The following is a 126,579-nucleotide window of genomic DNA, read 5'->3' on the forward strand; positions in this document are numbered from 1 at the left end:
TGTTAGCATTGGGGAGAAGGGAAGAGAATACTATAGTGATGGTTGAGTAACCAGATGTATGGGAGGTTAACCTTGATTGGCTGGAAAATTGTCAAGAAAGGGGATATGGAAAAGAAGCTAGTAGTTTCTACAATTATTTATTTTGGAATATTTCAAACCTACAGTGATACTGAAAGAATAATGAATACACCCCTTGTACTCTTTGCCTAGAGTCCCCAGTTAACATTTGGGGCTGACCCACTTTCTGTCTCTCACTATGGGTGTGTGTGCATTTGTGTGTATGGGTGTATACATGCGTAAAATTATGAATATATATTTTTCATTTTGAACAGTTAAAAAATAAGTTACAAGGGGCCAGCCCATGGCTCACTCGGGAGAGTATGGTGCTGATATGGTGCTGATAACACCAAGGCCACGGGTTCGGATCCCATATAGGGATGGCCGGTTGGCTCAGTGGGTGAGCGTGGTGCTGACACCACCAAGTCAAGGGTTAAGATCCCCTTACCGGTCATCTTTTAAAAAATAAAAAATAAAAAATAAAATAAAAAAAGTTTCAAACGTCATGTCACTTCTCTCTTAAAAAGACAAGGCTGTATCTCTTAAGACCTTGGACATTGTACTTTTTTGTTATAAATATTGCACACACTTTTCACTAATACACTATAATTATATGATACAAGTCCATGTTTAAATATTCCCAGTTGTATCCACAGCATCCTTGATAACTATTTTGTTTTTATAATCCAGAGGAATTCAGATATCCCACATTGCATATGGTTTTCTTTTCTCTTTAATCTCTTTTTTTTTTTTTTTAAAGATGACCGGTAAGGGGATCTTAACCCTTGATTTGGTGTTGTCAGCACCACGCTCACCCAATGAGCCAACCGGCCATCCCTATATGGGATCCGAACCCACGGCCTTGGTGTTATCAGCACCATATCAGCACCGCACTCTCCCGAGTGAGCCACGGGCCGGCCCTCTCTTTAATCTCTTAATTTTGAACAGTCTCCCCACCTAAATTTTGTCTTTTACACACATTTATTCTATTTGTATTCTTTTATTGAGATTTTATTCATTTTGTATTCACTTGTTTGTTATTTACTTTTAAAGTCTTTCTTGCAACAACAACAACAAAAAAAAAAGTCTTTCTTGATTTTTCTACTACCTCCCAATGAATAGAGTAGACTAAGTACCTGCTTCTAGTCTGTCTCATTCACGAATGAAAGCCAGAAGAGAAACAAACCAAGACACAAATGAAGAAGACAAGTTTAGATTATGATTGAGTTCTGTGAAAGAAAGCAGAGGGATATGATAGTGAGATGGTGGATGTGAGTGGGAGGCTGTCACACTGGTGAGTAGAGACAGTTTCCTCAGGACTTGTGAGTTGACCTGAAGGAAAAGACAGACAGGGGTGTTTGAAGATTCTGGGAGAGGGTTCTCACATCCGCAGCAGAATTATCTTGGCTTATTCAACACAAACAAGTTAATTGTAGCTGCAGTGTAGCAAAGAAGAAGAGTCTAACTCAGTGACAAGAAGGTACCTGTTTATACAGGGCTACAGACCTTGGTGGGGTGTTTGGGTTTTCGTTTTTGCAGTCAGACCATGGAGGGTAGTAAGGACTGGAATGAAAGGGCATTCCAAAGTTGTGTATTCAAAAGAAGTTTTGACTGCTGGCTGAATGCAGAATGGATGTAAGGGAGCAAGAGTAGAAGCAAGCTGATCGGTTAGGAGGAGGACAAAATAATCCAGCTGAGAGCTCATGGTGCCTCGGTCCAGGTTAGGCTTCCATACTGGGTCCATGTACTGTACAAAGTGGTCATATACCCTTCTAATTCATGGTAAAATCAATGAATAGAAGACACAAAGGGTATACATGATTTGTTGAGTATCCCAGGGCTTTATGCAATGAACTATACCACTTCCTGTTGAGTTAAACCTTAGGATTTACTGTCATGAAGGTGATTCTTTTGGCTTTGTATTATGAAGTAATTATAGATTCATAGGCATTTTGAAGGATACAGAGAGGTCTCATGTACCCTTTATCTAGTTTCTCATGTTATTTAAGAATACAATATCAAGACAAAGAAATTGGCATTGATAGAATGAGTGTGTACAGTTCACTGTCATTTATCCTGTGTATATTCACATCACCACCACCACAATCAAATTTCAGAACTATTCCTTTACAGGCTGGCCGGTTAGCTCAGTTGGTTAGAACGCAGCCTTATAACACCAAGGTCACAGGTTCAGATCCCTGTACTGGCCAGCCACCAAAAAAAAAAGAACTATTCCATCACCACAGAGATCTCCCTTGTGCTGTACCCTTATAGCCACATCCATGTCACTCTCATCATCCCTGAACCCTAGGAACCACATATCCTTTTATTTTTTATAGCACTTCAGAGCAGGTTGCAAAAAACATGAGCCTTTCACCAATAAATACTTCAGCATGTATTTCCTAAGAATAAGGACATTTTTATTTATTTATTTTTTTAAAAAGATGACCGGTAAGGGGATCTTAACCCTTGATTTGGTGTTGTTAGCTCCACACTCTCCCAAGTGAGCTAACCGGCCATCCCTATATAGGGATCCGAACCCGTGGCCTTGGTGTTATCAGCACCACACTCTCCCAAGTGAGCCACGGGCCGGCCCTAGAATAAGGACATTTTTAATGTAGCTATGGTACAATTATGAAATTCAGGAAATTTAACTCTGATGTACCTGTGTTCATTACTATTTCAAAACACTAGCACATAAATTTTTCACATTATCCCATATCATCCTTTTTTTTTTTTTCCATATCATCCATTTTATTGCAACTTTTTTTCCCAGTCTAGAGTCTAAGCTAGGATAAATAATTACTCTTTTTTCTATAGTCTCCTTTGATGTAGAACAAATTTATTTTTATTCTTTGCCAGCGTTCTTCATAGGTGATAATGCTTTCTTCCCATTGCAGTTCATCATTTTGTCCCATCATTGATTAAAGTAGGATTCACTAGATCTCCACATTGTAAAGGTATTTCTTTTTTCTCTCTGTAATTAAAATACAATTCCTAGGGTGATATTTGAGACTGTGAGTATTTTTTCCCCCATAAAGTATCACCCAACAGTGTTAACAATTATTAATGATTATTGCCTGAATCATTGTCCTCCAAGCTATGGAGCAGTGGACTAAACAAGACTTCAGTCGCTTCCATCAGCTTGCCTGGCCAGTGAAACCTAAAGCTAGTCAGTCTGGAAGGGCTGGGAGGGATATCCACTTCTAACTGGGTCTTGAGCTCTAGGGAGGCAGGCCTTGCCGAAGGGAGCTTACCTTATCCACCACCTTTGTTCACAGCACAATGGAGTTTGCGACAGCCCTGGCAGACCTCCAAGAGGAGTCTAGCTGCCCCATCTGTCTGGACTACTTGAAAGACCCAGTGACCATCAACTGTGGGCACAACTTCTGTCACTCCTGCCTCAGTATATCCTGGAAGGATCTAGATGATACTTTTCCCTGTCCTGTCTGCCATTTTTGCTGTCCACACAGGAATTTCAGGAGAAACCCCCAGCTCTGTAATTTGACTGAAATTGCTAAGCTACTCCAGGTCAGAAGAAGCAAGAGGAAGAGGCATGAAGAGAGTGCTGTGTGTGAGAAGCACAATAAGTTTCTGACCCTTTTCTGTGTGAAGGACCTCGAGGTTTTATGTACACAGTGCAGTTTAGCCACTGAACACCAGAATCACTACATTTGCGCCATTAAGAAAGCTGCCTTTTATCACAGAAAAATTCTAGAACATAGCATTGAGCCCTTGAAGCATAATATGGAACGAGTTGAAAAAGTGATAACTCTACAGGGCAGCAAATTAGTAGAGCTGAAAAAGAAAGTAGAATATAGGAGAGAAGAAATAAATTCTGAATTTGAGCAAATCAGACTCTTTTTACAGAATGAGCAAAAGGCTATTCTTAGGCAGATACAAGAAGAAGAGCTGGACATTTTAGCAAAAATAAATGAAAACCTTGTAACATTCTCAGATGATGTTTCCACATTAAAACATCTCCTAAGGGAGATAGAGGGCAAATGTGTGAAGACAGACCTGGAATTACTCCGGCATGTTAAGCGTATCCACCACAGGTATCAAAATCTAAAATACCCTGAACTCTCTTCATTCAGGTTAACAAAATATGGTTTCAGTCTTCCACCACAATATTCTGGCTTGGACAAAATTATCAAGCCATTTCAAGTAGATGTGATTCTAGATCTTGACACAGCACATCCTCAACTTATGGTTTCTGAAGATAGAAAAGCTGTGCGATATGGAAGAACGAAACAAACCATGTGTTATAACAGAAGGAGATTTTATGTCTGCCCTGCTATCTTGGGTTCTCAGAGATTTACTTCTGGCAGACATTACTGGGAGGTAGAAGTGGGAAACAAGCCTAAGTGGATATTGGGCGTGTGTCAAGACTGTCTTCCTAGGAACTGGCAGAATCAGCCATCAGTTCTCGGTGGATTCTGGGCAATTGGGAAATACATTGAAAGTGGTTATGTTGCATCAGGTCCTAAGAGAACCCAGCTTCTGCCAGGAGTGAGACCCAGCAAGATTGGCATTTTTCTGGACTATGAATTGGGTGAGGTTTCCTTCTATAATATGAATGATAGATCTGTTCTCTATACTTTTCATGATCCTTTTACAGATGCCATTTGGCCTTATTTCTATATTGGAACAGATTCTGAACCTCTTAAAATCTGTTCAGTATCAGATTATGAAAGATAAAGAACCTGGTAAATGATTCTGCTTTAGTTATTAGGGGAAACTTAAGCCAGTAAACTGAATCTCATTATTTCTGGAATCTTTTTAAGTTTTACCACTGAAAACCTGAGTAGATTATTCTCTGTCCTTTTCAGCAACTATGAAAATGTGACAGTAATACCAGTTTCATACATGTTATGAATACTAATTGTCAGGTGCCTTGAATTCTAAGATAAAATGTTTGAGAATTCTAGGGCTGGCCCATGGCTCACTCAGGAGAGTGTGGTGCTGATAACACCAAGGCCATGGGTTCGGATCCCATATACGGATGGCCAGTTAGCTCGGTGGGTGAACATGGTGCTGGCAACACCAAGTCAAGGGTTAAGATCCCCTCACTGGTCGTCTTTAAAAAAAAAAAAAAGTTTGAGAATTCTGTTAATATGTCCAATAAAACAAGTCAGACATGTAAAGTTGTATGAATTGTTATTTAAATATCATGCTTACCACATACCTGCCTTTCTTTTTAGTGGATTCTTCTGTATATCTGCATATTTCTCATCAAAGTTTTCTGCTTTTTATTTTATTAACTTATTTCTGTAGATAATGAGGGTTTAACTTTTTTTTTTTTTTTTTTTGTGGTTTTTTCGTGACCGGCACTTAGCCAGTGAGTGCACCGGTCAGTCCTATATAGGATCCGAACCCGCGGCGGGAGCGTCGCTGCGCTCCCAGCGCAGCACTCTACCAAGTGCGCCACGGGCTCGGCCCTATGAGGGTTTAACTTTTAAGAAACCTTTTATAATTGCATAACACATAAATTAGCTGGAAATGAATCTAGCTATTAATATGCAAGAATTTCATGCAGAAAATTATGAACATTTAGTGAAAGGTGTTGAAGAAGACCTTTATAAATGTCAGAGTTTACCATATCCATGGATTGGAAGACTCAGTATAATAAAGGTGTTGATTCTCTCCAGTTTGTATTATAGCTGTTCAGACTTGAGACTCACAGCATAGACTGACTTTTACCTGCTTCAGGTACTATTAGTCATCATCATATCAGAAAACTTGTATATAGCATTTTCTGTATTCTCAGTGCTTTAGCTCTCTCCTCTCAACTGTTCTATGAGATCAGCTCTACCATTTTGTGGTGGAAAAAAATTGAGGTCCAGGGGGCCTATATTCTGGGAGCCATGCTCTCAGGCTTACAAGTTAGGCAGAGCCAAGGTTCAAACCCAGTGTGTTGTTGCAGAGTTCACTCATAATAGCCACATGGTATGGTCAACTTGGGCAGCTTAAGGGCAACAAGAGTTTTGCAGCCTGAGGTTTAGCAAGAGCAGTTTAGTGAGGTTTTACCACATGCGGGGTCTGGTCACACAGAAATTCAGTAATTGACCAGGAATCTGGACTCAATTTTGTCTTGTTGCACACTGAAGCCAGTCCTTTCTACCATGGTTTCCAGTTGCTGGTGCAAGAAGTGACTTTATCACAATCACCAGAATGCTTGTCAAAAATACAGATTCTCAAATTAGAAACATATTTTTAAAAAAGAAAAAGAAAATACAGATTCTCTGACCTCACTTATGGAGACAAAAGAAGCACATTATTTTTTCTAAATAAACTTTTTTTTTTTTTTTCAAATGAGTCAGTTTAGTTCCAGGTGATATTTGGGGTGTAACAAAGACTGAAGAGCAGTATAGGATTCAGGCCTAGGTTTACTCTGATCTTACAGCCTCCAGGTTCAGGTTGTGTGTGAGAAGAAGCTGCCTCAGTGTGGATTGACATGGGGTCCCGGGGTTCCTCCCCATCAAGCCACCTAGATGCTGAGCAGGATGGAGTCTGGCTAGATCCAAGTGAGCCCCTCATTGGGAACTTTTATGTATTTTTTATTGGAACACAGTTGATTGTACATATCTGTAGGGTACAGCATTGAATATCAATACTTGTGTGCAGTATGTGATGTTCAAATCAGTATAATTAGTATGTTCAACATTATACAATGTAATGGATTTTCCATGGCCCTTTACCAATTCCCCCCTTTCCCCCCTCCCCCACCCCTTTCTCACCTCTAGTAATTTCAGTTCTGATTTCTACTTTTGAAAGTTCAACATATTAATTGATTGTTCTATGTTTGTTTCTTTTTATTTGTTCATTTTGGGGGAGCTTTTATTGGCCTGGAGCAGGACTTTATCTGAGGACTCAGAGTGAGAAAGGCCTCATTCCATTGGGTAGATCCTAGGGAGGAGGGAACCTGGGGCCATGGCAGCCTGTGATGGAGGAAGCAACCCAACCAGGGGGATCTGAGAGTCTTCATGGGCAAGTGGGATGTTTTCGGAGATAAATGCATTAGATTCTTGTTATAAAAAAGCCACCTAGTCAAGCGTGCCCCATTAGCATTCTCAGCACTGAACTGGAAACTCCATCTTGATGAAACCATTGCTGCTGTTACAGAGGCACTGACCACCAACACATCATTGGGGACTTCCCCAAATATTGGAAGGGGGGTTAGAACATGGAAAGTCGGGGACAGCCTGTGGCTCACTCAGGAGAGTGCGGTGCTGATAACACCAAGGCCATGGATTTGGATCCCATGTAGGGATGGCTGGTTTGCTCATTGGGTGAGCATGGTGCTGACAAGATCAAGTCAAGGGTTAAGATCCCCTTACCGGTAATCTTTAAAAAAAAAAAAAAAAAATGGAAAGTCAAAAAGAGTGACTGTATTTATTGGATACCCACACTGTCCACCCACCAAAAACAAAAAAGGGACTATATTTGTTTGCTAGGGCTGTCATCACAAAATATCACAGAATAGGTCACGTAACAGAAGTTTATTAATTTATTTTCTCACAGTTTAAGAGGCTAGAAACCCAAGATTAAGGTGTCAGCAGAGGCTATTCTTGGCTTGCAGAAGGCCACCTTCTTGCTATATCCTCACAAGGACCTTTCTCTTTTTATAAGGACACCAGTCAGATTGGATTAGGCCTCATTTAAATTAATCATTCCTTTAAAAGCTCTATCTCCAATTACAGTCACATTTTGTACTGGGGGTTAGGACTTAAAAATATGAATTTGGGGAGGGACACGCACACAAATACATAGCACCCTGGCTGGCAGGGTGAATACTTTAGGAAGATCCTGAAGAGAATGAATTTCTGGGAAAATAGCAGGAGGTGTGCTCCAGGTGTAGTTAAGGACACAGTCCAGGATGAGAGCCCTGTGTCCCCTGCTGGACCTGGTCTAGCTGTGTGGGGGTACATGGGGAAGGAAGGGTGTCAGTGTGAGTTGCTCTTGAGTGACCCCCACACTGGACTCTTTCTTTATGCTAAAACTTTAGTTACAGACAGCTACAGATAAAGTATATTATCATATATACATAGATCATTTCTACTCTTATACAGTATTCCAAATAATTTGTGAGATCCTGGCTATTATTTTTTTCTTCTATATAATCTGTTTTTCCTTCTATACAATGGAGACAATAAGAGGGCCGGCCCGTGGCTCACTCGGGAGAGTGTGGTGCTGACAGTGGAGACAATAAGAGTACTACTCCCTAAATCATTTTATTCCCTAAATGGTAAGCATATGGTAGAATCTCAACATTTGTTCAGTGAATCATGGATATCAAAAGAATACATGGCAAGTATTCAGGGAATGGCAAGGAGGCTGGTGTGCTGGAGCAGAGAGAACCAGAGATAGAGATTTTAGGAGGTAAAGTCAGAAATTGAGGAAGGGTAAAATAGGAAAATTGAGGAGGATGCTATAGGTCATGATAAACACACTTAGGCTATTTTACTTAGTAAAATGGGAGGGTTTGGAGCAGAGGAATGACACGGGAACGTTGGCTACACTCTTAAAAATAGATGGAAAACAGGGAGCCATCAGGAAGTTACTGCAATAATCCAGGCAAGAAATGATGAATGATTTATACCAAGGTGGTAGCAGTGGGAGTGCAGAGAAAAGGATTGAATTCTCCATTTTGAAAACAAAGCCTGCAGGATTTGTTGACGGTCTTGGTAAGAGGTGTGTGAGAAAAAGAAGGAAGGATCAAGGACGACAGGAATGTGTTCAGTCTGAGTAACTGGTAAATGGAGTAATCATCAACAGAAATGGAGAAGACTGCAGACTGCAGGAGGAGATGGACTGGGTAGGAATATTAGGAGTTCTGTTTAAACATATTAAGTTGGCCTTGCCTATTTGACACATGAGTGGAGATATCAAGTAGTGGTTGCATACAAGCATCTAGAGTTTAGGGAAGAGACACAAGGTGGAGGTAAAATTTGGGCGTTACCAGCATATGAATTATATTTAAAGACTTGACAGTAGAAATCACTTCAGCAGAGAGGTAGACAAAGTAGAGGTCCAGGGACTGAATTCTGGTTAGGGTTGCAGACAAAGAAGAGGGCTCAAACTTAAATTTGAATTTCATATAAACAACAAATAAGGTTTTTGGTTTTTGTTTACAACAATAACAAAAAATACCAATATTTATTCGAAAAGGTAATCAAATGTTCCAAGTAGCAGATATTATCAACTTTCAACACAGTCTCTAGGAATAACTCATAGTTCCGAACCATGCTTCAGAAAAACATTTCCAGCAGTCTGTGCAGGATTTATTCCTATTTTATCGTTTGTAATAATTGCACTAGTTGCTGCAGGAACTTTAAATTCTTCTGCTGCAAACTTTAAGACTGTTGTGAAAGGTGTTCTTTCAGGAAAGCTGAGTTCTTTGTACAGCAGTTGTGGGTCTGACATCAGTGTGATATGGCAGAGCTGGCCTGGCCAGGCACCCCACACTAACTCCATGAAATAATTTTTAGGATAAGTATGCCCCATGCAATATTTCAAATTTAACCAGTTGTGCTGTATTTTTATCTCGTAAGTCTGGCAAAGCTACTTCTGGTGCACTTTAGAGTTAGGAGAGATGAGGAGGATCCATGAAAGGGTCCAGAAGAATTGGCCAGAAATAAAGGACACCACGAGTGTATGTTGGTCTGCCAGCCAAGGTAAGAAAGTGTTTCAGGAAGAGAGAGTTAAGTGTGTTGAGGACTAAAAATGATCATTGGAATTAACCAAGCAAATACCCTTGGTAAATTTAAGAAAAGAGGTGTTGTGGAAGAGTGACTATGGAAACCTGCTTTCTAGTGTGTTCAAGGGAGTATGGGAGAAGAGAAATGAGGAAGAATAGAACACTCTGCATTGTTGCATGTGGAAAAAAATTAAGAACAAAAAAGAAAGAATGAAAAATAATGATGAGAACGTTCTTTCAAGGAGTTTTAAGATGGAAAGACTAGAAAAATGGGGTGGTAGCTGGAGGGGAAAGGAAGATCTAGAGAGGATTATTTCTTTTCATATTTGTAAAAAATTTCAGATGGGAGCAAAAACAACTCATTAATATGCTGATAGGAACAATCTGGTAGAGAGGCATAATTCAATGCAGGAAGGAGTGGAAGGATTGAGCATGTGAGTGACTAGGGAGGGGATTCATAGATGCACAGGCTTTATATGTGGTATATGCATGTCACACATGGAGTAGGAGTGTGTTCTCACTGTGGAGAATACCCCAGTCCATGAGGGACACAAAGGCAGATCAATGTGGGACCTCCTCCTCTCCAGGATTTGGCCTCTCAGATCCTGACAGCCTTGTTTGTTCTCCAGTGCCTTTCAATCTGTTGCTTCGTGTGTTTTATTCACCTTCGATGGTTGTTCTCAATGGACAAGTTAGGCCAGAAGCAGAACACTCTCTCCTTTTTGTGTTAGAAAATTTCAAATACATTCAAACAAACCCCCATGTACCGTCATCTATGTTCAACAAATGTCAACTCACAGGCAATCTTGTGTCTTCTATACCACACCCTCTTCTCCTCTGCACCTAATCCTATTGAAGCAAATAGACATCATTTCAGACATGGCACATCACTTGTATATACTTCAGTTTGTACCTCTAAAGAATACAAACTTTTTTTTTTTTTTTTTAAAGATGACCGGTAAGGGGATCTTAACTCTTGATTTGGTGTTGTCAGCACCACGCTCAGCCAGTGAGCGAACCGGCCATCCATATATGGGATCCGAACCCGGGGCCTTGGTGTTATCAGCACCGCACTCTCCCGAGTGAGCCACGGGCTGGCCCGGATACAAACTTTTTAAGAGTTTCATCAACACACACACATACACACACGTCACACCAGCATCACCCTGATACCAAAATCAGACAAAGATACAACAACAAAAAAACTACAGGCCAATATCCTTAATAAACATAGATACAAAAATTCTCAACAAAATGTTAGCAAACATAATTTAACAGCATATCAAAAAGATTATGCACAATGATCAAGTGGGATTTATCCCAGGGATGCAAGGATGTTTCAACATTCACAAATTAATAAATGTAACATACCACATCAATAAAATAAAAGAAAAAACCATACAATCATCCCAATAGATGCACAAAAAATTCCACATCCCTTCATGATAAAAGCTCTCTCAAATTAGGTACAGAAGGAAATTATCTTAACACGGTAAAAGCAATATATGACAAACCCACAGCTAACATCATCCTAAAAGGGGAAAAGTTGAAAGGTTTTTCTCTAAGAACAGGAACAAGTCAAGTATGTACAATATCACCACTCCTATGTAACATAGTACTGTAAAGTCTAGCCAGAGCAATTAGGCAAGAGAAAGAAATAAAGGGCATCCAAATTGGAAAGGGGAAGTCAAATTATCCCTGTTTTCAGATAACATAATCATATATAGAAAAACCTAAAGACAACATCAAAAAAAACTTAGAACTGAATAATTGATTCAGTAAAGTTGCAGGATACAAAATGAATATACAAAAATCAGTAGTGTTTCTATACACCAACAATAAACTAGTATTTAAAAAAAAAATCAAGGGGCCGGCCCGTGGCTCACTCGGGAGAGTGCGGTGCTGATAACATCAAGGCCATGGGTTTGGATCCCATATAGGGATGGCCGGTTTGCTCACTGGCTGAGCGTGGTGCTGACAACACCAAGCCAAGGGTTGAGATCCCCTTACCATTCATCTTTTTAAAGAAATAAAATAAAATAAAATAAAATAAAGTAAAATAAAACAGCTACCAGAAAAATAAAATAAAATAAAACAGCTACCAGAAAAAATGCCTAGGTATAAATGAAAGATCTCTACAATGAAAACTACAAGACACTGATAAAAGAAATTAAAGAGGACACAAAAAGATGGAAAGACACTCCATGTTTATGGATTGGAAAAATTAATGTTGTGAAAATGACCATACTACAAATGCGATCTACAGATTCAGTGCAATCCCCATCAAAATACCAATGACATTCTTCACAGAAATAGAAAAAAACAATTCCAACGTTTATATGAAGCAACAAAAGATCCTAAAAGCCAAAGCAACCCTGAGCAAAGAAATAAAGCTGGAGACATTCCACTACCTAACTTCAAATTATTCTTCTAACCTATAGTAACCAAAACAGCAGGGTACTGACGTATGGACCAATGGAAAAGACTAGAGAACTCAGAAATAAATTCACATATTTACAGTCAACCAAGCTTTGGCAAAGGTGCTGAGACCATATGTTGGGGAAAGGACAGACCCCTCAATAAATTGTGGTGGAAAAACTGGATATCCATGTGTAGGAGATGAAACTAGACCCATATCTCTTACCAGACACAAAAGTCTACTTAATATGGAGTAAAAATTTAACTGTAACACCTGAAACTATAAAACTTGTAGAAGAAAATACAGGAGAAAGGCTTCAGGACATCAGACTGGGAAAAGAGTTTGTGGAAAAGACCTCAAAAGCACAGGCAACAGAAGCAAAATAAACAAATGAAATTATATCAAATTAAAAAGCTTCTGCACAGCAAAGGAAACAATCAACAGAGCAAAGAGACAACCTGCAGAATGGGAGAAAATATTTGCCAAATATGCATCTGACAAGGGACTAATATCCATAATATACAAGGAACTCAAACAACTTGATAGTAAACAAACATACAAAAAAACCCCAAATAATCCAATTAAAAATGGGCAAAGGAACTGAATAGACATTTCTCAAAAGAAGACATACAAATAGACAACAGGTATGTGAAAAAGCGCTCAACATCACTAATCAGGGAAATGTAAATCAAAAGCACACTGAGAGGGCCGAGCCCGTGGCGCACTTGGTAGAGTGCTGCGCTGGGAGCGCGGCGACGCTCCCGCCGCGGGTTCGGATCCTATATAGGACTGACCAGTGCACTCACTGGCTGAGTGCCGGTCATGAAAAAACGACAAAAAAAAAAAAGCACACTGAGATACTATTTCACCCCAGGTAGACTGGCTATTATCAAAAAGAGAAAAAATAACAAATCCTGGCAAGGATACAGAGAAAGGAGAATTCTTATACATTGTTGATGGGTCTATAAATTAGTAAAGCCATCACAGAAAACTGTATAGAGGTTTCTCAAACAGATAGAACTACCATAAAATCCAGCAATCCTACTATCAGGTACATACCCAAAGGAATGGAAATCATCAAGTCAAAGGGATGCCTGGACTCCGATGTTAATCACAATAGCCAAGATAATGGAACCAACCTAAATGTCCATCAACAGATGATTGGGTAAAAAAAAAAATGAGGAATCCAGAGGTTGGCCGGCTAATTCAGTTGCTTAGAGCATGGTGTTATAACATCAAAGTGGGGCCAGCCCGTGGCTCACTCGGGAGAGTGCGGTGCTGATAACACCAAGGCCCCGGGTTCGGATCCTATATACAGATGGCCGGTTCGCTCACTGGCTGAGCGTGGTGCTGACAACACCAAGTCAAGGGTTAAGATCCCCTTACCGGTCATCTTTAAAAAAATAAATAAATAAATAAATAACATCAAAGTGGAGGGTTTGGATCCGCAGACCAGCCAGCTGCCCCCCTCCCAAAAAAAAAGAAAAAGAAAATGTGGTGTATATATACACTATGGAATACTACAGACATTAAAAAAATGAATTCTGGGCCAGCCCATGGCTCACTTGGGAGAGTGTGGTGTTGGTAACACCAAGGCCGTGGGTTCGGATCCTATATAGGGATGGCCGGTTAGCTCACTTGGGAGAGCATGGTGCTGACAATACCAAGTCAAGGACCTTACGAGTCATCTTTTAAAAAAAAAAAAGAATGAATTCTGCCATTTGCAGCAACATGGATGAGCTTGGAGAAATAAGTGAATTAAGTCAAGTACAGAAAGGGAAATACTGCATGTTCTCACTCAGATGTGTGAGCTAAAAAAATAAGTAAGTAAATAAATAATAATAATAAGTTGAACTTTAAGAAGAATAGAGTGTAGCTCACTTGGTTAGAGCATGGTGCTGATAACATGAAGAAGGTCCAGGGTTCAGATCGCCATACTGGCCTGCCGTCACACACACACACACACACACACACACACACACACACACACACACACACACACACACACACACAATGGAGAGTGTATAACTGTGGTTACTAGAGGTGGAAAAGAGAGGGTTGTGGGGGGAATCATAAATGGTTAGTTAATGGACAGAAAATTACAGCTAGATAAGAAAGATAAGTTCTATTGGTGTACAGTCCACCTAGGTATCTATAATTAACAAGTTACAGCGTGTTATCAAGAGAATAGGTGGGACCAGACGGTGCAGGGCCTTTGGTCACTTTCTAAGAGCTGTGAAAGCCACTCCACTGTTTTAAGGAGCATGATTAAAATTGCAGTTTGAAGAAAGATAACAAGTAGGCAATGGAAATGTTACCAAACCCGTCTGGCTGCCTGCCCCAGACGAAAACAAATGACTTAAAAGTCAAATGTTGGTAAAGAAGGAAGTCAGCTTTATTCAGTAATACCAGCAACCTGAAGGAGATGTTAGGCTAACCCATCTCCATGGTAAACCTGAAGGAGATGGCAAGACTAAAACCATCTCAAAGAGATTTACTGAGGAGTTTTCAAAGAAGGTGTATTAGTCCGTTTTGTGTTGCTTATACAAAATACACGAAACTGGGTAATTATAAAGAAAAATGACATTTACTGCTTATAGTTTCTGACGCTAGGAAGTCCAAAGTCCATCTGGTGGTGGTGACAGTGACCCAGGGGTCCCACATTGCAAGATGGTGGAAGCAGAGAGAGCAAGACAGACTCTCCTCTTCTTTTAAAGCCTTCAGAACCACATCCCTGACCACCATTTTTATCCCATTCACTACTGCATGGTCCTACAATCCAATCACCTCGTCTAGTTTCCACCTTCCAATTACCATAATAGGATTTCCCACCCTCTTAACAGTCACAGTGGGAGCTAAGTTCCTAATAAATAAAATGTGGGGGACACAATTCAAGCTTCAGTGAGTTTGGGGGGGACATAATTCAATCCACTACAAAGGGTATTGAGGGAATGGAATGTGGAAAACAAAAAGCAGGAGGGAGGGGGACGTGTAAGGAGCCAGGTGTAAATCCTCACCAAGCCTCCATCTGGCTTCTGTTCTCCTTGACGTTATCTTAGGTTCCTGCAAGATTTTGATTTGCTTCGGTGTGGAATCAGCTTTGCTTTATTGATGTCTAACTTGGTTTCTCAGTGTCTGGATAGTATATGTCTCATGACAAGTTTGCAGCTCCAGGCTATCTGGAAAACAACTTTACATTTATATAAATAATGTTATGTCATTCTGCCCCATAACCAAGGTTTTTTTGTTTGTTTTGTTTTTTTTAATGTTTTGTTTTTATTGGTTATGAATATTCATAGAGTACCATAACCAAGGTTTGAAATAACAAGTAACCAAGAGGGGGATTCAAAGAAATGCATGCTAAGAAAATAACTTTTTTTTTTTTTTTAAATAAAGATGACCGGTAAGGGGATCTCAACCCTTGGCTTGGTGTTGTCAGCACCACGCTCAGCCAGTGAGCAAACCGGCCATCCCTATATAGGATCCGAACCCGTGGCCTTGGTGTTATCAGCACCGCACTCTACCGAGTGAGCCACGGGCCGGCCTAGAAAATAACTTTTAAAAAATTTTTTTCCTATAGCCCCAGTGGTTTTAGTTTCCACCATGGCTTCAGTCCTGCTCACTCCAACAGAAAGCGGTGAGGTAGCGTGAATGGGAGTAAATCACTTAAGAGACCAAGCAGTGTAGATGGGTGGAGATGGCCATGTTGTCACTTGGACTCAGAGAGGACCTGGGATCTGCCTCAGGATCAGGGTGAGGTGGAGGTGTAAGAAGTGAGGGGTCATTTTATGGCTCACACCAACCCCTTGGTGCATCACCAGGAAAAGGGGTCAGCAGATGCTCACAGGCCACCACACTCAGGCACTGTTGTTTCCTGATGCACTCTGGGGTGTACTGAGGCTCTTTTCCTCCCATGGTGTTTTAGTCCATTTTGTGTTGCTATAACAGAATACCTGGAACTGGGTAATTTATAAAAAACAGGTTTATTTGGTTTATGATTCTGGGACAGCTGCATCTGCCCTGGGCCTCAGGCTGCTTCTACTCATGGTGGAAAGCAGCCGGCAGCCGTGGGTACAAGCAGATCACATGGTGAGAGGAAGCAAGAGAGAGAGAGAGAGGAGGTGCCAGGGTCCTATAAACAACCAGCTCTCAGGAACTAATAGAGCAAGAACTCACTCAGTCCCCCCTCCCCCAGGGAGAGCATTAATCCGTTCATGAGGGATCCACCACCATGACTCAAACAGCTTCCAGCACTGCCACAGTGGGGATCAGATTTACTCACGAGTTTTGACGGGGACAACACATCCAAACTCTATCACATGGGTTGCTTATGTCCAGATTCTTCATTTCCTGGAGACAGTGATTCAGGGACCTTGAACCATCAACAGCTGCACAGCTGTCTCTGGCTTGGGACTTTTCACAGGTTCTCCTCCTGTGCCTCAGGCACCCCCATGGTTGGGTTGGTCTCCATAAACCACCCCCTGCTGGTGGGGGGCTTCTGCAGTCACTGCAATAAGTCACAGCTTGTGAGGGGGCAGAAAGCAAGTGATGGACTCAACCTAGACTTCTGCCACTGAAGGGCAAAGTTGTCCCTCTGTCCCGTACAGTGCTGGAAGCCTGACACTGGAAAGAGAGGGTTCAACTGGTTGGTTCCCGAGTCAAACTTACTTGGGCCAGAATAGGAAAAGAACTACTTAGCCTTTCATATTTTCAGTTTCTTCATCAGCAAAGATGGGATCAAGTGTTTCGAGAGGATTAAGGGAGGATCACAAAAGTGTAAATTAGTTCATGCATACAAATACACTGCCTGGCCCTCCTGGCCTAATGCAATCACAGGAGATTCCCTCCCCACCCACAAGACTTCTGAACATCCTCACCCACTGCCCTGCCTTCCCTCCTGCAGGAAGGAGCTGCCAGTCTTTGTTGGGCGGGGACCTAATAGCTCCAACCTCCTAGTGGTACATATATACCACAGTTGAACAGTGACTGCAAGGTTTGCTGCAAGACTGGCTTTGGAGACCCCTCTCTGAGGCCTCTTCCAAGACCCTTCCAGAGGCCCCTGCTCTAGGTAAGCAGGGAGATGGGATTATGTGGGTTTGGCAGGCTGGAACATAGTAAGACCCGTGGCTTCCTGAGCGCCTGCTCTGTGCCAGGCAGGAGGTCACACCTCGCAAGGGAATCCAAACACCATATGGCATTATTTTAACACAACTAAGTGCTTGCTAAAAATATATGTACCTAGGTCCCACCCTGCCCTGTGAGGTCAGAAAAGCTGTGGACTATGGGCCGGCCCGTGGCTCACTTGGGAGAGTGTGGTGCTGATAGCACTAAGGCCACGGGTTCGGATCCCATATAGGGATGGCCTGTTTGCTCACTTGGGAGAGCGTGTTGCTGACTACACCAAGTCAAGGGTTAAGATCCCCTTACCAGTCATCTTTTTCAGAAAAGAAAAGATAAGAAAAGCTGTGGACTAACCTCTGTGACTGATCATGTGCTCAGCGGTGCTGATCTGAAGCCAAGTGTGGAATCACCTTCCAGATATCATAGTAAGGGGCTTGAACTTTCTCAATCAAACCAGTGGGCTTGCTTACAGACACTCAGCTCAAGTAGGTTGTCCAGATTCTCTCAGGTCTTAAGGGAGACCCAGGAACCTAGCCAAGATTTTATCATTCAACAGCTGTTTAGGCCAGGGACTGAGGAGACCCAATCATGGCAAGGGTGACATGGAGGTCACAGTTACTGGGCAATGCAGATCTCCAAATGTGTGAAAATTTGCAACAGTCATAAGAGTTAAAAGGACAATTCATGATGCTGACCTACTGTTCCATGACATTGTTTTAGGGTCAGGCGGAGCTTGGATTGGGAGGAAGTGACAAATGAGCTGAGAGCTGGCTACAGCACAGGAGACAAGGGATCTACTTATGCACAGGTGCTGGGGCCAGAGGAAGTGCAGCCTACTGGAGAAAGTAAGAACTGCACATGGTACTAAGATATGCTGGAGCTGAAGGAAGGACTGGGGTCCTCTTGATGGGACCCGCAGTCCTGTGGGAGAGAGTCATGGTTAAATTTGGGCGTGGAGAGCAGATGAGAGGAGGCCCCAGTCAGTGCTAATGGGTTGGCAGATGGGGGCAGGGGAGGTATCTCCTGGGGACAAGGTAGCTTTGAGGATGGCAGTAGTGGTGACAACAAAAGATGTGTTCCTTGACCATAGGATCCTGAATGTGGAAAGTCTGGGGTACCATCAAACACAAATGAGGACCTTCTGTGTCCCAGGCCTGCTGTCGGGACCATCTTCTCTCCTCAGTATGTCCTTTCTGAATAGTCCAAGGTCCCATCACTATACCTGGAGGAGCCAGGATTTCAGCCCAGGCAGCCTGGCCCAGAGGCCTTGCTCTCTCACCCCCAGGCTCCTCACCTTCCTGCTCCTCTGCCCTGTGTCTGCAATCTAATTCATCTTCACCATTGCCAATCAGATGAGGCACGAACAACAGTCTCTCTTGATTTGTTTTGTTTTTTGGCGGCCGGTATAGGGATGGAATCCTGGACATTGGTTTTATCAGCACCACACTAACCAACTGAACTAACTGGCCAGCTCTCTCCTCTTCTCCACTCTCCTGTGTCTGTGTTATTACCAGTCATCTGCTTTGTTTTCATAATTGTCCATTTGTTTTTATGATTTGAATTTACACAAATCGATAGACTTTCACGTAGCCTAGCTTTGATTTCAACTTCTATTGTGTAGCACTTCACAGATCCCAATTTTAACCTTGGGGTGTTTGCCAGGATGTATCCCCTGTAGGGTGCTCTGAACTCCAAGTTTGTTCCCTCAACCCTGAGATTCAGCTGAAAGCTCTACTTAGCCTCTCAGCTTCTGTTTCAGAATCAGTAACTGCATCTTAAGGAAAGTTCCAGTCTCCTCTTCTCAGAATCTAATCCCCACAAATCCTTACTAGTTGGTAACTCACCATTAACTTCAAAGAGTAATTGTGTATGTGTTTCTCAGTTTTGTTACACATTGAAACCCTGACCTCTAATTTCTTTATGTGCATCATGTGAAGATAAGCTTTCCAAGTTGGCAGAATTTTCAGAGTAAGTCTATCTAGTCCAACTCCCATGCACTTATGTACACAGCTTGATATATCTATCAGTTGAGAAAGTTAGATGAAAAACAAGTAAATGTCGGTACATTATGAATACAGTGCTATCAGAATATTTGTGATTTAAGCCAAGAAGTACCAGAATCGTGTTTTAGGTTTTCACAAGACTGCAATGAATTTTTTTTTTTTTTTAAAGATGACCGGTAAGGGGATCTCAACCCTTGGCTTGGTGTTGTCAGCACCACGCTCAGCCACTGAGCAAACCGGCCATCCCTATATAGGATGCGAACCCGTGGCCTTGGTGTTATCAGCACCACACTCTCCCGAGTGAGCCACGGGCCGGCCCTATCATCTAGTTTTTATATTTTTTATTTTTCTTCTTTGTTGTTTTCTTTTCTCTATTTTTTTGTGTTTGTTTGTTTGTTTCATTTTTTCGTTTTTCTATTTTCTAGTTTTAATTCAGTCAAACTGCATCACCACCAACCCCCCACCACCAATTTATATGTTGAAGCCCTAACTCCCTGTGTGATTATATTTGGAGTTATGGACTTTAAGGAGGTAATTAAAGTTAAATGAGGTCATATGTATTGGGTCCTCAACTAATAGGACTGGTGTCTTCATAAGAAGAGAAAGAGGCACCAGAAATATACATGTACAGAGGAAAGGCCATGTGAGAACACAGGGAGAAGGCAGCTGTCTACAGCCAAGGAGACAGGCCTCAGGAGAAACCAAACCTGCCAACACCTTGAACTTGAACTTCCAATCTCCAGAGCTGTGAGAAAATAAATTTCTGTTGTTTAAGCCTTAACAGACTAATACATCCAGCTATGTATCACCTGGAAAAAGGTTAACAATATATTTTTTCAAAAAATATACTAACTATGGGCTGGCCAGTTAGTTCAGTTTGTTAAAGTGCACAGCCTTATAATGTCAAGGTCAGGGTTCGGATCCCTAGACCGGCCAACCAAAAAAAAAAAACCATTAACTACAATAAACTATCCTATTGGATCCTGGAACATAAAAACAACCTTACTGAAATATTGTGAAACCCAAATAAAACCTGTAATTAATAGTTTTATACAAATGTTAATTTCTTCATGTTGATAAACATATCATGACTATGTAAGATTTTAACATGAGGGGAATCTAGTTAAAGGATACACAGAATTCTCTGTACTAGGGTCAGCCCGTGGCTCACTTGGGAGAGTGTAGTACTGATAACACCAAGGCCACGGGTTCGGATCCCTATATAGGGATGGCCAGTTGGCTCACTTGGGAGAGCATGGTGCTGACAACACCGTCAAGGGTTAAGATTCCCTTACCTGTCATCTTATAAAAAAAAAAAATTCTCTGTACTATTCTGCAATGTTTTGTGGTTGGTTTTTTAAAGGAAGCAGGCTATATTGGAAAAGGACAAAGCTCAGGAGCTGGGTCCTGAGCCAGAGCTGCACCCATTGCATCAGCCGGGGCCTCCTTCTTGTCTTTGGTTCTCCTCCTTGAGGTGCTTGCCTCTCTAGGTCCTGTAGCAGCTCCTGGAAGTGTTGGACTGAAGCCATGTTGGGACCTAAACCCGCATGGGCTCTAAAAGATTTTAAAAGGGGCCAGCCCGTGGCTCACTCAGGAGAGTGTGGTGCTGATAATACCAAGGCCACGGGTTCAGATCCCATATAAGGATGGCCGGTTAGCTCACTGGGTGAGCGTGGTGCTGAAAACACCAGGTCAAGGGTTAAGATCCCCTTAATGGTCATCTTTAAAAAAAAAAAAAAAATTTTTTTAAAGGACAAGGTTTTTTTTTTTTTTCTTAGCATGCATCTCTCTGAGTTCCCTGTTTTCCCATGGTTATTTGATATTTTGAACCTTTGCTATGGGGCAAGATGACATTATTTACATGCATGTAAAGTTGTTTTCCAGTCCTCCTGAAGCTACAGACTTGCACCTGCTACCCAGACCCCAAGATAACAGCAAGCCAAGGCTGGGAGCAGAAACCAGGCAGAATCTTGGTGAGACTGCACCTGGCCCCTTGCGTGTCCCTCTCCCTCTTGCTTTTAATTTCCCATATTCCACTCTCTCATCCCCTCAGTAAACCTGAGTCTTTGACATGGCTTTAGCCTGGCCATTCTCCTTCAGGTTTACTAGAGAGATGGCCTAGCCTAACTTCCTCAGGTCACGGGTATACCTGAAAAAAAGCTGACGTCCATTTTCACCAACATTTGACTTTCGAGTGGTTTAATTTTGTCTGGGGGCAGGTGGCTCGACCTATCAGTTTGTTACAATTTTCCGGAGCCTCAGCCAGGACCGCCTGCCCCAGCACTCCCAGCTGCTGCTTCAGCCACGCCCGGTCACCTGTGGCAGCTTGGCCCTGCGGTCCGCGATGAGCTGCCCATGGCTCTTTCTCTTCCTCCGCCAGCTGCAGCTCCGGCAGTGACTCCTGCGTGACCTCCGGGTACCATTCGGGCTCCTCGGCCTCCAGCTTCCGCAGCTGCTGCTGTGGTATCGTGCGAACTGCTTGGCCGCATCGCGCAGCCCCAGCTGGTCCTGCCGCTCTGGCCACCAGGGCCCAGGACAGCGGTGCGCACGTGGCGGCGCCCGGTAGCCGGGGATCCCGGGCCTGGGGTGACGCCGGTCCAAGCAGGATGCGCGCCTGAGCCTACCTTGAACCTTTGTATAAATCCAAAATCATCTAGCGTGATATTTCTTTTAAATAAAAAGTTTTACGAGTAAAAAGAGGCATGATGTATTTTCTCTATCTTTTTAGCTAACTGGTTGTTTCTGAAGTGGGAGGAGTCAAAGGATTTGAATTTCTATATGCACAATTTATCTTATTTTACATATATGTTTTTAAACTAATACATTGTTTTTATAACATTAAGATAACCACATTTCATAAAGATAAAGATTGCATGATGGAAAAGAATGTTATTTGCACATTATTAGAGGAGAACTATGTTCAATTATAATATTCAATTATTCTAAGTACGGGGTTACCACTGTCGGAGATAAGGGCAGACATAAGTGAACGCGCCGGAAACATTTTATTCAGAATCTACTAGCAGAAGAAGAAAGCGCTAAGCTCCGTTCCAATTTGCACAGAGGGCGTTTTAGAGGGACAATGACCGAGTTGGGAGCGGGAATGAGCCAGGAGTCGGCACAGTCAGGGGAGGGCTGCCAGTTGCCCAGCTGGTGGGACCGCAGCGCCGGCAGCACCAAGGTCCAGGGTTCAGCCCTGCACCTGCCAGCCGCCCAAAACAGATCTAGTCGGGAAAGTGGAAAACTTCCAAGAGCTGTTAGTGTAAAAGCAATGAGGCTGGCTACGTCTGCTAGCTGGCCATTACGGAAGTTCAGACTGTTCCCTCCCACAAAGACTGGGAGACAGGCCCTGTCCTTCCATATGATTACTTGTCAAGGGCACGGCTTTCAGGTTCGTGAAAAAGACACTCCTGTAGGATAAACGTATGTATCTCAAAGGGACAGAAGAGGGATTTACGGAGAAGACGGAGACGTGGGGCGGCGGTAGGCACGGGCAACCCAAGTGCAGGCTGTGCCGTGAACTTGCCGGGACAGCAGCGGCAGCGGTGGGCTCGGTAGCTGCGCCCTCGCTACGTGCCACCTGCTAGCGGGACGGACTTTAACATTACGGCAGGGAGGCGTCAGAATCGTAGCTTTCCCCTTCCAGGAGCTCGGTCGAGTGGTCAAGGACATGCATTTGGAAATTGGACAGAGAGTGATACGTGGGAGGAGGATGCTGAAGGGTATGAGCTTCGATCCAGAGAAAAGAGAAAGTCCGAAGAAGTACATCGAGAGGGAGGCCTGATGGCACTACAGCATGAACAAAAGATATGCAGGAAGGAGACACTGTAAATGCAACAGCCCTTCAGTATCGCTGTACATCCTCCACCAGGAAGGCAGGCTTCACGTCCTTGTCTGTTCAGCATGCTCCACAGCAACAGGAAATCCTACCAGCCAGGCATTCTCTGTCTTCCAGGGAGTCGCTGGGAGCTTTTTAAAAGAAGTAGACCGAGACATGGGACAAATAGTAAAGTGTAGAGACACCAAGAGAGAACCTCAATGAGGCAGTGTCTGCCTTCACAACACAACAAATACGTCTGGACTCTGACAGCAAGAACATTCAACCTGTAAGGATCCCTATTATGAAGCAGACTGGGGAACAGGGTGGGGGACAGCTGTAGTGATAATGTTGATAGTAGGCATAATAACACCTGTGTTTTATTTGCTGTATTATGAAATTTTAGCCAAAGTGGATGTTAGTCACCATTCAACAGTGGACTCTTCACATTTGCATCCAGGAATCACACCCCCATCACAGCAGAGAGAAATGGAAAATGGAATTGCTGCAACTAAAGGAACACACTTTGGCCAACAAGATGATCATAAACTATATAGTCAAGATTCTCGGTCACCTGCTGCTCCGCATAAAACATAGCAGTTAGCTCATAATCACAAAGTTAGTGATCACTTGTGCATCTGGAATGTGGTGGATAATATTCAGGAACCCACTTAGAAGGCAGAATTTAGGAAGACTGGAGATGCTTTTATTTATTTTTTTTACCTTTAAAAATTTTTTTGAGCCATGTACAAGTGGATTGTGTATAAAAGCTCTACAGTTGTTAGTTGATGTTGAGAGCAGTCAATCCATTCATCTATTGTACCCATGCTTAAAGCAGAAATGAATTTAAATGTATGTTTAGGAAGTTCTTTACTTGGAAGGTATATCATTATTGTTACTCAAAACTGGTAATGTTTAAATTTGATTTTTTAAATTATTTTTTGGTTTAAGGTTATTCATGTTAATTTTATGAAGCAAAATAATGATCTCATCAGATGTCTGCAACTGAAGAAAATTTACTACTGAAAACCACCAAAATACTTAGTTGCAAAAAAGTTTGGTTCTAGAATTATGATAGCATATGCTCAATACGCCGTTTTCAAACTTTTAAAAACATGTTTAGCATGCGTGCTGTGAAAGCATAAGTTGAAACAGAAATGGGAACATAATGTATAATTTGTGTAATAGAGGCTAAGAAATAGTTTAAATATTTTTAAGCCCCCAAAGTAATGTGTATGGTTGGGAAGGTGCCATTTGGCCACTAGAACTCTGGAATAGGTCAAGATCTAGAAGGAATTTTTGTCTCTTAAAGAGTGCTTTCTTTAAGACAGACCCTTTAACCTCACCTCTGCTTCTGTTTTTACAATGATTATATTTGCCTCTGATATTTGAAAACACTTTTGTGGTTCTTTGTTGAAAATTGTTATACATGTACAGAATAGCATTATTTAGCAAATAATTCCTTACATATTGTGATAAATCGTTGCTGTGTTACATATAGTAACATGCCTTAACTACATTTAATGCCTTATAATACTTTATGAAAGTTAGTATAAGTTTTAGAGTTAAACATTATTTCAGATGGTCCAATCTGATTCATTACGTAGGCTATATAAATTGGTCTCCAACGTCACTATCCAACACAAGTTAATGGACTCAAAACTTTGCTTCTGAGGTCTGTTGCAGAAAATGCTTCACTAAAGGGCCAAGCCCGTGGCGCACTCGGGAGAGTGCGGCGCTGGGAGCGCAGCAAAGCTCCCGCCGCGGGTTCGGATCCTATGTAGGAATGGCCGGTGCACTCACTGGCTGAGTGCCAGTCACGAAAAAGACAAAAAAAAAAAAAAAAGAAAGAAAGAAAAGAAAAACATTTAGGCCGGCCCGTGGCTCACTCGGTAGAGTGCGGTGCTGATAACACCAAGGCCACGGGTTCGGATCCTATATAGGGATGGCCGGTTTGCTCACTGGCTGAGCGTGGTGCTGACAACACCAAGCCAAGGGTTGAGATCCCCTTACCGGTCATCTTTTTTAAAAAAAATAAAAAATAAAAAATAAAAAAAAAAAGAAAATGCTTCACTAAATAAAAACAATGTTAGAGTTAGCAATTGCTTATTTATTGATCCCTTAATCTCTGTTTTTCAAAGAGAAAACATCCAAGTTAGACTTTTTTATTCCCCCTGAACTATAGCATCAAATTGGAGGTCAAAGTTGTATGGATTGGTTGCAAGGGCTTGATAGTGCTACTTTTAAGATCTGCCATGGATTTAGCCAGGGTCTGGCTAAAAAAGCATTTGCATACTGATTCCATTGTTTAATTTTTTGAAGTATGTGTTTTAAAAATGTAACCAAAATGATTCAATAGAAATGAGATTTGGTGGAGTCTGGATTGCCTGTTTCGTGTATAATAAAGTATATTTCTTAAGATATATATATAAAAAAGAAGAAGAAGAAGAAGAAGGATTTACAATTGTAAACTTAAGTAAATGCTCTAAGACGAAGGGGGCGAAGGGCCTATGACAAACAATAAATTCTTTTGACAGTCTTGAGCTTTTTCAGACAAAAACTCAGAGTGTCTGGGTGGTCCCAGGGACAAGGTCTTAGGCTGCTAGAAGTCTTGTTAAAGTTTGGTCAGGTCTCAGTGCAGGGGTTTGGACGGAGTGTTCCTGAAGAGAGGTTTTCTAGTTCTTAACAAACACAGAAAAATGTCAGAATATACATACTGCAGAATATTAGAGCCGTCCCTCAGTATCCACAAATACCAAAATCCTCGGATGCTCAAGTCTCTTACAGTTGGTCCATCCATCTCCGCGGGTTCTGCCTCTTGGTTGGTTGAATTCCTGATGCGGAACTTACAGATCCACAGGGATGACTGTATTTCTGGGTGACGGAATTATGATATTGTTTTGTGTATGAGGTATTTTTATACTATGATGTTCATGTAACAATAATATGGATGTTAATTTCTGTGTATTTATAAAGCGCTTTATATATATCCTTATTTTTTCCTGTATTTTCCTAGTTTTCTCCTAGGAGGCAGTCAGGCAAATTAATGCTCGATGAAAGGAGTCCATTTTGGTTTCTAGAGATTAAGTACTTAACAATGCAAATAAATTAGTCAAGTTTAGGTCATAATTAATATATTAAAGAATTATATCCTAAAGAGTTTCTACTGACATTACCAAACTAGCTATCATTTGAAAATTTAGTACAGAGAAAGAAGAAAAATGCATATATATCAGGGAAGCAACCGCAAACGTGCTGTGACATACTGAACAAAAGCAACATTTGTTCCTAGAAGCTACTCTCTAAATTCCCTCCTGTCAGAGCCTATAGTACATTCAACGGCACACTATGATTTTAAAAAGTAAGCCTATTACTAAGGAGGTGGAAGAAAACGAGTCATGCTTAAACCTTCTAAAGAAACTCAACACTTGTAGAAACCCTGCACTAAGTAAACTTATAATAATTATAAACTTTTCCTGTGTAAATCATCTTCTATTTATTTTGCGAGTCTGAGTTACAAATTATCAGGTATTCTTAAATTAGGGGTATATCAATTTGAGATTCAAAAAGACAATTTTGGGGGCTGGCTGGTTAGCACAATTGGTTAGAGCATGGTGCTGATAACACCAAGGCCAAGGGTTCAATCCCTGTACCGGTCAGCCACCAAAAAGCAATAATAATAGTTTTTTAAAAGACAATTTTTAATAGTGTGTTTTATTCAAATAGAACCTTTAAAAACTAATGTAAATATAAATGAAATACGCTTCTAGGTCTTTGACTCTGACTATAGACTAAAGCAATTTCTTTATTTTAGGAAGACAATTGGACTAAATAAGTGCTATATAATAAAGGAAAAGCCTCTCTTTTCATTTAAGCTTAGGTGTCATGTTGTTGAAGTGAGCAGGACTGAAGAGGCCACATTGGGTCCTAAAACCACCTGGGCTGTGGGGGTGGAGGTGGGAATTTTAAAAGGACATTTTTTTCCTCTCCACTCTTTCTTACCACTCCCTGACTTTATCTCGCTTGCTAAATAGGAAAACAATGCTGAGAAGCTAATCAGTAGTTTGCAAAGCTAACAGTTCTTTCTTTGAGACTTGTAGAATTTTAAGAAGTGATCAAAGCCAAATGACTGGAAGTTGACCTTGGGCACCAGCCAAGTCAACCAGAGCTTTGGAAGTGAAACTATGCAAAAGACTTTGCAGAAAGGTTGATTCTACTCTGGAGCAAATCAAAATCTTGCAAGGCCCTGAGATAACAGCAAAGATGAGAGCAGAAATCAGACGAGACCTTGGCAAGAACTTGTACCTGACTGAAGACAAGGACGGGACACCTTGTAGCTGTACCAGTCCCTCCTACTTTTCATTTCTCACATTCCATTCCTTTGTCTCCCCCTCCCCCACCCTCCCCACCCCTGCCTTAAAAAACTCCTCAGGTAAATCTAAGGCTTTGAGATGGGATAGCTTACCATCCCCTTCAGCTGAATACATCTGCTTTTCTAAACACCAATCACTTAACTTGTGAGTCTTTTTTTCTTTTCTTCTTGAGGGGGCAGGCAGCCAGACCTGAGTTTGGTTACACTTAGACTATTTTGAAGCTAATCATATCATTTGAAGTCATCACATCATTTTGTCCAAAGCTACGTCAAATATACCTCTAAAAGATATAGTCTTATTAAAAATAATAGGGCCGGCCCGTGGCTCACTCGGGAGAGTGTTGTGCTGATAATACCAAGGCCACAGGTTCGGATCCCATATAGCGATGGCCGGTTTGCTCACTGGGTGAGCGTGGTGCTGACAACACCAAGTCAAGGATTAAGATCCCCTTACCGGTCATCTTTAAAAAAAAAAAAAATAATAATAATGGTAATACAGGCTTGCTGGTTAGCTCAGTTGGTTAAAGTGCAGCCTTGTAACACCAAGGTCAAGAGTTCGGATCCCCATACCCGCTGGCTGCCAAAAATAAATAACAGTAATACCATAATTACCCTTAAGAAATTAAACATAATTTGAATATCACGAAATATCCCTTTTGTTTTCAAATTTCCCAGGCTGTCTCATAGCTTTTATTTTTTAGAGTCAGTTTGTTTAATTCAGGATCCAAACAAGATCTACATACTCATTTATTTTTTGGCTGGCTGGCCAGTATGGGGATCTGAACCTTGATCTTGGTGTTATCAGCACCACGCTCCTCTAAGTGAGCTTATCAGCCAGCCCATGTATTCTTTTCTGAATACTCATAAATTATTCTAGGAGTATGTGATCAAGTATTTGTACATATTCTCATATTATAGAGAGAAACAAGACTCACGGAGGTTGTAAGTAACTTGCCCAGGGTTGACGAGCTAATAAGAGAGCATGACTAAAATCACTTAGAATCAGAAAAAATATATGTTAATAATCTATTAGATATAGGTTTGAGAATCTTCAACAGATAGAACATAATGTAAACCCCTGGGTGGGTGAGAACATACAGTGGAGTGTGTGATTGTGAAGAGACAACCAAAACACAGCCCTCTGCAGCTCTCTGATGGTCAGTGCTTGCCACTCGCCTCCATTTACTTGATCTTTTCCCAGAAAATATTACAACTTTATAATATACAGTAATGTATAAGGTTTATTTTTTATTTTTTTAATTTTTAATTTATTTTATTTTATTTTTTTTTTTTTAAAGATGACCGGTAAGGGGATCTCAACCCTTGGCCCGGTGTTGTCAGCACCACACCTAGCCAGCGAGCAAACCGGCCATCCCTATATAGGATCCGAACCCGTGGCCTTGGTGTTATCAGCACCGCACCCACGGGCAGGCCTTATAAGGTTTAATAGTTCGAAGAATCGAAAACATTCAGATTCACTCTTAAGACAGGAAACCTTACCCTGTCTCGATTAAAACCCCTTCAGGAAAATATTCCAGTAACTCTGATCATTTCTTTTATCCATAGGGTGCAGGCTAAAAGTAAATGGAATTAGCCAATAGGTGGGAGGGGGCAGAATTGAAGAAAGATTACTTACCCTCAGAGATGCAAATTAACCCCCAAAATCCATTCTTCCCCTTGATTTCATGCTCTCGGCTAATTACTTTGAAAAATTATCATTAGTATTTCTCTTTCATAACTCCCATCAGAGCCATGCTGACTTTGACCCTTACTCCACTGAAATTGCTCCCACTAATTCATCACTGCCTTTCCTGTTGTCTTGATCCCTCTGGAAGGTGACCCTGCTGACCACCCTCTGCCAGCCATCTCTCAGTCTCTTTGGCAGATGGCTCTTTCTCTCGTGCTCCTTAGAACTCACTGCTTCCTAAGGATCTGCCCTTGGCTGGGGTTCTCCATGTGTTTTCTGCCTGCACAGGACCCATATGAAGCCAAACACACTCCCCAGAGTAACATTTCACATACAACACTGTGATTCAGAGGTTGGGGGGATGTGTGAGGATGGGCCAGAGTCAGGTATCCCAGGCCAGGAGTTCCAGGTGTCCCCAGGAGAGTGCCTCAGAACCCAAAGTCACAGTGTGGAGGAAGGATGACAGGCCTCCTAGTAGGTTGAATAGGGCGTAAAGGACTGAGAAAAATCAGAGATGCCTCCTAGGTTTTTGCCTTAGATATTAGGAGAATGGAGGTTCCATTGATTGAGATGGAGAAGACTCGCGGAGGGGCAGATTCCTGGCAGTGAAAGTTGGGGAGAAATCAAGATTCCTCTTTCTGGTTCATGAATCTGGAGATGCCAGCTAGAATTCCAGGTGGAAACCACCAATAGACAGTTGCAAACAGAAGGCTGGTGGCCAGGACAAAGCCAGGCTGGAGAACAACTCTGAACCATCATTCTAAAGTTGTGTTAATGCTTAAAAGCAATGGTACTGTCTAGGGAGAAAAAAAGGGTCCTCCAGACAATTCACAACAGGAATACAAATTAACAAATGAACAGATAATTTAACTCACTCATAATCCGGGACAGGAGAATTAAATTAATATACAAGTATGTCTACCCCACTAGGTTCACAAAAATTAAAAAGACCCTTAATAACCATTTGGCAAGGTTTGTGAGTGGAAATATTAATGGGTACAGACCTTCATTTATACTTAAAAATAGGAGAACAAAATGAACTTAAATGTTTGATTTTTTTTTAACCAGCATATTTCAGTTTTATAAATAAATTCAAGTAAATCATTTTGTCTGCATGTTTTGTTGCTTCTGAGAGAGAATATTATTCAAATTTGTGGTCTCTCTCTGAGAGCCTTGATTTAATCCTGTCCTCAGTTCAGTCTGTGTTACCGTCATTTCATGAAGACCATTCCCTTTAAAATCCTTCCCTCATTCTTGATTCCCACTCCCGTTCTTCTCCCCCCCTTGAAAGGATTTGATTTGTCTTTAAATACGGATGTATTTTTATAAAATATAAATTATTGCTCTGTGTGTGTATATCTGCTTGATTTACTGATAGGTTTCTTTTATGTGTATGTGCCGCATAGAAATTCATTTAAATTTATTTTATGTTGAGCTCTGCTTTTACTTAGTTGTATTCACTTAAATACAGTATTTGCATTTACTTTTACAATAGCATATGAATGGTATCAATACTTTGTCAATAACTATATTTTTTTGCCTGCTATCTGCCAGTATTCACAGATAACTATATATTTCACTTTAGGGTCTTATCTTTTATCAGGGTAACTGAAGAATACCACGTATCTACAGGTCATTTACTACAGGATTCCATCATACAGTACGTGGGATTCACATGAACAGAGTAATATGTTTTCGCCTACAAACACCTTTTTGTTTCTCAGCTAAATCCTTTTAAATGTTATAAAAATTTAAAAACATACATTTCAGAGGGATAGGAGGTAAAAGAAATAAAGGAAAAAAGTAAACAAAAATGTACACAAAGTAGACGGAATGAATCTCCATGTAACCATCAGGCTTGTTATCAATATTCCAATTGATAACTAAATGGAATTAGCCAATATTCCAACTTAAAAATCACTTTAGAATTACTTTCTATATATAGCAGACCAAAATGAATTACGTTATTTTCCACACATTATCTTATAAAACCAGGTGCACATGTGGGGAATGCCTGTTGTACAAGGGCACCCCCAGTCTTAATCTTATGTAAGGAAAATCTTTCAGCAGGTAGCCCACCTGCAGAATCCAGGCTGAAATCTTTTCTCGTTTTTCTCGACCTCTCAATTTCTCAGTTTCCTCTTCTCCAAAAAATGCAAATAACTACAGAACCTGCCCTACTCGGTTATCACAAGGAAGACTCCAAAGCTCTTAGATCAAGGACGAAGACGCTCAAGTATTTACAGCTGAAAACCTCCCCCGCCTTCTCTCGCCCCTGCCCCTCCCGCTTCCAGGAGGAATCGAGGGTCTTTGCTGGGAGCAGTCCTCACAGCCGCACTTTCCACGTAAGACACCTGTGTGTTTAGGGTCCAGTGTCCGGCTCTTTGCACGGGTGAAGGACAGCTGCATAGCGCCTGCTCCAGGTAAGCGGACAGATGGCACCGTGTGGGCTCGCGGGCTGCAGCGCAGGGGCCGGCTGAGCGCCGGCTCGGTGCCGGGCGGGAGGTCGTGCCTCGCTTTATTTGAAAACCTGTGCTTTTTCAGCACCGCACTCTACCGAGTGAGCCACGGGCCGGCCCGAAAACCTGTGCTTTTTATTATGGCTCCCGGTTCGCCTATGAGCCCTGTCCTGAGTCACCTAAATGCTTGCTACAAATACGTAAACTCCTAAAGAGTCAGAAAGGGAAGTGACTAATGTCTGTGTCTGGAGCGGCACGGAAAGGTGCTGGTCTGATGGCGAGTGTGGGGTCGTCTTCCCGGCTGTCGACGTGCGGAATGGTTTGCAGGGGGAGGTGGGGGGTAGAGAGATCAGGACCCTGATATGGGTGCCTGATGTCCCCTGTACTCAGGCGCTTTATGGACTTATCTTCCTTAATCTAACTATCCTGCTTGCTTGCTTACAAAGGGCACACTAAGGCCGGAGAGGTTAAGTAGCTTACCCAAGGTCACACAGTTGATAAAGGAGCACCAGAAACCTAAGTCAACAAAATTTTAATGAGTGCCCATAGGTGCCAGGCCCTGAGCTGGGTGCTTAAGGATACAAGAGTGAGAAAGAAGGACTCAGTCCTACTGTTTTGGTAGTTAATGAGGAAGACAGCCATGGACCTCAAAGATAATTACAAAGGAAAGGTGTCTGATAGTGAACGTGGAAATTGGACCGTGGGGTGAGGGGAGCAGTGCGAGATCGCAAGGAAGAGGAGGAGCTGAGGGAGGAAGCCCTTGGTGGTGGCAGAGCTTTGCTGGACTCCGGGTCAGCAGGATGCAGAAGCCCTGGGGCCGAGGAAGACTCACTGCTGTGCTCCACAGATGTGACTATGTTTCATTAGGAACTGTCTCCCCAGACCCTCCTGGAGAGCTTCACATGATAGACCATCTATGTACCACATTCATTTTCTAAACTGCAAAATTCTGAGTGCTGTGACCTTGTGGTCCAGGGGGAAGAGATAGTAACTGGGCCTGGAGTGAAGAATGGGTGGTAAGCCTGCTGTCTTCATCCTACCGTATATCGTGTGCGTCTTTCTCTATCACTACATTTGGTGCGACCATCTTTCTTTAAAATCTGTCTGGTAGTCCCATGCACAGAATATATGTAGTTTATTCAAGCCAGTACTGACGATAACAGACATTTCCAATGTTGCCACCCTTTTGAAGGTCAAATCAGTGCTGTAACCAGCCAGTTGGTGAAAGCCTGGTGATGACAACACTAAGGTACAGGGTTTGATCCCAGTCCCTGACAAAAAAACAAAAACAAAAAAAATCAGTGCTGATAAGAACATCTTTGTACACATATTTGTTTTTGATTTTTGGTGGTTGGTGGGTATTGAGGTCTGAACCCTTGATGATGGTGTTATAAGACTGAGAGCTCTCACCAACTGAGCTAAGCCACCAGCCCATCCTTATCTTTGAGTATTTAAGTTATATGTGTTTTTATAGGATTAGTATTGTGGAATTACACAAGCAAAGACTTCAATTTTTTTTTTTTTTTTTAAATAAAGATGACCGGTAAGGGGATCTTAACCCTTGACTTGGTGTTGTCAGCACCATGCTCTCCAAATGAGCTAACCGGTCATCCCTATATAGGGATCTGAACCCGTGGCCCTAGTATTATCAGCACCTCACTCTCCCAAGTGAGCCACGGGCCGGTCCTAAAGACTTCAATTTTTGATGGATATTTCTTTAAAAAAGTTTTCTACTTTGCCTGTCTACAGCGTTGAAATATCTACCTCCTTAACCCCATAACAGGGAATTACCAATTTTTTTCAATCTTACTAATACAATATTTTCAGTATTTACTATTAATATGGCATTATCTATTGTAAACAAAGAATACCTACGAGATGAGAAAGGCTGGCCACTTTGCTTTGTTGGCTAGAGGGCCAACTTGTAACACCGAGGCCAAGGGTTCAGATCCCCCTGTCAGCTACCAAAAACAAAAAAGACAAAACAAGTTATGGAAAGATGTAGAACTTTACTAATGATCTAAGAATTACAAATTTAAAAAATAAATTGTTTTTAGAGATAATGACATTTTAATAATAAATACTGAAAATATTTTTCTGAGTTTTTGGTTTTTTCTGAGTTTTATTTATATTCAATTTGTATGTTTTAAATGTTTTCTTTTTTTTGGTTTTATATGTTTTTTTTTTTTTTTTTTAAAAGATGACCGGTAAGGGGATCTTAACCCTTGACTTGGTGTTGTCAACACCACGCTCACCCAGTGAGCTAACCGGCCATCCCTATATGGGATCCGAACCCGTGGCCTTAGTGTTATCAGCACCGCACTCACCTGAGTGAGCCACGGCCTGGCCCCATGTTTTATATGTTTTTAATATTATCTCCTGGGCTTCATTTCACAAAGTAGGCTTTCTGCAATCTATTCAGCTGTAGAGAAACAAAGATCTAAAAAAGAAAAAGCAAACCAAATTTGGTAAATGTGAAATTTCAGAGATTAAAAATACCTTATTATAACTAAAAAAATTAAAAAGAAAGAAAGAAAGAAAAGAAAGAAACATATTTTAAGCCCTAAAAGTGATGCGGGCTTTCCTTAAGCTCTCTTCTATATTTTAACAAGACAAAAGTTTATGGTGAGATCATTATATTTTACCTAATTCCAAAAGTTTGGGATGTAAAGTAAATTTTTCGAAGTTACAAAGATAACTAACAAAGATTGTATTTTTTTTTTTCTTTTTGAAAGCCTACAGCACCAGTAATGCCAGGGGGTCTCCCCTGGAGATACTAACCAGGCCTGACCCTGCTTACCTTTCAAAGTCAGACATTCAGATGCGTTCAGGGTGATATGGTGGTAGACCGAGGCTGTACTCCAATTTGGCTGTGGTCTGTCTGCTTCAGAGCCCCAGTTAGGGTGACTGGTAAGTGGATGAAATGTGGGGATTGTGGTGCCGAGTCGGTGGAGTCGCTAGGGCACAATAGTAAAGGCACGGGAATGAAAGACTGGGAATGGGGCGGAAAATCTGTGTTTGACTAGTATAAGGCAGTAGGTAGGACCACCTGAAATAAACTCAAGATGGTTTTTGGTTTGGGTTTTTGGTTTTTTTAAGAACGTGATATCTTCTCACCCACAGCAATTAATGATCTGAGGCAATGGCTGTTTTCCTGAGAACTACTTAGCTTGGCTTCTTTTTCTCTGAGCTGCCAAAGGCCGGAAGAGTAGTTGACTGGCTAAGCTGTGACTGGCTGCAGGCCATGAGTGGGACTCCTTTTAGCAGCTGGAAATAAAGGGTCTGAAGACTCCAAGGACTTCAAGTCCTGCCTCAAATGTGAGAAACCAGTGGGACTGTAGTGAGACCAACAGCTGTCTCCAGAAAGGACTGTGAGAGCTGAGGGTGCACCTGCTTCTCACCAGAGAGTACCTGCAGAGCCAACCTCCTGAAGAAAGCCCACTTCAGTCCAGACCTTCATTCACAGCCTGATGGCGGTGGCAGCAGCCCTGTCAGGACTCCAGGCAGAAGCCAAGTGCCCCATCTGTCTCGATTACCTAAGAGACCCCGTCACCATCGAATGTGGGCACAACTTCTGTTGCTCCTGCATCAAACAGTCCTGGGAAAATCTAGAGGACAGATTCCCTTGCCCTGTCTGTCGTCACCAATGCCAAGAGGGGACCTTCAGGAGCAACACCCAGCTGGGAAGGATGATTGACATTGCCAGGCTACTCCACATCACCCGGAGCAAGAAGAAGAGGAAGGAAGATTTGTCCTTGTGCGAGAAGCACAACCAGGTCCTGACCCTTTTCTGTGAGGAGGACCTAGAGGTGTTGTGTCCCCTGTGCACTCAGCCCCCTGACCACCAGGGCCACCACGTGAGACCCATAGAGGAGGCCGCCTCTCATCACAGGATGAAGCTCAATGGCTACATCGAGCCTCTGAAGAAGCAAGTGGCGGACGTTCAAAAATTAATAAGTATTGAAAGCACCAAACCCTTGGACCTGAGAGAGGAGGTGGAAAACCAAAGGCGGGAATTGTCCTCTGAATTTGAGCACCTGAACCAGTTTCTAGAACGTGAGCAACAGGCTGTTCTCTCAAGGTTAGCTGAGGAAGAGAAGGACATTCAACAGAAACTCAGTGAAAACATAACAGCATTTTCAAACTACGTTTCTACACTCAATAGTCTGTTAAGTAAGGTAATGGAGCTCAGCATGCAGTCTGAAGTGGAATTGCTATCACACATTAAAACTTTCTACAACTCTGACAATGGGATTAGCCCATCAGTCTTTTCAATTCATTTAAGGAGAGAAAGCTGCAGTTTTCCTCCCCAGTATTCTGCTCTGCAGAGAATTATAAAGAAATTTAAAGTAGATATAATTCTAGACCCTGAAACAGCACACCCTAACCTGGTTGTCTCTGAGGATAAAAAATGTGTGAGATTTACAAAGAGAAAACAAAACGTTCCTGATTTTCCTAAAAGATTTACAGTCAACCCAGGTGTCCTCGGTTTTCCATATTTTCATTCCGGCAGGCATTTCTGGGAAGTAGAGGTGGGAGACAAGTCTGAGTGGGCTATTGGCGTTTGCAAAGATTCTCTTCCTGCAAAGGCGAGGAGACCACCATCAGCCCAGCAGGGATGCTGGAGGCTTCAGCTGCAGGATGATGGCTATGATGCACCAGGAGCTGTTCCAAACCCTCCACTGTTGGAAGTGAAAGCCAGAGGCGTCGGCATTTTCCTGGACTGTGAGTTGGGTGAGATCTCATTCTATGACATGACTGATAAATCTCTCATCTGTACTTTCTCTCTCACCGTTACTGGACCTCTTCGGCCTTATTTCCATATCGGACCTAATTCACAACCTCTCCGAATCTGTACAGGAACCGACTGTGAATGAAATCCCCTTGATAGACTAAACCGTTTTACTTTTTTTTTTTTAATGGAAAGTGTGTAGGCTATAGTATTAATACACCTTTGAATCTAATTCCTAACTTTTTCTTTCATAGTTTCACCTCTTCCAAGAAGAAACTTTCATTTTGTTTCAGCAACTATAGAAAACAGTGCTAGTAAATGTCTTTTCCGCAGGGATTACGTGGATGGACCTTGGCACATTACTCGATATGAGGGTGATTGTTTCAGTTTGTCAGAAAGTGCAGATAGAGTTTCCAAAACAGAACTGGGCTGGCCGGTTGGTCAACTGGTTAGAGCATGGTGCTGATAACATCAAGGTCCAGGGTTCTTTCCCTGTACTGGCCAGCCGCCAAAAATAAATAAATAAATAAATAACAGAACTAGCCAAAAAAAAATAATAATAATAATACATAGTTACTGTAAAAACTTTACATAATATAGAAATAGAATAAAGTCAAAAATTCTTTAATTTTATTTTCTTCTTGTCCAGTCCTTCCCCATCTGATTCTCTTACTGCATAGCCACATATCCTTTCCAGTGTGAATTACTAGGTTTGTTGTGTATTCTTCTTGACCTACATCTATCCACTTACACACACACACCACTTTTAACCTAAGTGAGATGTCATGATATTAAACACATATTCAACAACCTGCTTTTTTCACTTAACAATATATTAGAGGCATTATTTCATGTTGGTATATAAGAGGGGTCTTCAAAAAAGTTCACGGACAGGTTTGTATTACCTTTTAATTTCCACAAACTTTTTGAAGGACCCTCCTATATATCTACATTATTTTTTTAAATGCTGCAGAGCATTTCATGCCAGGAGTCTATCATATCTTTAAGATTTATTCACCTATTGAATCTATATGGTATTTCATATGCTCAATATTAAACTAATGGAGTAAACCTTCCCTCACATGACTTTTCACATATGAATGTAGGAAGGATTGTTGGAGTCAGAGTTATTTGGTGTATTTACCACTAAATATGTGGTTCCCAAGTGCCCGTGATTGCCATATCCAAGTGTCTATTTGGACACTCCTGCCAAAATTGGATACAACCAATCTTATCACTCTTGCCGCTGATTTGCAGAAATACCGTTTAACTTGAATTTCCCTGATGAATAATGAGGTAGCACACCTTTTCACATAGTTTTGGCCACTGTGTTTCTACGAACTGCATGTATTTATCCTCTTCTTACTTTGTTTCCCTTTTTAAATCTGAAATTCAATTAATCTTTGAATACGCATAAAAATCAAGTTTCAAAACTCAAAAGGGGCTGGTTGTTTAGCTCACTCGGTTAGAACATGGTGCTGATAGGGCCCAGCCTGTGGCTCCCTTGGGAGAGTGTGGTGCTGATAACACCAAGGCCGCGGGTTCGGATCCCTATCTAGAGAGGGCCGGTTAGCTCACTTGGGAGAGCATTGTGCTGACAACACCAAGGTCAGGGGTTCAGATCCCCAGGCCAGCTTCCCAAAACAAACAAAAAAACCCATAAAGCAGAAAGATATATACAATAAAGTCATTCCCAGCCCTGTCTCCTCGCCACCATGTTCCCCAACCTAGAGGAAACCAAAATTTCCAGTTTTTATAGTTTTAGAGACAGTTAATGTGTATACTGTAAAAGTATCTTTTCTTTTTTTACGCAAATAGTAACACTATCCAGTTAGTACCCTACTTTTTTTTTTTTTGGCACTGGCCAAAAAAAGGGTTCGGTGATCTGAACCCTTGACCTTGTTGTTATGATACCAGGCTCTAACCAACTGAGCTAACCGGCCAGCCCTGCCTTGTACTTTCTGATGGTGTTATTTAACCAATCCTCTACGGATGGACATTTAATTTGTATTCTTATTCTGGCTATTACAAATTCAAGGGTACTTGAAAACGTTCATGAAAAGATTCATAATATTTTTTAATTCTATTTCTCTTTGAACTTTTTGAAGTACCCTCATAATCATACAATTAATACTTTAGTACAGGTGAGAGTATATTCCTAGGATAAATTCCTGGAAGTGAAATTGCAGGTCAAAGAACATAATGCATTTGTGATTTTGACAGATACTGTATTTCTAAATTTGCCCTCCAGAGAGGTCACCAATTTATACATCCCAGTAGGACACAGGACAGTGCTTTTTTCCCACAGAGTACTGCTCATACAGAGTATTAACATTTTTCATCTATCTGGTTTGCTATCTTGTTATATAGGTCAATTAGCATTTTTCTTACCATAATTGAAATTTATCATCTTCTCATAGGCTCACAAACCATTTGTTTCCTTTTCTGTGAACTGTTTATATGCTTACATACTTGGCCTTTTTGGAGGCAATTGTTCTTTCTTTTCTTGTTTTTGGTGGCTGGCCAGTACAGGGAAAGAACCCTGGACCTTGGACATCTTGATCTTGGACTTCCCAGCCTCCAGAATTCTGAGAAATAAATTTGTGTTGTTTATGAGAAAAAAAAAAAAGTTTATGGAAAAATTGAATTAAAAGATAATACAAATCCTTCCAGGAACTTTTTGAAGATTCTTCATATAGCTCCTAGGTTTCTTGTCTTTTTAAAGAAAGTCTCTCCTAAATTAATGCTTTTATTATTTTAATTAATTGTTTTAAATTTTTATAGTCTTGAAGTGCTGATTATCAAGCTGTGATCTCTCAGCTTCAAGCCCATCCTTATATATTCTGCTTTGTGATGCTGGGCCTGGGACTCTGCAAACTACATTTCGACTTTGCCAGCTGGCTCCCTGCTGGGCTCTGCCAGTGGGAGGCAGGAGAGGGAGACTGGAAGGGTAAAGGAGGAAGAAGGGACTTGATCTTTTCTGTTTGTTTCTTGTTCCTTTCATCACTGTAGTCCACATCACTGTAATAATGGGTCTTCAACCAGTTGCAACTTTGTTCTGAAGCAGCAATTGTTTCCATTTTGCAGTTTTTCCAACTCTTGCAGAAGCAGTCCCATTGACCCACTTTGGAGATGCCAGCCAGTTAGCACCCAACCTGTCTGCCCCTCCAGAGGTTGGACCTCCAGCTCAGTGGCGCCATCTCCAACCTCCTATATTTTAATAATCCCCACTCCTTGCCTTTGTTTCCCCAGACCTATGGGTAGTAACTGGTAGTAACTGACTCTTGCAGTTATTCCCGTGTGATATATCAGTATCCCCTTTCTGCCTTTTTATTCTTGAGTACCCAATTAACAATTCTTTATATTAAATAATCTCTGTTAAAATATCTGGCATGGTTTCTGTTTCCTGCCTTGACCTTGAGTGTTACTGTTGAATTCGTCAATCTTTTCCTTAGAATTTAAGCAAGTTGTGACATACTTTTATGTAGGAATTTCACAGAGGCCAGTTTCCCCCTCTTTAAATGGCTAATCACCCTAACAGCATTTAATATCTAATCATATTTTCCCTACTGATTTTGTTTAAAAGACTTTTTTTTTTTTTTTGTCTTTTTGTGACCAGCTGCACCGCGCTCACCCAGTGAGCATATCGGCCATCCTTATATAGGATCCGAACCCGCGGCAGGAACACTGCTGCGCTCCCAGCGCCACACTCTCCCGAGTGCGCCACAGGGTCGGCCCTAAAAGACCTTTTGATACATGAAACTTTAAAATTTTTGTGTAGGCAAACTTATCAATTCATCTTTCATGATTTTTTTTCCCTTTGGTCTTACACTTTGAAAAGTCCTTTCTACCCAGAGGTTAGACATATAATCATGTCTATTTTCTTTTGGTGCTCTTGTGCTATACCATACTGCCTCATTTAGGACAGTGGTTTTCAAACTTTTAAAAATTTAAATCTATTGTTAGGATGTATTTTGCTTTGTCAATGAGCATACATTTACATGTTTCTATAAAATTGAAACAAAAATTTCACAAAACAATATTTCTGGCAAAGATTTTAACTACTTACAGAAGATCCCTCAAATTTCCCAGCTCCTTTACAGTTCTGGCCAGAAAGATAAGCAGAAATGCTGTCTGAGACTTTCAAGAAGTCTCCTTAAATGGAATGGCCATGCCCTTCTCCTTCCTTTTCTTTTACTTGCTGACTGAGATGTGGGTGTGATGACTGGAGGTAGAACAGCTATCTTGAAGAATGAGGTGACCTTAAGAATGGAACAACAAGGCAGAAGCAGCCTGAGGATTTGAGGAATTTCTGAAGCAGAGCCACTGATGTCATTTCTCGACTTTAATGTGAGAAATTAAGTTGTTATTTTGTGTTTTGCTGTTACTCCCAGACAGACTTAGTTCTTACAAATACATATTTTGTAGGGTTTATGTCAATTTATACTTCCACCAACTATATATGAGAGTGGTGTTTCTCCACAGCCTCACCAACAGATATATTGTCAAACTTCTGAATTTCGATAATCTTAAAAATGGGAAAAAATAGTTTACTTTTAATTTGCCTTTCTCTTGTTATGAATCAGATTGAACATCTTTTAGTATGTAGAAGTGTCATTTGTATTTCTTTTTCTGTAAACTGTCAGGAAGCAAATATTTTTGTTGATCTTTTTTTTTGTTTGTTTCTAGTAGTTCTTTATATATTAGGAAAATTAATTCTTTATGTTATATGAGCTGCCAATTTTTTTTCCAAGTTTGTCATTTTTCTTTCGACTTCACTTTTTTTTGGTCATGCAGAAAATATTTAAAAGTTTTGGCAAAAGCCTATAACCAAATTTTTGAAACACTTTCCCCCTGGCATTTAGATTTAAATCCTAGTAGAAGTCCAGAGTCATGCAATAATCCACCCAATTTGTTGTCTGGGACTTTTATGGATTTGTTTTTTAAATATACATCTTTGAATTTAATATGTGAAGTATAGATCCAACTTTACCTTTTTCCAAATGGCTCCCTATTTGTTTAAACCATTTAGCATTGTGCCACTGATATGAGATGTTGCCTTTATAATGTACAAAGTTCTTGTATTTATTTAGGTTTATTTCTGGACTTTGTATTTTGTTTTGTATTGATTTTTCTATTCATATGCCAAAACCACATTTAAATTGTTGAGGTTTTATAATGTTTCCTTATCTAATAGTGCTGGTCCTCACTCATTGCTTCTCTTTTTTTCTTTTTAAAAGTTTTCTTGGCTATTCTTTTCTTTTCTTTCTTTCTTTCTTTCTTTTTCTTTTTCTTTTTTTTTTTGGTGGCTGGCCAGTACAGGGATTGATCCCTGGACCTCGCTGTTACCAGCACCATTCTCTAACCAACTGATTCTTGGCTATTCTTGTTTGTTTAATTTTTTATGCACAATTTGACCCCATGTCTAGAAAAAAGCCCTGTTGATATATTTATTGGGATCCCAATCAATTTACCAATTAATTTAGAGAGAATTGACATCTTTAGGAAGTTGAATATTCTAATCCAGTCATAGGAATCTTATCTGTTTTGATTGCTACTGTAAATGGGACCTTCTTTTCCATCCTATCTTCCAAATGGTTGTTTGCGTAAAATGAAGACTATTGATTTCTGAATGTTAATTTTATACCTCCTTGACCTTTCTGAATTCTACTATTGTTTGTAATAACTTCTTAGTTGATTTTTTTTGAGATATACAATCATATCTGCAAATAAAAATAATTTTACTTCCTCATTTCCAATTCTTATTTCTTAAACTGATATTGTGACATAACGGTGGTGGTACTCCTGGCCTGGCTGGTCCCCCTTCTTCCTGTCTTTTTTCCAAGCCTGAACTGGCAGCCTTCCTGGCCATTCTGAGTGTTACCCAATACCCTTTCAATAAATTCCTTTTCACTTAAAGTCAGAACTGGTTTATTGTTACTTTGAGAAGCCTGACAAAAAGTTCATTTTGCACAAACAAGGCCCACTACATTCTCAATACTGATATCTGTTGCCGTTTATTGAAGGTCTACTGTGTACCAGGCAGTGTGCCAAGTAATTTGCATATGTCATATCAATTCCCAGGGAATGTACTCTCAGTTTTTGTACTGGTTATAGTACCAAACTTGAACTCATCCTTTTCACCTTTCTTTAAGGACACTTTTTGCTTTTTGTGTTAGCAGTAGCTTTACAATGTAAGGTAAGAGCCAGTTTAATATGCTTATCTTTTATTGTTTGCCTTGACATTATAAAATCAATTTTATTTGGTTAACAGAGTTTCAGGGTTTTTTTTAGCAGTGGTACCTTATTCCCAAAGCAAATGTTAAGTGGAAGCCCATATAAAAAACATTTTAAAGAGCAGCTGCAAAGGTTAGTTGTATTGTGTAGGAGTAAGTTACTTAATCTAGAATCTTGTGATGCTTCTGAGCATAGACAAAAAGAAGTTGTTCAGATGAAATATAGACATTTCTGGACACAGATCTTGGTGGCTATTATGCATTGAATTGTGTCCCCCCCAAAACAAATGTTGAAGTTATAACCCCTAGTACCTCAGAAGGTGACCTTATTTGGATATAAGGTCTTTACAGAGGTAGTCAAGTTAAAATGAGTTCATTAAGGCAGCCTTAATCCAATATGACTGGTGTCCATATAAAAAGACGAAATTTAAGGCTGGCCAATTAGCTCAGTTGGTTAGAATGTGGTGCTGACAACACCAAGGTCCAGGGTTCGATCTGTGTAGCAGCCAGCAAACAAAACAAACAAAATTAAGAAGAGGAAATTTGGACACAGATATAGACACACACAGAGGGAAAACAATGTGAAGACACAGTGAGAACACCATCTACAAGCCAAGGAATGTCAAAGGACACTAGACGCTAGAAGACAGGCATGGAACAGATTCTCCCTCAGAGCCCTTAGAAGAAACCAATTTCTATATTTCCAAAACTGGGAGCCAATAAATGTTTGTTATTGAGGCTACTCAGTTTGTGGTACTTTCTTATGGTAACCCCAGAAAACTAATTCAGTGGATTATGTGGCCAATTGACAGAGTTTTGGAAGTGGAATGTCCTACACATTCCACAATGTATTTTCACTGTAAATAATGTTTTTCCGGCATGGGTCAGGACCCTGATTAGTTACATGCTTGCTATTTATCAAAAGTCTCTTCTGGCTCAGCTAAGCAGACAATCCTTGTAATTGTTAAGTTCATCATATAGAGTCGGAAAAAGCCTGTCTTTTTAAAAAAAATTTTTATCGAATCATAATCGAGCATACATCTTTTGGGGGTTCAACATGGACATATGCTGATCAAATCAATATTACTAGCATATATATTGTTACAAATCGTAGTTATTCTTTACGCCCCTTGTCCAATCTCTCTCCATCCCCTTCTCTCTCCCCCCTCCCCCCTCTAATTACCCTAGATTTCTTCTCTCCTTCTGAAAGTGTAGTGGTTACTCTGTTGATTTGTTGTCTAGATGATCTGTCCAATGCTGAGAGGTGTGTTCTGGTCCCCCAATATTACTGTAGAGCAGATGCTTCTTCTGTCACTCTGGAATGAGCTTTGTGGAGAGAGACATCCTCTTCTTTCCTTTATCTCTGCTGGTGACTCTCCTTGTGTCAATGCACTCCAGTGGCTGGCAGACCATCTACACGGTGGTTGTGGTGTCTAGTGGTAGCTGTGGTTATTGTGGTGGCTGTGGTAGGCATGCTCCTTACCTAGTTGTTGGTGGTGATCATGGTGTGTTTGGTTGTGGGAGGGGGTTCCAGTCCCCGGATCCCAACCTCAGGACCCTGGGTGGGCCCCATGGTGCTGGTGGTGTGCCTGGTTGTCCCCCCTTTCTGGATTGGTAGACCAGGGGACCTCTGGTCCTTCTAAATGTTATAGGTGTTCTTTGGTGAGATGAGACCGTTACTAGTTAATATCAAACTTTGTCTCTGATTGTGGGTACTCTGTTTTTTCTTTCAGTTCTCTGTCTGATTATTTGCTGTTTCCACCACTTAAACTCTGAACTGGAACTAATTTGTTGTCCTTTGCTTACTTCAAAAGTGGGGGAACTTCCTGTGGAGACCAGTACTTGAGCTCTGTGGGTGAGCTAAATTGCTGCTTTGCTGTTTATTCCCTGGGGAAGGCTTTTTGTGCAGGTCAGGTTTTAATGGTTGACTTCATAGGACTTCTGGATTTTTTTTATATGCTTTTTTTTTTTTTTTTTGTGACCGGCGCTCAGCCAGGGAGTGCACCGGTCATTCCTATATAGGATCCGAACCTGCGGCGGGAGCGTCGCCGCGCTGGTAGCGCAGCACGCTACCGAGTGCGCCACGGGCTCAGCCCAGGACTTCTGGATTTAGTGAAATCCAATGCACCTGGGTTGTGAAGACACACTGGTCTGGGCCTGAGTCTTTTCATCAAACTGCAACCCATGCAATTCTATATTCCTGACCAGTCTCCTCTGAGTGGTCCTATACTGACTGGGGGTCAGATCAGCTGTCCTTGCTGTGCCCCAGTGTTCTCCCAGAGGTCTCCTCTCCCCCACCGCCTGTGCTGCAAACACTGACCATGGGACGGGCTGTACACCTGTCCCTTGAGATGACTCACAGGCCTCTGAATGGCTCTTTTTTTTCAGTTGTTGTGGTTCCTCGCTCCTATGTGTGTCCACTGGAACCCTATTACTGGTCTTGCTGGCCAGAGGGCCATCGACACCCTCTTCTCCCTTGCTGCCTCCAAGCAACTTCATCTGAAGGGCACAGCTGCAGCTTTTGCCAGCTCCTGCTCTGTATATTTAGCAGCTCCAGCCTGGAAGTGGCCAGGATTCGAAATGGTCCAAGAGGTTTTTCTTTTCTCTCATCGTGGCTTTTCTGGCCTTCATGCACTCTATAGGTCTCTCCTCCTCTTCCCCTGAGCTCTAGCAGGTCAGCTTGGCTGTCATTGCTTTTTAATAGTCATAAATTAGTTGATTTGTGGGAGAGGGTGACTCTGAGGGCCGTCTATTCCACCATCTTGATCAGAAGTCAGTAAAAGCCTATCTTTATGTACACACTTTTCATGTCTTAAACCAGAGGCTGTAAACTGGCAACCTGTTCATAAGAGTTTTTTGTGGCCGCAGTTTTAAAAAAGGGGGAAAAAATGTACATGCTCATTTATTTAATGTACTCACTGTATTTATTTATTTATTTTATTTTGGCGGCTGGCCAGTATGGGATCTGAACCCTTGACCTTGGTATTATAACACTGCTGTAACCAACTGAGCTAACCGGCCAACCCCAAATGTACTTGCTGTATTTAAAGATCAGATTTCTTATAAACATTTCTGGATTTCTGGGTTTGCTTGCAAATGAGAAGATGTGCATTCCCTCGTGGCAACAGTTGGCCATTGCTGAGACCTGCCAGCCACAAGTACATCCCTCAGCTCCATAGCCACCAGACCACTTTCTCGGCTGAGTCTGTAATCCATGTCCTACATTTCCTACAGCAAAGAAGGGCTGCTGTTTGCAAGCACCACTATGTAGCAGGTGTTTCCTTGACATACATTCAACAAATATTTATTGAGGACCTACTGTATGACAGGCACTGCTCTAGGTACTTGAAATATACCAGGAAACAAAACAGACAAAGATCTCATGTGGAGCTTACATATTAGTGGTGGATAGAGGACAGAATCAAATAATAAATATGATACATAAGCAAATCATGTGGTATATAAGAAGGTTATGGGCCGAGCCCGTGGCGCACTTGGTAGAGTGCTGCGCTGGGAGCGCGGCGACACTCCCGCCGCAGGTTCGGATCCTATATAGGACTGACCGGTGCACTCACTGGCTGAGTGCCGGTCACGAAAAAACAACAAAAAAAAAAAAAAAAGAAGGTTATAAGTTCTAAAAATAATATAAATGTAGAGCAAAGAAGGAATTACAAGTTCTGGGAGAAGGTAGGTTGTGATTTTAAATGAAGTGGTCAGGGAAGGCCTCCTCGAAAAGATATTTGAGCACACTCAAGGGAGGGGAGGGAGTTAGCTACGTGAATTTATTTGGGAAGAGTGTTTAAGGCAGACAGAAAAGCTAAAGCAAAGGTCCAAAGGTAAGAGCATGTCCCGTGTGTTTGAGAAAGGCAAAGAAGCAAGGGCGTCTGCAACAGAGTGAAAATGGGAAGAGTGCAAGGAGGAGTGCTCAGAGGTCAAGGGGAGCCAAGGAAGGGTTTTGAAAAGAGTGACCTGATCTGATGTAGATTTTAAAATAATCACAATGCTGCTCTGCTGATACTAGATTCTAGGAGGAAAAGGAGATGGCAAAAGCAGGGAGACCTGTTCAGAGTGATCAGAAAGTGGCTTAGACCAGGATGGCAGCACAGGAGGTGATGTTAAGTGGTGGAAGTCAGGATGTGTTTGAAGGTAGACTCAACAGAATCTCCTCATGGATTAGATGTGAGATGCGAAAGAAATAAGCAAGGCCAAAACCCAAAAGTTCTGCCTCGAGTAACTGGAAGGATGGAGTTGCTATTTGAAGGAGCTGCAGGAAGAATAAATTTCAGAGGGTAAATTGGGATTTTGGCTTTGAGTATGTTGACCTTAACATGTATACCTGATATCAAAAGGAAAAGTTGAATGACCTGTTAGGTATAAATCAGGAGTTCAGGGGACAAATCTGGCTGGCAATAAATCTTTCTTCTTCTGATTCAATCTCATAGCTTTATATGTAATGCCATAAAATGCCAATGACTCCTAAAAGTTTATGGTTATGGGGGATTCGAGGCAAATTGTGGCAGTGTTGCTGTGTTGACAGTGAAGAGCGGGGTTTCTGGTGCTGCCTCATTAATCTCTGATTATGGAGTAGGCATGGTTTTAGTTCCAGAGTTTGGGTCTCCCAGATTCAGACATCATTGCTTTGAACTCCTACCCTCTATATTGAGGCTCAATATCTTTGCCAGCTTTATTAAGTCTCATATCTGGTAAGCTGTAGAGACAAATTTGAATCAAGATCTAAACTCCATACTTGGGGCTCTTTCTTCCATGTCACCATGCCAGTCTATGCCAAGACTATCTCCCAAAGGCTCATTCTCCTTGCTTTTTTACCTTCTTTCTAGGCATTTTAATTTCTTTCTTAATTTCAGAAATTAATTTAAATTAATTTAATTTTCCACTTAATTTCAGTAGCAGGAATATTAGTCCTGAGAAACTGAAATATTAGGAAAATCCTAGATTGAGACTTCCAGGCATCAGCTACGAGGTGTATTTTGCTTTTAAGTAATTCTTATCTGCTCCATCGTAGCCCAGGTTAATGTCCCCAGGAATTCCACCCTCCTTGCATTCTCAAACTTTTCCCTTTCTTAGTTCAGTTCAATTTAAACTATTCTCTGAATGCAGCTCCGTGTCTGAAGAAACGTGGTGTACAAGAAGGAGTAAAAGCTAGCTGTGACCAGGGAGACACCCCGAGAGGCAGGCCTGCGAAGTTGTGGGCTGGACCTAAGGGCCAGGCTTTGTCCTCCAATCAGGCGCTCTCCTCCCCACGGGCGGGAAGCTTCCGGCGCGACCCCTTCTCCCGGGGGCGGGGCCTGCCGCTCCGGCTCCCGCCTCCCCGGCTGCGCGCGGCGGCGGGTCGTGGTCACGTGAGCGCGGCGCGGCGGGGGAGGGGCCCTGACTTCCGGGCGGCGGAAGGAGACGCGGTTGCGTGAGAGGACGAGGCGATTTGAAGACACTCTCCGGGAGCGACAGGCTGCGGCCGGCGGCGCACGCTGTCGCTCGTTGGGCTTCTGGTCGCACGCTCTTCCCCTCGGCTTCCGCGCCTGGCCCCGGCAGGGCCTTCAGGTGAGAGGCCACTTCCCGTCGGGCAGGGCCCTCCCGGGACTAGGGACGGCGCGCGGGGCCGTCGCTCTCCGGTCCGCGGCCCAGGCGGACAGGGCCGGTTGTGGCCGCTGTGCGCCCCTCCCGGCCCCCGACCGTGGCGCGCCGTTGGAGCTGGGTCTGGCTGCGGAGCGGGGCCGTGCGGGGGCGGGGCGCCTCGCGCGGGCATTTGAAGCGTTTCAAGTGACTGGGCGGGTTCGCGGGTTCCGAGTCTGAGAGTTTTAGGTCTGTGTGTGGGGATCGGCCCCCCTTACTCGACTGCGGCCCTGACCGGCGTTCACAGGAGTAGAAGGAGGGATAGTTGCCTAGAACCCACGGGGTCTTCACTTCTGGCACTCAAGACCGAGAACGTGGGATGGGGCTGAACGGTCGCCTCCTTATTCGCCCTCCCGCCGCCCGGGTGTGCAGTTAAGCGACCTGTACCGAGCAGAACCGGAGCACCAGTTGTGTGGAGTCCCCTCTGCCTGGGGCATTTGCTTCGGGGAAGTCGGGTGCCTCCGACTGGCCTCTCGGTGGAGTTTGGGTCGGGGTTGGAGAGGAGATTGTCAAAGGCCTAGTGCAGTGTGCTTGCTCTCTCCTTGACTTTTTTGGGAAAAGAAGTTAGAAATGAGGAAGGGTAGTGAGGTGTCAGGCAAACTAGGTGGAATTCGGTGCCGTTGAATTTTAATAGCCATGAACTGCCTTTAGTTGAAATTAACAGAAAAGGCCTGCAGTAGGAATATATGGAATTAAAGCTCGATAGTTTAAAAACTATTGGGGCTCACATATCTAAGAGACCCAGTGATATGAGTTCAGTCCTTGAGGTCAGAGTTCCTACTTTATACTCAAAACCAGCTACTCTGAAAGCGGCTTAGTAGAACTGTTTGACTTCTGTGCTATGAAATTCTTTGTTTTAGGTGAAAATAATAGAAACTTATAGTAGAACTTTCAAAGTTCCTAATGTAAAAATGTGATCTACATAGAAATAATCTTGCCAGTTTTAAAAGTCAAGGAAGGGCAATGAGCCCTCCTAATTGTCCTATCGAAGGCAGAACATTCGTGTGACTAATACAAAATGACGGATAACATGGCATGAACTTGACAGTAATCTCTGTGTTAGAGATCAGTCAGGTAGTTAATGGCTAAAGAGAGCCAAGAGGATTGGTGTGGGTGGGGGTAAGAGGGTTAATTTTTCAGAATGTCCTGTACCATTTATTTTCATCCCTGGTACCCGCTAGTAATTATAGGAAAAGCTCAAAGATTGTGCTTGCTTAATAAGTGAAAACCGGTTTTGTATTAAAAGAGGCCAGGTGAGTATCCAGGCCATCCTTTTTTTTTTTTTCTTCTTCTTTTTTTTTTGTCTTTTTGTGACCAGCTGCACCGTGCTCAGCCAGTGAGCGCACCAGCCATCCTCATGTAGGATCCGAACCCGCGGCGGGAGCGCTGCTGCACTCTCCGGAGCGCGCCATGGGGTCGGCCCGGGCCATCTCTTTAGTCTTCCTTTCTTTACCCATTGTTTTTTTCAGACTGAGGTAACTAGAGATGTGGGTGGGATGAAAACTTGGGATTGGGATAAATGAAATAAGGCAAACCATTTTGATTCCAGTGTGTATAACATACAGTAGGTTTTGCAGAGCTCAGTCCTGTGAGTGAATTCCTCTTCAACTCTATTTTTTTTTTATGTTTTAAAAGATGATCAGTAAGGGGATCTTAACCCTTGACTTGGTGTTGTCAGCACCACACTGTCCCAAGTGAGCCACCGGCCCAGCCCCTCTTCAACTCTCTAGTGAAGGATTGACTTAAAAACCTTTCTGAGCCACATCTTTCAAATGGGTTTAGTACCAGTTTCTTCACATGGTATTGTGGGATTGAGTGGTAATGTATGTAATGCATCTGATATTGTGCTTGGTATGCACTGGTCCAGAGACTTCAAGAACACATACATGTTTGTGCTTATTGCATATATAATTAGCAATGTGTCAGGCACAGTTTTGAGTGTTTTACAAGCATGAATTCATTTACTCCTTATTTGACCTACCTCATAACAACTATGTGAGGTAGATATTGTTGTTATCCCTATTTTATAGGTAGAAACTAGGGCACTGTGGATAAGTACAGCTAGGAAGGGGCAAAGTCTGGATCAGAACCTAATCAGTATGGTTCTAGAATTGGCTCTTGATCTGTGTAGCCACATCCTAGCTCATGGGGATTTTATAATGTAGTAAAACCCTGCAGTGAAGTGAATTTGGATATAATTCAGATTATATCCTTGAACTCGAGGCTGGAACTTGAGCTGCGCAGTCTTGCACCAGACATTTTATTAATCTTGCAGTAATGCAGGCTTTCGTTTTAACTCATTTTTTTTTTTTTTTGTACCAACAGGTATAGCATTGTGACTTTTTATAGTTAGGCACAGGATAATTCTGATAGACCAGGAGAAGTTTCATTTGTTCCAAAGGTAGTTACTTACTCAACTGTAGTGGAAGTCAGAATTCATTATTTTTGTGGCATGTGGAAAGGCTTCAAGAAGAGTTGAACTGGTACCAGGTGGGAGAGACTGTTTTTTAGATAGAGATTAGCTTGTGGGAAGGTAAAGCTGGAGAGGATGAATGGGGCCACATTTGGAAGGACCTAATATATTCTGCTAAGGAGTTTTTACTATGTGAGAGGAGTAAGAACAACTGAAAGCTCCTGAGCCTTGGTTAGATCTTTGTTTAGAAAGAGCTCTGTGGTGACTGTGGCCAGTAGTCTAGAGAGTAGACACTAGAGACGACTCAAGAATACCAGTGGGGAAACTATTGAATAGTCTAGGGTAGCTATAAAGGACTTCTTTAAAGTAGTGGTCTGGGAATGGACCGTCTTTACGCAGATCAAAGATGCCCTGTGTAAGGAAGATTTGGATTTAAGTTGAAATAATGTGGTGAGAGGGAGGGGTGCAAGGTGACATGGTTATGCCTGCATTATTTCTTATGATAGTGGCCTACCTGGTCTTTGTTCCTTATTCCTCTGTTACATTGCATTTCCTTTCAAGCTGCTTTTTATCCTAGTTTTATTCTTTTTTCTTTTGGGTACTGTTTCCTGTTTATATCTAGTCTAGCTTTTCCTGGTATTCAGAATGCTGGATCTTCACTTTGCCTATACCAAGCCCATGCCCTACTCTTGACTTTCCTTGCTCATGAAATGCCTAGTACTCTCCTTGCTGCATATTTGAATCTTCCTCATTGTTTAGGCATTTACATTCATGAAACTTTTCCTGTTATAAGCTACATTTATTAATAACATTGATTTTCAAATTTTGCTTTCTTTTGCTAGAGGTTCCGCAGGGGACTGTAGGAACTACAAGCTTCCCAGCAGATACAGGGTATATCTGTAGCAAGTGTGCTGCTTTCCTACACACAAAGAAAAAAAAATCATTTCAGAAGGTCTACACTTAGCATGTTGCTTGACAGAGGGTTCCATGGCTCAGAAAATCTTGCAAAACCAGTGGCAAGACTGTTGCCTATTGTTAATGACTCCCCTCAGTATTTCTTGACTCAGCTTACTTTTTGCATTTCTTAACAGTGTTTTCTATTGAATATTTTGATCCTTTGACATAATCACTGTAGGCCTTGATTCTTGAGTATGTTTGAAATAAGTGTTAGAGTAATGTAAGTGTAGGAAAATAGCTTTTTTATTATCGTTTATTCTTGTCTTTATCCATTGTTTTTAAATTAATTTTTTTCGTTATAGCATTCAAGAATGACCAAAAAAAGAAAACGCCAAGATGATTTCCAAAAAGTAAAACTAAAAGTTGGTAAAAAGAAGCCCAAGATAGAAAATGCTATTGCAACAAACTTTAAAACAAAGACGATACATCTGCCCGAGCAACTCAAAGAGGATGGAACACTTCCAACAAACAATAGAAAACTTAACATAAAGGTAAGTCATGAATTGTGTTTTGGTAAAGTGAGATTTTTTTGAAATCATGTAGAATGTTATGTTTTTGTGAAAAGTTGTTTTAACTCTTAAAGCAAATGGCTTGCCTAGAGTCATAGGGTTTATTGATGGATAATGTTTAGAGTTCATCTGTTACCTATATCTGATCTTATACCTGCATCTTTCCCACCTCCTCCAGAAAGATTTGCTAAACTAAACCCATAATGATTTTTCCCTAGAATACTTATGTGATGATATATCATCTGGAAATAATTCTTATGTTTAACTTTTTAATGTGTCAAGCTTTTGATAAACATTTTACCAGCTGTTTTTATAGCTAATTAAGATAAGATCCTGTTTTACTCATTTTTGAACCCATACATAGCACATAGCTTATTATAGGTTCCTGTTGAATGCTTGAAGTCAGTTGAAGTTTGACCAGTAGTTTTGCTTAAAAAATTTTTTTTTTTTTTTTTTTTTCTTTTTTGTCGTTTTTTCGTGACCGGCTCTCAGCCAGTGAGTGCACTGGTCATCCTTATATAGGATCCGAACCCGCGGCGGGAGCGTCGCTGCGCTCCCAGCGCAGCACTCTACCGAGTGCGCCACGGGCTCGGCCTATTGCTTAAAAAATTTTTAACAGCTTTATGGAGATATAATTTACACGTAATAAAATTCACTCTTTTTAAAGAATATAGTTCAATGGTTTTTAGTGCATTTACAGAGTTATGTTATTATCACCATAATCAATTTTAGAACATTTTAGTTACTGTAGAAAGAAACGCTGTATCCATTGGAAGTCACTCCATTCCATTCTCCTAGCGTTAGGTGACGCAAATCGACTTTCTATCTCTACAGATTTGCTTATTCTGGACATTGCATGTAAATGCAATCATATATAATACATGGTGTTTTGTTACTGATCTTTCACTTAGCATAATGTTTTTGAGGTTCATCCATGTTGAGGCATGTATCAGAACAGTATTTCATTCCTTTGTATTGTCATACAGTATCCCATTGTGTGGTTATGTCACATTTTGTTGATCACCCATCAGTTGATGGACGTATGGCTTCCACTTTTCGGCTCTTATATAATACTGTTATGAACATTTGTGTATAGTACAAGTCTTTGTAAAGATATGCATTTTCTAGTTTTGGTTTTTAAGCTGTGAGGGTTAAATAATACCAGAAAGGTATTTGAAGTTATGTTTTTTTTTTTGAAAGTTATGTACATTATGCCAGAAATAAAATTGTTAAGTAGTGTGCTTTGAATAAAACACACACCTTCCGAAAGACAATTTAAAATAGGCAGAAAGGGCCTGTTAAATTAAAAGTATGTAAATGAACATACTGTAATGTTTAACGTTTGGTTTATAGTTGGTCTTCAGTAAATGGTGCTGATTGCTGTCACTTTAAATCATAGAGTGCCTAAGTCTGCGTTCAGGTTAATGTAAAAACGAGAAAATTCTAACTGAAAATTATGTAACATTATTAAGATAAAAATATTTTAAAGATAAAACTGTGATCTGATCTTAATAAAAGCTAAATAATGTTTAAAATACTTATTGAGGTAGTTTTTCCATGGAGTGTTAGTGTATTAGCATAATTTTAGTTAGCATCTTTATTTGAAAATAATAGAATGTGTATGTGTATGTACCTAAAATGTGTATTTTTATTTATAGGATTTGCTGTCATAGATGCATCACTACAATGCTGGGGTTAAACAAAGTGCTCTTCTTGGACTTAAAGACCTTTTGTCTCAGTACCCATTTATAATTGATGCACACCTTTCAAACTGACTGCTGTGTTTACAGATAAAGATGCTAATGTACGATTAGCAGCAGTTCAGCTTCTTCAGTTCCTGGCCCCCAAAATACGAGCTGAACAAATTTCTCCATTTTTTCCTTTGGTAAGTGCCCATCTCTCTAGTGCCATGACTCACATTACTGAAGGTATTCAGGAGGACTCTTTAAAACTTTTGGACATTCTGCTGGAACAGTACCCAGCTCTAATTACTGACCATAGCAGTATATTGCTTAAGAATTTTGTAGAACTTATTTCTCATCAGCAGCTGTCCAAAGGACTGGTAAATAGAGACAGATTCCAGTCCTGGATACTTTCTGTAAATCCTAATCGGAGACTCACTTCTCAGCAATGGAGGCTGAAAGTCTTAGTGAGACTCAGTAAATTCCTTCAGTCCTTGGCAGATGGATCCAGTAGTTTGAGAGAAAGTGAAGGACTTCAGGAACAAAAAGAAAATCCCCATGCCACTAGCAACTCCATTTTTATCAACTGGAAGGAACATGCGAACGACCAGCAACACATCCAGGTTTATGAAAATGGGGGTTCACAGCCAAATGTCAGTTCACAGTTCAGGCTACGGTAAGAAGGATTTCAGTTATGTCCACACTCAGTTTTCCTATTTTGAATTATAACCGCTGACCATTGATGGCTAATGATGGGAAGATATGCAGTTGTATTTCGTAGTTTTCATATAGTTACTCATGATTTGATTTGGTTTACTGATGGGAGGAGTCATTTGAAAGCATATTAATTTATTCATTTCTAGCAGAGCCTAATGAGAAATAAAACTTGATGATCTCTGTTGGCTTTGTCATCTTAGAATTTCATTTTTCTTTCTAGTCTTGATTAATGTAATTATTAGTTTATGGAACTTCATTTTAGTGGTATTTTGTATTTAAGATTTAAATTAAGCAAGGGATAATAAATATTTTTTAAGCATTAATCTTTTTCTTCATTCTTTCCCTTCCTTATTAGGTACCTGGTTGGAGGAGGCAGTGTGGATGAAGGCCTGTCATCTACAGAAAACCTGAAAGGATTTATTGAGATAATAATTCCATTGTTAATTGAGTGCTGGATTGAAGCTGTGCCTCCACAACTATCTGCTTCTGTTGGAAATGGTATAGAACGAGAACCTCTACAGGTTATGCAGCAAGTTCTTAACATTATTTCCCTTCTGTGGAAACTCTCTAAACAACATGATGAAACCCATAAATTGGTGAGAACTAATGGGTTCTTTATTTTCTTAGTAATGCCTTTTATGATAAATGGGAAGATTAGAAATCAGCTTATTACTACTAATTGGTTATGCATTTTCCAAAAAATACCCAGAGTTGAACTATAAACTTGTTTCTTTTGCACAAAACTACAAGTTAGTTTTTAGAGACAAATTAGTGAGAGATTATTATCTGAATATATTTAATGCATTTTTTTTAAGTGAAATGGATAACTGAATATACCTGATTTCATTTGTTTTTATTAGGTGTAATTCACAGTAGAGTTGCAGTGTATTGCTTATGGCAGGTTGGTTATGTCAGGGTATTCTAGTTTCTGAAAGTCTGTTGTATTATTAAAACAGTTGCTTATTAAGTAGTCTCTTCCACTTTGTACCCCATTGCCATATTTAGCAGAAATGGAGCAAACTGAACGGGTGGTTAGCCCTGAATTGTTTTAAGTATGTTGTAGTGAATGTAGTACTTGCCATGCTTTTGCTGTGCAACTAAGGAAGAACAAACTGTAAGATTAAAGTGTTGCTAAATTAATATGGTAGCACACTTTAAAAGATCAGCTGCCGGAGCAAGACTTCAAAGATTGAAGTATCTGGTTTATAGAAGAATTCTGCAAGGACTTTTGACTGGGCAAGTGTGAATTCTTGAGGTGGCCTTTGTACAGATAAAACTGAGAATGCGGTGTTTTTTTTGTTTTTTGTTTTTTTAATTCTTTTTATTTCATGCTGAAGTTTAGAATGAGTCAGAAGGCTGCATAAACTGACTAGGGATAAATTAAATAGTATTTGATAATCTCGCAAAGCTTTATGGAATTGTATTAAGGTGTGTGTTTCTTTTAAGAGCTTGCTCTGTTGCTAATAATCCATGACCCATCATCTGTAAGGACGTTTTTTGAGTTGTTTTTCCAAACAGGGTAGCATTTTGTTTAATAGTTTTGAGCCTTTCTGTCTTTTGATTCATTGCACAAACTGGCAAAAAAAAAATTAGTCATGATTAGGGGTATAGTATGTGATTTGGAGAAAGTAAAGCTTGATTTTCATATGGCAGTTGGTTTGTGATTAGGCTAGTAATAATCTGTACAGCTTCTTAGAAAAGTATATGTTAATCTGCAATCTTGAATTGGTCTATTTTCATCTGAAAGGCTAAGATAGAAAATAAAAGTAATGATATTCAACATGGACTTTGAGTACCAGCCTTTTCTTTGTTTTTAGAGAGCCGAAAAATAAAAATTCCAAGCCTCTTTGGTGTTTGGTGACATATGAGCACCAGTAAACTTTTCGTACTGCTTTGGTAGTTGTATTTGTATTTAGATAGGATAGTAGGACCAAAATAACAAATCTGCAAATTTATTAATTGTACTAGTTTTGGATTATCTATTACTATTTTGATAACACTGACAAAGGATCTGCTTTAATTTTACGGATATTTAAAATAGTATGCTTTAGATCTATTTTGTGTTCTTATAACATGGCTACATTTTTTTAGCAGTTCCTTAACATAGGCTACTAAGTTTAAAGACTGTATAGACTGTTGAAGACCAGAATACTGCATTGAGATACGGTTTAAAACTGAAATGACTGGAGTGGGAGGGTGGTTAATTCAGATAGGAATAATATTTGAAAGCATCTGCTGGTAGAATTCTCTAGTTTACCTTAGCAGATTTGTTATGCTGAACTGTAATAACTTGATAAAATAAGAACCATTATCTTAGAGACAAAGTATAAAAATGTATGTTAGCCATACATAATGCCGTTAAAGTGCATGTTAATTTATTTTTTTTTACCACTTGCACTGTTAGTTTCTCTCTCATTCACCTTTATTTGTAGATTGTTCGTTAAGATATTGGATGACCTATAAGAGCTTAATCTTTTTTTAATTTCCAGTATTGTTTCCTTCCTTCCCTCCTCCCTCCCTTCCTCCCTCCCTTCCTTCCCTCCTCCCTCCCTCTCTCCCTTCCTCCCTCCCTTCCTTCCTTCCTTCCTAAGTTTTTGATATTTATTAGAAAGCATTTTTTTTAATTGACACAATAATTGAACATGTGTGTGGGATATTGTGTGATATTTCAATACGTGTGTACAATATGTAATGATCTTAATTCAGTCAGTCAACATATCCATTACCTCAAACATTTATCATTTCCTTGTATTGGGAACATTCAAAATCTTCTTTTGTAGCTCATTGAAAGTATATACAATAAATTGTTACTTACAGTTACCCTACAGTGCTATACAGAGCACTAGATCTTATCCATCCTTTCTAGCTATCATTTTGCATCTGTTAGTCAACCTCTTCCTAGTCTCTCTCCTCACTCCCCTTTTCTGCGTCTGGTAATCACTATTCTACTTTCTGTGTATAAGCAATCAACTTTCTTATCTTCCACATAGAGCAAGAACATGCTGTATTTCTCTTTCTGTTCCTGGCTTATTTCACTTAAAATAATGTTCTCCAAGCTCATCTGTGTTGCAACGGTTTAATCTTTAGGAGGAACAGAATGGCATTTCTTGGCCTTAAAAGTGAATCACACACCACAGGCTGAATTGTAACTTTTTCCTCAGAAAACCTATAGGTTTTTCTGTTGATAAATTGACATCCGGGTTTGGTACACAGTTCTAAGACCACTGATTACTTACTTTTAAGTGTTGGTGCTGTTTAATGCATTTAGTTTACTAGTATTTGCAACATATTTGAGAAATTTTATTTGTATTCAACTAGTTTTTTTTTTTTTTTTAAACCTTTGTAGTAATTTCAAACTTTGATCCTTGGTTTGAAAAAAAATCTCAAGGTACATTGAATGTTATTTGCAGTGGTTGAATACCCAGATCCTTACTGAGATTGCTTATTTCTGATATACTGTGTGTATACTTAATGTGTAGCTAGTTTCTAAAGTGAAAATACAATTTAACATTAACTTTTTAATTCGCTTTGGCTTTCGGGGTCCTGGGTGTCAGGGCCACAATTGTAGTTATGCACTCTAAAATTTTTGTTTTGCCTTAACTTTGTATTTTAATGCTGGGCTTACTTGCTACTTTTTTGCTGTATGTCTCATTGCTGTTTTCCTTTTCCCATAAGGATTAGAATTTGCAACTAAACACAGACAGATGCATTCATGCTTCTTGAGGCATTTATTGTAAGATTTGTTGGGCATCTATAAATGTGGCTACTTAATTACAATTTAAAACTGCAATTCCTTAGTCACAAGTGTTCGATAGCTACATGTGGGCAGAGGCGACTGTATTGGACAGCACAGATAGAAAACAGTTTCATCATTTCAAAAAGGCCTTTTGAATAGTGTTGTTCTAGGCTCTGGATGTAGAGATAAACAGATTGATAGATGCTTGCTCTCATGTTTACCTTCTAGTGGGACTGATAGACAGTAAGCAAATGTAAAATGTTGGTACTAGGAAGAAAGATGAAAGTAAAGCAGGGTGTAAAGACAGCGTGTGTCGGAACAGAGTGAGAGGGAGTTTAGATAGTTTGTTATGAAACGCACTCTGAGGGGTAAGACATTTGAATGTCACCGAATGAAGTGAAAGAGCGAGTCTTGCGAAGGTTTGTGGGAAGAACATCCTAGGCATAGGGAACAGCAAGTATAAAGGCCCTGAGGTGAGAACAAGTTTGGCATATTTGAGGAAAGGCAGGAAATCCTGTGCAAATGAGGTGCTAGGAGAATGGTAGAAAGTGAAGGAGAAAAAGAGTAGTGACAGTATGGCCAGATCATGTGGTTCTCTGTGGTCTCTGGTAAGGAGGTTGGATTTTAACTTGAGTGCGGTGGACATTGGAGGGTTTTGAGCAGAAGAGTGGCATGATCTGCATTATGTTTATTGAACTTTAATATGTTGAGTTTACAAAAGTAGAACACTCATTGACTCCCTTGTGCTTACTGTCCAGCTCTAGTAACCATCATTTCATGGATGACCAGTTTGCCCTACATATATGTACACCTATTCTCTTTTCCCCTTTCTGTATCATTTTGAAGCACGATTTATGTTTTAAAATATCACTGTGGCTGCTGTGTGGAGAACTGACTTTTGGGGGATAAGAAGAGAAGCAGGGAGATAAATTAGGAGGCTATTGCCGTAATCCAGGTAAGAGATGGTAGCTTGGAGTAGAATGGTAGCTAGTGGTTGAAGTGATGAGAAGTAACTGGATCCAGGTAAAGCCAACAGCACTGCTGGTGTGCATAGTGAAGGAAAAAGGAGTTAAGGACAATGCATGTGTTAAGGTCCAGATGGCAAGGTGACTGTTGATAGGGAGAGTTTGGTTTTATTCATGTTAAGTTTTAAAATGCCTGTTCGACGTTCAAGAGGAGATATCAGGGTACAAGATACAAATGTACATAGAATCTGGAGTCAGGCAGAAATGGTACAAGGATTGATATCTGGGTAAATCCAAACATTTAGAAGTCAGGGAGAATAGAAGAATCTTGTAAAGGTTACTAAGAAGGAAAAACAATTGAACTTTAGGGTGATCAGCTGTTTTAGCATCTCAAGTTCCACCTCCTAAGAAACCACTCAGTCTCTCGCAAAATGGGATAGTTGATGACCCTGGATAGAAGGGAATAAGAGTGTTATGATCTGGAATTAGAAAGACAGTGTTCAAGTAGGAGGGAATGATAAAATTACTAATATTTCTGAAGCATTTTGGGAAGTGTATTGCTTTGTGAAAGTGTTAAATATCTTTAATGTGAAATAATGGATTTGCTGAGGAATAGAGTTAGGGTATAAAGAGACCACCAGGTATAAGACTTTCTTAAGTATTTTATAAACATTGCATCAATGGTCCAAATTCAGAATTTTCTTAAATCTCATGTACTCTCCCTTTTTTTCCTCTTAAACAGCAGATAAAATTCAAGTAAAAGTAATTATTAAGCACCAAAAGGATCTGCAGATGAAAATTATGTGCAGTAATAGTTCATTTTAATTTTAACATTTATTTACAGATCACTGGCAAAAGATGTATTGTAATGAAACATGTATAGTTGAATAGCAATAAGTTTTCAAATTTCTGCTTAAACTTTCATTGGTTATTTCACATTATTTTTTCTTGTAGATTTTATAATCTTTGCTTATTTTAATAGGAATCATGGCTTTGAAAGAATTACCTCAGTGATTTTGAACACCATTTTATGAGCCATTTTCCATATGCCTTAAAAGAAATAACCAAGCACAGAAGGAAAGAGACAAATAAAAGGTATTGTGATTCTTTTCCACTGTATAGGTTTGAAAAGCTTTTTAAACAAATTATCAGTAAGTAATTAGTCTTAATATGGAACTTTCTAAACTGTGAGGCATTTATATCTAGATTTTGTGAAAATACAAGTAGCAGTAGTATGGCTGATCTTGAACAAGTCACTTTAAGCCTTGGGACTAACAGGTTTTTGATTTTTTTTTTAAAAAATTAAACAGTGTTTTGTGCTACAAGAATGTATCAAATTACATAAATATTAATTTAGTAAACGTTGCTGAGGTGGGGGGATTTATTTGGGTGAGACACTATGTAATTATTGCATCTCTAAGTGAGATAGTATTTTGAAGGTCATCTAATTCTGCTCTCATTTATACATGAGGAAATTGGTATGACATTAATATCAGTATCCTGAAAGAAGAGGGATAATTGGAGAATAATCAGAAAGAGATGGGTGATAGATTAAAATATGGAGTTAAAAGAAAAAGTAAGCCTGAAAATTATTTAAAATGTCCACCTCAAGTGAGAGCAGATAAATGTGAGAACAAATGATGTGATAAAGTATGACAAACAGGTACAAGCTAGAACACTTAAAACTGTAGTTCGCCCAAGTGAACAAACACTTGCAAGGGATCTTACAGTCTGTCAAAACGTTCTTAAATATACCAAAGAATCATTAAGCTCTTTGAGCAGATTTCAAAGGATATGCTTAGAAGTGATAAGGCTGTTATAGGCATATGGTTTTTTCATTCATTCACTAAATATTTATTTTGGTTGCTTTCTATGAACAAAGTATCGTGGTAGAGGTAATCAGATGTCTCAAGGTATACTCGCTCTCCTAAGCAGTTTCGTTCTGAATTGTAAGAAAGTGTGTCAGGAGGCAGAAAACACACCAGTGACTTTTTTAACAGAGAATTTAATATAAAGAATTGTGAACTGAAAAACCAAAATGACAGAAGGGAACAGTAAGATATTTTGGAGGTAGCAACTGAGGAGGCAGCTACTATCTCTAGAACTGGGGGAACAAAGAGAGGAATGGCAGAAGCTTGGAGAAGGGAGACAAAACTCTGACCTCTGAGGAGTGGGTGCTGCTCGGTTGGTGCTCGTGTCTTGAGCTCAGAAGTGGGGCCCAATGGGACTGAGGCCCAGAACGCTGCAGAGGGGGCTCTGGCTAGCTGGTGCTGGTGTTTCTTAGGGGGTGGTTCTGTTTCTGTGTCAGAAAAACTGCAAATTGGAGTAAACTGTGGCTACTAGAATGTGCTGCTAATGGCCTAAAGAAGATCTGCCGGTCGATACTGGCAGCAATAGGAAGCAAAAAAATAGGATGGGAGAGTGTCTCATCTTCCTACAGCTTTGTAGTCTCTTTTTACCATTATTGGCAGATCCCAATGAGAAGCAGCTGCAAAGGAAAAAAATGTGGCTCACAGAGTCCGAGCACCAGGATGACAAAGCCAAGCGTAAAGTGTGGGTTTGAAGCTGAGAAACAATAGCTCAGTAACTGACAGGAGAAGTGAATTTACATATTTGAAACAAGGCAGTATATAAGTATCATTAGAACTGTATAATTAAGTGCTATAGGAATTCATAGGAAGAGATAGATCCCTTGTTAGGATAAACAGACAAAGCTATATTGAAGAGTAGTATTTGACTGGATGTAGTGGATATGATTTCAGCAGGCAGGAATGCAAGGGATGAGAGACTATACTAACTGGAGTAGACAGCATACAGGAGAGCTGTAGAATTAGGTAAGGATGGAGAGCATGGACCTGGGTCAAAGCTGGTTTCTGCTTGTCACTGGCCTTAATGCTCAAAGTAATTTCTTATTTCTGGAGTTTATTTATCTTTTAGCCTTGATCCTTTTGGCATTGAAGAATTTTGGTTGGGTTAGAATTGTTGTTTTAGGAAGAGTAATTTAGGGAATTTCTGGAGTTGAGGTGACAGAGTCAAACAGAGAGATAAAATCCTGACATCTTGCTCAAGAAAATTTTCCCCCACGTATAATTTTCTTATTAGAGCAAAAGTTTTTATCCATGGGTAAGCTTCAGAAAGTCCTTGAACTCTTGAAATAATGATATAGAATTGTATATTTGTGTATTTTTTCTGGTAAGGGGTTTTATATATAATTTTTATCAAAATGAGATTAAATCATGGGTAGAATATTTGGAATTTAGTAGACCATTAAATTATCCAAGAGTATATTGTTGTACCATTATTTAACACATGTATTAGACATTTAATATGTACAAGGCACTTTCTGTACTAGGTGGTGAGCATTTATTCATTTAGTTTTACATTTTAAAAATCAGCTTTATTGAAGTATAACTTATGTACAATTAAATGCACCCATTGTAAGTGAACAGTTTGGCAAGCATATATACTCCAATTACTATGCCAAGATATAGACCTTTTCCTTATCCTAAATTACCACATGCTTATCTTTAGTCAATCTTCCACATCTCTTGCTACCCCAGGCATCCGCAATCTGATTTCTAACACTATAGGTTAGTATTTAGTTTTAGAACTTCATATAAATTTTTTTTTAAAAGCATACTGTGTATAATATTTTGTCCCTGGCTTCTTTCAGTAGTGTTTCTGAGATTCATTCACATTCTTGCATGTAACAGTAGTTTGTTCTTTTATATTGCTGTATAGGATTCCATTGTATAAATCTACTACAATGGTCTTATCCATTGTCCATCAAATTCATTTTTGTTTTTTTGGTAAAGAAAACAAAATTTATTGCTTACAGTTTCAGAAACTAGTAAGTCCAAAGTGCAAGAAACACATCTGGTGAGGGTCTTGTCCTGGTGGGGACTACAGCAACTCAGGGAATCACATTGTGAAATGGTGGAGCAGAGAGAGTAACTGCCTTGTGCTGTGCTTTTTGTTTCCCTTTTGACTCAGTTTTTATTTATTTATTTTTTGTATATATGATTTTATTTATTTTTTTATTGGTTATGAATATTCATAGAGTACAAAGCAAATTGTCACCACTCGTGCCTAAGATGTGATGGCCAGGTCCATACTGGCAGCTTGCCTATTACCACAAATTGTGATTATACCCTGCGTCCCCCACCCAGTTATCCCCCCAATTATCCCTAACCTCCCTCCCCATCCCCCTTTGTATCCTTAGGTAATGTTCTCTCCCTCTGCAAGTCCAACACACCACTGTGGTCTTTCTTTCCTTCCTTCTTTCTCTCTTAGCTCCCACATATGAGTGAGTACATATGGTATTTATCCCTCTGTGCTTTGCTTATTTCACTCAACGTAAGTTTCTCCAAGCTCATCCATGTTGTTGCAAATGGGAGAATTTCATTCTTGTTTTATGGCAGAGTAAGTATTCTATGGTGTATATATAAGGTGGTGAGCATTTAGTGGTAAAGGAAATAGGCAGGGTGCCAGTTCTCATGGAGTATAGTTTAATGAGGGAGATATACTTATTTTTTTTAATCAGTGACTGACTGATAAATATAATGAAGGAAGAGTTTACGGTATATACATAAGGAGGCGGTCCTGATCTTTCAAGGGGGAGGAGGGTCCTAGGGAAGGCTACTGTGATGAAGTGACATTTGTCTCAAGATATAAAAGGTAAAAAAAGGAGTTAACTTGAGGAGGTTGAGATGGAGAATTGTAGGCTTTTTAGCAAACATGGATTGCTGGTATAATTAACTTATTCTTCATCGGGTTCCTCCAGTGGTTATTTTTTGGCACTATAGGCTGCTCTTGTTAGTGCATTGAATACTTAGTACATACCAATACAGATCATAGTTAGGGAAGCCAACAATAGTCTAGGCCAGTGGCCTTCACACTCATATTCATGTTCCCCCAGTATATTTTTAACTTCATGTCTAATTTTTTTCATCTCAGGTTGAAATAGAGAGTTGCAAATGATATAATTTATTTTGTTGTGGTAAAATATATATAACATTAACCATTTTAACTGCTTTTTTCCCCCAGTATGCATAAGTATCATTCTTTTATTTATTTATTGAATTTTTTTTTTTAGCTTCTCAGTGTACATTGATTTTCGTGACCCTTTTACCCACTCATGAATTTGCCTATTCGTCATACCTCATGTTAAGTGGAATCTTATAGTATTTATCCTTTTGTGTATGAAATAATGTCTCTACAACAATGTTGTAACATGTATTGGAATTTCATTTTTTTTTAACAGACTTTATTCTTTAGAGCAGTTCTAGGTTCACAGCAAAACTGAGCAGAAAGTACAGAGTTCCCATGTACTCTCTGTCCTGATCCATGCATAGCCTTTTTCACTATTAACACTGTGTAGCAGAGTAGTACGTTTGTTGCAGTCTGTGAACCTACATTGATACGTCATTATCACCAAAGTGATAATTTACATTAGGGTTACTCTTGGTGTTACACATTCTGTGAGTTTTGACAAGTGTATCCATCATTATAGTATCATACAGAATAGTTTCAGTGTTCTAAAAATCCCCTGTGCTATGCCTAGCTTTTTCATCCCTCCATCTCCTAACTCCTGGTAACCACTGATCTTTTTACTATTTCCATAAGTTTTGCCTTTAACAGAATGTCATATAGTTGGAATCATACAGTATGTAGCCTTTTCAGATTGGTTTCTTTCACTTAGTAATATTCATTTAAGGTTCTTCCATGTCACTTGTTGGCTTGATTATTTCTTTTTAGCGCTGAATAGTATTCCATTTTATATGTATGTATACCACATTTTGTTTATCCATTTGTCTACCAGTGGACATTTGGGTTGTTTCCACCTATTGACTATTGTGAGTAATGCAGCTATGAACATTGGTTTCCAAATATGTGTTCAAGTTTTTGCTTTTAATTTTTTTGTGTATATCAAAGGATGTAATTTTGGCATTACTGAAAATACCGACATCTAAAAAATTCAGGGTAGTTGAGTTGTCTTTAAGAACACTGCCTTTTTGGGCTCATAATTTATTGATTTAGATGATTATTCTGAGTTAATGCCGGTAAGTACAACTAGCATGAAAAGGTTTGTGAATAGATGCAGCTAAGTCTTGCCTTTGGCCTACAGATCAGTTTGTGAAAACAGTTAATTCACTGCTGACTAGAGAAGTCCATTAATTGGAAAGATTTTTTTGTTTGCTGGGGAAATTTTAGTTTATTTTTTCAGAGGAATAGAGAGATTTGATTAATTTAGCAAGTTGAGGTTGATTGAGTGGTGGTTGGGTTGTGAATTTATTGCAAAGTATGTTAGAAAGGCCAGATTTCCATTTATGGTAGTGATAGTTTCTTTTAAAAATATTTGTTTTTAAAGTGTGAGCTGTATCAAATAATAAGTAAATAGAAGTTCAGACAGTATGCGAATGATTACGTTTTGGCAAATGTACTAACAAACAGATTTCTTTTGGGGGACCAGAGAACAGAATAAGCTGCAGAGAAAGATAGCACAGTAGGGATTGAGTACTTTAGGAAGCAAAAATCAAAAAGGAAATTGATTTGCAGTTTCATCCACAGAAAAAAATCAGGACTTCCTGTCATTAAATCGAAGAGAAATATCTGTAAAGGCTAAAATGAAAGATCATCTAGAATAGCATTAAAAGGTTTGTTGGATGTATTGTATATAGAAAGTTTTCATAACTAGTTTAAATAAGGACTCCTTTGAAGATCTAGAATTGTTAAATCCATAAGGATTGTTATTACTTAGGGAGAACCTTATGATGAAGGAACAGAACAAATTAGGCTGGAGGTGGGAGGAAAACTCCCTGAGATTTTGTGTAAGCAGAAGACTTTTTTTTTTAAATGTGTATTTTATAAGCATTGTTGGTATTGTGAGACAGTTGATTACATTTAGCTAGCTTACTCTTATGACATTTATCTAAGGCAGTAGTTCTCAAAGTGTGGTCCTTGACCCCTGTGGACCACAAGGTAAGAACTACTTTCATAATTATATTAAGACGTTATTTGCCTTTTTGTTTTGTTTTGTTTTGACATTTGCACTGACAGTGCAAAAGCAATGGTGGGTAAAACTTGGTATGATAGCATGAATTAAGCAGCAGCACACATTCTTCACTGCCATATACTCACAGTGTAAAAAAACAAGCCAGCTTCACTTAAAAATGTCCTTAACGAAGCAGTGAAAATTCTGATTTTATTAAGTTATGACCCTTGAAAACATGCATTTTTAATATTCTGTTTGATGGATGAATGGGAAGTGTACGTAAAGCATTACTGCTGTATATCAAAGAACTACAGTTATCTCAAGAAAATAGCTTTGTGTGATTGTTCTACTTGTAAGTATTTTTTGGGAATGGACTCAATTTTAACCTAAAAATGACTGAGACAAACTCAGACTTGGGTGTTTTGGCAGACATTTTTTTCACAAAAATGAACAAAGTGGACCTCTCAGTTCCAGGAAAACAACTGGTATTTGTTGCCAATGATAAAATTTGGGCTTTCAAGCAAAAATTGATATTTTGGAGAACTTCTCTCTACCACTATGAATTGTATCCTTACTTTTTCTCCCTTTCTGCTCTTCATTTTTTTTCATGTATCTCTGTCCATCGGGGATCATTAAGAATCTTCTGGAGCTTTTTTTTTTTTTGCATAAAAATATTTTTTTCTTTTGTATTTCTAAAGAATGTTTTAGTAGAGTATAATATTCTTGGTTTGGCAGTTATTTTCTTTGAGCACACTTAAAATAACATTTTACTGTCTCCTGGTTTTCACTGCTGTTTAAGAAGTCAGTGACGAGCCTAACTGTTGATGCTTTTTAAAGTTACATGTTAGTTTTTTCCTCCTAAAATTTTTCTCCTTGTCCTTTGTTTTCTGCAGTTTCATAATGATGTATCCTGGTGTGGTTTTCTTTCCTTTTTATTTATTCTCCTTACAATTCAGTAGACTTACTGAATATGAGATCTTGAATCTTCAACAACATGTCTTTACTCAGTTCTGAAAAATTCTCATTATCTTTTAAAAAATTACTGCAGTACCATTTTCACTTTTAATGCTAATTTAGTATAGAAGAACACTTCAAAAAGTTTGTGTACTCTAATTTTAGGGATATTTACTGAATCCTCTCCTATTTTTCTTGTCTTTTCTTTATCTCTTATCTTCCAGTTTTTAATTCTTTACTTGTGTCCAGTTGTAGGCAAACATAAATCCATTGAATTTTTTTCCTAATTTTTATTTTAGTTCTAGAATTTCTGTCCACTTGTTCCGTCATCATTTATTGAAAAGATGATCCCTTATCCGTTGAATTGCCTGTGCTTCTTTGTCAAAGTTCAGTTGACTATATTTTTATGGGTTTATTTTGGGACTCTCTGTTCCGTTAACTTATGAGTGTCTCTTCTTTCACCAATACCATGCTGTCTTGATTACTGTAGCTTTATAGTAAGCCTTGAAATGGAATAATGAGAGTCCTCCTGCTTTGTTCTGCTTCAGTCTTGTGTTGGGTATTCTGGATCTTTGACTGTATCATATAGACTTTACAATCAATTTGTCTATAACTACGAAACAGTTTGATGGAATTTTGATTAGTATCATGTTGAATCTATGGATCAAGTTGGAAAGAACTATTCCTTAAGCGACTAGGATATTGTAGAACTGGAATTCGGTTTTATCTGAGCTGTTTATTTTATCCTGGGAGAGAAATCTTTAAGGATCCAGCTTACAGTAGCGATAATATATCTTTGGCTGGCCTCGGGGCTTAGACTTTTGCCTTCCTTTCTCTGTGGAGCCACTGAAAGGTTACCTTAGTTTTGCAGCTTTTTCTTTGGAATTGGCAGTTGCCCACAAGACTAAATCTTGAGTGCCTGGAACTTGCTTTTTCCTCGGTTTGGGGGCCCAGTAAATGAATGTTCATTTTCTTGTTAGCTCTTTTGAGAGTGCTTTTGAGATTTAAAAAAAAAAACGATTTCATCCAGTTTTTAGAGTTATTTTCAAAAGAAGGATTGGTTCTAACTACCTACACTACCAATACTGGAAATTGAAGTTTCACCAGAGACCTGCCTCCCTTATGGAATTGATGGTTGGTATATTTATTCTTTAAAATTTTTGTATAAATTCTTGGAGGATCAGAATGAACTCTCCCACGTTTGAAGATGTCCATTGAGACCTTTCAGATAGTAATAGATTATGCTGTTCAAGATAAAGTTACGGTAGATCATGTAGAGCTCTTCCTGTGGGGAAGAAATGTTGCAAGTCTGTCCCAGTTTTATTCTCTTTTCTTGATGAAAGAATTCCCAATTTTTAGCTGCATATATGGCTACACAAAGCAAAATCTATATTTCCCAGCTTCCTTTGTAGTTAGGAGCAGTTATGTGGGTAGTTTCTTTTAGATAGTTCAGACTTCTCCCATTATCAGACTTGTACATTGAGTTGTCTATGGGTCACCTCTGGCTGGATTTATGACACTTTAGCTCACATACCCAAGGTAGCATTTATTTCTAGATCGCTGTTCCTTTTTCATCATCATCGTTATCAACTTAGTCACCAGTGCTAGATCCCTTGACTCCTTCCATTTCCATCATCCCCAAACTCACTCATATATGTGTACATTTAAGCACATTTCAGGTCCAGGTAATTTTTATTCTTAAATGCCCCACTTCTCCCAGTTCATACCAACAAAGACCCTGGTTCTTGCACCTGTCATCTCTTGCCTGGATTGCTAAAATAGCTGCACAACTGCTTCTTCGTTTATGGTCTCTAACTTGCATTTTTCCTTTTGCATCCACGGAATCATTCATCCGAAAGAAGTTCACAACCCTGTTACTCCCTTCCCTACAGAATTCATTTTAGTGTCTTTAGCCTTTGACTCTTTGTCATTTGGTCCCATTTTACCTTTCCAGGCCCATTTGTCATTTCTAGTCTTGCATTTGATGAAATGCAATTGATAGCGCCAACTTTACTTATCTTTTATTTTCCTTCTCATGTATTTGTGGTTTCTCTCTACTGTGTCCTGGCTTAAGCCTAATCTAGGATTCATCTTTTCCTTTAAATGGTTAGTTTGAGATATTTATGATTTTAGATAACTTTACGTTTTTCAAAACATGACAGAAATAGGCTCTGTTGTTGAATATATCATAGTCTGAAATGAATATGTTCTAAGTTGCAAATTGTGTCTTTATAAGAATATTCTATTTGAGGTGTTTTGAAATTTCTTTCAAGCTTTGAAAGGCATGTTTTTTATTTGACTAGAATTTTAAAAACTGATTTTAATATGGAATTAAAAAATTAAGTTATGGAGTTTCAAGATGGCGGCGGCTGCGGCGGCTGGCGCGGAGTAGCTGAGGTGGAAAAGGTGGCCACTGGGCCTCAGGCAGCCGGGAAACTTGTGGACCTTCCTCTGGCCATCTCTTAAGGGAGGACTGCTGCTGCTGGCCGGTCGTGGGGGCTCAACGCCACTTTGCCCCCGGCAGGAGAGGCTGCCTCATTTACAGGCAACAGCTTTGAAGTGTGGAGCAGGAAAAGAACTGATTCTTAGCTGCAAAAGCGAGTCTTGAAACAGGGAACACGGCGCCAGGGCTGCTGTGGATGCAGCCAGGATCCCGGAGGCTGGGGCCGCACTAAAGGCGGCCAGCTGCCCTATTCAGGATTCGAGGTTTCAGGCCGGCATTAAAGAAGATTCCTGGGAGCGCCCGAGCGGTGCCGTGACTGAACAACCCGAGGCGGCAGCGCCGAGAACACGGAAGGCAACAAACCAGAGACAGAGCGAGCGCCCGACCTGGCACAGCACTGTGAGTGATCCCTGGCACAGCTCTGTTCGGGGGGTGGATGCCCACGCGGCTCCCGCCTGCACCACCAGGCCACTCACTGCCCCGGTGCTGCCTCCATTTTCCCAGGTGCGGGCAGCTCCGCCCTGCTCGGCCATCACGGAGCCCATTTGCTTGGCCTGGCGCGGGGCTTTCCGGACCCTGCGGGCCGGCCTCCTCTCCCACTCCCTCCGCGGTTCTCTGGCGGGGCTGGGAGTGTGGGGCGTCCCGACTAGTGTTGGGAGGGCTAGGAAGTAAGGGCGGGCCTACTGTCACTCCACCACACCCTGGACTCCGGCCCCGGTAAACTTCCTGTTACTGGGAGGCAGATACCATCTCTGCGACCACCAGTTTGGAAAAAAGCCTAACGAATTTCTGGTTGGGAATAGTGTGGTAGGAGAGTTCCCAGGTCCGCTTGAACCTGCCGGAGAGCAGGCTGCAGGCGGGCACTAGACTCGGTTTATACCGGGGGGATACAAAGGTGAACAAGACCCGAGAAAGATCTACACAGTGCTACAAAGGCACCCAGAGAGACCGGTCGTCTGTGCCTAGCAGAAACCTGGTAGACTTCCTGGGCGAGGCGGTGCTGAGCAGGGTCTTGAAGGCCCAGCTGATAGACGAGGGGTGCAGAAGACACACCCCAGCCCAGCACAGTGTGCACAGAGGGGGGAGACGTGCGGCCAGGGAGGCAGAGACTCGACAGAAACCACACACCCGGTGGGGTCGCCACTGCACGATCTAACAGCCTGGGCCAGAGCACACGGAACGGGGAGAAGTCCTGTACAGAAAGTGAAAGCTCAACAGAGATCACACACCCTGTGGTACGTGATCCACCAGCCCAGCAGAGTCCAAGCTGACCAGAAAGGTGGCTCCCCGGAGAAGCCCAAGACCCAAGGCAACCACACACACAAGACACTAGAGGCCAACTGAGCAGTCACGGCGGGAGCCATACCAAATTGGCAACCACAGCAACATCCTAGTTAGTCATTAGTCTCAAACCGGTGGACTGTGAAACCCCCTGCCACAATGAATAAACACCAAAAAAAAGACACCAGAAATACAAAAAATCAAGAAAGTACACCACCAAAAGTTAATAAATCTCATACTCTAGATCCTATAGAACAAGAAGCCCTTGAAATAACTGACAAGGAATTTCGAGTGATAATTCTAAGGAAACTGAATGAGATACAAGAAAACTCAGCTAGACATCATGATGAAATGAGGAAAAGTATACAGGATCTGAAAGAGGAAATATACAAGGAAATCAATGTCCTGAAAAAAAATGTAGCAGAACTTGCTGAACTGAAGAAGTTATTCAGCGAAATAAAAAACACAACGGAGAGTTTAACCAGCAGGCTTGTCGAAGTTGAAGAGAGAACCTCTGAACTTGAAGATGGGCTGTTTGAAATAACACAAGCAGACAAAAAGAAAGAAAAAAGAATCAAGGACATGGAAGAAAATCTGAGAGAGATATCAGACAACCTCAAGCGCTCAAATATCCGAGTCATGGGTATTCCAGAAGGGGAGGAAAATGGAGATTCCATTGAAAACATATTCAACAAAATAGTGGCAGAAAACTTCCCAGGTATAGGAAAAATCACAGATCTTCAATCCAGGAAGCTCAACGATCTCCAAACGTATTCAACCCAAAAAGGCCTTCTCCAAGACATGTCATAGTCAAATTGGCAAAACTCAGAGACAAAGAGAGAATCTTAAAAGCTGCAAGAGAGAAGCGTCAAATCACCTATAAGGGAGCCCCAATCAGGTTAACATCAGACTTTTCATCACAAACCCTAAAAGCTAGAAAGGAATGGGATGATATTTTCAAAATACTAAAAGACAAAGATTGCCAGCCAAGAATACTCTACCCTGCAAGGCTATCCTTCCGAAATGAGGGGCAAATAGTATATTTCTCAGACAAACAAAAACTGCGGGAGTTCACTACCACAAGACCACCCTTACAAGAAATCCTCAAGGGAGTACTGGGTTTGGTTCCTGAAAAATAACTACCACTGCCATAAAAACCTAAGAAAAATCTAAACCCGCTAGTACAATAAAAATGGCATTCATGAAGAGAAAACAAGCTAACAAAAACACTATCTACAACCTAAGGAACCAACAAACAAAGAAGCCAAACAGTAAATCAGAAAGCAAGGAACAAAAGACACCTAAGACAACCAAACAACCAATAAAATGCTAGGAATAAATCAACACCTTTCAATAACAACTCTTAATGTTAAAGGCTTAAATTCCCCAATTAAAAGACACAGACTGGCTGACTGGATCAAAAAGCAGGACCCAACTATATGCTGCCTACAAGAGACCCACCTCACCCATAAAGATTCACACAGACTAAGAGTGAAAGGATGGAAAAAGATTTACCATGCAAACAGAAAAGAAAAACGAGCTGGAGTGGCTATTCTTATATCTGACAAAATAGACTTTAAACTAAAAACCATAAAAAGAGACAATGAGGGACACTACTTAATGATAAAAGGACTGATCCATCAAGAAGACATAACAATCATAAATATGTATGCACCCAATGTTGGAGCAGCCAGATTTATAAAACAAACTCTATTAGACCTAAAGAAGGAAATAGACACTAATACCATAATAGCAGGGGACCTGAACACTCCACTGTCAATATTCGACAGATCATCTAGGCAAAGAATCAGTAGAGAAACACAAGATCTAAACAAGACTCTAGACCAATTGGAATTGGCAGATATCTACAGAACATTCCACCCAACAACCTCAGAATATTCATTCTTCTCATCAGCACATGGATCATTCTCCAGGATAGATCACATATTAGGTCACAAATCAAGTCTCAATAAATTCAAAAAAATTGGAATTATCCCATGTATCTTCTCAGACCACAATGGATTAAAACTAGAAATTAATAACAAACAAAACTCTGGAAACTATACAAACACATGGAAATTAAACAGCATTCTACTTAATGACATATGGGCCCAAGAAAAAATCAAGCAGGAAATCAAAAAGTTTATTGAAACTAATGAAAACAATGATACATCATACCAAAACCTGTGGGATACTGCAAAAGCAGTATTGAGGGGAAAATTTATTGCATTAAATGCTCACTTCAGAAGAATGGAAAGATGGCAAGTGAACAACCTAACACTTCACCTTAAAGAACTAGAAAAACAAGAACAATCCAAACCTAAAGTTAGCAGACGGAAAGAGATCATTAAGATCAGAGCAGAACTGAATGAAATTGAAAACCAAAAAACAATTCAAAAGATCAACGAATCAAAAAGTTGGTTTTTTGAAAAGATAAATAAAATTGACAAACCATTAGCATGGCTAACAAAAAAAAAGAAGAGAGAAGACTCAAATAACAAAAATTAGAAATGAAAAAGGCGATATTACAACTGATTCATCTGAAATACAAGGAATCATTCGAGACTACTATAAACAACTATACGCCAACAAATTTGAAAATCTGGAGGAAATGGATAAATTTCTGGACACACACATGCTCCCAAAACTGAACCGTGAAGACGTAGAAAATTTGAACAGACCAATAACAATAAAGGAGATTGAAGCTGTTATCAGAAGGCTCCCAACAAAGAAAAGCCCAGGACCAGATGGATTCACAGCAGAATTTTACCAAACATTCAAACAGGAATTGACACCGATTCTTTACAAACTATTCCAAAAGATTGAAACGGACGCAAATCTCCCAAACTCATTCTATGAAGCAAACATCATCCTGATACCAAAACCAGGTAAAGATATAACCAAAAAAGAAAACTACAGGCCAATATCCCTGATGAATATAGATGCAAAAATCCTCACTAAATTACTAGCAAACAGAATACAGCAACACATACGAAAAATTATTCATCACGATCAAGTGGGATTCATCCCAGGGATGCAAGGTTGGTTCAACATACGCAAATCAATAAATGTGATACACCATATTAATAAACTCAAACACAAGGACCATATGATCATCTCTATAGATGCTGAAAAAGCATTTGATAAAGTTCAGCACTCATTTATGACAAAGACCCTCTATAAGTTAGGTATAGAGGGAAAGTATCTCAACATAATTAAAGCCATATATGCCAAACCCACTGCCAATATCATCCTGAATGGGGAAAAGCTGAAAGCTTTTCCTTTAAGAACAGGCACTAGACAAGGATGCCCACTCTCACCACTCCTATTCAACATAGTGTTGGAAGTACTAGCCAGAGCAATCAGAGAAGAGAAGGAAATAAAGGGCATCCAGATTGGAAAAGATGAAGTCAAACTGTCCCTGTTTGCAGATGACATGATCCTATATATCGAACAGCCTAAAACCTCTACAAAAAAACTGTTGGAATTGATAAATGATTTCAGCACAGTAGCAGGATACAAAATCAACACACAAAAATCAGTAGCATTTCTTTTCTCCAATAGTGAACATGCAGAAGGAGAAATCAAGAAAGCCTGCCCATTTACAATAGCCACCAAAAAAATAAAATACTTAGGAATTGAGTTAACCAAGGAGGTGAAAAATCTCTATAATGAGAACTACAAACCACTGCTGAGAGAAATTAGAGAGGATACAAGAAGATGGAAAGATATCCCATGCTCTTGGATTGGAAGAATCAACATAGTGAAAATGTCCATACTACCCAAAGTGATATACAAATTCAATGCAATCCCCATCAAAATTCCAAAGACATTTTTCTCAGAAATGGAAAAAACTATTCAGACATTTATATGGAACAATAAAAGACCACGAATAGCCAAAGCAATGCTCAGCAAAAAAAATAAAGCTGGAGGCATAACACTACCTGACTTTAAGCTATACTACAAAGCTATAATAACCAAAACAGTATGGTACTGGCATAAAAACAGACACACTGACCAATGGAATAGAATAGAGAATCCAGAAATCAACCCACACACTTACTGCCATCTGATCTTTGACAATGGCACCAAGCCTATTCACTGGGGAAGGGACTGCCTCTTCAGCAAGTGGTGCTGGGATAACTGGATATCGATATGCAGGAGAATGAAACTAGATCCATACCTCTCACCATATACTAAAATCAACTCAAAATGGATTAAGGATTTAAATATACACCCTGAGACAATAAAACTTCTTAAAGAAAACATAGGAGAAACGCTTCAGGAAATAGGACTGGGCACAGACTTCATGAATACGACCCCAAAAGCACGGGCAACCAAAGGAAAAATAAACAAATGGGATTATATCAAACTAAAAAGCTTCTGCACAGCCAAAGAAACAATTAACAGAGTTAAAAGACAACCAACAGAGTGGGAGAAAATATTTGCAAAATATACATCTGACAGGGGCCGGCCCCGTGGCGCACTCAGGAGAGTGCAGCGCTTGGGAGCGCAGCGACGCTCCCACCGCGGGTTCGGATCCCACATAGGACTGGCCAGTGCACTCACTGGCTGAGTGCCGGTCACGAAAAAAAGACACACACACAAAAATATATATATATACATCTGACAAAGGATTAATATCCAGAATATATAAGGAACTCAAACAACTTTACAAGAAGAAAACAAGCAACCCAATTAAAAAATGGGCAAAAGAGCTAAGTAGGCATTTCTCTAAGGAAGATATCCAAATGGCCAACAGACATATGAAAAAATGCTCAACATCACTCAGCATCCGGGAAATGCAAATCAAAACCACATTGAGATACCATCTAACCCCAGTTAGGATGGCTAAAATCCAAAAGACTATGAACGATAAATGCTGGCGAGGCTGTGGAGAAAAAGGAACTCTCATACATTGTTGGTGGGACTGCAAAATGGTGCAGCCTCTATGGAAAATGGTATGGAGGTTCCTCAAACAATTGCAAATAGATCTACCATACGACCCAGCCATCCCACTGTTTGGAATATACCCAGAGGAATGGAAATCATCAAGTCGAAGGTATACCTGTTCCCCAATGTTCATCGCAGCACTCTTTACAATAGCCAAGAGTTGGAACCAGCCCAAATGCCCATCATCAGATGAGTGGATACGGAAAATGTGGTACATCTACACAATGGAATACTACTCAGCTATAAAAACGAATGAAATACTGCCATTTGCAACAACATGGATGGACCTTGAGAGAATTATATTAAGTGAAACAAGTCAGGCACAGAAAGAGAAATACCACATGTTCTCACTTATTGGAGGGAGCTAAACATTAATATATAAATTCAAACACACACATACACACACACACACACAAATCGGGGGGGGGGAGGGAAGAAGATATAACAACCACAATTATTTGAAGTTGATACAACAAGCAAACAGAAAGGACATTGTTGGGGGGGAGGGGGGGAGGGAGAAGGGAGGGAGGTTTTGGTGATGGGGAGCATTAATCAGCTACAATGTATATCGACAAAATAAAATTAAAAAAAAAAAAAAAAAAAAAAAAATTAAAAAAAAAAAACACCGTGCTCTAACAAACTGAACTAACCAGCCAGACTATTTTTCTTTTTTTTCGTTGAATTCTAAGAGTTCCTTGTATATTCTTTTTTTTTTTTTTTTTTTTTTAATTTTATTTTGTCGATATACATTGTAGCTGATTATTGCTCCCCATCACCAAAACCTCCCTCCCTTCTCCCTCCCCCCCTCCCCCCCAAAAATGTCCTTTCTGTTTGCTTGTTGTATCAACTTCAAATAATTGTGGTTGTTATATCTTCTTCCCGTCCTTGTATATTCTTGATGTATCCTTTATCAGGTACATAATTTGCAAATATTTTCTCCCATTCTGTGAGTGGTCTCTTCACTTTATTGAGTGTCCTGTGAAGCACAAAAGTTTTTAATTTTGATGAAGTTCAATTTATTGATTTTTTCTTTTTTTTGATGTATGCTTTTGGTGTCATAGCTAGGAAATCTTTGCCTAGCCCAAGGTCACAAAGATTAATTCTTATGTTTTCTTTTAAAAGTTTTACAGTTTTAGCTGCTCCATTTAGGTCTTTGATACATTTTGTGTATGATATGAGATGAAGGTTCAACTTCATTTTGCTATCCAGTTGTCACACTTCATTTGTTGAAATGACTATTCTTACCCCACTGAGTGGTCTTAACACCCTTGTCCAAAAGCAATTGACCTTAAACATATGAGTTTATTTCTGGACTCACAATTCTATTCCATTCGTCAATATGTCTGTCCTTGTACCATTACCACACTGTCGTGATTAGTGTAACTTTTTAGTAAATTTTGAAATTGGAAACTATTCTATGTTTCCAACTGTGAGCACTTCAACTTCATTCTGCCTTTTAGGATTGTTTTGGCAATTCTGGGTTCCTTGAATTTCCAAGGTTATGTCACCTGAGAATACAGATAGTTTTACTTCTTCCTTTACAATATTGGTGCCTTTTATTTTATTTTCTTGCCTAATTATCCTAGATAGAGTCTCCAGTACATGCTGAATAGAAGTGGTAAGAGTAAGCATTCTTGTCTTATTCTAACCTTAGGGGAAATTATCAGTCAATAGTAAGTACAATGTTAGCAGCAGGATTTTCATAGATGCCCTTTATCGGGTTAAAAAAATCCTCTTCTAGTCCTAGTATGTTGAGTACTTTTATCATAAAACGTTGTTAGATATTGTCATATGCTTTTCAATATTCTGATGAGATGCTCATGTGTGTTTTTTGTGATTATTTTTTATTCTATTGATAGGGTATATTATACTTATTGATTTTCATATATTTAACCAACCTTGCATTCTTGGGATAAATTCCTCTTGGCCATGGTGCATAATTCTGTTTAATGTTTCTGTATTTCATTTGCTAGTATTTTTTTAGTGTATTTGCATCTATATTCATAAGAGAATATTGGTTTGTAATTTTCTTTTCTTGTGATATCTTGGTCTAGTTTTGATGTCAGGTAATATTGGTCTCATAGAATGAGTTGGGAAGCTCATCCTCTTCACATTTTTGGAACAGTGTGTGAATAATTGATACTAACTTTTATTTAAATGTTTGTTAGAGTCCACCAGTAAAGCCTTCTGGGCCTGGGCTTTTCTTCGTAGAGTTCTTGTTACTAATTCAAGTTCTTTACTTGTTATAGTTCTGTTCAGATTTTTTGTTTCTTCTTGATGCAGTTTCAGTAGTTCGTGTCTTTCTGGTAATGCATCCATTATAACTAATCTATCTAATTTATTGGCACACAATTTTTAAAGCATTCCTTTATAATCCTTTTTATTTCTGTAAGTTTGGTAATAATATCCCCTCCTTCATTTCTGATTTTACTAATTTGAGTCTTCTCTCTTTTTTTGAAAAAAGAAAATCGCAGGCCACTACCACTGATTAGCATAAATGCAAAAATCCTAAACAACATAATGACAAACTGCATCTCCCAACCCAATCCATTGTTTTAAAAAATTCAGGGGCTGGCCAGTTAGATCAGTTGATTAGAGCATGGTGCTGATAACACCAAGGTACAGGATTCGATCCCTGTACCAGGCAACCACCAAAAAAATAAAAAATAAAAAAATAAAATATATATATATATCAATCAGGACCAACTTGTGGTTTCCAGAAAAACAAATTTAAAGGAGAAAAAAACCCATACACTTATCTCAATATATGCAGAAAAAGTATTTAACGATACAATACAAAAGAAACTCAGCAAAGAAAGGAATGTATCTTCTTAACCAAATAAGTGGAATGTACAAGAAAGCCTATAGCAGACATCATGGAGAAAGGAATGTGAAGAAGCAAAGATGCTGAACTGGAGGAAAGGAAAGTGCTCAGAGAGCAGGCCCTCCGTTCAGGGAGGTGTAGACACGTGTGTATGGGAACCAGACAGCTAGGGTGCAAACGCAGGCTCCTCCACTGAAGAGACTTGTGACCAGGAGAAATTACTTTTTCACTTCATCTGTAATAAAGAGATGATAGTATATACCCCAGAAAAATAAAAATAAAAATAAAAATAAAAAATTAACTTATTTCAGACCAGTGCTTACCTAGATAAGTCTCCTTCACACATGAGGAAATTGCGGCCAGGAGAAATTAGTGATTCTTTTAAGTCAAATGATTACTTAAAAGCAGAGCCAAGATCTACTGTGGTGTTCATCCAAATATAAGTATCTTCTATTAAAATGTCTCTAAGTGTGTTAGAGGTTTCAAGTCTTTTTATCTTTCAAATCTTCTGAGATTCTCGGGCATTTACCTTTTGTGTGAATAGCACTTCGTAGTGAACTGAGCAGTATACACTGTAATTCATGTCTTAACAACCTTCATTCCCTAATGGATGGGGTTTATTTCTAGAACTGTGGCCTAAACCTGGCCTATGCACCTGTCTTTGTGGCAATTTATCAATTCTAGAAGGAAATGTGTTTTATCCATTGATTGATTATTTTAAGTATTCTAAATGAAGCAGACACAGTTGATGTAACACTTTATAGATGTGTGTTTGTCTTTGTTTTTAGCACGAAGCATTGCACGATTGTCTCCAATAACATAGATCATCTCTTACTGAACTTAACACTGTCTGATATCATTTTCTCCCTGGCCAGTGCCTCAGCTTTGACGAAGGATTCCAGTTGGATAGAAACGATAAGGAAATTTGTGACAGAGACCCTTGAAGATGGTTTTAGGCTCAATAGTAAGCAGCTGAACAGATTGCTTGGTGTATCATGGAGGTTAATGCAGATACAACCAAACAGAGGTAGGTAATGCTGATTTGCCCTTATTTAAGAGAGGAGCTCTTATGCATGCCATTTAGGTTCTAGCTTTGAAATGATGACTTTCAAACATTCATGTAGTCAGGTTAATTACATTGAAGCCTTAAAAGGTAGCACTATCTGCTTGAACTCTGAAATTGTCTATGGCTTAGTAATTCTGTTTTCAGTGGTTGGTCCACTCTGAAGCAAATTGCTTAAGAGTTCTCCCTGTTGTTTTGCCCCCCATAGATTTGTTACCCCACTTCCCCTGGGTGATGGAGCCACAAAGGATTACTTAAAGCCTTTTTTTTTTTGAGCAGTGAGAAGCCCCAAAGTGGTTAACTTTCCCGGAATTTTTAAGCGAGAGGCATTCCTTTTTTGGGAAATTAACCCCATTTGGGTTTTTTTGCATTTATTTTCCAGACCAGGAAGAGAACATAGGTAGGGTTATAGTTTTACAATATAGACTGGTAACTTTTATTCATCAGCACCGCACTCTACCGAGTGAGCCACGGGCCGGCCCTAGACTGGTAACTTTTAGTGAAACAAGGCAGATGACATTTTAGTAAGGCAATTAAGTGATTTATTAACAAACATTTTTTACAGCAATTTTTTTGGTATTTTTATAATTTAATTAGTAATCTGTTTTTGAGCCAGCAACCTTGCTGTGCCACAAATTTTTATTTTACAGCAGAGACTTTATAGCTTGAGGAAAATTTTCTGTTTTTTGCAAGGTTAATATTTGAAACTGTAAGGCTTTGGAAAACCAGGCCCTGTGAAGTACATATGCTTTATAGTATATTCCACATCTCCCCCCATTTTATTTATTTTAAAAGAAAAAGCAAAAGTTACAGATTAGGTTGGCACAGTTAAGACAAAGCATTTAAAGCAAAGTTGGTATTATTTAGCATAGCAAGTTTTTTTTAATTTACTCTAGGTGAGGACTGAGATGTTATTGTTTTTTAGGGCAGCTGCAGCAGCATTATTTTAGGTGCTGCGAATTGGGTGTAATTACCAATTGTTGAAACTCCGGAAAGGGATTTTGCTCCATATAATAGTTGATTCTGAGTTTAGAAAGTTTGTTAAACTGTTTAGGACATTACTGTTTTTAAAGCATTTAGTTTTTTGTAAAATTTTTGATTAATTACAAGTTTTTGTTTAAGAACAGGATGTTTTATTTAAGTTACAAACACCCTCTTTAAGGCCAGGAAAATTTAGAGAACTGCTTTTGTAGAGAAGACGTTTTTCCCTTTTTGATTAAGGCATTTTTTATAAAAGCATTAATGATTAATATCTTGATTAAAAAGGTTTTACTTTTCTTTGTATAAATTTTTTGGTGTTGGGAAGGCTTTTTCCCAGGTGGTGATTGAAAGGAAAATTTTGGCTTACTTTTTTATAGTGATTTGTTTTACATTGGGGGGAAGATGAACAGCAGGATGAAGCAGCAGTTAGGCCAAATGTAGGCAACATGAAAGGGGTCAGAACTTGGAAGTGAGACATGCTATTTTATATTTAAAGTTTTAAATTATATTTTGTTATAAGGAGAGAGTTAATTTTTATTAAACTTATAAAAATAGCCACATTGTTATAATAGTTATGAGGATATTTAAAGTTATTAAATTTGGGGGGATTAATAGGGAGAAAACAAATGCTTTCACTTTTGTTTTAAATGACATTTTACCAAACTGTTGTTAGTTATAGATAGCTTGAGAGAGAGAAAGAGAGAGAGAGAGAGAGAGAGTTTTTTACATTTGAAAACATTAAGAGAACCAGCAGTGTTTTAAAATAAAGAAATTGTAGGGGCCGGCCCGTGGCTCTCCCAACTGGATAGCCCAGCTCTCCTAACTCCATGAGGAGACGCTTTGTTCCTTCTAAACACAGTTCCTCGTCAGCCGCTGCCAGGAGGAGGTCATCCACATACTGCAACAAAGTTACCTGTGGGTTAGAGGCCTGGAACATAGCCAAATCTTGGTGGAGGGCCTCATCAAAGATGGTGGGCGAGTTTTTGAACCCTTGAGGCAGGCGGGTCCAAGTGAGTTGCCCTGCTAGGCCAGTCTCTGCATCTCTCCACTCGAAAGCGAAGTACTCTTGACTTTTTGCAGTCAGTGGCAAACAGAAGTATGCATCTTTGAGATCCAGTACTGAGTACCAGGTCCTGTCTAGAGGTAAAGAACTTAAAAGATTATAGGGATTAGGGACGGTGGCCTGGAGATTGGCCACGCGTTTGTTTACCTCTTGGAGATCTTGGACCGGTCGGTAGTCATTAGTCCCAGGCTTTCGGACCGGCAGCAAGGGCGTGTTCCAGGCTGATTGACACTTCCGTAGGACTCCCAGCTGGAGCAAACGAGCAATGTGGGGTCTGCTGGCTTTGCGTGCGTCTCGGGACATTGGGTATTGTCGGACAGCTATAGGACTGGCTTGAGCCTTCAGCTCTACGTGGACGGGGGGCCTGTTTTTAGCCTTCCCTATCCCTGCTGTTTCTGCCCACGCCTGGGGGTAGTTTTCTAACCACCAATCCATCTGTCCAGTCTCCTGCCCTTGCATTTCAAACAATTGGTATTCATCTTCTAACCTGAGGGTTAGTATCTGCAGAGGCTTTCCTTGCCGATTTAGCACCCGAGGTCCCTTGGGGTCAAAATAAATTTGAGCACCCATTTTGGTGAGCGGATCTCTTCCCAGCAGTGGGTAGGGGCACTCGGGAATGACTATGAACAAGTGGGATACCCGGCCCACGCCTAGGTCCACTGTTCTTTGGGTAGTCCATGGGTACTGCTTGTACCCTGTAGCCCCTTGTACCTATGACTTTTTCCCGAGAAGAGGTCCGTTTGCTTGTAGCAATACTGAATTTTCGGCTCCAGGGTCTACTACGAACTGAGTAGGCTTCCCCTCCACTTTGAGAGTTACCCTGGGTTCGGGAAGGGGACCCGAACCCTGTCCCCCCTAATCATTGTCTTCCTGCAAGGCCAAGACTTTGGAGGCTTGAGGCTCTTTCTTTTTCCTGGGGCAGTTTCGAACCCAGTGTCCTCTCTCCTTACAGTACACACATTGATCCTTCGCCAGGGGTTACTTTTTATTGCCTGGCACCATTTTATTGGGCTCCCTAGTCTCCCTAACTACAGTGGCCAGAAGTTTGTGAAAATTTTTTTCTTGGCGCTTTTCTCTTTATTTCCTTTGCTTCTTCTGATTCTGGTATGATGAACCTTTTCAGCCACCTGCACTAATTCTCTTAATGACTTATCTTGCAACCCTTCCAGTCTCTGCAGTTTCTTCCTGATGTCCCTACTAGACTGGTCAATAAAAGTGACCGTCCCTGTAGCCTTATGCTCTTCACTACCAGGATCATACGGGGTGAACCGACGGAATGCCTCCATGAGTCTCTCCAGGAATGCTATTGGAGACTCATCGGGCCCCTGGGTTATCTCTCTTAATTAGTCAAATGGGTGGGGTGTTTTGCTGCCCCTCTGAGGCCTGCCATTAGAGCCTGGCAGTAGACCTTCAGGTGCTCCCTATCTTCCACCGAGTTGAAGTCCCAGTTTGGTTGGTCTGATTAACGGGAACCGTGCATCTATAACATCATGGAGGAGGGTAGGTCGCCCATCTTCTCCTGGCACATTCTTTCTTTTTTTTTTTTTTTTTTACCGTTCCAGCTTTATTAAAGAAAGATATCTGCTGGGCTGTGCTCAGCGTCACAAGGCCCAGGGCTGCCCTGGAAATGGGGGACAGCCAAGAAATATTGTGGGGTTTTTTTTTGTCTTGTCTTTTTCGTGACCGGCACTCAGCCAGTGAGTGCACCGGCCATTCCTATATAGGATCCGAACCCGTGGTGGGAGTGTCGCCGCACTCCCAGCGCCGCACTCTCCCTAGTGCGCCATGGGCTCGGCCCTCCTGGCACATTCTTTCGAGCTTCCAGGAGGATTTGTTGTCTCTCCTCGGTAGTGAACAGGACCTGTAGAAGCTGCTGGCAATCATCCCAGGTGGGCTGATGAGTAAATAGAGATTCTACAAGGTTAGTGAGACCCTGGGGGTTTTCAGAGAAAGGGGGATTCTGAGATTTCCAATTGTAAAGATCGGAGGAAGAGAAAGGCCAGTACTGTAAGGGCTGGTTGCCCTCTTCATCAGCGGGGCCGTAAGCCCGCAGGGGGAAAATAGGAAGAGCATCTGGAGGGGCCACTCGTTTACTGCGTGTCCCCTGAGCAGGCCCTCCCTCGGATTCATTTTCTGGTGGTGCGGATGGCCGGGCTGCCTGTGATCGGAAAGAAGGGGGAGGGGGATCAGAAAGAAGCCAGTCTGGGTCGGTGGACGGCAGGACCTCGGTTTCTTTTTTACTTCTTGGAGAGCAAACACAGCCATTGGACCTGTTAAGGGAACAAAGGGACGGACCCACGGAGGAGGATCCGTGACTAAATCTTCCCAGACAATGATATAAGATGTCTGGTCTAGGAGATTTTCAGAATTGAAAATTTTTCTTTTTACCACTGTAATCAACGGCACAGAGAAGGAAGCTTCAGCAGGCCATCCGGGTTGGAAAGCTGGCCACTCCGAAGAACAAAGTGTTACCCATTTATTCTTTCTAACCGGCACAGACAAATCATTTGCTCTTTCCTTCACGTCATTCCAGTTTTTCAGAGTCAGGCTCAAAGGGGTTGAGACAGTCTGCCCCATGGCGCCCCAGAAAATCGTCAGTCCCCACACACACACAACCAGACAGACAAAAAACAAAACACAGATGCGCCCCTGCCACGAGCGCCACAACCAGATTATCAGAGAACTCGGGAGGGGTCTCTTTACTAGTCCTAGAGATCTCCCGTGGAGCCGAACCTGTTCGTCTCCTGCGGAGGAATCTGGAGCATCCTCCAGGACTCCTGTGGCTGCGGCGTGCCGGCACGTCTGCCCCGCCGCTTGTCCGCTTCAGATGGCTCCGCTTTGGAGCCTCAGAAAATCTAAAATCAGACCGGTGATTCCGTCCTGGAGCCACCAAAACCAGATTATAACAGACAGCTTACAGCTGACAACCAAAGAAACAGACACAGTCATACCGACAATGGCGGTACCTGCTCGAGTGATCCTCCGTTCTCTAGTCTTTGGTCCCAGGGAGAGCGAGCCAATCCCGGACGAGCCCCCAAAAATGTAAGACCCGTGCACCAAGAACAAATCCTACAGAAAGGAGCGGCTCGCCTCACAAAGACCACAAGACCAGGACCGTTGCAATCAGCAAGAGGGATTTTATTTTTCCAGCATGCCGGGGCGCTTTGCCTTTCGGAAAAGCCCCCCCAGTTTACAACACAAGCATTTTTTATACAGTTTTTCTTGAACAGATCTTTATGACAGGATGAGTTGTCGGTTATCAGTGGCGCCCTTGGATTTGTGGGCAGACTCTAGCAGGCTAGTACCCTGGTAGATCTGTGGCGCCTTTAGATTTACAGGTGGGCTTTAGTAGGCTGGTACCCCCGATAATGGCACTTCTTTCAATCCTATATCTTCCTTGGCACCTGGCAAGGAGTCTTTTAGATAAGGAACCAGCCCGTGCCTGGGACCTGGTGGGGGCCATGCCCTTCTTGGAATGTTTAGTGTACCTGGGACCCCTGCTGCTGAATAGCCCCTTAGAAGCTGCTTTACATTTCAACAGCCCCTTAGAAGCTGCTTTAGATAAAATGCCTTTAGATATGTTCCCCCGTTTTAGCAAGCGTTTGCAGAAGCGAATTGCGCAGGTTAAAGCTATACTAGCAAATTGTGCAGGTTAGAGCTATATCTTTCTGTTACTAAAATCCCACAATATCTTCTACCAGTGTTAAGTGTGATTCTCGTTGGCTGGGAAATCAACGAGTATAGCAGATCCCATTGTGCTCCTTTCCTACCCTGTCTTTCTGTTCTTCAGTTACACAGTTCTTCAAGTCTCTTAAAAATTCGTGTTTGGCTCTCTGCCGCCTCAGGACCTTTGCCTCCGCTGTCTCCCCTGCTGACTCCTCCTAACCCTTATGATCCCAGCTTTAGCTTTATTTCCTCTGGGGAGTGCTCCCTGAAGCCTTGGCCAGGCTAGCTCCCTCTGAAGTTAAATGCTTCTGTGGGGCTCAACTTCCCTATTATGACAGTCATCACATAAATAATTAGTTTTTTGTAAATGTAAATAAAGGGTACTCAATAAATATCAGTTTAATTAGTGAATTAATTCTGCCCAGGAGTCTGTTTTCTTAGAACGAAAAACCTTAGAAGCTGTGTTAGGGGCCGGCCCGTGGCTCACTCGGGAGAGTGCGGTGCTGATAACACCAAGGCCCCGGGTTCGGATCCCATATACGGATGGCCGGTTCGCTCACTGGCTGAGCGTGGTGCTGACAACACCAAGTTAAGGGTTAAGATCCCCTTACCGGTCATCTTTTTTTTTTAAAAAAAAAAAAAAAAATAGAAGCTGTGTTAGTAGGTTGCACATGTTGCCATCTGAGCATGTCTTCCTTCCTCTGTGGGCCACTGCAGTGGGTTGGAAAAGGCTCATGCACTGTGGTTCTGCATATTGCCAAGGGTGCCTGAGGTGGACAACACAGTTCTAGTTGTCCCCTCGGCTGTCTGGTTTGGGCTTCTGCCCCTGGCCACATACTCCCTGTGCTTAGAAGATTTACACCTCCCCTTGAGACAGAAGTTTTGCTCAATAACCCACCAAAGATGACTGTAAGAGGAGGTCATTCGTGTCCTGGCTTTTCTCCTTCCTGAGTTTAGATTGTGTCACAATCTTAATCTTTCCATTTGGTTTCTGAAATTACTTTTTTCGTCTTCACATTCAAGAATCATCTCTTGGAGTTAATACTGTTTTAAAAATTATTTTTATTATTTTAATTTTTTTTCTTCTCTGTAATGGTTTATTATTAAAAAATTAAACAATAATAATTACAATAAATGTATAATTTACAAAAGCCCTATATTTGTCCATAGGATTTATACATATAAGCATTAAAGTACATTCATTTGAAAAACTAAAATTAGGTATAAGAACATGAATTGATTTGAAAGGATATTTATAGTCTGGATATACATGAAAAAGTAAATAACTATATAAATGAAGAGTCATAAGTTTACATAAATATAAGAAACATTAAATTCTAAAATATTTTCTCTATGGTATTCATGAAATTTTCACTAATTAAAAACTGTACTAAAATATCTTAGGGTCCATATAACAAGTATTAACAGATTAAAGATCCCATTGCATTCTAAAATGTAGTCTTTGTTGGATTCAAAATGCTGCATAGTCATCTGTAGAAGTAGTGTGGGTAAAGAGCAGGAGGCTTTAGCAGGAGGAGTAAGTCCTGACTGTGGCAGAATCCAACCTCTGTGTTCCTGACACACTGCCGTCCATCTGCATCTTCTTTGGCTGCATGGAGGGTGAAGACAGAAGAAGTAACCCAGAAGTTTGCGGGAAGAGTCTCTGTTGATCCAGCAGCTAAGCCACGAATATCCCTTGGTCTAAATTTTTTTCTCCCTGATGGTGCTCTCATAAAGCTTTTATCGTCTTCATCAAACCTTCTGTCAGTCCCCACGACCGAAAGGTTGTTAAATTCTCTTTCTAAGACAGCACGAGCCTGTGTGTTCTGCGTTGGGATCTGTAACAATAGCGCCAGTGCGTTGAAGTCAAAGGTTTCATTGAAGGCCAGAAGGGCACCGTGAGCGCCAGTCTCTAAAAGATTGTTTGCATATTCTTTCAGGCCAATTGACAGGATCCAGCGAATCACTCGATCATTGCTCCAAACAAGCACATCTTTTACTTCATTCTGACTTTCTTCTCTTTTTCTTTCCCGTTCTTTTTGGTCATAATTTAATCTTCTCAGGCTCATAATTCCACGCTGGAAACTGTTTGTGTGGAAACTGTCGACCATTTTCAGCTGCCCATGGAGGTCCTTCTTGGTCAGGTGGTCCAGCATCCTGGCGTCCACCAGGCACTCGATGAAGTAGCTGCGGTACTGAGGGAGGCCCATGCTGGGCAGCCACTTGTTCCCAATCCACTCGTGGTTCATGTCCCCATATGCGAGTGTCGTTCGCGACATGGGAGGGGCAGACGGGCTGGTAAGAGGCATGATCTCTTGGATGGCCAGCCTCAGCTTCAGCCTATGCAGGGGGTTGCTGATGCCTATCTCACGCTTCATCTCGGTGTCCAACAGGGCCGACATGATGGCCCCGCTCTTCACGTTGGCTCGGCAGGCAGCCACATACCAGGCGGGCATCCCCACCCAGAGCTCCAACCACACAACTACGGTCGGCCCATCCCACTGGGCAAAAGGCAAACCTTGTCTACGGGCTTCATCAAGCAATTCATGCTTTTTTTGAAGTTTACGATTATTTTCAGCCTGTCCTCCTAGTTTGCTCAGTGCCAAGGCATCTTGAGATGCATTGTCTGTCTCTGAAACACCAGCGTGTCCTAATGATTTTTTGCCAGCTTGTCCACGTCGGCCCTTTTCTTTCTTGCCAAACAAGAGGCCGATAGAGGACTTGATGCCCTTCTTCTTTGGGACTTTGTGGAGCAAGTCCTGGCTGCTGTTACTACTGCTGGGATTGCTCACGGGACTGTCCTGGGAGCCTGTCGAGTTTCTCACGTCCCTGACGTCCTCATGGCTGACTGTGTGCAATGCCCCCTTATGCAGCCTGTCTCCCTGGAGGGCCGGAGGGGAGCTTTCACATTTTATCGTTGTTGTGTCGTCTCGTGCCTCCTCTCTGGATGCTGGCAACAGAGTCATGATGCCCAGTCTGTCTACTTCCCTGGCTGGGCTGTGAGGAATCCTCCTTGGGATGGAACGGCCGCTGCCTGGAGGGGAGGAGCTGGCAAGGGAAGAAGCAGGGTGGGGCGGAATGGAGCTCATTGATCCCAAACGACCAAGATTGTCTAAGCCTCCACTACAAACTCTACTTTCAATCTCCTCTGCTCGCTGCTCTGTGTTTTCCTTTTCTTGTATCAACCCGATATCTTTGTTGATGGCATCCAGCTGCTCTTGAAGCGTCATGGCTAATGTCTGTGCATCAGCCTGTCCACTGGGTGGCAACAGATCAACTGAGCTGAGTAGAGTGTCCCCGTCATCTTTGCCATCAGACACATCGACATGGCTCTCAAAAGCTTGTGCTACATTTGATAAGACACTAGCCTGTTGGGCATGTTCCCAATCCTGTTCATTAAGAGTTTGTACCTTGGAAGGCTCATCACATAGAGCAGCTAGGCGGCCTTTCTGGGGGCGCCGCAACACTGCACTGGTGCTGTAGGAATCTGTGTGACTGTCTGCCACAGGGAACGTGAAATCCAGGACACTGCCCAAGTGGGGTCGGCCATGATGAAGTGAAGCACCTCTTAGTCTCATTTGGTCTAGTTCAGCACTCAATGCTTCAGTGTTTAAGATGAGCTGATCCTTATCATGTTGTGTATCTTCCAATTGCTTTTTTGTATTTTCAACTTCTCGTAACAGAGAATTCTTATCTTCTAGAGCAGCCATTCTCTCTTTCAGATGAAGCTGGAGCCTCTCATTAGATTCTGAAAGTAGCTTGTCAACAGTGTCTGATAAACGTTTATTATGCTCTTCATTCATTTTTTCTCTCTGCCTTGCCCGCTGCAGTTCTTGGTTCTTTTCCTCCAGCTGCACCTCCATCTGTCTTAACTTTTCTTCAATGTTGTGGTGTCTCTCTTCAGCCTTTGAGAGCGCTGCCACCCTCTGGGCCAGCTCCGCCTCCACCTCCACCTCCGGGAGTGTCTCGGCTTTCCTCATGGTCTGCTGCAGCTTTTGCTCCGCTAATTCCAGCCGTTCCTGTAACTGGCGGTTTTTATCCTCAGTCTGTCGATGCATAGAGTCTTTGTTTGCAATTTCATTTTCAAGTTTATCATTGAGGTCATGCACAGACGTGGCTTCACGCTGTGCAGCGAGGTAGTGTTTTTCAAGAGTAGTGATTCTCTCTTCCATGTCTTTGTTTTGGGCCATGGCTTCGCAGATGTCCCGTTGCAATTTCGTGTTCCTCTCCTCAGAATTGATCAAGTCTTCCCTGGCCATGTAGAGATCTTCCTCCAGCTCTGCCACGTGACTGATTCTCTCTTCCATGTCTTCTTTTTGGGCCATGGCTTCACGGATGTCCCGTTGCAATTTCGTGTTCATCTCCTCAGATTTGATCAAATCTTCCCTGGCTGTGTAGAGATCTTCCTCCAGCTCTGCCACGTGAATGATTCTCTCTTCCATGTCTTCCTGTTGGGCCATGGCTTTGCAGATGTCCCGTTGCAATTTTGTGTTCCTCTCCTCAGAATTGATCAAGTCTTCCCTGGCCGTGTAGAGATCTTCCTCCAGCTCTGCCACGTGACTGATTCTCTCTTCCATGTCTTCCTGTTGGGCCATGGCTTCACGGATGTCCCATTGCAATTTCGTGTTCATCTCCTCAGATTTGATCAAGTCTTCCCTGGCCGTGTAGAGATCTTCCTCCAGCTCTGCCACGTGACTGATTCTCTCTTCCATGTCTTCCTGTTGGGCCATGGCTTTGCAGATGTCCCGTTGCAATTTTGTGTTCCTCTCCTCAGAATTGATCAAGTCTTCCCTGGCCGTGTAGAGATCTTCCTCCAGCTCTGCCACGTGACTGATTCTCTCTTCCATGTCTTCCTGTTGGGCCATGGCTTCACGGATGTCCCGTTGCAATTTCGTGTTCATCTCCTCAGATTTGATCAAGTCTTCCCTGGCCGTGTAGAGATCTTCCTCCAGCTCTGCCACGTGACTGATTCTCTCTTCCATGTCTTCCTGTTGGGCCATGGCTTCACGGATGTCCCGTTGCAATTTCGTGTTCATCTCCTCAAATTTGATCAAGTCTTCCCTGGCCGTGTAGAGATCTTCCTCCAGCTCTGCCACGTGACTGATTCTCTCTTCCATGTCTTTGTTTTGGGCCATGGCTTCACGGATGTCCCGTTGCAATTTCGTGTTCATCTCCTCAGATTTGATCAAGTCTTCTCTGGCCGTGTAGAGATCTTCCTCCAGCTCTGCCACGTGACTGATTCTCTCTTCCATGTCTTCTTTTTGGGCCATGGCTTCACGGATGTCCCGTTGCAGTTTCGTGTTCATCTCCTCAGATTTGATCAAGTCTTCCCTAGCCATGTAGAGATCTTCCTCCAGCCTTGCCACGTGACTGATTCTCTCTTCCATGTCTTCTTTTTGGGCCATGGCTTCACAGATTTCCCATTGCAATTTCGTGTTCATCTCCTCAGAATTGATCAAGTCTTCCCTGGCCGTGTAGAGATCTTCCTCCAGCTCCACCACGTGACTGGAGAGGGCGGCCAGGCGCTCTTTCATTTGGCTCTGCTCCCTCAGTTGCTTGTCTATGACTGCCTGGAGCTCTGTTACTTTAGCAAGGTCCTCCTCGTGGCTTAACGAACCATCAGAAGATCTCTTTCCATTCGTGCTCGGGGTATTTTCTTGTTCATGGCTCATGTCAAGTGCTCCATCTGTTAGTGTTTTTTTCTGATCATTTTGTTCTTTAAGAATCATTAGCTCTTTGTGTGTGGCACCTAATTCTTCTTCTAACGAACTACACCTTTCAAGTGCTACTCGTAATCTCTCTCTCACCTTTTCATCCAGAGCTTTGTGGTGCTCAAACAATGACTTCAGTGCTCTGAGCACTTCGACTTCGCTGGACACACGTGTTGGGGACCGTGCCTGTCTCTTCACCACGGTCATCCTGAGAGACCTCTCGTGCCTAGAGACAAGGCATTCCAAATGTTCTAAAAGCAGCCTGGTGTTGTTCCTTTCTGCTTTCAGTTCAGCAATTTCTTCTTCCCTTTCAAGAAGCTGTTTGCTGCATGCATTCAGTTCCTTCGTACATGCAGCAAACTCCTGTGGAAGTGCAGTATTGAGCTGTCTCTGCAAGGAATCTCTTTCGTGGCCAACTTCGTGTAATTTCTCCTGGGTTAATGCCAGCGTTTTTTGAGTCTCTAAGAGTGTCAAGAAGTCGGTCCCTTTCTTCTAGCATGGAGACCATCAACTGTTCAAAATGTGAATCTGTGTCTGCCTGTGAAGGGGAGCCGGATGCATGGCTCCCACTTCCTCCTGGGGAGCCTTCGGCTTCACTGATGGTTGGCATCACCTCACGCATCATCTGCAAATGAAAGACCCAGACTAGAATCATTAAGAGCAGAATACAGGTTCCCATAAATCTGCAATTTCATAAGTATCTGCAGCTAATAAATGAAAGGTTCACAGCCTCTTTATTCTCAGATCTGTTACACTTTGTATGCAAATAAGTTGGGAAAGCATACACAGGGAAATACTAAGTGCAGGAACACACACCATGAAGATACTCACAGGGACAATAATCCCGTGAAGGGGTCAAGACCAGAGGACTGCCCCTCACATAAAGAGGAAACCCAGCAGTATTTTGTTCGCCAAGCTATACTTTTTAGTTGTTGAGAACAAGTGTGCTTCAGGTACGTATTTTTCCAATTTCCCGGTTCGGAGAGAGCAAGTCAAACACACACGCCACCCAATCACTTTTCAGGAAAAGCATAGAAGGAGCACAGAGCCAGCAAAACTGACAAGTACAAAACCCATCAGGCATCTTATAGGAATGTGTGCAGTCAGCTCCTGGGACGGACTGACGGCTCCCTGAATTCTTGGGCAGGATTTGGTGAGCACTAAAGGAACGGGACTCGTGAAGGGTTGGGAGAGGTGTTCTCTGATGGCTGGTCAGTCAACCTAACTTACGTAAGTTTACAGCCCAAAATAAAATTCCACAACGGAAATACAGCCAGCAGGTCCGGACAGCAGGCGACGGCTAGGAGGGAAGGAAAAGTTATAGGTGAGTCGATGAGAGGCGATTAAGTGTCGCCAACACACAGACGGGGCGAGGGGAAGGGGGCCACTCCCGAGGGTCCGGGCCGCATTCCGGGCACGGCAGAGCCCCTGCGCCCCTCGCGGGGAGGCTGACCCCCGGCCCAGCCACGCCCCGCTCTCTCCGTCTGTATCAGGTGCTGCAGAAGCCGTGGCCACCACGGCACTGACGAGGCACTGATGACCGTTTCCAAGGAGCCCACGCTGGCTGGGGTTCTAGAAGCCACAGGTCATTGGCCTCCCGGCTCGTGGGGCCAGGGGAAGGGCGGCGCACCTTCGGCCCTGGCCCCCGCCACCCCCCCGGGGTTACATTCAGCCGGCCGCGCAGCTGCCCCGGGCCCGAGGGCCATGCCAACGCCCGGGCGCCCTGAGCCGCTCCGCCTAAGCCTGCCTCACTCTCCCGCTCCCTTACTTTGCTTGCCGGCAGGAGCGGGTGAGGAGGCTGCATGGCAGCTGGCAGGCGGCTGCTTGCTCCGGGTGAGCTTGGGGGTCGACGAAGGCAGCCCGAGGCCGGCGTCCGTCCGTCCGCCCGCCCGCCCTCCTGCCCCACGTCGCGGCCCCGGGGCCCCGGCGCCCCAGTCACTAAGGCTGGCCCGCGGCCAGACACTGGAAGACTCTCTTGGAGTTAATACTATAATTTGATGTCTTTGCATTGATCTGTCCCAGGGAGGATGCCTCGGTGGGTGTGCATATGTGCCCCCATGCGTGTATGATCTGTGCACGCGTATGCATGTGTGTGCCCACACGTGTTTATTTGTGCGTGTGTGTGCGCCATACATGTGCACTCAACATTTGTTCATGGTGATTATCATCTTCCAGCGGCTCTGGAGCCGTATGCGTTGCAGCACAGTTTGTATTCTATGTCATTTTTCCTTTGATAGGTAGCAAATTCTTTGAGTTGACTTCCATGAGTGCTGATTGATTTTCACCAAACCATTTTACCTCTTTCAGTCTCTTCCTTTTGTGAGTTTTGGCAAGTAGTTGCAGACTTAACAATTGTCTCTCTCTCCAGGTGCCTCAAAATGTCCTTATTGTCATTGTGTCATTTGAAATCACAATCAGTCAGGTGGATGAAGGCAGGTATTTTTATGTCTCTTCTCCAGATAGGGGTCAGTGGCGTTAGCGGACCTGTCCCGGTTCCCTTAGTTCACAGGTGGCACAGCTAGGATGAGAAGTCAGGTTTTCCTCCTGCAAGCCTCCTTTCCTGTTTTGTGCACAGAGCCAAGCGGCTTCTCTAGTCTGACAGTCACTCCTTTCCTGTAAATTTGTGAGTTCAAACCAGCATTTCCCTTCAGTAGTAGGGTTCTTTACATATTCCCACTCAGTTCTGGTTAGTGTATAAGCTAGATCTCAGGAGTGGAGCCAGGCAGGGGAAGACAGAAAAGCTGTTGGCCAGTAATCCTGTTTTCTGTCATGATTTTGCGATGTTGCTTTCCTTTTTGAAATCTTAAGTTTCTCATTTCTATCCGCTTCTTAGTCTATCAAGAATGGTAAGTTTCTCCCCAGGGCTGGCAAACGTAAAGCTACTGCGAGCTTTGGGCATTTGCAGAAAGCCTCTTCTCTGGCGTACTGATGAACATTCCACTGATTAGGAAGGAGGGAAGGGGTCTGCCTCATGCTTTACTGTGCTGTTTGTGTGTGTCTTTCCCTTCTTTTCTTCTTCCTCCTCCCCCTTTATTCCTTTTGTGTGTGTGTGTGTGAAATGCTTTTTCTGGCTAATTCAGTGCCTAGGTTTGGGGTGAACTTTCAAAGCCTTCTTAAACTAAGCTGCGGGAAGGTCATTGTCGCAAAAGGTAAAATGAATAGATTACCAGAGCTAGTTAAAAACATCATATTGAGGAGGACAAAGTGTGCACCTAGGGGCAAGTCTGATCTGGACTAAGGTCCTTCTTTAGAGCTCCCCAGTCCTTCTGAGGCTGCGGCTTTCTATGGAAGTAAGTTCTACATAATGTGTCCTAGAGAAATACAAGTATGCAGAGACGTAAACAGGGGTACACATTTTACAATTGTTTGTAATGTGAGAACCTAAAAATAACTTAACTCTCTGCCTACCAGTAGAAGAATACTTGAATTAATTATGGTGCTTTCATGCAGTGGAACACTATGTAATTGTGAGAAACAGTAAGGGAGATCTGGAGGTAATGAATGGAGAGGTGTCTATAACATACCGTTCAGTGAAAAACCCATGCTGATTTGTATATACATGGTATGTGTATTTAAATATGTATACACATCCACAGAAAGGTCTAGAAGAATATACTCCAAACTGTTGAAAAGAGGTGATTGGAATGGGATTAGAATGAAGGGGGAGTAGATATTTTGCTTTTTTAGTTTATATTCTTTTGTAAGACTTACTTTTTTTGCAATAAATAATGAGTTTTATCATTTTAAAATGAATAATTATGAGCAGTTAAGGAGTAAATGGTGTATTAATATCATTGGTTTCTGTCTATAATTTTGTGTTTCTATCTGGGTGTTCTTTTAAGCTAGGAAACACTGAGGGGTCATTAGGTTGTTTGTCTCATTGTTAGGCTGACGTTCTTATTGGCTGTCATTGTGTCATGTGAATGATCACTTCTCCATGTCTGTTTTTCCATTAGTGTCATCGAGAGAGTATCTTCTCACTGAAATATTAAGAAATGTTAATAAGCGAGCAGTAATATTAATTAGATTAATTCATTCCTATTTTGAGAAGTGCAAAACTTTTTACAGAAGTCCTGGAAGAGTCAACCTGCTAGGGGCTGGCTGGGTAGCTCAGTTGTTAGAGCACAGTATTATAACACCAAAGTCAAGGGTTCCGATCCCATACTGATCAGCTGCTTCAAAAAAAAAAGAGTCAAAGAGTCAACCTGCCATATGCAAATGTCAGGCTTTCCTGTGTTCTAGGCTGTCACGCCACCTGTGTGCACCACTGATCTGGGCTCAACGTTTGTCAGGAAGGAAGGGAACGTATTCACAGAATTCCTTTTTTTTTTTTTTTTGCCGTTTTTTTCCTGACCGGCACTCAGCCAGTGAGTGCACCGGCCAATCCTATATAGGATCCGAACCCGCGGCAGGAGCGTCGTCGCGCTCCCAGCGCCGCACTCTACCGAGTGCGCCACGGGCTCGGCCCAAAAAATATATTTTTTATAAAAATGAAATATTTAATTACCACTTCATCATTTTCTTCTTTAATTCATGATATTTGGTTTTGTAAAAGAAAGAAGAAACGATGATTGCTTATGTGTGTCCATTGATTTCATTTTTACTTACGTTTTCAATTAACCCCAGAATCCAGATTAATTTCTTCTAGCTTTCTGGAAGGGAAATTAATTTTTCTTTATAATTTTATGTAATCTGGACTAAGGATTTGGAGAGTATTGAGTTATTTCTATGATTTTAATGGTTTTGTGTCATCTACTTTACTTTTATTTATTTATTTATTTATTTTTAAAGATGACCGGTAAGGGGATCTTAACCCTTGACTTGGTGTCGTCAGCACCGCGCTCTCCCAAGTGAGCCATGGGCAGGCCCTGTGTCATCTACTTTAGGTGTAGATAATTGAATATTACAGTTCCAAATGCCTTAATGTCTACATTAGTGAAACAGTGATGTACACAGTAGTGAAAACAGTTATTAACACATTTATTTTCTTTCTGTTTGTACTTCAATTCCAAAAGTTCAGCATTAAGTTGGCTTTAGTTGTATTTATGCCTCGATCACAGTTCTGCTCCTTGGTATGAGACCAAGACGGGAAAGTTAGACACACCTGTGAAAGCCTAGCCTAAGTCTCACATAAGAGGGATAAGAACTTTTAGTTTAGTCATAGTTTTTAAATTAAATAAACAGTTTGTTTGAAGTATAATTAGATAATGATTTTTTTTTTTTTTTTTTTTTTTTGTCTTTTTCATGACCGGCACTCAGCCAGTGAGTGCACCAGCCATTTCTATATAGGATCTGAACCCGCGGCGGGATCGCTCCCCGTGCTGCACTCTCCCGAGTGCGCCACGGGATCAGCCCTTAGATAATGATAATTTTAAAATTTGCTAAAAGATTTTTCTAGCTGAAAGATTTTTGGTCAGTTAGGTCTTTAGCTATGACGAGGTGTTGTTTTTCTGTCAATAGAACATGCATGGTCCCTGTTATCTTTTCCAGCCATCATCAGCGAATGTGCCTGGGCTGTGGGGGAGGGTGGTTGCTGATGAGGCAGCTATTCTTCTCCACAGGACACAGCCCAGCATGTGCCTGGTTCAGGAGTGTCCGTAGAGTCTTCTTTGAATATAAAGCATAGAATAATAATCACACTCCAAATATTTTATCCTCTTTACCTTTCAGCTGGTTGTCTCTTCCCTTGAGTGAGGCACTGCCCCTAACCTAAAGACAACATGCTTGTGTTATCAGTAACATGTCTAGAGGGAGCAGTACACACACAATGACTCTTGTCTCTTTCACCCTGGGACCCAGGCCCTTTTTTCACCCAAAGTGAACTCTGCAGGTGACCTGTAGAGAGATCAGAGGAAATCACCTTCTCGGTGGTCTTCCTTATCAAGTTTTTTTCCTTTATTTTTCAGAGATGTAACTTTTCTACCCTACTATTTCTGTCTCTTCAAACATTCTCCTCATTGTAATTTGAGAAACAAAAGGATTTTTTTTATATTCAATGTTCTTTTCTCTTTATTTTTTATTTGCTTTATTGAAACTTAATTGATTATACATATTTGTGGAGGACAGAGTTGACTATCAGTATTTGTGTATAATACATGATGGCCAAATCAGGATAATTAGCTTATTCATCATTACAATACATAAACAAAAGGATAATTTTAAGGGGATATTTTGGTACTCATGTTGAAACCCTGGAGATCTTTGTAAAATTAAATTTATGCATTTATCTTTTCCAAACCCAGGCACTTCCTTTCATCAGATGGATTTCCAGCCTAATGGCAGGCAGTTATTTCCTAAACTGTTAGTATGGTAGATCTTGTGGTCTCTGATTTGAGCAAATCCAGAACTGGAAACCACATATCCCACTGTGTACAGATTGCTTTGAAGTTATTTCAGGATTCACGAAAGCTTCTTCTACAGGTCTTTTTCCGCCCTGTATGGGTTTTTCCGAAGGTTAGGTTTCTTCTTTTTTTTTTTTGAACCTTATCAGTCTCCCCCCACCACTCAATCACCACTTAATAAGTGTGGTCAGCTTGTTTTAAGGTGCTTAAAATTCATTGATGTTTCCAGGAACTTTTGGATAAATTGATCACCTGTTGGCCACCTGCTCAAGTTTTCCCAGGGTCTACCCGGGACAGGCTTCTGTGCCCAGGGCTTGTTTTGAGTCCCCACAGCCAGTTGGGTGCAGTGATTATCCATTTCTCATTCTCAGTGCAATCGTTTCAGTCCTGAGGGCCTGGCTTGACCAACGCGTGGAGGACTTCCGAGAACCCCCTCACTTCCCGTGCTTACAGAAGCTGCTGGATTATCTCAAACGGATGATGCCAGGCTCTGACCCAGAGCGAAGAGCACAAAACCTTCTTGAGCAGTTTCAGAAGCAAGAAGTGGAAACTGACAGTGAGTACTGCGTTTGCTCACAGGGAAAAGCTAGATTCTGATTTCCAGCCTCCACGTTGGAGGAAAGCTCTCCCTATGCCGGTTGAATAGGAAAGCTTGGTGCCCTCAGAAGACAAGCTGCTGGAGGATTGACATGGGTGTAAAATTCTCAAGGTTACTGAAGTGCTAATTACAGAGCCTTACAGCTTTAGAGCAAAGAGGGTGTTTTTCAAGACCACCTAGTTTGCTCCCTATTTTATAGATGAGAAAACAGTGGAAACTGTGGCTGAGAGAAGTTAAGTAATTTCCTAGGGTTTCTTCTGTTACCAAGAAGAAGAGGGTCTCCTGGATGAGATTTTTATATTCCACCATCAACATGTACCATGCTGAACTTGCTTTTCACTGTTTGCCTGATAACTCCTCCTTCTATCAAATGTAAACAAGCACCCCCATCCAGCAGACAAGAAATTAAATCTGATTCTGCTCCTGCCCTCCCCAGAGCTCAGAAAAGGTGTTTCTCCTTCAGGGTAGAAAGCATCACTGTAATGTGTCCCCTGCCAGAGCAGATTACCATCATTTAGCATCTCTAATGGCCTCAGCAAAGGAAGTTTCTGTGGCTGTTTTTTCCTATTTGAGGAATTGACCCCCCATTTTCAAGGACAAAGGAGGGGCTGCCATTCTAGGTCATGGGGTGTTTATAACTATCAGGCTTTGAAGAAAGTCAGAAAGAGGTTAGGACAAGCTTCCAGCATGACGTTTTATCTTCTCCCTGGGGTGCTGGTGATGGTTGCCATGGTGGCTGACCTACTTGGAGCTTGTGACAGGCATTTCTCTGAAGTGATGGCTGATTTCCTCAGGGAAAGGAAGCGATTCCTTGGCACTGATCAGGGAAGCTGCATCAGCTCCAAAGAAAATAACCTCAAATTCTTAACAGTACCTGCTGCATTTTTTATATTTGGGGGAGCGGAGAGGGCGAAATGCAGTTGCATCATTACAAGCAGACTGCCAGATACTGTGTATCTCAGGTGACTTCATCTGCCGGGAATGTTTGAATAGCAGGGGCACACCTCCAGCTGCAACCCTCAGCTCCCTTCGGGGCCTGCACACCTGGCTTTGCGCTGGAGTGGAAAACGCTGTGTTGGAGCCCAGCTCTCCCCATTGGGGCTGCTCCTGGCTCTGTGCCTAATTGGGGAACCGGTGAGACCAGTCGCTCATTGTTTCCAACCCAGGGACTGGAAGGCAGAGCTCATTTGGCAGGCCGAGGCAGGGGAGAAGGAGATTGCCTTGGTTCCCATGTGTTTATTTTACCCAGTCTTAACGCCAGCAAAAGCAACAGGCTCTCCTGTATGTTTCAAAAGTAAAATCGTGCTTGAAGTTTTTACTTACTTCTGGAAGAGAACGAAAAGCAGAAACAATGAAGGCATGAACTAGGCCCCAGAGAGAAAGGACCGTGTACTCTTCATGCACAGCAATATTCTAGACATATGAACATATGCGGCTGCCATGAGTGTTTGTTGAATGAATGAATGAGATCATGCCTTAGCACAGACCTTTCTTGGCTGAAGTGGGTCAGCCTCTGCATTTCAAGGTGGTTGATACATATCTATACAGTAGCTGGCAAGAGGGATCAGAGGCCCATTCTGAACCACTAGACCCCCAATTTCTCATTCCTTCACTGAATGAGAGTACCTGAGTAGTGTGGAGGGAAAGTGATGAAATCAGACTGTTTAACATCCCCCATATCATGGAGTGTTTTAGCTTCCTTTAGCTGGCACTTGTTTGTGTCCCAGACTTTGGGGCCAGGCAGTAATCCCCTCCTCCCTCTTCCAGTCCCCATTTGCATGAGGACCTTCAAATCCGGGGTAATGGGGCAATCTTTAGGTTACATACCTGCCACCAGAGTAGACAGGTACCCACATGCTGCCCTGGTAGGGGAATTGTTGTAGGGCCCACACTTAGCATTCCCTTTCCCCTACAAAACTAAGAAAAAGCTACCCTCGCTTGATCCAAGATGCCTAAAAGTCATTCATTCTACAAAGAAAGAGAGAAAAGCTTTAAAATATAAATGTTCTTCTGGGGGAGTAGTAACTGATTTAAATTTCTGCTGAGATATGACTGAATGCAACTAGATCTTTTTTTTGAAGGGGGATGAGGTGAGAAACAGCCCAGGAATTGGGGAAAACCTCCAGGGAAGGGAAGCTGAGGATTCAAGTCAAATTTCATCCAATTCTAGTTTTTTCCAGATGGAGACTGGAGGTCCTGTTTTAGGTGCTCGGCCCTTCAGCTTTTTATTTGGAGTCCTGGGTAATGATTTTTTTCTTACTTCTTCAGGCTATGCCCTATGTAATTTGCTAATTGATGGGCTTGTCTATAATAAGGCTCAGATGAATTTGGTTTAAGGCTATATTCTGCTGCTTCATGCATACTTAACTCTAGGTGGAAGCTGAAAGGGACTCTGAACATTTAGAGAATTCTGAGGACTTTGTCAGTATTTCTGATACCACAATGGCCCATTCTACCCCCAAAGCCTGGCCTGTCTTCATGCCCAGTCCTTCTAGGCTTCTGGTTAGAAGTGGCCCAGAAATTAAGAATTACATGGTCGGGGTTCAGGAATGACTTGGTTTAGTCCTGGAGCTGATCGGAGAGTTTGAGGGTGCCCACAATGAGGGTGACCCCAAATGTGGGCCCCACTTTGCTTCTCCAGATTTTGCCTAACCTGGCTCTATCCTTGGCGTAGGAACCCGTGGTTTGTCAAAGTGACAACATGAGGCCCCTGAAGGTAGTAAAGAATCTAAGAACAAGCAGAGTTGGGGAAGACCTCCATTTTGCTCAGATTTATGGTCTGCTGTTATTTCCCTATGGGTTTTCTGAAGGTCTAGCCCTCTTCTTCCTAAAGAGGTCCCATTTGACTCTGTAAACAAGGTCTTATACACGGGCACCAAATTACTGATTTTTTTCGGATGTGAACAGGTGGGCTTCCCAACACCATCTCCTTCAGCCTGGAAGAGGAGGAGGAGCTGGAGGGCAGAGGGTCAGCAGAATTCACGTGCTTCTCAGAGGACCTCGTGGCCGAGGAGCTGACCTACATGGACGCGGTACGTCTTCTCTTTGTGTCTCAGATGTGATTCCACTTAAACATGGGGGAGTGACAGTATTGGTGGGGCAATATGATTTAAGTCTTTTTGAATCCTTGAGAGAGGCTGTGCCTATAAATGCAGAGTTAAGATGTGACTTGAATCAATCATCTGAATAATTCAGGCCTAAGCTCTTCTTGCAAATCTGGAAGAAGGTGCTTTTTACTTGGAGCTCAAGACACAGAGGGAAGTAAGAATTCTAATCCTAGTGAAACAAAATCTACCCTGTTCCACAGTGTTTCTCCCTTCAGACTCATAAATATTTCAAGTTCTGAACTGTTTATTTGGAGGATCGTAAAGGGTCAAAGGATAAGTTAGGATAAAATGAATTCACCGAATCCACATGTGACCCTATCTGGCAGCCCATTTCCATGTGTGCTTCCTGTACTTTTGAAGTTTGAATATTTTTGTTAGCTGTACATATTTGATTGTCAGTGACATTTCTTAGCTCAGTGTTAGCTAGTAAGTACCAGTTTCTTTCTTTTTTTTTTTTAAAGGAGACTTTTAGGAATTATCACAATGGTTTTAGCTCTTCTGCACTTAACGAGTTTTGAGAAAGCAGGAGAGTTTCCATCTAATGAGGATGCAAGTAAGGTATCAGAAGTAAATCAGATAGTCTGTATGAAGTAAATCCTGGTGTTTTTCTTTTATACAAATCCCTACACAAATTATACTGAATCGTTGTACAAATGAGAATCTGACTTGTTAAAAAACATTGGTCTTTTGGTTCCACAATGATAGCATAAGAGAAAGATGGAAAACTTTGTTGGTTATTATTTTTAGGAAAAGACCTGGAAATCAGGATTTAAATCCCTCTTTCTTCCTTCTACCGTGTGATATGGAATAGTTTTTCCTATTGTATGTTTTTTACTTTCTTCATTTTAAAGAATGTGGAATAGTGACATTGATGGGGGGGCATGTGCTGTCCGTCTGTGAGTCACTTTCAGGCAGTCAGTGAGCATCTAGTTGCATTATAGGTAGTTCATGATCATGAGTGCCCACAGTGCACCTTGGGTATGATATTGAAGTTAAAATAACCTTAACCACATTTATCTATCCTGGCTTTTCTTGCAAGACAGAAAATTAAAAATGTCTTTAGTCATTTAAATTTTCTTTTGGTCATTGTGTTCTATTTGCTCTGTTGAGCTGATTTTAAAAGATCACGTAGGCTTTTCTGATGCATTAATGTCTTAATTATTTACTTTTGTCTATTGAAATGGACACCATGAGGCAAATCGAGTTGAAAAGGATTATTTGTCTTCACAAAATACCATCGTACAGATGCCCCAGATGATGTGCTTTGCCGTATAAAATGTCTCTGTTGTCTTAAAGTCAATTCCTCATTTGTTCTAGCAACTGTTCAAGAAAGTAGTGCCTCACCACTGCCTGGGCTGCATTTGGTCTCGAAGGGATAAGAAGGAAAACAAACATTTGGCTCCTACGATCCGTGCTACCATCTCTCAGTTTAATACCCTCACCAAATGTGTTGTCAGCACCATCCTGGGGGGCAAAGAACTCAAAACTCAGCAGAGAGCCAGAATCATCGAGAAGTGGATTGACATTGCTCATGTAATTGTCTTTTCAAAATTATTCTTTGTGTTTAGTAAATATTAGAGCCTACTCCCATTACTTTGTTTAAAATGGTTTAGACATTTGGTTGGAAAGGCTGTCAAAAGACTATGTTGAGGGCCCATTTGGTGGTAGTGGTTGTTTTTGTTGTTCCTAAAGTAAGGAAAAAAGTTGCCTTTCTTAACTTGGGAGCTTATTTATTTTTCCTCTTAAAAAGAAAAAATAGTTCCCCCACTAGCTTCTTTCTGCTCGTGGGCCCCCACACTGCTGCTTTTCCAGGGAGAGACATTCTGTCTACTTTTCCCTTTGTGTTCACTGAACATGGGCTGTCAGTCTCTGCCCCACTTTCAGTGAATATAACCAAGGGTCTGCATGTGAAACAGACTGCTTTTCAACCCAAAATGATTACCCATGCCCCCTTCCAGTACCTGGAAACATTACATCTTCTGCAGATTTGAAGAGCTGGTACCTTCTCAGAATCCTGAATCTCTTCTCTAAAGAACTGAAACACTTAGGCAGATCTCACATCCACCTGAGGCCTTTCTGGGGGCCTCAGACCTGAAGTTGGAGGGAGGAATCTGTTCCTAGGCCTGAATTACATTCTGCTGTTCAGTGGCTAGTCTCTCGGTTCAGTTTTTTACATGCTATATGGCTTTCATTTATCAGCATCTTATGTCATGTCTGAGGAAATGTCAAAAGTATTCAGTCAATGGTTACCATATATTTTGTGAGCTCCTGATGTATGTAAGCTACAAGATTATGTACTTTATGGACATAGCAGGATAGAACACTCTCCGCCTGGGCAGTAGAGGGGTAGGGCTGTGTGAGATGAGTACTGTGAAAGTGGATGAGGGAGAAATTACTGATTGGGGTGATCAAGGATGGCTTCATAGATGAGGTGACATTTGAATTTAGCTTTGAATAATAGTTAGGATTTTGGGTATTTGAAGATTCGAGAAGGCATTTTTTTGTCTAGGCAGAAGAAATTACCTCAGCAAAATAATGATTTTGCAAAAGAATTACTATGTAAATATCCTATTAGTTTTTGTTCTGGGCTACATGGGTCAACCCTCAACCAAAACACATTTTGCTTTATATCCCACTAGATGTGTTTTTCATTAATCCCCTATCTGTAGGTCATAATGCCTAAGCCTTTCTTTTGGTGGCTGGCCTGTTACAGGGATCGAACCCTGGACCTTGGTGTCATCAGCACCACACTCCAACCCACTGAGTAACTGGCCAGCCCATCCCTAAGCCTTTCATATTCTCTTTCATTGTTTTTGATTAAAGAGCAAGGACATAATTGTGCCAGAGAATTTGCCTTGTTTTCCTTGTTTTGAGTCTTTAGGTAGTCTGTCACTACAGGATTTTTAGTATATGAAAAAAAAATGAACAAGAAACATAAGAGTATAAGTTGCATTAGTAACTTACATTTCTCCTATTCTAAATTGAGCCTATTTCTCAACATGTAAAAGTTACAAAAGAAGTTCTGATATAGTGTTATATAGCATGGAATCTCTCCATCTTAGAATAAGAAAGTATTTGTGCCATAAATGCCACGGCATTTACAATCTTTTACATGTCTCAAAAGCAACTTTTATCAGCACCACACTAACCAACTGAACTAACTGGCCAGCTCTCTCCTCTTCTCCGCTCTCCTGTGTCTGTGTTATTACCAGTCATCTGCTTTGTTTTCATAATTGTCCATTTGTTTTTATGATTTGAATTTACTCAAATCGATGGACTTTCACGTAGCCTAGCTTTGATTTCAACTTCTATTGTGTAGCACTTCACGGATCCCAATTTTAACCTTGGGGTGTTTGCCAGGATGTATCCCCTGTAGGGTGCTCTGAACTCCAAGTTTGTTCCCTCAACCCTGAGATTCAGCTGAAAGCTCTACTTAGCCTCTCAGCTTCTGTTTCAGAATCAGTAACTGCATCTTAAGGAAAGTTCCAGTCTCCTCTTCTCAGAATCTAATCCCCACAAATCCTTACTAGTTGGTAGCTCACCATTAACTTCAAAGAGTAATTGAGTATGTGTTTCTCAGTTTTGTTACACATTGAAACCCTGACCTCTAATTTCTTTCTGTGCATCATGTGAAGATAAGCTTTCCAAGTTGGCAGAATTTTCAGAGTAAGTCTATCTAGTCCAACTCCCATGCACTTATGTACACAGCTTGATATATCTATCAGTTGAGAAAGTTAGATGAAAACCAAGTAAATGTCGGTACATTATGAATACAGTGCTGTCAGAAATATTTGTGATTTAAGCCAAGAAGTACCAGAATTGTGTTTTAGGTTTTCACCAGATTGCAATGATTGACGTTGGGATTTTTGTCCTTGTATACCTGATTCTACTAGAGTTGAGTAAATTAAGTCCTTTTCCCAGGTCCTCAGTAGGTACCCAGGGAGAGGGGATCTAATCCCAAAGCTCATACACTTTCTGCAGTCTCATGCAGCCCAGTGCTGTTGACTTGGGCATAGATTGATTCCTGGGGGTAGAGAGAAGAATCAGTGGTTGCCTCAAATATGGTAGTGTCCAGGGCCAAAAGATGAATGGTAGCATTTCTGAAATAATCTTTTCTCATTCCCAGGAACTAATCGGCACTCTGAGAACTGCTGAGCTTGGATTCCTGTTCTCTGCCCTTGGCAGCTACTTGCCCGACAAATCTGTGACTGGCTGCAAGTGGCAGTGGAACTCCTTTGGGCACCTGCCTCTGCAACTGAGGCCAGTGGCCTCAGAACATCAAGAGCTGCCCTTAATTGACAAGGAGGCATTCAACACAGGAAGGACAGTGAGATCGGAGGATGCATCTGCTTTTCCCTGGAGAGTGCCTGCTGAGCCAACCTCCTGAAGAAAGCCCACCTCCATCCAGACCTTCATTCACAGCCCAATGGAGGTGGCAGCAGTCCTGTCAGGAGTCCAGGCAGAGGCCAAGTGCCCTGTTTGTCTGGATGACCTGAGAGACCCCATCACCAGTGAATATGGGCACAACTTCTGTCACTCCTGCATCAGACAATCCTGGGAGAATCTACAGGACAGTTTCCCTTGCCCTGTCTGTCGTCACCAATGCCAAGAGGGTACCTTCAGGAGCAACACCCAGCTGGGAAGGATGATTGACATTGCCAGGCTACTCCACATCACCCGGAGCAAGAAGAAGAGGCAGAAAGATTTGTCCTTGTGTGAGAAGCACAACCAGGTCCTGACCCTTTTCTGTGAGGAGGACCTAGAGGTGTTGTGTCCCCTGTGCACTCAGCCCCCTGACCACCAGGGCCACCACGTGAGACCCGTAGAGGAGGCCGCCTCTCATCACAGGAAAAGGCTCCGCAGCTACATCGAGCCCCTGAAGAAGCAAGTGGCAGATGTTCAGAAGCTACTGGCCGCCCAAGACAGAGAACTATTAGAACTGAGAGAGAAGGTGGAAAACCAGGCACAGAAATTGTCCTGTGAATTTGAGCACCTGACTCAGTTTCTAGAACATAATCAATGGGCAGTTTTCTCAAGGTTAGCTGAGGAAGAGAAGGACATTCAACAGAAACTCAGTGCAAACAGAACAGCATTTTCAGACCACATTGCCACTGTCAAAGGTCTGCTAACGGAGGTGGCCGAGAAGAGTGTGATGTCGGAAGTGGAGCTGCTGAGGGACATCAGGAGCATCCTGGGCAGGTGTGAAGGCCTGAAACCTCCCGCGCTCTGTTCCTTCCAGTTAAAGAGAGAAGCGTGCTGTCTGCCTCCACAGAATGTGGCTCTTCAAAAGATTATACAGAGGTTTAGAGAAGAGGTGACTCTAGATCCCGAGACAGCACACCCTAATCTGCTTGTCTCCGAGGATAAGAAATGTGTGACATTCGTGAAGAAAAAGCAAAGAGTTCATCAGAATCCAAGGAGATTTACAGTGTCTCCAGTCGTCCTGGGTTCTGAGGGATTCGATTCCGGCCGGCATTACTGGGAGGTCCAAGTGGATGACAAGCCTAAATGGACCGTGGGGGTCTGTAAAGACTCCCTTTCCAGGAAGGAAAAGCGGCCCCCATCGGGACAGAACAGACGCTGGACAGTTCGGCTGCGGAATGGTGACTATGTGGCTCAAGGTGCGGTTCCAATCACTCTGCTGCTGATGGAAAAGCCCAGAGGGATTGGTGTTTATCTGGACTATGAGCTGGGCGAGATTTCCTTCTACAATTTGAACGACAGGTCTCACATCCATTCTTTCACCGACACATTTTCTGAAGTTCTGAAGCCTTATTTCTGTGTGGGACATGATTCAAAACCTCTTACCATCTGTGCAGTAACAGGCTGTGAAGGATGAACTGTGACATTGCTTCGTTTTCTTCCTGTAATTTATGGACAGTAGGTAGAATGTTATACGACTATCAGTCCATTTAGCACAAGAAACTTAAATCTACTTCTATAGCTGGCCAGATAGCTCCGTTGGTTAGAGTTCAGCTTTATAACACCAGGGTCAAGGGTTTGGATCTCCATATGGCCAGCTGTCAAAAAAATAAAAAATAAAAATAATTTTTAAATATACATACTTCTATAACTTAAACCAATGAGGAAATTTTACTCATTTTTTTTTCTCCATTTTCTTTCAAAAACAGCATATGTGGAAACTAAATACAGGGATTAGCTGTAAAGTGTTTCTGGAGTTCTAAGTCGAGAGCATAAAATTCTACTTTCACAGCTCCAATAAATTTTGTGTTTATTTACATATTTTCTACACCTATGCATTTACCCATTTCAAATTTGTACCTTAATTCTAGGTGGCAGAGAAGACATCATTGTGGGAGACAATTCTCTGAGGGTCTCCTGCTTCTGAACTTATTGGGAACAAGACACTGATTGCTCAAGACTATTTTCAAGGATGTTTTTATGGGGAACAGCCTTGGAAGTGAGAGATGGTACCTCCATCCCGAATAGAGTTCAGGTTTGTTTACTGTTTAGTATAATAAAGATAATGTCTCCCTCCAAGGCACAGAAGTTCAGGCAGATTTACTGCTGATTATAAAGGATTTGAGTTGTTATTTACCAGTGGTGTGTTCTAAACTATCACCTGAAATATAGAGGTTATATCTATCATGCCAAATAATTATGAAGATCAAGTGAGATGATGCACACACACACACACACACACACACACACACACACACACACACACACACACCACACACACCACACACACCACACACACACACACACCTGGGACATGATGTAGAAAAAGATCAGTTTTTTCTTAAGTCTGTTATAAAGTTTCCTTGGTTTGACATTTTGGGGGCCTAGTAAAATTTTATATTTTTGATTTGGAACAGTGAAGACAATAGATTGTTTCTGTTTCCCTCCCACTGTTGGAGAGATTTCTTCATGTCACCACAGACTTCAAAGAGGCTGCCACTTTTCTCTCTAGTTCTAGCATTAAGTATGTTTCTGTTCTATTCCTGGTTTACATGGATGCCTATTTCGATTGAGTGTGGCTCAGATATTATTCTTTTTTTATATTATGAAAAGAAGCACACAAGAGTGGATTGACACACATAGGCAGGCACAATTTAAAGAAGAATAAAATTCCTATGTATAAAACACAAATTAAGAAATAAAACATCACAGTCTGTGGAAAACCTCACTGTATATCACCCTCATTTCTCTCACCCTTGAGACAACTACCTTGATTTGACATTACTAATTTTCTTGAGAGTACTCAACTTGAAATGAAATGATTCTAAATAGCAAAACCAGACCATAAGAAAGTCTGAAACTCAGTAAAGGTAAATAGGCAAAAAATTTTATGTTACTATAAAGATGGTGAATAAATCACTTTTAAGTGTACTATAAAAGTTAAACGACAAAAGTATTTTAAAAAATTATAACTATGTAGTCAATAATACTTTGCATATTTCAAAATAGCAGAAAGAAAGCATTTTGAATGTTCTCACTACAAAGAAATGATAAATGTCTCAGACGATGGATATGCCAATTACTCTAATTTTATTATTACATTTTATATAATACTGTATTGAAATATTACACTGTACCCCATAAATATGTACCATTATTATGTATCAATTAAAAATATATAAGTAATTTTTTAAAAGAAAGCTATAACTAAATTATGCTAGTGGATACATAATACAAATAGATGCAAATTTTGACATCAATGGCATAAAATGTGTGGATAGGAGAGAGAAAGTGGAGAGTTCTTGTATGCAAGGGAAGCTAAGTTTTTATTAGCTTAAAATAGACTTTTATTTTATGTTCTTTTTCCACCACTGACACCGAAAAAAAAAAAAAAAGAAGATATTTTATGTTAAAGCCCTTGGTAACCACAAAGAAAATACCTATGTAAGTTACACAGAAGACAGAAGAATAAAAATCTATCACTACCAAAAAAAAAAAAAAAAAAAAAACATAAACAGAAAAAGAAGGACAAAAGAACTACAATACAAACAGAAAACAGTTAACAAAATGGCAATAGTAAATCTTTCCCAATAAATAATTAAGTTAAGCATAAATGACTGAACTCCCTAATAAAAATATATAGATTGGCTAAATGAATAAACACACACACACACACACACAGAGATTCAACTTTATGCTGTCCACAAGTAACTCACTTTAGATTCAAGGATACACATAGGCTGAATATTAAGGGATGCAAAAAAATATTCCAGGCAAATGATAACCAAAGACAAGCATAAGTGGCTATATAATGATATCAGACAAAGTAGACTTTAAGTCAAAAAATGTCTCTAGAGACAAAAAGTCATTACAGGGGTGCCCAGTTACCTCAGTTGGTTAGAACACAGTGCTGATATTTGGAGAAACATTTGCAAAACAAATATCTGGTAACAAAATTGATATTTAAAATGTATAAGAAACTCATACAACTCAACAGCAAATAATAATAATAAACTGATTTATAGTCTGAATGGACAAAGGACCTAACTGACTTTTTTCCAGAGAAGACATACAGTGGTCAACAGGTACATGAAAAGGTGCTCAACATCACTAGTCATCAGGGAAATACAAATCAAAACCACAATGATATGGTTATTATCAAAAAGACAGGGGATAAGTATTGGTGAGAGTGGGGAGAAAACCCTCGTACACTGTTGGTGGAAATGTAAATTGGTACATCCCTTATGGAAAAGAATATGGGAGGTCCTCAAAAAATTGAAAATAGACCTACCATCTGATCCATCAGTCTCTTTTCTGAGTATACACCCAAAGGAAAGGAAGTCAGTATCTCAGAGAGTTATCTAGGTTTGGATTCCCATACCAGCCAGCTGCCAAAAAAAATCAAAACAGTATCTGCACTCATGTTCATTTGCAGCATTATTCACTATAGTCAAGACTTGGAAGCAACCAAGGCTTCTGTCAACAGATGGATGAAAAAGGAAATTGTGATATATACATATGTATATGTAAATTGAGATATTATTCAGCCTTGAAAAAGGAGGAGATTCTGGGGCCGGCCCATGACTCACTTGGGGGAGCGTGGTGCTGACAACACCAAGTCAAGTGTTAAGATCCCTTTACCGATCATCTTTCTAAAAAAAAAAAGAAGAAGAAGATTCTGTCATTTGCAACAACATGGATGAAACAGGATGACATTACGGTAGGTGAAATAAGTGAGACACCACCAGCTATTGGAGTGAGTTGACATCAGCAGAGATAAAAAAGAGGAGGAGGACATCTGTCTCCACAGAGCCCATTCCATAGTGATGGAAGAGACATCTGCTGTGTGATAGTATTGGGGGACCTGATCACGCCTCTCAGCATTGGACAGATCATTTGGGCAGTAAATCAACAAAGTAACCATTATTCTTTCAGAGGGAGAGAAGAAATCTGGGGTGATTTGAGGGGGGAGGGGGAGAGGAAGGGGGGATGAGGAGGGATTGGACAAGGGGCATAAAGAATAATTACAATTTGTAACAATATATATGCTAGTAATATTGATTCGATCAACATATCTCAATGTTGAAACCCCAAAATATGTATAATCAAAAAAAAAAAAAAAGCGAGACAAAAAAATATTGCATGATCTCACTTATGTGTGGAATGTAAAAAGGTCAAATACACAGAAGCAGAGAGTAGAATGGTGGTCACCAGGGGTAGAGTGGGGGGGTGAGGAAATTTTGGTCAAAGAGCCCATAATTGCAGTTGTGTAGGCTGCGTAAATCAAAGATCTAATGTGAAGCAACGAATACTCGTGTGACTGGAGTAAACACTTCACTATGTACATGTATATCAAAACATCATGTTCTATACCTTAAATATATACAATTTTCACTTAAAAATTAATAAAATAAAATAAATAAAAGTAAAGTGATACATATTATTAAAGTTCTATGTCTGATAACCAAGGTCAAAGGTTCAGATCCCTGTACTGGCTAACACTCAAAAAAAGAAAGAAAGAAAAAAAAAGGGTAAAGTTCTAATGTAATACACACACACACACACACACACACAAGTTCCTTTGATTTTCTTGATAGGTTTACCACGTGTAGTGGATTGAATTATGTCTCCCCAAAACTCCCTGAAGCTTGAATTGTGTCCCCCAACTTTTATGTATTAGAAACTTGGTTCCTACTGTGACTGTTAAGAGGGTGGGAAATCCTATTATGGTAATTGAAGGGTGGAGCCTTGAAGAGGTAATTAGATTGTAGGACCCTGCGGTAGTGAATAAGTTAAAAATGGTGGTCAGGGGCATGGTTCTGAGTGCTGTAAAAGAAGAGAGAAGAGAGTCAGTCTCTCTCTCTGCTTCCACCATCTTTCAATGTGAGACTCCTGGGTCATTGTTGCCACGACCAGATGGACTTTGGACTTGCCAGCCTCAGAAACTGTAAGCAATAAATTTCATTTTTTTAATAAATCACCCAGTTTTGGGTATTGTGTTTATAAGCAACAGAAACAGACTAATACACCATGTATGCATATATTCACAAACAACATGCTGTATATTATTAAAAACCTGAGGCCAGTAACGGATCTTAACCTTTGACTTGGTGTTGTCACTCAGTGAGCAACCGGCAATCCCTATATGGGATCTGAACCCGTGGCCTTGGTGTTATCAGCACCACACTCTCCCGAGTGAGCCACGGGCCGGCCCTATCATCTAGTTTTTATATTTTTTATTTTTCTTCTTTGTTGTTTTCTTTTCTCTATTTTTTGTTTGTTTGTTTTTTTCATTTTTTTGTTTTTCTATTTTCTGTTTTAATTCAGTCAAACTGCATCCCCACCAACCCCCCCCCCCACCACCAATTTATATGTTGAAGCCCTAACTCCCTGTGTGATTATATTTGGAGTTATGGACTTTAAGGAGGTAATTAAAGTTAAATGAGGTCATATGTATTGGGCCCTCGACTAATAGGACTGGTGTCTTCATAAGAAGAGAAAGAGGCACCAGAAATGTACATGTACAGAGGAAAGGCCATGTGAGAACTCAGGGAGAAGGCAGCTGTCTACAGCCAAGGAGACAGGCCTCAGGAGAAACCAAACCTGCCAACACCTTGAACTTGAACTTCCAGTCTCCAGAGCTGTGAGAAAATAAATTTCTGTTGTTTAAGCCTTAGCAGACTAATCCATCCAGCTATGTATCACCTGGAAAAAGGTTAACAATATATTTTTTCAAAAAATATACTAACTATGGGCTGGCCAGTTAGTTCAGTTTGTTAAAGTGCACAGCCTTATAATGTCAAGGTCAGGGTTCGGATCCCTAGACCGGCCAACCAAAAAAAAAAAAAAAAAAAAAAAAAACCATTAACTACAATACAGTCCTATTGGATCCTGGAACATAAAAACAACCTTACTGAAAAATTGTGAAACCCAAATAAAACCTGTAATTAATAGTTTTATACAAGTGTTAATTTCTTCATGTTGATAAACATATCATGATTATGTAAGATTTTAACATGAGGGGAATCTAGTTAAAGGATACACAGAATTCTCTGTACTAGGGCCAGCCCGTGGCTCACTTGGGAGAGTGCAGTACTGATAACACCAAGGCCATGGGTTCGGATCCCTATATAGGGATGGCCAGTTGGCTCACTTGGGAGAGCATGGTGCTGACAACACCAAGTCAAGGGTTAAGATTCCCTTACCTGTCATCTTATAAAAAAAAAAATTCTCTGTACTATTCTGCAATGTTTTGTGGTTGGTTTTTTTAAAGGAAGCAGGCTATATTGGAAAAGGACAAAGCTCAGGAGCTGGGTCCTGAGCCAGAGCTGCACCCATTGCATCAGCCGGGGCCTCCTTCTTGTCTTTGGTTCTCCTCCTTGAGGTGCTTGCCTCTCTAGGTCCTGTAGCAGCTCCTGGAAGTGTTGGACTGAAGCCATGTTGGGACCTAAACCTGCATGGGCTCTAAAAGATTTTAAAAGGGGCCAGCCCGTGGCTCACTCAGGAGAGTGCGGTGCTGATAATACCAAGGCCACGGGTTCGGATCCCATATAGGGATGGCCGGTTAGCTCACTGGGTGAGCGTGGTGCTGAAAACACCAAGTCAAGGGTTAAGATCCCCTTAACGGTCATCTTTAAAAAAAAAGAAATTTTAAAGGACAAGGTTTTTTTTTTTCTTAGCATGCATCTCTCTGAGTTCCCTGTTTTCCCATGGTTATTTGATATTTTGAACCTTTGCTATGGGGCAAGATGACATTATTTACATGCATGTAAAGTTGTTTTCCAGTCCTCCTGAAGCTACAGACTTGCACCTGCTACCCAGTACCCGAGATCACAGGCAAGCCAAGGCTGGGAGCAGAAACCAGGCAGAATCTTGGTGAGACTGCACCTGGCCCCTTACATGTCCCTCTCCCTCTTGCTTTTAATTTCCCATATTCCACTCCCTCATCCCCTCAGTAAACCTGAGTCTTTGACATGGGTTTAGCCTGGCCATTCTCCTTCAGGTTTACTAGAGAGATGGCCTAGCCTAACCTCCTCAGGTCACTGGTATTCCTGAAAAAAAGCTGACGTCCATTTTCACCAACATTTGACTTTCGAGTGGTTTGCTTTTGTCTGGGGGCAGGTGGATCGACCTATCAGTTTGTTACAATTTTCCGGAGCCTCAGCCGGGACCGCCTGCCCCAGCACTCCCAGCTGCTGCTTCAGCCACGCCCGGTCACCTGTGGCAGCTTGGCCCTGCGGTCCGCGATGAGCTGCCCATGGCTCTTTCTCTTCCTCCGCCAGCTGCAGCTCCGGCAGTGACTCCTGCGTGACCTCCGGGTACCATTCGCGCTCCTCGGCCTCCAGCTTCCGCAGCTGCTGCTGCGGTATCGTGCGAACTGCTTGGCCGCATAGCGCAGCCCCAGCTGGTCCTGCCGCTCTGGCCACCAGGGCCCAGGACAGCGGTGCGCACGTGGCGGCGCCCTGTAGCCGGGGATCCCGGGCCTGGGGTGACGCCGGTCCAAGCAGGATGCGCGCCTGAGCCTACCTTGAAACTTTGTATAAATCCAAAATCATCTCGCGTGATATTTCTTTTAAATAAAAAGTTTTACGAGTAAAAAGAGGCATGATGTATTTTCTCTATCTTTTAAGCTAACTGGTTGTTTCTGAAGTGGGAGGAGTCAAAGGATTTGAATTTCTATATGCACAATCTATCTTATTTTACATATATGTTTTTAAACTAATACATTGTTTTTATAACATTAAGATAACCACATTTCATAAAGATAAAGATTGCATGATGGAAAAGAATGTTATTTGCACATTATTAGAGGAGAAATACGTTCAATTATAATATTCAATTATTCTAAGTACGGGGTTACCACTGTCGGAGATAAGGGCAGACATAAGTGAACGCGCCGGAAACATTTTATTCAGAATCTACTAGCAGAAGAAGAAAGCGCTAAGCTCCGTTCCAATTTGCACAGAGGGCGTTTTAGAGGGACAATGACCGAGTTGGGAGCGGGAATGAGCCAGGAGTCGGCACAGTCAGGGGAGGGCTGCCAGTTGCCCAGCTGGTGGGACCGCAGCGCCGGCAGCACCAAGGTCCAGGGTTCAGCCCTGCACCTGCCAGCCGCCCAAAACAGATCTAGTCGGGAAAGTGGAAAACTTCCAAGAGCTGTTAGTGTAAAAGCAATGAGGCTGGCTACGTCTGCTAGCTGGCCATTACGGAAGTTCAGACTGTTCCCTCCCACAAAGACTGGGAGACAGGCCCTGTCCTTCCATATGATTATTGTCAAGGGCACGGCTTTCAGGTTCGTGAAAAAGACACTCCTGTAGGATAAACGTATGTATCTCAAAGGGACAGAAGAAGGATTTACGGAGAAGACGGAGACGTGGGGCGGCGGTGGGCACGGGCAGCCCAAGTGCAGGCTGTGCCGTGAACTTGCCGGGACAGCAGCGGCAGCGGTGGGCTCGGTAGCTGCGCCCTCGCTACGTGCCACCTGCTAGCGGGACGGACTTTAACATTACGGCAGGGAGGCGTCAGAATCGTAGCTTTCCCCTTCCAGGAGCTCGGTCGAGTGGTCAAGGACATGCATTTGGAAATTGTACAGAGAGTGATACGTGGGAGGAGGATGCTGAAGGGTATGAGCTTCGATCCAGAGAAAAGAGAAAGTCCGAAGAAGTACATCGAGAGGGAGGCCTGATGGCACTACAGCATGAACAAAAGATATGCAGGAAGGAGACACTGTAAATGCAACAGCCCTTCAGTATCGCTGTACATCCTCCACCAGGAAGGCAGGCATCACGTCCTTGTCTGTTCAGCATGCTCCACAGCAACAGGAAATCCTACCAGCCAGGCATTCTCTGTCTTCCAGGGAGTCGCTGGGAGCTTTTTAAAAGAAGTAGACCGAGACATGGGACAAATAGTAAAGTGTAGAGACACCAAGAGAGAACCTCAGTGAGGCAGTGTCTGCCTTCACAACACAACAAATACGTCTGGACTCTGACAGCAAGAACATTCAACCTGTAAGGATCCCTATTATGGAGCAGACTGGGGAACAGGGTGGGGGACAGCTGTAGTGATAATGTTGATAGTAGGCATAATAACACCTGTGTTTTATTTGCTGTATTATGAAATTTTAGCCAAAGTGGATGTTAGTCACCATTCAACAGTGGACTCTTCACATTTGCATCCAGGAATCACACCCCCATCACAGCAGAGAGAAATGGAAAATGGAATTGCTGCAACTAAAGGAACACACTTTGGCCAACAAGATGATCATAAACTATATAGTCAAGATTCTCGGTCACCTGCTGCTCCGCATAAAACATAGCAGTTAGCTCATAATCACAAAGTTAGTGATCACTTGTGCATCTGGAATGTGGTGGATAATATTCAGGAACCCACTTAGAAGGCAGAATTTAGGAAGACTGGAGATGCTTTTATTTATTTTTTTTACCTTTAAAAATATTTTTGAGCCATGTACAAGTGGATTGTGTATAAAAGCTCTACAGTTGTTAGTTGATGTTGAGAGCAGTCAATCCATTCATCTATTGTACCCATGCTTAAAGCAGAAATGAATTTAAATGTATGTTTAGGAAGTTCTTTACTTGGAAGGTATATCATTATTGTTACTCAAAACTGGTAATGTTTAAATTTGATTTTTTAAATTATTTTTTGGTTTAAGGTTATTCATGTTAATTTTATGAAGCAAAATAATGATCTCATTAGATGTCTGCAACTGAAGAAAATTTACTACTGAAAACCACCAAAATACTTAGTTGCAAAAAAGTTTGGTTCTAGAATTATGATAGCATATGCTCAATACGCCGTTTTCAAACTTTTTAAAAACATGTTTAGCATGTGTGCTGTGAAAGCATAAGTTGAAACAGAAATGGGAACATAATGTATAATTTGTGTAATAGAGGCTAAGAAATAGTTTAAATATTTTTAAGCCCCCAAAGTAATGTGTATGGTTGGGAAGGTGCCATTTGGCCACTAGAACTCTGGAATAGGTCAAGATCTAGAAGGAATTTTTGTCTCTTAAAGAGTGCTTTCTTTAAGACAGACCCTTTAACCTCACCTCTGCTTCTGTTTTTACAATGATTATATTTGCCTCTGATATTTGAAAACACTTTTGTGGTTCTTTGTTGAAAATTGTTATACATGTACAGAATAGCATTATTTAGCAAATAATTCCTTACATATTTTGATAAATCGTTGCTGTGTTACATATAGTAACATGCCTTAACTACATTTAATGCCTTATAATACTTTATGAAAGTTAGTATAAGTTTTAGAGTTAAACATTATTTCAGATGGTCCAATCTGATTCATTACGTAGGCTATATAAATTGGTCTCCAACGTCACTATCAAACACAAGTTAATGGACTCAAAACTTTGCTTCTGAGGTCTGTTGCAGAAAATGCTTCACTAAATAAAAACAATGTTAGAGTTAGCAATTGCTTATTTATTGATCCCTTAATCTCTGTTTTTCAAAGAGAAAACATCCAAGTTAGACTTTTTTATTCCCCCCTGAACTATAGCATCAAATTGGAGGTCAAAGTTGTATGGATTGGTTGCAAGGGCTTGATAGTGCTACTTTTAAGATCTGCCATGGATTTAGCCACGGTCTGGCTAAATAAGCATTTGCATACTGATTCCATTGTTTAATTTTTTGAAGTATGTGTTTTAAAAATGTAACCAAAATGATTCAATAGAAATGAGATTTGGTGGAGTCTGGATTGCCTGTTTCGTGTATAATAAAGTATATTTCTTAAGATATATATAAAAAAAAAAGAAGAAGAAGAAGAAGGATTTACAATTGTAAACTTCTTAAGTAAATGCTCTAAGACGAAGGGGGCGAAGGGCCTATGACAAACAATAAATTCTTTTGACAGTCTTGAGCTTTTTCAGACAAAAACTCAGAGTGTCTGGGTGGTCCCAGGGACAAGGTCTTAGGCTGCTAGAAGTCTTGTTAAAGTTTGGTCAGGTCTCAGTGCAGGGGTTTGGACAGAGTGTTCCTGAAGAGAGGTTTTCTAGTTCTTAACAAACACAGAAAAATGTCAGAATATACATACTGCAGAATATTAGAGCCGTCCCTCAGTATCCACAAATACCAAAATCCTCGGATGCTCAAGTCTCTTACAGTTGGTCCATCCATCTCTGCGGGTTCTGCCTCTTGGTTGGTTGAATTCCTGATGCGGAACTTACAGATCCACAGGGATGACTGTATTTCTGGGTGACGGAATTATGATATTGTTTTGTGTATGAGGTATATTTATACTATGATGTTCATGTAACAATAATATGGATGTTAATTTCTGTGTATTTATAAAGCACTTTATATATATCCTTATTTTTTCCTGTATTTTCCTAGTTTTCTCCTAGGAGGCAGTCAGGCAAATTAATGCTCAATGAAAGGAGTCCATTTTGGTTTCTAGAGATTAAGTACTTAACAATGCAAATAAATTAGTCAAGTTTAGGTCATAATTAATATATTAAAGAATTATATCCTAAAGAGTTTCTACTGACATTACCAAACTAACTGTCATTTAAAAATTTAGTACAGAGAAAGAAGAAAAATGCATATATATCAGGGAAGCAACCGCAAACGTGCTGTGACATACTGAACAAAAGAAACATTTGTCCCTAGAAGCTACTCTCTAAATTCCCTCCTGTCAGAGCCTATAGTACATTCAAGGGCACACTATGATTTTAAAAAGTAAGCCTATTACTAAGGAGGTGGAAGAAAACTAGTCATGCTTAAACCTTCTAAAGAAACTCAACACTTGTAGAAACCCTGCACTAAGTAAACTTATAATAATTATAAACTTTTCCTGTGTAAATCATCTTCTATTTATTTTGCGAGTCTGAGTTACAAATTATCAGGTATTCTTAAATTAGGGGTATATCAATTTGAGATTCAAAAAGACAATTTTGGGGGCTGGCTGGTTAGCACAATTGGTTAGCGTGTGGTGCTGATAACACCAAGGCCAAGGGTTCAATCCCTGTATCGGTCAGCCACCAAAAAGCAATAATAATAGTTTTTAAAAAGACAATTTTTAATAGTGTGTTTTATTCAAATAGAACCTTTAAAAACTAATGTAAATATAAATGAAATACGCTTCTAGGTCTTTGACTCTGACTATAGACTAAAGCAATTTCTTTAGTTTAGGAAGACAATTGGACTAAATAAGTGCTATATAATAAAGGAAAAGCCTCTCTTTTTATTTAAGCTTAAGTGTCATGTTGTTGAAGTGAGCAGGACTGAAGAGGCCACATTGGGTCCTAAAACCACCTGGGCTGTGGGGGTGGGGGTCGGAATTTTATTTTTTATTTATTTATTTTTTTTTTTTTAAAAGATGACCGGTAAGGGGATCTTAACCCTTGACTTGGTGTTGTCAGCACCACGCTCAGCCAGTGAGCGAACCGGCCATCCGTATATGGGATCCGAAGCCTTCGCGCTATCAGCACCGCACTCTACCGAGTGAGCCACGGGCCGGCCCGGGGGTCGGAATTTTAAAAGGACATTTTTTTCCTCTCCACTCTTTCTTACCACTTGCTGACTTTATCTTGCTTGCTAAATAGGAAAACAATGCTGAGAAGCTAATCAGTACTTTGCAAAGTTAACAGTTCTTTCTTTGAGACTTGTAGAATTTTAAGAAGTGATCAAAGCCAAATGACTGGAAGTTGACCTTGGGCACCAGCCAAGTCAACCAGAGCTTTGGAAGTGAAACTATGCAAAAGACTTTGCAGAAACGTTGATTCTACTCTGGAGCAAATCAAAATCTTGCAAGGCCCTGAGATAACAGCAAAGATGAGAGCAGAAATCAGACGAGACCTTGGCAAGAACTTGTACCTGACTGAAGACAAGGACGGGACACCTTGTAGCTGTACCAGTCCCTCCTACTTTTCATTTCTCACATTCCATTCCTTTGTCTCCCCCTCCCCGACCCTCCCCACCCCTGCCTTAAAAAACTCCTCAGGTAAATCTAAGGCTTTGAGATGGGATAGCTTACCATCCCCTTCAGCTGAATACATCTGCTTTTCTAAACAACAATCACTTAACTTGTGAGTCTTTTTTTCTTTTCTTCTTGAGGGGGCAGGCAGCCAGACCTGAGTTTGGTTACACTTAGACTATTTTGAAGCTAATCATATCATTTGAAGTCATCACATCATTTGGTCCAAAGCTACGTCAAATATACCTCTAAAAGATATAGTCTTATTAAAAATAATAGGGCCGGCCCGTGGCTCACTCGGGAGAGTGTTGTGCTGATAATACCAAGGCCACAGGTTCGGATCCCATATAAGGATGGCCGGTTAGCTCACTGGGTGAGCATGGTGCTGACAACACCAAGTCAAGGATTAAGATCCCCTTACCGGTCATCTTTAAAAAAAAAAAAATAATAATAATAATGGTAATACAGGCTTGCTGGTTAGCTCAGTTCGTTAAAGTGCAGCCTTGTAACACCAAGGTCAAGAGTTCGGATCCCCATACCCGCTGGCCGCCAAAAATAAATAACAGTAATACCATAATTACCCTTAAGAAATTAAACATAATTTGAATATCACCAAATATCCCTTTTGTTTTCAAATTTCCCAGGCTGTCTCATAGCTTTTATTTTTTAGAGTCAGTTTGTTTAATTCAGGATCCAAACAAGATCTACATACTCATTTATTTTTTGGCTGGCTGGCCAGTATGGGGATCTGAACCTTGACCTTGGTGTTATCAGCACCACGCTCCTCTAAGTGAGCTTATCAGCCAGCCCATGTATTCTTTTCTGAATACTCATAAATTATTCTAGGAGTATGTGATCAAGTATTTGTACATATTCTCATATTATAGAGAGAAACAAGACTCACGGAGGTTGTAAGTAACTTGCCCAGGGTTGACGAGCTAATAAGAGAGCATGACTAAAATCACTTAGAATCAGAAAAAATATATGTCAATAATCTATTAGATATAGGTTTGAGAATCTTCAACAGATAGAACATAATGTAAACCCCTGGGTGGGTGAGAACATACAGTGAAGTGTGTGATTGTTAAGAGACAACCAAAACACAGCCCTCTGCAGCTCTCTGATGGTCAGTGCTTGCCACTCGCCTCCATTTACTTGATCTTTTCCCAGAAAATATTACAACTTTATAATATACAGTACTGTATAAGGTTTATTTTTTATTTTTTTAATTTTTAATTTATTTTATTTTATTTTATTTTTTTTAAAGATGACCGGTAAGGGGATCTCAACCCTTGGCCCGGTGTTGTCAGCACCACACCTAGCCAGCGAGCAAACCGGCCATCCCTATATAGGATCCGAACCCGTGGCCTTGGTGTTATCAGCACCGCACTCTACTGAGTGAGCCACGGGCAGGCCTTATAAGGTTTAATAGTTCGAAGAATCGAAAACATTCAGATTCACTCTTAAGACAGGAAACCTTACCCTGTCTCGATTAAAACCCCTTCAGGAAAATATTCCAGTAACTCTGATCATTTCTTTTATCCATAGGATGCAGGCTAAAAGTAAATGGAATTAGCCAATAGGTGGGAGGGGGCAGAATTGAAGAAAGATTACTTACCCTCAGAGATCCAAATTAACCCCCAAAATCCATTCTTCCCCTTGATTTCATGCTCTTGGCTAATTACTTTGAAAAATTATCATTAGTATTTCTCTTTCATAACTCCCATCAGAGCCATGCTGACTTTGACCCTTACTCCACTGAAATTGCTCCCACTAATTCATCACTGCCTTTCCCGTTGTCTTGATCCCTCTGGAAGGTGACCCTGCTGACCAGCCTCTGCCAGCCATCTCTCAGTCTCTTTGGCAGATGGCTCTTTCTCTCGTGCTCCTTAGAACTCACTGCTTCCTAAGGATCTGCCCTTGGCTGGGGTTCTCCATGTGTTTTCTGCCTGCACAGGACCCATATGAAGCCAAACACACTCCCCAAAGTAACATTCCACATACAACACTGTGATTCGGAAGTTGGGGGGATGTGTGAGGATGGGCCAGAGTCAGGTATCCCAGGCCAGGAGTTCCAGGTGTCCCCAGGAGAGTGCCTCAGAACCCAAAGTCACAGTGTGGAGGAAGGATGACAGGCCTCCTAGTAGGTTGGGTAGGGCGTAAAGGACTGAGAAAAATCAGAGATGCCTCCTAGGTTTTTGCCTTAGATATTAGGAGAATGGAGGTTCCATTGATTGAGATGGAGAAGACTTGGGGAGGGGCAGATTCCTGGCAGTGAAAGTTGGGGAGAAATCAAGATTCCTCTTTCTGGTTCATGAATCTGGAGATGCCAGCTAGAATTCCAGGTGGAAACCACCAATAGACAGTTGCAAACAGAAGGCTGGTGGCCAGGACAAAGCCAGGCTGGAGAACAACTCTGAACCATCATTCTAAAGTTGTGTTAATGCTTAAAAGCAATGGTACTGTCTAGGGAGAAAAAAAGGGTCCTCCAGACAATTCACAACAGGAATACAAATTAACAAATGAACAGATAATTTAACTCACTCATAATCCGGGACAGGAGAATTAAATTAATATACAAGTATGTCTACCCCACTAGGTTCACAAAAATTAAAAAGACCCTTAATAACCATTTGGCAAGGTTTGTGAGTGGAAATATTAATGGGTACAGACCTTCATTTATACTTAAAAATAGGAGGACAAAATGAACTTAAATGTTTGATTTTTTTTTAACCAGCATATTTCAGTTTTATAAATAAATTCAAGTAAATCATTTTGTCTGCATGTTTTGTTGCTTCTGAGAGAGAATATTATTCAAATTTGTGGTCTCTCTCTGAGAGCCTTGATTTAATCCTGTCCTCAGTTCAGTCTGTGTTACCGTGATTTCATGAAGACCATTCCCTTTAAAATCCTTCCCTCATTCTTGATTCCCACTCCCGTTCTTCTCCCCCCCTTGAATGGATTTGATTTGTCTTTAAATACGGATGTATTTTTATAAAATATAAATTATTGCTCTGTGTGTGTATATCTGCTTGATTTACTGATAGGTTTCTTTTATGTGTATGTGCCGCATAGAAATTCATTTAAATTTATTTTATGTTGAGCTCTGCTTTTACTTAGTTGTATTCACTTAAATACAGTATTTGCATTTACTTTTACAATAGCATATGAATGGTATCAATACTTTGTCAATAACTATATTTTTTTGCCTGCTATCTGCCAGTATTCACAGATAACTATATATTTCACTTTAGGGTCTTATCTTTTATCAGGGTAACTGAAGAATACCACGTATCTACAGGTCATTTACTACAGGATTCCATCATACAGTACATGGGATTCACATGAACAGAGTAATATGTTTTCGCCTACAAACACCTTTTTGTTTCTCAGCTAAATCCTTTTAAATGTTATAAAAATTTAAAAACATACATTTCAGAGGGATAGGAGGTAAAAGAAATAAAGGAAAAAAGAGAAAAAAAACGTACACAAAGTAGACGGAATGAATCTCCATGTAACCATCAGGCTTGTTATCAATATTCCAATTGATAACTAAATGGAATTAGCCAATATTCCAACTTAAAAATCACTTTAGAATTACTTTCTATATATAGCAGACCAAAATGAATTACGTTATTTTCCACACATTATCTTATAAAACCAGGTGCACATGTGGGGAATGCCTGTTGTACAAGGGCACCCCCAGTCTTAATCTTATGTAAGGAAAATCTTTCAGCAAGTAGCCCACCTGCAGAATCCAGGCTGAAATCTTTTCTCGTTTTTCTCGACCTCTCAATTTCTCAGTTTCCTCTTCTCCAAAAAAATGCAAATAACTACAGAACCTGCCCTACTCGGTTATCACAAGGAAGACTCCAAAGCTCTTAGATCAAGGACGAAGACGCTCAAGTATTTACAGCTGAAAACCTCCCCCGCCTTCTCTCGCCCCTGCCCCTCCCGCTTCCAGGAGGAATCGAGGGTCTTTGCTGGGAGCAGTCCTCACAGCCGCACTTTCCACGTAAGACACCTGTGTGTTTAGGGTCCAGTGTCCGGCTCTTTGCACGGGTGAAGGACAGCTGCACAGCGCCTGCTCCAGGTAAGCGGACAGATGACACCGTGTGGGCTCGCGGGCTGCAGCGCAGGGGCCGGCTGAGCGCCGGCTCGGTGCCGGGCGGGAGGTCGTGCCTCGCTTTATTTGAAAACCTGTGCTTTTTATTATGGCTCCCGGTTCGTCTATGAGCCCTGTCCTGAGTCACCTAAATGCTTGCTACAAATACGTAAACTCCTAAAGAGTCAGAAAGGGAAGTGACTAATGTCTGTGTCTGGAGCGGCACGGAGAGGTGCTGGTCTGATGGCGAGTGTGGGGTCGTCTTCCCGGCTGTTGACGTGCGGAATGGTTTGCAGGGGGAGGTGGGGGGTAGAGAGATCAGGACCCTGATATGGGTGCCTGATGTCCCCTGTACTCAGGCGCTTTATGGACTTATCTTCCTTAATCTAACTATCCTGCTTGCTTGCTTACAAAGGGCACACTAAGGCCGGAGAGGTTAAGTAGCTTACCCAAGGTCACACAGTTGATAAAGGAGCACCAGAAACCTAAGTCAACAAAATTTTAATGAGTGCCCATAGGTGCCAGGCCCTGAGCTGGGTGCTTAAGGATACAAGAGTGAGAAAAAAGGACTCAGTCCTACTGTTTTGGTAGTTAATGAGGAAGACAGCCATGGACCTCACAGATAATTACAAAGGAAAGGTGTCTGATAGTGAACGTGGAAATTGGACCGTGGGGTGAGGGGAGCAGTGCGAGATCGCAAGGAAGAGGAGGAGCTGAGGGAGGAAGCCCTTGGCGGTGGCAGAGCTTTGCTGGACTCCAGGTCAGCAGGATGCAGACGCCCTGGGGCCGAGGAAGACTCACTGCTGTGCTCCACAGATGTGACTATGTTTCATTAGGAACTGTCTCCCCAGACCCTCCTGGAGAGCTTCACATGATAGACCATCTATGTACCACATTCATTTTCTAAACTGCAAAATTCTGAGTGCTGTGACCTTGTGGTCCAGGGGGAAGAGATCGTAGCTGGGCCTGGAGTGAAGAATGGGTGCTAAGCCTGCTGTCTTCATCCTACCGTATATCGTGTGCGTCTTTCTCTATCACTACATTTGGTGCGACCATCTTTCTTTAAAATCTGTCTGGTAGTCCCATGCACAGAATATATGTAGTTTATTCAACCAGTACTGACGATAATAGACATTTCCAATGTTGCCACCCTTTTGAAGGTCAAATCAGTGCTGTAACCAGCCAGTTGGTGAAAGCCTGGTGATGACAACACTAAGGTACAGGGTTTGATCCCAGTCCCTGACAAAAAAACAAAAACAAAAAAAATCAGTGCTGATAAGAACATCTTTGTACACATATTTGTTTTTGATTTTTGGTGGTTGGTGGGTATTGAGGTCCGAACCCTTGATGATGGTGTTATAAGACTGAGAGCTCTCACCAACTGAGCTAAGCCACCAGCCCATCCTTATCTTTGAGTATTTAAGTTATATGTGTTTTTATAGGATTAGTATTGTGGAATTACACAAGCAAAGACTTCAATTTTTTTTTTTTTTTTTAAATAAAGATGACCGGTAAGGGGATCTTAACCCTTGACTTGGTGGTGTCAGCACCCCGCTCTCCGAATGAGCTAACCGGTCATCCCTATATAGGGATCTGAACCCATGGCCCTAGTATTATCAGCACTGCACTCTCCCAAGTGAGCCACGGGCCGGCCCTAAAGACTTCAATTTTTGATGGATATTTCTTTAAAAAAGTTTTCTACTTTGCCTGTCTACAGCGTTTGATATATCTACCTCCTTAACCTCATAACAGGGAATTACCAATTTTTTTCAATCTTACTAATACAATATTTTCAGTATTTACTATTAATATGGCATTATCTATTGTAAACAAAGAATACCTACGAGATGAGAAAGGCTGGCCACTTTGCTTTGTTGGCTAGAGGGCCAACTTGTAACACCGAGGCCAAGGGTTCAGATCCCCCCGTCAGCTACCAAAAACAAAAAAGACAAAACAAGTTATGGAAAGATGTAGAACTTTACTAATGATCTAAGAATTACAAATTAAAAAAATAAATTGTTTTTAGAGATAATGACATTTTAATAATAAATACTGAAAATATTTTTCTGAGTTTTTGGTTTTTTCTGAGTTTTATTTATATTCAATTTGTATGTTTTAAATGTTTTCTTTTTTTTGGTTTTATATGGGGTTTTTTTTGTTTGTTTGTTTTTTTTTTTTAAAAAGATGACCGGTAAGGGGATCTTAACCCTTGACTTGGTGTTGTCAACACCACGCTCACCCAGTGAGCTAACCGGCCATCCCTATATGGGATCCGAACCCGTGGCCTTAGTGTTATCAGCACCGCACTCACCTGAGTGAGCCACGGCCCGGCCCCATGTTTTATGTTTTTAATATTATCTCCTGGGCTTCATTTCACAAAGTAGGCTTTCTGCAATCTATTCAGCTGTGGAGAAACAAAGATCTAAAAAAAAAAAGCAAACCAAATTTGGTAAATGTGAATTTTCAGAGATTAAAAATACCTTATTATAACTAAAAAAATAAAAAAGAAAGAAAGAAAGAAAAGAAAGAAACATATTTTAAGCCCTAAAAGTGATGCGGGCTTTCCTTAAGCTCTCTTCTATATTTTAACAAGACAAAAGTTTATGGTGAGATCATTATATTTTACCTAATTCCAAAAGTTTGGGATGTAAAGTAAATTTTTCGAAGTTACAAAGATAACTAACAAAGATTGTATTTTTTTTTTCTTTTTGAAAGCCTACAGCACCAGTATTGCCAGGGGGTCTCCCCTGGAGATACTAACCAGGCCTGACCCTGCTTCCCTATCAAAGTCAGATGATCAGATGCGTTCAGGGTGATATGCTGTTAGACCGAGGCTGTACTCCAATTTGGCTGTGGTCTGTCTGCTTCAGAGCCCCAGTTAGGGTGACTGGTAAGTGGATGAAATGTGGGGATTGT

General features: G+C 41.1%; 5 protein-coding genes and 2 pseudogenes across 5 annotated transcripts; 6 read left to right on the forward strand and 1 right to left on the reverse strand.

The window, feature by feature from the left end:
* Nucleotides 1-3,342: 3,342 nt before the first annotated feature.
* LOC134386151 (tripartite motif-containing protein 60-like) lies at nt 3,343-4,758 on the forward strand. The gene has a single exon (XM_063108201.1). It carries the CDS (start codon nt 3,343-3,345, stop codon nt 4,756-4,758), a length of 1,416 nt encoding a protein of 471 aa, XP_062964271.1.
* Nucleotides 4,759-22,382: 17,624 nt separating this feature from the next.
* LOC134385843 (lysM and putative peptidoglycan-binding domain-containing protein 3-like) lies at nt 22,383-23,714 on the forward strand (annotated as a pseudogene).
* Nucleotides 23,715-35,105: 11,391 nt separating this feature from the next.
* On the forward strand, nt 35,106-36,512 carry LOC134385647 (tripartite motif-containing protein 75-like). The gene has a single exon (XM_063107397.1). The coding sequence runs from the start codon at nt 35,106-35,108 to the stop codon at nt 36,510-36,512; it is 1,407 nt and encodes a 468-aa protein (XP_062963467.1).
* An 11,596-nt stretch (nt 36,513-48,108) lies between these two features.
* Nucleotides 48,109-105,579, forward strand: LOC134385988 (testis-expressed protein 10-like). Its single transcript, XM_063107838.1, is given in 10 exon segments — nt 48,109-48,162; nt 51,907-52,095; nt 53,772-53,883; nt 53,886-54,471; nt 54,868-55,108; nt 60,196-60,308; nt 97,859-98,043; nt 100,993-101,117; nt 102,510-102,725; nt 105,319-105,579. Coding segments are annotated over 9 exon segments (2,019 nt in total). The 5' UTR covers nt 48,109-48,162; nt 51,907-51,915.
* LOC134386351 (liprin-alpha-1-like) lies at nt 86,961-91,771 on the reverse strand. Its single transcript, XM_063108477.1, is given in 4 exon segments — nt 86,961-87,063; nt 87,065-89,607; nt 90,823-91,609; nt 91,611-91,771. Coding segments are annotated over 4 exon segments (3,594 nt in total).
* A 39-nt stretch (nt 105,580-105,618) lies between the features above and the next one.
* On the forward strand, nt 105,619-107,341 carry LOC134385989 (tripartite motif-containing protein 75-like). Its single transcript, XM_063107839.1, has one exon. The coding sequence runs from the start codon at nt 105,619-105,621 to the stop codon at nt 107,029-107,031; it is 1,413 nt and encodes a 470-aa protein (XP_062963909.1). The 3' UTR covers nt 107,032-107,341.
* A 7,257-nt stretch (nt 107,342-114,598) lies between these two features.
* On the forward strand, nt 114,599-115,929 carry LOC134385844 (lysM and putative peptidoglycan-binding domain-containing protein 3-like; annotated as a pseudogene).
* The last annotated feature ends 10,650 nt before the right edge of the window (nt 115,930-126,579 follow it).

This window comes from Cynocephalus volans, chromosome 9 (assembly GCF_027409185.1).
Source record: "Cynocephalus volans isolate mCynVol1 chromosome 9, mCynVol1.pri, whole genome shotgun sequence".
Classification (NCBI taxonomy): Eukaryota; Metazoa; Chordata; class Mammalia; order Dermoptera; family Cynocephalidae; genus Cynocephalus; species Cynocephalus volans.

Excerpts from the sequence above, each read along its gene's own strand:
- LOC134386151 (XM_063108201.1), top strand. The coding sequence starts at position 3,343 with ATGGAGTTTGCGACAGCCCTGGCAGACCTCCAAGAGGAGTCTAGCTGC.
- LOC134385647 (XM_063107397.1), top strand. The coding sequence starts at position 35,106 with ATGGCGGTGGCAGCAGCCCTGTCAGGACTCCAGGCAGAAGCCAAGTGC.
- LOC134385989 (XM_063107839.1), top strand. The coding sequence starts at position 105,619 with ATGGAGGTGGCAGCAGTCCTGTCAGGAGTCCAGGCAGAGGCCAAGTGC.